Source organism: Oreochromis aureus, linkage group 8 (assembly GCF_013358895.1).
Source record: "Oreochromis aureus strain Israel breed Guangdong linkage group 8, ZZ_aureus, whole genome shotgun sequence".
NCBI classification, from domain to species: Eukaryota; Metazoa; Chordata; class Actinopteri; order Cichliformes; family Cichlidae; genus Oreochromis; species Oreochromis aureus.
Genome location: NC_052949.1, coordinates 4,083,433 through 4,216,160, shown reverse-complemented (window position 1 = coordinate 4,216,160; position 132,728 = coordinate 4,083,433). Strand labels below are relative to the sequence as shown.

The following is a 132,728-nucleotide window of genomic DNA, read 5'->3' as shown; positions in this document are numbered from 1 at the left end:
GGTTCCACAGAAGAGGGGCCTGAAAACTGAAGGCTCTGCCTCCCATTCTACTTTTAAATACTCTAGGAACAAGTGAGCCCACAGTCTGACAGTGAAGGTGTTCAGTGTATGAGGTCTTGAGCCTGATAATTCAAGACCTTGTTTGTGAGGAGCAGGATTTTGAATTTGAGCAAGTATCTGCTTAGATACTAAATTTCTAAGAAATTTAAGGCCAAGTACAATAATAACAGTTTTGCCCTCCTCAACAATTAAACTTGCTTCTGCATTCTTTCATCTTGTCATCCAAATCTGTGTGAAATTTCAGACCTATGCGGCTGTTCTTGCAACAGACTGTGACTTTCCTGTTTGGGATGTTCCTGTTTTTGTTATCACCAGAGCTGAGCAGCTTCACAAGTTGCAGCTTTAAGATGTTTGGGGAGCAGCGAAAACCACCAAACCTCTCTCTGAAAAACATTCAGGTACCGCAGGTTATAAAAGAAAAACGTGTGTTGGCACATATAGATGAGAGGAATGCATGAAAAAGGTAAACCCGTCAGACTGCAGCATGATGTGGAGAGATGAAAATGAGAGACAGTTTAAAATATGCCTGCAGTTTCTGTGACTAAAACAGAGCCTCAGCAGGCTTTGATGATAGCCACCGTAACGTGTGTGTGTGTACTTATATTACTTGTGCTGTGGGTACAGAATCTGGTTTATTCAGATCAACGCTGTCAATTAGTCTCTCTTTTGTAGACAAAAAAAATCCCCATCGAAGGCTGACTTTGAGGTCAACGTTACTCAACCAGTGGCTATGCCTAAGTCTGTGAAGGCCTTGATAGAAATCAAAATGAAGCAGTTTGGAATTACAGAAACTTGACCCTGTGTGTGTGCCTGGTAAGGATCGACTCTTCAGAGTAAACAAAGGTAAAAAACAACAACAACAACCCAACAAAAACACAATGACACGGTGATGTCAGTTACCAGAACAGGATAATTTCAGCATATGAACATTCTTCTGCAGGTGTTAGATGTGAACTTCATAATGTTTTTTTCCTCTTTTGCTCAGTGGAGGTGTTACTTCTTGTTACACTTATAACCCTGTTTTTTACAGTTAGTTACCCTCAAAGTAATGTGTTGGTGACATCAGCCCATTTACTATTTTTCTCATTGTATATTTAGCCATGCTCTCCTTTCTTTTAACTGTGAAATGGTCATGTTTGCATGACTGAAGATCTCTTTTGGTCTAAAACATAATGATGCGAACGTGGTTTAGAATATTTTGCTTTATCTATCACATTAGTCGTCATATCAGTCAGTAGCAGGGGCGTGTCTGAGTGTGCTTGTGATTGACTTCTCATTATCCAGTGAGCTAGCAGAAAACTAAGTGACTACAAAGTCTTGTGTGAAAAATGGTACGACCAAGGTTTGCAAAATAGATTTTTCAATCAGTAGGACTCAGCATGAGTGACAGCAACAATGTGGTTAGAGAAGTCAGAAAAGCCTTTCTTCCCACAGGCTTCGATAAGAAGGGGTTTGAGAGGCGAGGCTGGGATGGTTTGGACATGTGCAGGGAAGAGATAGTGGATATGCTGGGAAATGAATGGAATATGGAGCAGCCAGGCAAGAGGAAAATTGGAAGGAAAAGTGAGCCACTGCCAGATATTGTTCTCCAGTCTAATTACCACTTACAACAGGCATAGATCGCAAATTCAAAACTTTATTTAGTCCAATAGATTGATGACCGTTACCCCCAAACCCCAGAGGCTGTCTGCTCCCAGTCCATCTAAAACAAAGAGAAAATACTAGAAAAAATGCTCAAAGCACAGGTACAAGAGGAGTAATAGCAGCAATTTTACATTCTAGCTTATAAGCAACTAGAAAGAGAGCAGATTTCTCCTGTTTTGGCTTCCCTTCATTGGCTTCCTGTTAAATCCAGAATTGAATTCAAAATCCTGCTCCTCACATACAAGGTCTTAAATAATCAGGCCCCATCTTATCTTAATGACCTTGTAGTACCATATCACCCCATTAGAGCACTTCGCTCTCACACTGCAGGCCTACTTGTTGTTCCTAGAGTATTTAAAAGTAGAATGGGAGGCAGAGCCTTCAGTTTTCAGGCCCCTCTTCTGTTGAACCAGCTTCCAACTTGGACAGACACTATCTCTACTTTTAAGATTAGGCTTCAAACTTTCCTTTTTGCTAAAGCATATAGTTAGGGCTGGACCAGGTGACCCTGAATCCTCCCTTAATTATGCTGCAATAGACGTAGGCTGCTGGGGGATTTCCCATGATGCACGAGATTTTCCTTTCCAGTCACTTTTCTCACTCACTATGTGCTAATAGACCGCTCTGCACTGATTCCTATCTGTTATTAATCTCTGTCTCTCTTCCACAGCATGTCTTTATCCTGTCTTCCTTCTCTCACCCCAACCGGTCGAGCAGAACCCTGAGCCTGGTTCTGCCGGAGGTTTCTTCCTGTTAAAAGGGAGTTTTTCCTTCCCACTGTTGCCAAAGTGCTTGCTCATAGGGGGTCATATGATTGTTGGGTTTTTCTCTGTATGTATTATTGTGGGGTCTACCTTACAATATAAAGCACCTTGAGGCAACTTTTGTTGTGATTTGGCGCTGTGTAAATAAAACTGAATTGAATTAAATTGAATTGAATTAATTCACCGTAGACTCAGACAAAGTTTTGATTTATTTGACTGGCTCTTCGTCTTAAAATGGAAAAAAAAAAAAAAAAAAAAAAAATAAATAAAATGGAAAAATAGGCAAAACGTATAATTGCATTAAACTGCTATTGGTGCTTGGGGGGTGTTCTTATTACTGCGTCATATTACTGTGAAAACAAACCTTTGTATGCTGTTGCAACAGCTATAAAAAATATTGTTTAAAAAAAATGGAAAAATAGAACCCAGTTCTATTTATTGTCGTCTATCGTCACAGCTGGCCCTTACACAGAGTTGCCGGTCTGATTTTTATCTGATCTTTATCTGTGCTCAGTTCAGAGAAAAAAAATGATAGTAGCTGATTTTAACATTCATGTAGAGACTGAAAATAACAAACTCAACACCAGGTTTGACGTATGATTTAGACTCAGCTGGCGTGTAAATGAGCCCACTCGCAGCTTAAGTCACACTCTGGATTTTGTCCTGACATGTGACGTGGAAAATGAACATTGAAAACCATTTCTCAATAACATTTAATTTCAGCACAAAGAATTGTAGCACGCTATATTTATTTCTGATAGTGCTGTAAAAAAAATAATAATAATAAGCTAATAAAAAATAAATAAATAAATCAGAAGTCGTCTTAAAGCTGGAGTAGAAATGATGTTGCACTAATCTAACAGATGTTTTTTTGACCCAGAAAAATAGCTTGTTGCTCTACAAAAAAGCCAACGTAAAGCAACTATTTGTCACTGGTGACAGAAAACAGACCTCAGTCTATTTGAAGAGTTTCAGTCAGGTTTCACAATCCATCATAGCACAGGAACGGCACTACTGAAGTTTACAACTAATCTTATAGCGTCTCATGTCTGATTGTGCTGCTACACCTCGGTGCAGGTTACGACACTGCCGATCACAACACTGTAATACAGAGCCTGACTGTTGCAAACTGCTATTAAAGGAAATGTGCTGCAGTGGTTTGAATCGTCTGTGCTAGCACCAACTCTGTTTACATTATTAGAAAATACTTCATAGATATTCATTGCTTTGCAGATGATGAGTTATTTCTGTCCATGAAGTCACATGACACAGCCATGTCTCAGAGACAAAAACCTGAATGACCTGTAATGTTATCGCCTAAATAATGACAAAACTGAGCATATTATATTTGGTCCTAAAAGTCATAGAAACATTGCGCCTAACCAGATACCAATTCTGATATCTGTGGAGAATCTTGGTGTCGTTTTTGATGAGGACATGTCCTCCAATGCAGATATTAAACAAATATGTAGGAATGCTTTACTTCATCCGTGCATTATCTCTAAAATTGGAAACATTCTGTTGCAGGGTGATATTCAAAAACTAGTTCATGCATTCATTACTTCTAACTTAACTATGGAAATTCATTATTATTATTATTTAGTTATTATTTTCACTCCCCATATGTATATATACCACTTCAGCATATTTGTCTTCTCTGTCTCTTCATGTCGCTGCCTATGCTCTCTTTTTCATGTCTCTTCCCTTCCCCCACCTTCTAACCAGTCATGGCAGACGAGCCTGATTTTGACTCTTCCTGTAAAATGTAAGTTTTTTTTTCTTCCCATTGTTGCACAGTGCCAACTCATAAGGAGTAGTTCCATTGTTGTGTTTTTCTCCAGAATGGTGTAATAGCTTTGGCTGATCATATGAAGTGATATGACTACTGTTGTAATTTAGAGTGATATAAATAAACTTTAACTGATCAGAAGGATCATGGATGCAGTGAAGAAGGTTGGTGTGACAGCAGAGGATGTTTGGGATAGATGGAGGCAGATGGTCCGTTGTAGCAACCCAAGAAGGGAGCAGCTGTAAGAAGAAGGAGTCCAAGTTTTGCCGTACTAATGATCAGTCCGTAGAGCCGGATAATGAGGGGGGGTGTAAGTGTTCATTGTGAATGGTTCAACTGACACTCAACCAACCTCTGAGTAATTTTATGACTGGAAACTTAACACTCCTCTAAGCTCTGAGGATTTATTGTGTCACCAAAGAGTGAAACAAGACTAAAGGTCAGCCAAATCCAGTCAACTCTGAATTCTGCACGAAGACCTAAAGCTGACAGAATCAGTGAGATCTTTTGCATTCCTTCTTACAAATTTGCTTTCTTAAGTTTTTTAAATTTCTCTTTTCTTTGCTCCCTAAAAACATGCATTTCTATATTTCTTATTGGCAAAATGTATTATCTCTTACTGTCCCGATTCTACTGAATGTATTTATATAAAGCACTTTATGTTTTAAGTGCTTTATTAAGTTATAAATATAAATATTCTGGTTTGAAGGCCAAAGTAAAAGGAAGGTCTGTGTAATTAAACCTAAAAGGTAAATATTCTCAGAAAGTTATTTTAAAATAGCTGACTCATAAAACCCATAGAAATTTGTTGTGTCAACCCCTCATATCAAAAGCAACATGGAATTTTAATGGAAGAAAGCATATGGTTAATGCCTAAAATCCAAAATTTTAGACAACAGCTTCATTCATTTTGGGCTATCTTGTGAGAACTCCCAGTGAAACCAGAAGTGTAGAGAACGTGAGTTAAATTAGAAACTCTGTTTATGCTGAGTAATGTAGTTCTGCTAAAACTTAACCAACTTGTCTTCAACTAGTGCCTCTGCCTCAGAGTCTGTTAGTGCAGATGATTTAATCCTGCTAGTTACATGCTGTTGTTGGGTAAATCAAACACACTAAAATAATTCAAGTGACAAAATGTTGTTTCAAGGCTGTTTCAACCCCTTTCTGAAATTAAAGGTTTTGGTTTTTTTATAGATCAGCTATAGCTCTTAAAATATACCGTAAGGCGTTTATTCAAACAAAAAGCAAGTCTTAAGGCAAATATCTAAAAAAATTAGTATGAAACTTTATTGTAATTTATAAAAAAAAATAATGCAAGAATAAGTGGGCTACAGAGTCACAGTAAGAATGAACTAAAAACATCACATGATATGATATTTACATACAAACATTTGATAGTCTTGTCAGTCACCCCGTGGTATACTGCAGTGGATAACAGCATATATAACTAAGGTGTGGTCTATCTTCAAATAAGCTGCATTTTTGTACAGTAACCTTTTTTCAAGTATTGTCTTCATGCTATGAATGCTTTGGCGATGCTGGCCCTCCTAATCCTTACGGCTGGATCCTGATCTTCACATCAGGTCTGTAAGATCGTAGCTTTGAAGTCTCTTCAGGCTTCAGGCTTGCCGCTTTGTGTTGTCAGTTTTGTGTTTATAGATAATGTGTGTCGTCATCAGGATAGGGATTTGGGTTGGTGGGTGGAGCTAATGCTTAAAGTTTACTGGTAATTATGTGACAATGCATTCAGGTCATGTTATGGGGCAACACAAACGTAATGTAGAGTAGTGTAATGAATTAATTAATTAATTTTCCAGTGACTAATGAAAATACCGTTGGGCGTTACTCAACAAAAAGGAAAAAAAAAGTCATGTGTAATATGCTACTTTTTTAAGGAACAGCGCCATTACTGGTCATATGTGGGATAGGTGGTTGGATGAGACAAGGTATTACATGAAAGATCTCCTTTTTACCTATATTTTTGAGCAGGGTTTATCTTCTAGAATTACATGAAGTTTGTTAGGTTTGAAATGACACAGAAAAAGCAAAAAAAAAAGAATATATATATATATATATATATATATATATACAGTGAAATAATAAGCTGAAGGGGTCAGGTAGGACAAACTTATTGATTTTTCATGGGATGACCCATTCAGCTTGACTTACCGACAAGTTTTGAACAGTGAATATAAGATGTTCCATTTCTAATAATAATATAATACAATATATGCAAAGCAGTTCATTGTCCACTCAGAGTTTATTTGGTTCCCGAAAACTTGAAGGCAACTGGAGCATCGGGAGATGTTGGAGAGCACGCCGAAAGCACGGTGAGAGCAGGTGAGGAGGCGGAGATTGATGTCGAGTTCACCGTCTGTGGCACAACCAGATTGCGATATGGGCAGCCTGAATCGTAGATGAGCCTCACCACGTCCTGACGGAAACGCACGCCTACCAGGGCGTAGAGGATAGGGTTGAGGCAACAGCGGGTGTACGCCAGCGTGCAGGTGACGTACTCCAACATCAGACCACAGAACGGGCCGAACATTTTGCGACACAGCACCGCAGTGTACGGCAGCTGGAATACCAGAAAAACCAGCACCAGGGCAACCATCAGCTTCAGGGTACGCTGCCGTTGCCACTGCTTCCCTCGCCGATGTGCGTGCCCTTCCCACAGCACTCGAGCAATCGAAGTGTAGCTTGCCACCATAATGGCAAGGGACAGGCAGAAGACGGTGATGATCACGCCACTGGGGACCAGTCTTATTCGACCACTTACTTGCATGACGCAGTACGCTTCAGTTTCATTGCCTGAATGCCCTGAGAAGCTGACTGAAACCCCTGAGAAGCGGATTTCAGGGATGCTTAGAGCCACTGCAATAAGCCATACCCCCACAGCAGTGAGCTTCCCAGCTGTTAGGATTTGGCTGCGCAGCCTGAGCATTTCCTGCGCTCGTGCTACTACCATGTAGCGGTCGACGCTGATGCACGCAAGCAGCAGCAGCCCGCTGTATGTGTTGATAGCGTAGGTTGCACGCATGATCTTGCAGAGATGATAAGAGAAAATCCAACCCTTGTGAGTGTCAATGGCCTGCAATGGGAGTGTGAGGAGGAGGAGGAGGTCAGCCAGCGCCAGGTGGAACAGGAAGACATCGGTCATGGAACGAAGCCGAAAGCGGCGGTAGAGAGCAAAGGTGGCGATCACCAGGGAGTTTCCTGCAACGCCAAGCAGGAAGATGGCAGTGAAAGCACAAGCTTGGAAGGTTTTGATGACGCGAGCCTGGTGGTCATCAGCTTCACACCAGTCTCCATTGTCAGGATAATCATCGTATGAGCCATTATATGAGCCATTACTTGTATTTAAAAAGTCCAAATAATCTTCTGTATAGTCAGCCATTGCTGTTGGAGAAAATAAGACTTGTAAGTCAAAGAATTATTAAAATAATGAAGAGCAGCAAAAATACATACGTTTGCAATCAGTGTTTGCAGTACTGCTTTTTAAAATGCACTTTAAATACTATTGGTGATCCTCAGCATTTCCCCTACACTGTGGGCAGTTTAACTTTAACACATAATTCGGGGCTAACTGTACCATTTAAACTTAGCAGGAGCAGTTGATAAAGAAACTGAGTTAGGCCTAAAGTATCCCAGTATCACATGCAGTCCCTTGGGAAAAAATAATTGCCTCTGCTCTTGGAGCAACAAGAGGCTGACATTTTTGCCTTTCAGTAAATCAACTTAAAAACTAGCAAACAGATTGGAATAAACTGGGCTCAGACGCACTCTCGAGTGGCCACCACCAGGTCAGGATTATATTTGGTTCATGACTGTAAGACTGACACTTATTATGACAGATTAATAAGGACATGTTTGGGTCATAAATTCAAAGTTGGTACTTGTGATGAATTTATTTATTTCCTGCCTTTTTAGGGGACATGGTCAGCAGACGTATACTTTCCAAAAGGGCCTTCATTGCGTTAGCTTATTTCCTGATATTACAGGAAATTTATGGTCAGATGTTGATTCCTATCGTCGCTGCTGTTCTTAAAGCCTGTATGCATTCAATTTCTAAATGTTTGTTCATCAAGTGAGTTATTCTGCTTATTCTTGTCAGTAATTATGTAAAACAAACTACAACCAGAAAGCTGGTAACTAAACAGCTGCTCTGACTTGTGGTTTTTTGTCTCCTACCTCTATTATTTGTAGCTGCACTACTGCAACATTTATTAACATTTATCTAAGCAGGAAGCGAAACTCATGCAAAGATTAGAAATCTTCTTTGCATGAGTGCGCTGGGCTAAGACAGAGTTTCAGGAGAAAACCTGCCCAAGCATGGCCACTTATGGATCCAGGACCCTCTTGTGAAGCAGCTAACGACAATGTGCAGCTTGAAAAGGGGAGAACTTCCCCTCATTATGAGTTGTGTTTCCTTTCGTATAGTAGAGGGCACATGTCAACCATTCACTGATAACACCCCAACAGCTGCAGGGCCATGTCATTTCAGGGCATGGTATTAGGCTTCAAAAAAGAGGAAGCAAGCATGGAGTTGAGTGCAGCTGAAACATGTAACTAAAGACTGGAACTGAACTTTTCCTGAACAGACTTTGCCTTCTGCACTTTATTTACAACATAAAATTAAAGCAGTCAGTTGTGGGCAAATAGACTGCATATGAAAAACTTCCTGCTGTTTTGACATGTCTATAATGAATGTCTTGAGTCATTCTGTACTTCTCCAAAATGCCACAGAAAGACCAGCTTGCGTGAGTACTTATTATTGTTCAAAAACTGCAGTGCTGCTTTTACATGAAGCCGGGGCTGATTTTGAGCAATGTTTTGCCCTGCACGTCACGATATCAGGAAATACCAACCCCTTTACAATCAGGTTGAAAGTGAGAGATCTGCAGCAAAACTCTTCAGTCTGACTAGGCAGCTGTGATATTTTAGTCATTTTGTAGCATGTTGCGTGACACTGGCATCAGGTCGTTGGCACAGGGGAAATCGTGGGTAGCTTAAAGGTTTACAGATCAGTCAGTGTCGCGTGCTAACAGCCTTTATAGACAGTTTCCACAATCACCTTTTTATCATTTCATCTTCAGCGATGTCCCTGTTTGTACAGGCTGCTCACAATGTTAAGTTTATTACAGCAATCTTTTTTCTTCTCTTAACTTGTTGGTTTGATGGTGGGGACACACATTAAGGTAAGCGGAAAAGGAAAACGTGTAGACGGGCTTGTGTCAGAGGGTTTGGTGCCAGTGTGATTTTCTGCTCTTGAAGTGTGAGTTAGGTGAGGGCTGCAGTTAAATGTGGAATCAGTCAGGATGGAAGTAAAGTTTTCAATACTGGAAATAATGTAAGTCATGTGTAATACTTAACAGAAAATCTCCCTTATTAGAAACGTCCGGGCGAATGGAGATGTCTGACAAACAGGACACTAGAGAATTTGTTAGCAATATTAGCTATGTCTAATTCATACAGGGTGGGGGTTGAAAGAAAAAAACTGCTTTAATAACCTTGTCATGTGCAATTTAATAAAATAAGAAAAACTCGGAGCTCCTTTCTGCACACTAGTTGTTCTAATAGATGCGTTTTTTCCGCAGTTAACAACTTAAAAACATAATCTAGTAATACTCGTAAATTAAGCGTTTAACAGCACTAATAGCTAAAAACAAGGTTTGCAAGCTGCTTACTTTAAATATCGCTCTGTAACGATGGACAAAAGGAGCGCCACTCATATATATTCCTAAGCCATGTTAATTCATATTCTACGTATGTGTTTATAAAAGACAGCATTTTATAAATATTATATTTACAAAGCATTACTGTGCATTTCAATGGTTAATACTCATAACAGCACTTTGCGTGCCACTGATTGTTCGCCTTCTCTGTCTTTGACTCGTCAGCCTTCAATCTGCCTTTGAGCTTATTTTTTCTCAGTAGTGGGCTTACTCTGTAAATGCATAAAAGACAAATTATATATATCACAGCATTTAAGATTGACAACATTTAAGATTTAAAATTAAGATTAAATGTAAAAGACTAAAATCTGAAGAACTTGGACATCCAAAAGACTGATTTGTAAACATTGTGATGTGGTTTCTTGGTACATTAGAGGTGTTAAATTCATCCCTTTACTTTTTGCTGCTTTTTCCATCTGCAACTGATTTTCTTTATGTTGACGAGGGGATGGTTATTTCACGTCTAAATAAAAAGAATTGTGGGCAAAGTTCCTAAACTTCAATGTTAAATTAAAAAGTAAAACAAAAAAATGTGGGGTTTTTTCTTTTTGGTTTTATGGCTTATCAAATACTTGTTTATGCATTTTTAAAAACAATATAATGTTTTACACGGATATACGTTTATCGGCAAAGGATGTGCAGCATTTGTGCCGCTTCAACAGCTATTTGTCTGCAAATGGCTTGTCATGAAATATTTAGAGTAGAATAATTATTTTTTGAGTGGATTTTAAACAAACTGAATCATTTTTCTTGCTGTTGCACTTTGCATTTTAAAAACAAGGCATTTATATTGCGCATGGATTTTTCCCTGATTCAGTTTGAACTCTAAATATGTTTTGCACTGAAATGATTATTTTTAATCTTTATTAACAACAACAGAATACTGTGCCTTACATCACAATATCAGGAAACTTTTACCTCTTACAATCAACCTGAAAGTGAGAACAACCCCACCAAACTCAAAAATGTTTTATTTGAGTAGGCGGGCGTTTTATATTTCACACATTTTCATGTCTGTCTGCAGCTTTCAAGAGCCAGTTTCATATTTTTATCATCAGTGTAGCAAATAAGAAAATTATATTTTTAACTGAAGCATACATCTTTCTCATAGCATTGTGACGGAGTAAATCCCCAGCTTATGCTTTACAATTTACAGTCACTTCTATGGTTACGGAGAAATAATTCTGACAGTTTGGTAGTCATAGCTTTGGCATAGTTGTCAAAAATCAAGTGATTATGAGTCATATGTGACTGCAGATTTGTTATGAACCACAACCACACTCCCAGACATTTCAACTTGGTGGATTTTTCACAGCAAACAGATTAAAATCACTAAATTACCCAATAAAAAATTGATTCTTTGTAAAGTTGCTGTTACATTTATGCATCTGCACATCAAAACATGTGAAAGCGTCGTCCTTCAACTTATATTTTGCATTATCTTATAGTTACATGTGTTAGAGCCCTTACCTGTACTATTAGAGGTGTTGAACATGTCCTTGGTGCTCCTCCTGTGGCTGTTGGAGAGATCAGTGAAACTCTCATGTTTAAAAACACGCCTTTGGGGTGAACCTTAACCAATGAAACACACTCTGTGTTTTGCTGACCTCGCAATACCCCCCATAGAGGATGTGAACTGACTGCGATGATTCACATAGATCTTTATGGTACCTTAGCTTTATTAAAACAATGCAATCAAGATAAATCATTAAAATGGTTTTTGCCAATCAGTGCTTTTGTTCTCTCATACAAAGTCTAGTTGACTCCCTACCATGCTGTGGCTTCTTTTAGTTCACTTTTATTCACTTATATATGCAGCTTATTTCAATAAATGCTCATTCAGCCCTAAATTAAAATAAAATATATAAAAGCTCAATGAAGCTTCTGTTTTGAAAATCTGTGGGTGATCATGTTGAATGTAGAGAAAAAAATAATGCGAATTGGCATTTGTAGATACAGGTTATTTCCCAAGATTTGTCTTTGTACTTGTTATAGTTTGAATAATACAATGCATTTTGCTGTAGGTTCAACTGGCAGGTCAAACGTATCAAACCACATCTTGGGGCGTGACTGCATACTGGTGCCAGGACCAGTTCATAACCTCTGCCTGCTTCGTTTCGAGAGTTTATGATCGTTTGAGGACCCTGGCCACATAAGTCTCTCAACTTGTGAACTCAGTCAAGCATTTTTTCTCAAACCAAACTCAGAGTCATCCCTCGTGAGACCAAAGGTTCTCTGTGTAACCACCACAGAACCGTTATTATTGACACCTTAAGACATGAGATCAACTGTCAGTCAGCTAAAAACGTGATGAGCCACAAGACTCCGTTCATGTTGGATGATGTTATGAACGTTGTACATCGACTGAGAGACCAGCATATATATATATATATATATATATAGGTTATACCAAGAGCATTGGTTGTCGATGAGGTGGTAAAGCAAGATGACCAAAAACAAAACTCAGGGTTTTAGAAATTTCATCAGACATAAATACTGATTACTGTAAAAGTTTTACCTTGTTACCAAAACCAACACATTTACAAAGATATAGAGTTTACTGTGAAAGCAAAAATGTTTTATTTCTGGTTTGCGTCCCACTTTTCACTGCTGCTTGACGAGTAGTTTGCAAGTGTTTATAGACAAGTTAGCATCTTCCATGCAAACTACTGTTGACCCCAGCAATCGTAAGGAGATTCTCAGGACAGCACTGTATGCGTCTTTGTTTGAAACTAGCAACCTCCCGCAACCACTCATTACTATTCTGGGAATACCCTTTCCCCCCTCAGTACTGGTGGTTGCATGAGGGTTTTAGGCCTACGTGACTGAGGCCTAAAAACGTACGTGGCATTGCTGCCTGCTCTGGAAATGCCCCTGCTTTATCCCCGAGTACAAAGTGATTGGACCTGATGAATGCTGCATAGCCAAGTTACAGCTAGCTGATCTAGCATTGTCGTTGCCCACCGAAATAAATAATCAGCAATTATTCCAAGAAAAAGTTATAATCAATATTCACTGGGAACTAGTCTACTTTTCTTCAAAGATCACTGTAATCTCCAAATGACTGTTCATAGTTTCGAAGAAGCTCCTCTGCTTTTCCTAACAGAACTATCTCATTCTCATTGGATAACGACCTGCGATTAACAACCCATTAGCCAAATACGCCACATAAATTTACCTCACTTTAAAGGTTAAATTTTTTGCTTCTTTGTTATATGCCATTTAATATAAATTATCATGGATCACATCAGCTGGTGAAATAATATGAGAAGCTGTCCAATAAGCATTTGCAATTGTTTATAATTTTGCTACTAATAATATTAGCAAACACGAAAGGCATAGTTAGCCAGTTAGCTAGAATTTAGCTTATGCTACATGACTCTTCAGCATGTTCTAGTGTTAGATCTTATGTAGCCCTTTCGATACATGATAGCAGAGTATGTTTAAAGTATGTTGTATGCAAACGACTTTTCAATTCTCTGGCTTTGACTCATCAGTCTTCAGTCTGCCTTTCATGTTTTTCAAAAAGTTGCTTCTCAGTAATGGGCTTACACTTACACTAAAGACAAAATATATTTATCTGCACCTGTTCCTACAACAAAATTAACATTTTACATTTATATTAAATGTAAAGACAATCAACATGCCCAAAATACAAATATACAATTATGTTTTGTTTTTTGAAAGTTGTTACTTCTGGTGGTTTCAGAACCACCAGAAGTTTCATATTCAAACTTTGTGTTGAAGTTTCATGTTCAACCTAATATTTCAGATTTTAGTCATGAAAGCACTAACAACAAATAAAAGTGAGTTTTATTAAGTTGTTTCAGGTCATAGAATTTGCAACTAGATCATATTATTGTGCACAGTAATGGAGTCTTCTCTGGGTTATTTATTGAATAAAATTTTTAAAGACAACCCTTTCAAGCACGTGGAATCTAATTTTCAGCCCTCGTAGTGTCCCTGAGTGAAGGTGTGATAATTAGAAAGTGATAGGCCTTATTGTGGTCCTTGACATAGCTAGCCTGATTCCTAATTCAGAAGCATATTCAGACTCATACTGACACAATGTACTGCATTTTTATTGGCTCTAGTTTGCAAAAGTAAACATGTCTCATGAAAAAAAGACATTTGTGTAGATGCATAGATACGTTGCAACTGCAACCCAACAGTTCAAAGTTAAATAAAGGGGATGCAACAAAGGGACCACAGAATGGCGCAGACTATGAAAGCAAACACTGGCTTCTGTTTGTTTGTTAAACACTGGTGGAAACAGACAAACACGGTATATTGTTCCAGTGAGCTACACGATGCGCAAATTTTTCATCGCTAACCATTGGTCCCACAGAACCACAGTCTTTGACCCACTTTTAATTTGTTGTGATTTGGTCACCCTAGTCATGCCATCTACACAGCTTAACCTCTACCCTTTATTTCAGTATCGATGCATTCGATGCTTTAGGTTAGCAAAACGTTCAGTGGAAATATTGTAGGCCAAATGGAGAAGTTTGCATAGTGCTGCACTGTACCAGTGCAAATGAAGAAATGCCAAAGCTCATGCTGCTGTAACAGCTAAATCTTCTGAATTATGTATAAGTAAAGTAGGATAAATAAATGAAGTCAATATTGACATTGCAAAATAACCCCTAATGTGCACTTGCATCCATTATTCCAAATGACGTCAGGCTGCAACATCATTAACTCCATTCAGGACTCGAGCTGCTCTGGAATCCAATTAAGCAGTATTACCAGTTTAATTACATTTCCTACCATTCGAGAAATGGGTCAGATCAATTGACTGATTTAAATGTCTGCGAACGCATATTTATGACGGGTATGCAAATCGAAAACTAGTTGTCTGATCGCTGTGGAGGCGTTAACAAAGATTAGACCACAGCATTTGCTTTGCAGACCATGAGAAAGTTGTACAATAGGTTTCTCTGCAGTGTTTCTGCTGATGGGAACTTGTTGGCTGAGCTCGCACATTGTCAATCCTTAATCCTCAGTGTGGTTTAGTTAACTTCTGATTGCAAACCTCCATGCTTGTTTGTACGTGTGGTTGGTGCAAAACGATGTGAAAGTGGTGACCTACTACTCAACCTGTGAACAACCTCTCAACAGTCATTGGCTCGTTTTTCTTCACTTCCAACTTTTGATTTTGCATATCTGAAGAACTTTATATCTTTTTCACCAATGATATCCGACCAGTAATTGTAAAAAACATTCTTAATTTAATTTGTCTTTATATGTAGGTCTTTAAAGATAGGTCTAGTCAAGTGCTTGGTGATGTGTCAATAAAGGTCAATAAATGACTACGATCTACCAAAAATCGAAAGGAAAACATTTGCATCAGTCTCACTTTGAAAAAGTGAACATTTAAATGTCTGTTACTGTGTTATATTAAGATATACACCATGTCAGTGTGTAACATATGCATATTTTCATTGGTTTATATTTTTTAAAGACCATTAACCAGTTTGGGATCCCAACAACTGCCTGTAGCTAAGCAGCTAAGTATATCAATTGATGCTCATAATTTACTACGCATTTAAAAAAAAAATGTTAACATCATCATATAACAATAACCTCCCAATAACAAAATAATATTAAATGCAGTGCTGACTTTGGATAATTTTGACATTAATATATTATTAGAATACAATTATGGCAAAATTCAGTGTTTGTGTATATATAAAACAATTTCCTCAAAAAACAGCAGATTTCCCGGTATCACCGTTGGTCTTTTATGTCTAGCTTTTCATAGCCTCAAAAAATAATATTTTCATGTTATTATTACATTATTATTTATTTTAATGAATAACTAATGAATTGTTTCTGACCTCTGACCTCATCAGCAATCAGTAATATTTATTATAAACTTTCTAAATTTTTAAAGGCCAACATCTTCCCTTTTATAAAAGTAACAGTCAAATGACACTGTCATGCTGCTAAACTGCCTCAAAAAATTCTGCAGGTAAATGTGTGTGAGACATATTTGTAGTTTATTAAAATTGTCATGCATAAAAAAAAAAATGTCTAAATGAGTCAATCCTGGTTTTATCATGTATGAAATATTTCAGTGATGCAAACATATTTTACAAGAATAAAACCTCCATAAGCTGACTGACCTCGTGATTCCTCACAGTGGTACAGATAAATCTCTCTGGAGGCTTCAACAAATGTAAAGGTGGAGAAACCGGAACAGAAACCAGGCATCTTCAGAATGGATTCCAAGTTATAAAACGATGTTAAAGTCTCAGCCAGGAGTTTTTAATCACATCTGTTATTTTCAATCAAATCCACAAAAGGCACGCAGTATATGATGTTATCCTTTAACACATAAAAAGACTTTTTTAAACCTTTTTTCTTTCCTTGCATTTTTTCTTTGTATTTTTTAAGGCTGTGATGTTTTATTATAGATCACTCTGTGTTTGTGTTTTTTTACTTCATGCAGGGAAAAAAGCTACAAAAACGTAGAAACACCAGGCAATAATTTTAATTTAAGCACATTCTGATGATGTCACTAAAAACTGAGCACTGTGTAATTTTACCTGTCATGCAGCCATGTTATTAAATAGAATTAGCTTCTACAGGTGCCCCTAATGAAGAACTACACAGTGTTTAAGCACACATACAGCTACATATTCTCTATGACAGCAGTTCAACTGTTTCTTTTTTTAATGTGATAGAAACACTGTGACAAATACTGATAGGGCATCTTTAGCCCTGCATAATTAGCCCATATTATACTACTCTGCAGTTTCATTCCCCAGACTCTTTTAGGTTTGCATGTTTATTATTAAACTTTGATTGTATTTTTAAATACACTCTTGATGAAAAAAAATGTACTCTTGCTGAAACACAGATATCAGTTATTAAAAATTAACATTTTAGTGCTGCAGCTGAAAAACAGCCATGCAGTGAGGCTTCGGTCTGAAGCGTAATTCTGAAACTAAGAAAAGGATCAGTAGGTGAGAAGAGCGATAAAGCGTGGGTCTTAGGTTCTGACTTCGTCCTGCAGGTTCTTCTGGGTGTCATAATTGTTGTTTCGTGTCTAACTTTTTAAAGGTTTTTTTTAATGGTTTTTTTTATATTTTCTTGTTGTCTGTAATTCAGATTACTCTTTGCATTTCTTTTTGTGAGCAGAGATGGGCAGTAACGCGTTACTTGTAACGCGTTACTGTAATCTGATTACTTTTTTCAAGTAACGAGTAATGTAAGGGATTACTATTGCAAAAACGGTAATTAGATTACCGTTACTTTCACGTAGGAACGCTGCGTTACTGCGTTACTAAAACCGTGATTTTTTGCGAGAACGTCTCATGACAGTGACGTAAGCGAGTGCGACGTTCGTGACAACAGCTGTCTGCAGATCATAATATATCGAGTGCGGGACAGAGTGTAGCATGCAGCGTTTAAAGCGTGGAAGTACTGACCTTATTTTGAGTTTGATTCCATAAAAGTGACAAAACATTAGTGTCCGTTGTGCGTGGAAGAAAACTACTTTTACAGCGAAAAACCCCTAAACTTCCAAGCAAGCACCGAGTGTACTACGACGTAATGTGAAATTCACAGAGAAACTCGCGGATTCTTCCACTGACCGCTGCAGCACACCTGCACCAGGGTAAACCTCCTCCGCCTACCCCAGTCCTGCTTTACAGGTGAAAATAGAGCAACAGGACCGCTAGTCTTTGATTTTATTTATTTTCTGCTGTGTTTTACTTGCATCTATTTGAAAGACTGAGTGTAAACACAAAAAAATATTTTATTTTATGTGCTGGAATGTGCAGAAAATAGGTTTAAATGTTAAACAAATTTCTTCCAGTCAGAGAATGTTGCATATAATTTAATTTTTGCTTGATGCATAAAGTTAAAAGATTAAAACTAATAAAACAAGTTTTAAAAAGAGACTTTTCCATTTGATTACATTTTGTATGATGAATTATGCAGAAAAAGTAGAATTGGGCTGAAAGATCTATCGCTTTATCACCTATTCAGGTTGTAAATCGTGTTTTTAAAAAGTAACTAAGTAACTAAGTAACTAAGTAATTGATTACTTTTGAAAATAAGTAATCAGTAAAGTAACGGGATTACTTTTTGGGGGAAGTAATCAGTAATTAGTAACTGATTACTTTTTTCAAGTAACTTGACCAACACTGTTTGTGAGTAATGTTATTTATCATTTAATCTGGAGATTATTTATTTTGATCATCTAATAAAGTCTGATGTTTTATCCTCGGATAGCTTCCTCTGTCCAGCTGAATCATCGTTTCAGTAAATTGTACATAATGAAGTGGCATATAATGCAATGATGCCTTTTAACTTGTACACAGCACAGAAACTACTCTTAATTCTGTTCACACTCTTTAAAGGATTTCATTGTTCAACTCAATAGATCATTTCTCACCTCTGACCTCAAAACATCACATGGTGACTTTATAAAAGTCTGTGCACACATGTTTACAGCAAACCTGAAAAATATTTTCCGTTTATTTCTTGCACTACATCATTTTCTATGCACAGCTGTTTATATGTTCATGTGCACGCTGCTGCAACAGACACACACACACGGGTTATATGTACTGCATTGTGACATTTCCTTTCATGTTGTTCAGGTTTATATAGCACATATAAGGTGTGAATGTGTCAAATGTTCGGCAAGTTGAAACTAGTAAGGCTATTATAGTAAACTAAAACTAAACTAAGGTGTGAAAAGACATTTGTTCCCCAAAATGACAAAACAAAAACAAAAACAAAGCAAACATTTGACATTAAGAAAGAAACTAACTTTACAATAAAATGAAAATGTATAGGAAATTTCTTATTTACTCAAATTTGTTGTCCCAACTGGCCAGATGAAGAATTTGTGAATTTGTTTACTGAAACTGAAGTCTACATGACAAAATCTGCTGTTTGTGTTTCAATATTTATTATAAAATTCCTCAATTTTCCCCACATCGAAGGTCTTGAACAATCAGACCCCATCTTATGTTTATGACCTTATAGTACTGTATCACCCCATTAGAGCACTTCGCTCTCAGATTGTAAGCTTACTTGTTTTTCTTTTTTGATAAAGCATATAGTTAGGGCTGGATCAGGTGACCCTTAGTTACACTGCTGTGGGATTCCCATGATGCATTGTGTTCCTCTTCCTCACTCACCTTTTGTCACTCACTATGTGTTTATACACCTCTCTGCATTTAAATATTGGCTATTATTCATCTCTGCCTCTCTTCCACAGCATGTCTTTGTCCTGTCTTCCCAACCTCGACTCCAACCGGTCGCAGCAGATGCCCGCCCCTCCCTGAGACTGGTTCTGCTGGAGGTTTCTTCCTATTTAAAGGGGGTTTTTCGTTCCCACTGTCACCAAAGCGTTTGCTTAAGGGGGGTCATATGATTGTTTAGATTTCCTTTGTTTTCTTTGTATTATTTTACGGTCTTTACCTTAAGATATAAAGCACCTTTAGGCAACTGTTTGTGATTTGGCGCTATATAAATAAAACTGAAGGTGCCGCTAATGTAGAACTAGGGAGTGTTTCAGCACACATAAAGCCAATTTTACATTTGAACACTACAGTATTCTCTATGATAGCAGTTCTGTTAGGTAAGTAGAACACCAGGACAGCCAGGGCTCCGAATCATGACGATGCTTAGTGCTGCTGCGGACTACTTGGTAGTTCTTGGTGGGACCTACAAAAGAATTAAACTGTGCGCTCATTTTAAAAGAAAGGAGGCTCTTCCGCTGAGGAGAAGGGTGCAAAACCACAAAACATGAGATATGCAAACTGGCAGCTATTGAGCTGCTTCTACCTTTATCTAAATGTAACGAAAAGTATTTGATCTCTAACTAGAAAAACTGCTTCGTTTTTCCACTGCATGTGAATGAATCCAGCATCAAAAGGGCTTTAAAATTCTGCCCAATGAAAAATGTACTGTGGCTTTATTATGGAAATAATAAAACAAAATACAAACACCAGACCCCCTGTGACCCTGATAGGGATAAGAAGAGAATGGGTGGATAGTACAACACACTGATTTTGTGATGTTTTTTGGTAAATGTGTGTTCGGTTTGCACGCTGTTTCCAATGCTCACTATCTATTTGTGTCCTCTGAGTACCTCCTACAGTGTAGTAGTCTGCAGTGGTTTATTTGATGTGTGGGAAGGTTACAGATAGTTTTTTCTAAACCCTCACATGTGTTTTATGAGTCAATCTTTGTCACCTACAGACGTTCTCCATTAGTGTTTTTAAGATGTTCAGTCATCCGTGAAAGACTTTCAGCTGCATGAAACTGCGTGATAGGTGCTGTGCAGATAAAGCTGCCTGTAACACAATAATAAAGAACACTTTCACAGAAAAATTGTGTTTGTGGTGATTTTTTAAATTATGTATGTACGTATTTAAAGGGAAACTTTTGTGCTCAGTTCTAGCTTCATATGTCCTTTATGGACTCTACTATAGCAGCTTTTGCTGGATTCACAATTTAGAAGAGTTCATTCTCTGTCTGAAACAACCTTTTTTTAGCTCCTCCCCCCTTAAGATCATGTTTGATTTCCTGCACCTCACAAGTGGAAGATCTGAACAGCAGATTGATGGGGCGTCTTGGCTCACAGACAGCGTAGTGTGCCTGGGATATCCCTTCTTCATGATGTCATACAGAGCCAAGAATCAAAGTGTAATAAAGTGTTTGGAGCAGTCTGACAGGTTTGTATATTTAATATGAGCATTCACCATCCGCTGGTTTTTTTCATGCATACAGAAATTGTGGCAGCTCTACAAGAGGGTATGACCTTCAACTAAAGGGAAATCATCCAAAAATACGTCACTGTGTATTGAATGCTTAGAAAAAACAGGAAACACACTCTCTGCCTTAACAATGTGTCTTAACTATGGTACTTATGCACAACGTCACGCCTCCGCCCACAAGATCCATTTAAAGCCAGAAAATCCTGCATATTCCCCATTTAATTATTTTAAGCAGATACATTTCTTTGATTAGTGGCTTGCACGCGTAACTCTTCGTGTAGTGTGGAACTACTAATACTAACTTAAATTAAATTAATTAAAACAATAAAATTCAATATGCAATAACAACAGGTCTTAATGAGATGCCCTAATTATTAGTGAGTGATGTACATTAAATATAGATATACATTTATAATGTAGTGTTAGCATTAAAGTGCAGTGGAACTTGAATTACATAAAAACTATGTATTTAAAAAAGCGACCGCTCGTCATATTTCATACTTAGTTCAGTCATTCCCTTAATCAATAAAGCTCAGCATCTACAGAAACGCATAATCGGGTTTTTCATGAGCTGAGATAATCAACATGTTTTGTTAGTTGGTGTTTTGTTTACTCAGACATCCTTTATTTGTGTCAGTTTATCTTTCAGTCAAACAAGGTAAAGCAGAGTCTTTGTTGTTGTTTTAACCAACCACCAAAGATTGACTTTGAAAAATTTCAGGCACGTGAAAAGTGACGTGGGGGAAAAATAGCTTCGAAACACCTGAACGGCTCACTTGTATTTAAGTGGTTTCTTTAAAAAAAGGGGGGAAAACAGCTTCACCACATACAAGATTGTCATCTAGTAGAGGGACAGCCTGTGACGCGGCGTGGTGTCAGTGAAGACAGTACGTATAGATGAACATGATTAACTCTGTTACAAGGTTTAACATGTTAACATGTTAATTCTGCATATCTTTGATCAGAGTTTTTCTTGGCTTATTAGGGGCCTTTAACAGGTTACTAAAGGCACAAATGATCTGCATGATAAACTCACATTAAAAAAATCTTATTTCTGTATTACAGTTCTGGTTATTCCTCTTTGGGAAGGATCAAATGCTCTTTAGAATTATTTTAGTATACATACAAAACCACGTGTAATAAATATTAGCATCCAGTTACTGTGTGGTAATTTAGCAGGCCCCTGTGATGTATAAATTAGATCGACTAATCTGACTTCCCTGTAACTGTTAATCTGAAATCAATCTGACTTTGTTCATTTAACTTGCACTTGTTTGCATTAAGAGCCTGGCTTCCTGTAACCTTTAACCTGCACTCTTGTTCATGCTTCCTCAGTTGTTGTCACCTGGCTGGAACTCTGCCTTTGCAGCACTTATACACCTGAATAGCAACCTCACTTTTCCTCTTGCTGTCATGCTGTGTACCTCAAAACTAGGTTTCTGAAGTACAAAAGCACTGCTTTAGAAACCTGATTGTAACCAGGATGCAGATGTCCATTTAAAACCCTTCGACTGTCCCTTGATGTCTGTCAACAAGCAGCAAACCCCCGAATGCCAGTTTAGTTTCCTGTCTCCGACAAGCCAGCTGAAAAAAAACTGACATCCTGCACATTTAATACCACAAAACACAGGAAGTTGTTGTTTTCATACCTCTGTGTGTATCTGTAGTGGGTAAAAGCTTGTCTGTGTGAAATGTAAACTTACTTTCAGGCCGCCTATTTTTCCCAACATCTGGTTAAGTCATCATGACAATATGAGCAATTCAGGTCAATTCAACTCAGTTTTACTTACATCGCACCAAATCACAACAACAGTTGCCTCAAGACATTTTGTATTGTAAAGTGAAGGTAAACCCTACAACAATACAGAGAAAACAGCAACGTGTCGTGTTAGTAAATAGGACCAGACAGACACACCGTTTATGGGTTTCCTGCCTAACATTCATGCTGCACATACTTCCTGATTCCTGAAGGACGAAATGCCTTAAGAGTGTTTTTTACTAGTTATACATGAAGGATCATGAAGGATCAGGAAATTGGGCATGCTCATTCACTTGCACTGGGAAAGTCCCAGCACAATTAGAAGCTTTGTCACTGCAGCAGGCCTATCATATGTCTATAGGACAGAGTGCATCCAATTACTTAGTGCAAAACCACAATAATATGAATATACAGTCTGCCACCTGACAACAGAAAAAAAACACATAATCATAATATTGTTCATTTTGATTATTTAGCATGACTACTAACTTGGAGTTGTGGGGCGATCGTGGCTCAAGAGTTGGGAGTTCGCCTTGTAATCGGAAGGTTGCCGGTTCGAGCCCCCGGCTTGCATGGTAAATGGTAAATGGCCTGTATTTATATAGCGCCTTAATAGTCCCTAAGGACACCAGTCATCCACACATTCACACACTGGTGATGGCAAGCTACATTGTAGCCACAGCCACCCTGGGGCGCACTGACAGAGGCGAGGCTACCAGACACTGCCGCCACCGGGTGAAGTGTCTTGCCCAAGGACACAACAACCGAGACTGTCCAAGCACAGTCTCGGTCGTTGTGTCCTTGGGCAAGACACTTCACCCGTTGCCTACTGGTGGTGGTCAGAGGGCCCGGTGGCGCCAGTGTCCGGCAGCCTCGCCTCTGTCAGTGCGCCCCAGGGTGGCTGTGGCTACAATGTAGCTTGCCATCACCAGTGTGTGAATGGGTGGATGACTGGTTGTGTAAAGCGCTTTGGGGTCCTTAGGGACTAGAAAAGCGCTATACAAATACAGACCATTTTACCATTTAAAGATGTGCAGGAAGACACACTGACTGTTAATGGCACTCCAGCTCAAACGTCATTACTGAAATGAGTTGTTTATTTCTGGGGTGTTCCCCAGGGCTCCATCCTTGGCTCCTTGTTGTTTTCCTCTCACATGTTCACCCATAAGTAAAGCATTCATTATCATTAAAAACATCAGAAATAAGTCTGTTCTTTTCCAGTCATAACAAATCCAAAAAGACCAAACCACATCGGCACTGTTTCAGACTCCCTGCACTCATTACTGATTTTACTGATTAAAAGGCGGTGAAAAAAGTGACCACACATGGGAGTGAAGGATACTACTGAGTGACATTTGGACTCGTTCATTAGATATCTGGAAGTGAAGCATTTAAAGATCCACTAGAAAAGCAATGCAATGACAAGGGAGTCCCTATGTGTGTGGTCAAGATTAATGGCACTATTGGTCACTTAGTGCATCAGAAGCGATGTCATTTTATTTTTGCCATTACAGAGTTTTTGTCCATTTGCAATCTTCTCCAGCACCTTTGGTGTCACTGCTCACAAAATCCATCTCACACGGACAACTAGTGGTCGCTGATGGATTGCAGGATATCTGCAGTGGCAAGAAGATGTTGTATAAACATTGGTCTCAAGAAAAAAAAAATGCTTAGAGGTTCTCCACACAGAGCGATCGAGAACCATCAGCATCAACCAGCATCTTGGTTGCTGATAACCAAAAGACCAAGTGACCTTCATGGTTTGAAAACTGAAGCCAGTATGGAGGTGCCTTAAATATGAATTCTTTTTAATGACCAGCAGGTGGCAAAATTATGTTATATTATTGTAGGGTCTTTACTTTACAATTAAGAAGTGCCTTGAGCCAACTGTTGTTGTGCTTTGTTGCTATATAATTCAATTGAACTGAAAAAAGTTCAAAGACTTCCAACATTGTAGAAGACTATATGAAAAAGTCAATTTGTTCTGACCTCTGTAATCACTTTTCAAACATGTTTATGGACTCAGTCACTCATCTCAGGTCATACTGAATAAATTATGTTGTACATTTGGACGCTTTCAGAGTCAGAGAGTTGGATTATCTATGATGTGTTTAATCAGTATCAACGAGTGTGAACTAAGGTATTTTAGAAGAAAAGTGACTGAAAATTTTTACGTTTCTTGAAGACGTTTCACCTCTAATCAAGCTTCTTCAGTACTAAGACCAAATGGTATAAAGTCCCAGGTAAATAAAACCTGGTTACTCAATGTGAGTAACATATTCTGAATCCTTTGAATTACTTAATATATTGTCATGATTGTTGCAACTACATGAATGTACTATTGCTGTGTGATTTACTGCTTTCAGTTCTGAAAGACTGCTTTCAGAATTGCACATGATTATTTGCAGCTAGCTGGTGGTTAATGCTATCCATCAAGTCTAACAGTCTGCGGTCTATGAACTAACCTCAGCTAACGCCAGCTAAGCTGTTAGCTTGGGGGCGAGTAGCCTTCAGTAATAGTAATAAATCGCACAGCAGTAGAACATCAAAGATACTGAAGTGGCACATAACCCAGGTAGCTACCACAACTAAAAGAAGGTAGTTGCAGTAGGCTAACATTGTTTTTTAAAAAAGAACTTACTTTCAGATGTTTCTTTAGGTTGGAGGTGGAGTCTTTTGACACTGAGAGCAGTTTGGGTCCTTTGGCTAGTGCCTTCTTTTCAGGTTCAGTGAGATTCCTGTCTGATAAATTGATCACCCACTTTTCCTGACTGTCTTTGGTTGTGGTGTCTTCCTGTTCTTGTCTTTATGGTCTAGGTATCAACTCTGAATTATAAATCATAAATAAATGAAGTTGTCTTTCTTTTCTTCTTTGTCTTGGACGAGCTGAGCCTTGTCCACAAACTCAGAAACTTCTTCAAAAGTAGCAGAGGTTAGAAGTGTTTTGAGTTCCTGCAGAGTCTGATTGATCGTATTCCACAGCGCATTTATATTGAGATGCACGTGTCTTATCCTTTCACTTCAAAGCCGGTTTTGTGCTCTCTGCAGAATCAGCTTCCCTCTATGTCCCCTGACCGTGGATCCATTGCGCAAACTCTTGGAAACAAGTCTGCTTTGTCTGCGTCTTAGGTTAAAGGGAAGGTGGTTTCCATAATCTGCTAGTTTTCTTGATTCCCTTTCATATCACAGCAGTTCAAGAATGTTCCTCCCAAAGTGCAAGGAAATATGTATGTGTAGGTTCTCATTCATCCAGGTCATAGTAATCTAAGGAGCTTGGAAAAGAAAGCAATTGGACTTCTTTAAATTCCTGGGAATCTCTGCCATTTGGTCTTAAAACTAAAGACACTCCTCAAATGAGGGTTGAAACCATTTCAAAAAACTTAAGGAAGTTCAGTCACTTTTCTTCCCCAGCTCCTTAGTTCATGCTCATTGATCTTTACTGAACACATCATAGAAAATCCAACTCTCTGACTCAAAATTATCTATAACAGTTGTGTTGACTGGCTCGAGCAGAATTAGTCCAGAGTTCTTAGCATTTTTTCTGGTGTGCCGTCTTTTAGAAGCTAAACAAAGATTACTTTCCAAACTTTTGACATATTGTTAATACAAAATTATCACCCAAGTTAATATTATTTTAGCAGCAGCCACCACAAGTTTGCCCTGTTCATCACATTGCAGCTGCTGTGGCTTCCACCCACAATTTGAAAACCACTGAACTAAACATGTTGATCAGTGAATTTCGCTTCATAAGCTAATCTGCCCTTCCCTGTCTACTCATTTCTCAACATTCAGTGTCTAAAATTAGCTACTAATATATGCGGGTGTTTTACTCTGACACTCATAAGGCTGAAATGGTTGCAGTTAAAGCTTTTTCTGACTGTAACATTTGGAATAACTTGTGATTTATTTTCTTCGCTAACCTCTTTCTCTAACTTTGGCAGCTTCGTCTTTGATCTGATCATGTTAAGTCATTGTCAGATCAGCATCTTTATCTGCTCGTTTTCCAACACTAGGCATGTTTAACAAGGATCTCTCAGTGACACCATGGCACAAATGCACTCAGACACATCTACAGCAAGCTGAGATAAGGAGGGCTGGGTTTCCTTCTTCCTCTGAGCTCCAGGAGGGAAATTATAGCCTCTAAAGACACGTTGGGTCACAGAACTGCCTCAACTGCTGTCCACAATGATCCTCTACCTGCTCTTCCCTGCTTTTGTCCTCGGTATGCGTTTGCCTTCACTTGAGGGTTTTTCTTTAGATTTTGTGGACATTTCCTGCTTTTTGGATTTGCTTTAATATTTCCATGAATTGTTTTCCCTGTGTGGAAAGGAAAGGAAAGGAAAGGAAAGGAAAGGAAAGGAAAGGAAAGGAAAGGAAAGGAAAGAGCAGAGGCAAATGAAAGTCAGAGTGAGAGCATGCCTTTTAAAATTGGCCCGACTGGCATACCTGATCGTAAGGAACATCTTTGAATTTGTTGTTTGCAGGTACTGTGACATCACAATCAGCCAACAGCACAGCGGGAAAGCTCGATGAAGTTGGGAGGAACCAAACATTCAACAGTAAGTTCATTTCTTACTTTAAATAGTACAAAAGTGTCAAACATGGACCTGGAGCCCAGAAATAATAATAATAATAACAATAAATTTTATTTATGAGCGCCTTTCAAGTCACCCAAGGACACTTTACAATAGGAAGACACATAGTAAAACAATGGCAAAATAAGAACAATAAAACAAAAGCACAAGATAAAATTAACAAACAGTGGATTCACAGTGAATATGCAGATTTGAACAGATGAGTTTTGAGTTGGGATTTAAACTGGGGGAGAGAACCAATGTTTCTTATTTCTGGGGGTAGGCAGTTCCACAGCCTGGGAGCAGAGCAGCTGAAAGCTCTGCTTCCCATGGTGGTGAGGCGGAAGGAAGGTACAGCAAGCTGGATAGAAGAGGAAGATCGAAGTGAACGGGCAGAACAGGTAGTGGTTAACAGGTCAGAAAGGTAAGGAGGAGCGAGCTTATGAAGGGCCTTGAAGGTGAGCAGAAGAAGTCTGAATATTAGGCGAGGGGTGTGTCAGAGATACCGAGAGAGGAAAGTCTGCTTAGAAGTACAGAGTGAGAAATAGTGTCGAAGGCTGAGCTCAGATTTAAAGGGACGAGAATGGTGAGAAGACCAGAGTCAGCTCCGATTAGAAGATCATTAGTGACTTTAAGTAAAGCAGTTTCTGTACTGTGACATGAGCGAAAACCAGATTGAAATCTCTCGTAGATGTTATTATTAACCAGGTGTAAATGAAGTTGAGCTGCAACCACTTTTTCGAGTATTTTAGAAATGAAGGGTAGATTGGAAATCGGACAGAGGTTGTTAAAGTTGTTGGGATCTAAAGAAGGTTTTTTCAGTATAGGAGTGACTAGAGCAGTCTTGAATAAGGAGGGAACGATACCGGTGGTGAGAGAAGAGTGAATGATAGCAGAGATGAGTGGGAGTAAAGAAGAGAGGCAGGATTTTACAAGCCCCGTGGGCATGGGGTCAAGATGACATGTGGCAGGCTTTGATTTACATATGAACTCGGAAATATCAGATAAATCAGGAAGATGAAAAGTGGAAAACGGCTCAAAAAGGAGAAAAGGTTCTGGAGAGACTGTAGACACAACATTTGATCTGAGTTGCTGGTGGATGTTATTGATTTTCATAGTCCAGAACATCATCAAGGAGTTGCAGGTTTCAGAGGAATAGAAGTGTGGTGGTAAAGCGTTGGGGGGTTGAATTAGTTTGTTAAAAACTGAAAACAGAGTCCTTGCATTACCCTCATAAGAGTCGATAATACCAGAGTAGAAGCTTTGTTTGGCCTTGCTGATGGAGTCTTTATACTGAAGTACATGGTATTTATAGATTTCAGAATCAACAGTTAAACCAGATTTCTTATATTTACGCTCTAGCTGCCGAGCTTTGACCTTCAGAGCTCGGAGGTCAGAGGTAAACCAGGGAGCAGAGCGAGCGAAGGAAACAGTGTGGGTTTTTACAGGAGCCAGAGAATCAAGGACGGTGCGTAGACAATTATTATAATATAACAACAAATCATCAGGAGTGGAATAGAAGTCCAGAATCTGAACATTGTCCAAACTGGTAGTGAGAATGTCCATATCAATGTTCTTGATGTTGCGGAACGAGATGAGACGGGTTGGCTTGGTAGAAGAGCAGCAGAGAGTGAGGTTAAATGAAAGGAGGAGGTGGTCAGTTATGGGGATTTCAGTAGCAGAAAGAAAGAAATAGACCATGAAAGGATCCATTTTGTTCCGGTGAATGGCTTACTTTTGTTTTTCCATAAGAAAAATGCAACTGCTGCCTATAAATTGTAACATAAATCTGATGACAGTAAACTGTAAATGCTGAAACCTCTGAGGGGTTTTTGTAAGCGGATTGCTCATAAAATGAAGCAACATAATTAAACAAGTAAGAAAACGTGCTGTCTGGCAAATTCATTACCTTATCAGTATTTTTACAACGTTTTTGGTGTTTGTAAACACTGATGATGTGTTTTGAGGGCAGAGCTCACCTGATTGCAGAAACTGGCTGATCTCCAGTAGTGTATCTGAAAACAGCATCTATACAAACTAAATGCACACAAATGTTTTCATTCATACATTTTTGTATTTTATGCTCATTTCCAAGACGTCACATCTCACATCCAGGATATTTAATACAGATATTTACTGATTTATTTCTGTGTAACAGACCAACATACTGTATAAGACATGGGCTGTGATTAACACGTCTAATTGGAAAACTGCAGAATATATTCATAATTATTTAAATGCCACTAGGATTAAAAAAGCTGTCCAACACAGCAGATGTAATGACTGGATCCTGTGTTGGACAGGTTTGGGTGCTTCAGTGATCACAAAAAGTATGTTGTACTAGCTAGCCTAAGAGCAATTCAAAAAACCCCTATGATGTCTATAAAAATCAAGAGACCAGTTCACCCTGCCCAGAACAGGGTTACAAAGCTCCAGACCTGGGGCCAGACCTCGTGTACGGGCTCAAACCAAACACTTGGTGGCCTTAGACCATTGGACGAAGCCAACCCAGCATAACAGAGAGACATGGGCCCACCATGCAGGAGGGGGTTTGGTGCATGTACCTTGCATTGTCTAAATAATTGCAGAACACTTTGTGTTAATGGACTCACAAAATGGATTATTAAATCTTAGTTATTCTTTAGACCAAAAAGAGTACACTCTGGATTAAGCAGCCATTTGTTGTATTCTGAGACTGACAGCAGCAGTTTTCTTCTTCAGCAGAGGCGTAATTGCATCTGCCAGCCTCTGCTTCCATCCTTTCCAAACTCCATTTTACTTTAGCTTGTTGTTTGTAGAGTTCTGTTCAAATAAACAACTATTAGAGTGTCTTGATGCATGCTCAATCTGTTCATCTGGACGTAGCGTTTTCAGTGGGAGAAACGTTTTGTCACTCAACCAAGTGACTTCTTTAGTTACTGACAGGAGTGCATTGATACACTGAATTTGATACATGACATGCAACTGTCTTCGTAATGGACAGAATAAACAAGTGATTAAGTCAGCTAAGAATAAGAATAAGAATAACTTTATTTATCCCGAGGCAAATTCTTTTGTCATGTATACATGCTCAAAGCAGCAGGAGAGACAGAGGAACAGGTGAATAAGATATACAATATATACAACAAGAATAGTAGTATACAGTAATATACAGTAGGATAGTGCAAGACATAGTATCAAATAACTCTAACGAAGTAATATATATAACTATAGCCTGGAGAATAAACAACTTAACTATCAGTGCAGGCGATTCTAGAAAGTGACATAGTATTGTGCAATAGAATAAAGGGAGTAGCAGCGTATGATGGGGGATGAAACAAATATTCAATAAGGTACAGTTGGGTGATATTGCACGGTCTGAAAGGGAACAGAATAACATTGGTAATAGTCTCAGGAAAATCACCTACAGAGTGAGGAAGAGTTAAACAGTCTTATTGCCACCGGCACAAAGGATTTACTGTGGCGGTCAGTTCTGCATTTCGGGGCAATGAGTCTTTTGCTGCGTTTGCTCCGATGGTCCATCATGGAGGCGTGCATGGGGTCACAGGGGTTGTCCATGATAGAAAGAAGCTTTTTTACCATTCTCCTCTCAGACACCTCCTCCAGGTTCTCAAGTCTGACACCCAGGACAGAACCAGCCTTTTTATTCAGTTTGTTCAGCCTGTTGGCATCAGCTGTCTTCACCCCACTTCCCCAGCACACAGCTGCAAAGAACACGACGCTCTCCACCACCGAGTGATAGAACATGGCCAGCATTTTCCTACCAACATTGAAGGACCTGAGCCGCCTCAATAGGAAAAGCCGACTCTGCCCTTTTTTGAAGATAGCATTGGTGTTCTTGGTCCAGCTAGGAAGCAGGAAATTGTCTGCTTGAGACACAGATCAAGGCAAACATCTAGAAGTTGTTTTGCAACAGAAGGAATCACCCCCTTCTGAACATAAGGAAGAATGCGGATTTAAAGGAATTTTATATTGTCTTCACTTTTCAAATCTAGAAGCAAAGTCCACCAATTATATATCTGCTTCTAAACAGGAATTCAAAGCATAAATCAAATTTAAATGCGAAAAGTTTTCCACTTTGGATAAACAACCATTATGAATTCAAGGTGCAATAATACTTAGAGTAAAAGAAAATGTTTTGTCTGCAGGTACACTGAAACCAAAGAACGTGACATCCACATTTTATGAAGAGAACAAGGAGGTCGAGGATAAACTGCAAAGTAACCAAGTGTCTGTTATCACAGAAGATAAAGGTAAGTTCATGATTATCAGTGCCTCTTATTTACATGCTGTGCATATAGTGCAGATGAAACATGAAAAAATTGTCCGAGCGTCAGCTTCTGTTTTATACACGCGTGTCCCTTTTAGTTCATATGTGTCAGAAAAATCTTTGATTACTTTGCAGAGAGTTTCCAGGATGAGGAAAATAAAATTACTGGGAAAAACTGTGATCGGGAGTCACTACAATACTACAGTTCCAACTACTGTGGTCAAATTTTTCACCAGGAAATGTTGACTATCGGCAGAGATAACTGGTGTGTCCAGGAACATTTCATCAGGTAACTGAATAAATATATCCACAAACCTCCATGTTTAACACGCTGAATTATCCTTGTTATGCTTTTAAAAACACAATATTCTGAAAGACAAAACAGCATGATTAGAATTCTTGCTGAGAAATGTGTAATCATCTTTCCTGTACTTATTTGCATCAATTTTCAGTATTAAAGAAACATGACGTGACCTTTTAAACTTTATTCTTCAGAAAATTATCAGAAAGTACAAAGATTTAGGGTAATAGTGCTGTTTTACTAAAGTCTATGTCATAGACATGAAACTGGTGAAGTTTTGCTCCTGAAACTGTAAAATATTCCATAATACTGGTTTATAGAGTGTTGAGTAACAGGCTAATAAAATACTAGAATTTCTCTCACAAAAGTTATAAATGTTTTGGACAGCCTGCCCCACGTGTCCAAATATTCAATTTAAAAAAGTCAATTCAATTAAAAAAATCTTCAAAAGGCGCCAACAGCACAAACTTGGGGATCGACTCACTTTTGGTGCCAGCCCCATGTGGCCACTCGAGGAACTGCAGTGGGATGCCGCCACAGATGGGCTCTACAGGGCCCCATTTATTATTTATGGAATGTAATTATGGGAATAAGAAAAGACATCAATACCCAGTAAATTTAATTTTAAAAAAAAATGTCCATACTTACATACAGAGCTTTAAATGGACAAGTAAATTGTAATGGACTGGTTGTTTTATAGTGCTTTGCTACTCTGAGCACACAACTTGCCTCTTTTACCCAAGCACCTTTCTCTATGCTCTCTCTATCTAAGGCCATGTCCACACTAATACGATTTCGTTTGAAAATGCATCTTTTTTTCGCCGTTTTGGCCTTCTGTCCACACTCAACGGCGTTTTTGGTCAAGGAAAACAGAGATTTTTTAAAACGCTCTCCAAAGTGGGTAAATTTAAAAACGCAGTTTTCGAGTCGCAGTGTGGACCACAAAAACGGAGCCTTTCGAAAACGATGAAGCTTTTTAGTTTTATGATGCAGTGATGTGACCAATTCAACTAAGATGGTGAACAGCATTGTACAGCAGTTGTTTTGTTTGCTTTCAATTATGACAGCCCTATTAAAGATTAATATCGGTTTTTACATGCTCCAGATAGCTTTTCTTCAAATTCTTCAATTCTCGCTTTTGCAACTCTGTACTCTTGTGTTACTCGCAGGAACAACTTCACCTCATTGTCAGTCCATTTAAAAAACTCGGTGCTTTTCCTCGACATTTTGCCGCAATGTTTCAAAGAGCAGCTCTTTTGCCGCTCTTTGAAATGAGAGCCGGAAAGTAAATATATATATATATACATATGTATACATATTTTTGAGCTCATATATATATATTTAAAAAAAAAAAACACCCAGCACGCCCCTGCGGGCGGTTTATCCTTCAAGCTCGGGTCCTCTACCAGAGGCCTGGGAGCTTGAGGGTCCTGCGCAGTACCTTAGCTGTTCCCAGGACTGCGCTCTTCTGGACAGAGATCTCCGATGTTGTTCCCGGGATCTGCTGGAGCCACTCGCCTAGCTTGGGAGTCACCGCACCTAGTGCTCCGATTACCACGGGGACCACCGTCACCTTCACCCTCCACATCCTCTCGAGCTCTTCTCTGAGCCCTTGGTATTTCTCCAGCTTCTCGTGTTCCTTCTTCCTGATATTGCTGTCATTGAACCGCTACATCGATCACTACAGCCGTCTTCTTCTGTTTGTCTACCACCACTATGTCCGGTTGGTTAGCCACCACCATTTTGTCCGTCTGCATCTGGAAGTCCCACAGGATCTTAGCTCGGTCATTCTCCATCACCCTTGGGGGCATCTCCCATTTTGACCTCGGGACTTCCAGGCCATATTCGGCACAGATGTTTCTGTACACTATGCCGGCCACTTGGTTATGGCGCTCCATGTATGCCTTGCCTGCTAGCATCTTGCACCCTGCTGTTATGTGCTGGATTGTCTCTGGGGCATCTTTACACAGCCTGCACCTGGGGTCTTGCCTGGTGTGATAGACCCCAGCCTCTATGGATCTTGTTCTTGTGCTGCCATGATTAGTGCCTCTGTGCTGTCTTTCAGTCCAGCTTTGTCCAGCCACTGGTAGGATTTCTGGATATCAGCCACCTCCTCTATCTGCCGGTGGTACATACCGTGCAGGGGCCTGTCCTTCCATGATGGTTCCTCGTCTCCCTCCTCTTTCTTGGTTTCTGCTGCCTGAGGTATTCACTGAGCACGCTGTCAGTTGGGGCCATCTTCCCAATGTATTCTTGGATGTTCGTTGTCTCATCCTGGACTGTGGTGCTGACACTCACCAGTCCCCGGCCCCCTTCCTTCCGCTTAGCATACAGCCTCAGGGTGCTGGACTTGGGGTGAAACCCTCCATGCATGGTAAGGAGCTTCCTTGTCTTTATGTCAGTGGCTTCTATCTCCTCCTTTGGCCAGCCTATTACCCCAGCAGGGTACCTGATCACGGGCAGGGCGTAGGTGTTGATGGCCCGGATCTTGTTCTTACCGTTCAGCTGACTCCTCAGGACTTGCCTGACCCTCTGCAGGTACTTGGTGGTTGCAGCTTTCCAAGCTGCCTCTTCATGGTTCCCATTCGCCTGCAGGATCCCCAGGTACTTGTAACTGTCCTGTATGTCTGCAATGTTGCCTTCTGGTAGCTCGATCCCCTCAGCCTGGTGCTGTCCAATTCTTCATACTAGAGATGTCTGCCACTGGACCCTGTTCAGGGAGGTCGCTATGGTCTGCCCTCAGATCCACTAGCCACTGAGCATTGCCGTTATGGGTTGCGTCCTTCTCCCATATGCTCTTCCAGTATTGCTCCGTCTCCAGCCTTGGTGGTGCTGTTCTCTTATCGTTCCCTTGCCACTGAGAGTACACCTTTGCTGGTTCTGTGGAGAACAGCTGTTTATTCTCCTGCCTTCTATCTCTGCCACCTCTATATATATATGTGTATGTATATATATACATATATATATATATATATATATATATACACACACACACACACACACACACACACACACACATATATACATACATACATACATACATACATAAGCTTTTTTAAAAAGCAAAAGCAAAGGTTCAACATGTGTAACATTACATATATTTGATGTACTTATTTATTTGATGAAGCGGAGGCTGTGCTTTATAATGATTCTGCTTTTTTTTTAAAGTACACATTTACTGTATATTACTCAAGTAAAAGTAGTTTTTGGTAGCAAATACTAAAGCAGCATTTTTAATGGGTTAATTCTAGCAGACTGACACATGATATATATGATACTTTATGACTATAAATACTGTTAATATTGTAGCTTCTTGAAGTGAATTTATTTATTTACGGCACAGGTTAAATCTTAGAGGTTGTCTGATTGTTATGGAAAAGGTTTTTTGGCTTTTTATATCCAATCTTGGAATTTTCAGATCATCTGAAGGTTTACTAAAATGAAAGCGTGTGTTTTAGAGAATGACTGAAATGTGACTTTTGTCACCGTCATCTGGGTGCAAATTTTGATCTTAAAAGTCGCTGGCTACTACAGTTTTTAAATATATGTACTGGACTGGATGTAGGATATGGAAATACTTAAGTATGGTGTAACATTTGAGTACATGTACAAATGACTTAGACTGTGCGTGTTTGCTTTGGTTCTTTACTGTAAAACAGTGATCTTATCATCTAAATTACAAAGTAAATAGGAAAGAAGTCAAAAAGCCCATTAAGTCGATAACAAGTCACAAAGGGAAATATCCATCATCCAAACAGGCTTAAGGAGAACGAGTGCCTCTCCTGCTGAAGGGTTAATATGAGCAGTGGTCTCTTCCTTCAGCCCACTCTGTCCTCTGCTTAATTTCAAACAGGAAGCAGTTTAACCACAACAGTTTTTCTCACAGGTTTATGTGCTGCTCAGTGTCAGTGCCTGGGACTCTAAACAGTTTAATCTTATAATCTTAAAATGAATGTTTTTATAATTTCTAATGAAATATGCCGCCACCACACGCAAAAGCGTATCAAATTAAAACTTATCGGTGTATATTTGTGATAAAAACTAAGAGATTAAATGTTTTGGGAGGTTTTTGGATGATGAAAGAAAATCATCAGCTTTAAAGGAACTAAACTAAAAGAAAAATTTAACTTTAGGGAACCACCAGAACTAGACAAACACACAGCATAGAGGGAGATCGCAACAAGGGACAGAAGGAAACTAAGGACGTATGAAATCAAGGAGATGGAACAAACCAGGGAACACAGATGAACTAAATCGACCCACACCCAGACTGAGGCTGCCAAAGTAAACCAGGAAATAACAGAACAAAGATAAAAAACCCAAATGCTGAAACAGAGATTAGACACAAACGAACAGAAAGAGAAACAAGCACAGAGATTAAACTGGCTGCATACAGGGAACCCTAAGGAGAACACTGGGAGATGAGACCAGGACAAACTGGGCACGAAAGCGGACTGACTAAATAAAACAGGAAACCAAGAACTAGAAATATATATATAAAACTCAGGTAGTAGGAAAACTAAACTCTAGACTAACTAATACAGAGCTTGAAGAGAAATTGTTTCATAACTTCAAGAGAATGAATCATGAGCCCATAACACAAATCCAAACACTGGGCTCAAACCCCGGGATCCTGAAAAGCTAAGTAATAAATCCTGAAGTTAAGGAAAACGTGAAAACACAGGAAACTTCAGAACCGACTGAGGGTGTCACGTCATTAGTGATGAAAAATTAGAAAAGTACTATTCAATATACTATGTGTACACCATATGTTAGTACTAAGCAGAAATCTCACACCCTTTGAGGTCTGCTATGGTGTATGGTTATAAATCTGGGGAGGTGCACTTCAGGTTAAAGCATGGATTGAACCCAGCACCATTAATTAAGGATTGCCATTAATAAGTGGAGGATAAGGCAGGATATGCTTTACCTGGTGACCTTTGCCCTTGAGGTAAACACTTAGCTCAAGGCTTGACAAGACGTTACTAACTAATCAGTGTAAGGGTGGCTACACCCATATTTTATGTGCCTTATGGCTGTTTTGTTTTTGTTTTTATGTCTGATTCTTTCGAGGTTTCTACTTTTTTACCTACTTTTGCTGCATTCAAGTCAAATTGTGGCTGCAGGATCAATAAGACACTTTCAAACATTGCAAGTTTCATACTGTACCTGATGAAAAAAAAAGAAAAAAAAACAAGAAAAAAAAGTACATCAACACATTTGAGCAAATTTTCTTCATTATCAGAGAAGTTGTTTCACCCCCATCATTAACTTTTCTCCATCTGTTGCAGAGCTTACAATGATCTAACGATATGCGTGGAATCTGTGGCTAAACTGACCAGCTGTTTCTTCCCAAACCCTAATATTCAAGACTTCTTTATCGACATCCATTTGAAATACTTCCAGAACTGCACCAATGAGAATGATCCGATGACTGAAGATGCCCCTCAGGAGGTGGTGATTGGCCTCACTCTCCTTTCTGTGAGCTTCATCCCCATCATGGTTTATCTGGTCGCTCGGAGTTAGATGCGCACTTGTTGTTACTCCAGAGGCTGATGTGTTTATTTTTTTTAACAAGATATAAGTCATACATTCAGTAATGTATATACCTTTATATATGGTACATATATTTATTACTTTTTAGATTAACCATTTTTATATTTTGCTTGTTGCACGTTATTGTATTTTGCACAACTCTGTTGCTTGTGAAGCTTGCACACAAGAATTTCACTCGCATGTACTGTACCAGTGTACCTGCACATGTGATGTGACAATAAAGGTGATTTGATTTGATTTGATTTGACATTCAAATGTGGTTAAAAATGTGCTTTGTTAAATCATCATGCGTTTTTACAACTATTGTAACACTTTCACTTTTGCGTGGTAGACATCAGCCGCCATGCATAAGCGCTTGAAAGAGGGTTTGGCTTAGATGCTATAAAAATGATGTTGAATAAAAACTCCGGCACTGACTTTGCTATTTTGTTTCATTTTTGTCTAACTGACAAATATGCATCATATTTAATTGCATAGTTTGACTGTGTAATCTATATAGAGGGAAAATATATATGCAATTAGAATTTATTGTAGAATTTATTATCTTAAATAACAGCTTTTTGAGTCTATATATTATATATGAGTCTGTGTTTTTTTCTTACTGTGTAACTGGAAGAATGCCAGATTTTTTTTCCCCCCAAAAAATGTCACCCTATGAATGCCCTTCAATAATAAACAAAAAAACGTATTTATTTGATACTCGTGTAGTTCTGCAAGAGCTTCTATAACTATAATCCGCAAAGAGTTATGTCATTTATCACAGACCAAAGGTTTATTTATGGACACTTTTTAAAAGGCCTCCATGTCCGCCACTAACCACTCCACAAGGCACCTGACCGTATCGTTCCACCAAATTGTGCTGGTCAACATATGTCACCCACTGCACCATCACAAGGTGGTGATTCATTGAGGCCTCCTCAGGAACTGGCAGGACCCACAAACCACACTCAACGTGTTTTAAGTTGAACTTTATTGTGGCAAAGTGTTTTTTAAGAAACTGGGAGCAGGCAGGCTGTGTGGATTACAGATGTTTAGGAAGTTCAGGTGGTGATGTGGAGTGGAGTCGTTCCTGTTACGTTCCCCTGAGGGGTCTAGGCGGTGAGGGGGAAGTAACAAAAAGTGTCCGGGTCAGAAAAAGGAGTCAAGGAGGCAAAAGGGTTAAATTAAATAGTTTTATTAAAGTAGCTCAACTAAAAGAGACAGACAAGCCGCTATCACCATTTAAGGAAACGAACAAAACTCAAGCTTTGGTCAATAAAGTAAAAATGTAAGTCAAAAAGAGAGAGCAGCTCACTAGCAGCAAAAACACAGCTCACTAGCTGTAACCATTCACATGGCACTCTGGCCCAGAGCTCACCTGTCCCTGGGCTTAAATCCCTTTAATTACTGATGTGAGTCAGCTGTGTAAAAGAGAAAAGGTGGCACCTCAGGCAGAAGAGATTGAAGGACACGCCCACACAGGCACCTTCAGGAGGAGGCCCTGCTAGGGCCGTAACAGTTCCCAAACTGCAGGTAAGTCTATGTTTGATCTTTGATTGTGAAGTCTTCAGACAGGTTGCTAACTGGGGCGGCCTAAAGCCTCTTTTTCCATTTGAACCTACTTGGATCGACTTGACGCAGATCGGCACGACTCAACTCGGATCGACTGGTTTTCCATTACAACCCAGTGTGCGTGTTTGTCATCATAGCAACGGGTCTAGGCGTGCCGTGCCGTAATTAATATGCTACATGAGTGCTACAACAAAGGTGGACATCGAGGCAAGAATATACCTGCTGCTCGGCCTGTGGCTTTTCGTCGGTCTCGGGGACCACAGTGGGGGGGGGGTTGTAACCATTTCTCCAATTGCTGGGTTTCAAAAATGGTGGTTTTAATTTTTGTGAATGAGACACTCTCATGACTCATCAACTGACGCAACCAGCAAATCGGTGGCATGCCGTGCGACAACTTGACATTTTACTACCTGCTTGGATCGCTTGGCACCCGGGCCGAGCAGGTACTAAAAAAGTACCTGGTACCAGGTACTTTGACCTAATGGAAAACCCTGAAAACCATGGCCAACCATGCTGAGTCCAAGTAGCTACTAATGGAAAAGAGGATTAAGAGACTTGTAGCCTGATGATTCAATATATCAATGGGTGAGAAAAGGCTGACCCACATCAAGACCAGGCAAAGACCACGGACAAATCCAATTCCAACTGAGAATATCGGAGAGGGAGAGACAGAGAAGAAGAGAGTGAGAAGAGAAAAGGGAAGAAGAAAAACAAAAACCCGCTCGGTTCATAACACCTAGGATGAGTTGCTGCGGCATTTAGTATTTCCTGTTTATAGAACCCTATAAAAGATTAAAGATGTGATTTAGGTGCCCTAGGACTCATAAAGATACAAGAACGACCTCTCTTTAACACATTTTTTTTATTTAATTCAGGTCATCTCAAAGGAAAACCACAGTTTCTTTCTGCACACCTACACCACCCAAAACCACACCAAGTCAACCCTCCCTTTTCTGTTCACCCAAGAAAATCCTAACGAAAGTTTATGGTGAGTTCAGTGATACCCTTGTGCCCAACAAAAGAAAATTCAGCGGCCGAAAATTAACCAGTGGTCTGCCAGGGAACCGTTGCACCACCTGTCCTTACATTTGTAGCCTGATGATTTTGTATTTACTGTTTCTAGAACCTTATAAAAAGTTAAAGCAGCTGTTTAGATGCCCTTCTTAATGAGTGGACACTTTGTACATTCAATTACATTCTTCTGCTACTGTGAAATACTGATCTCTTTGTCTTGCAGCAACTTCTGTGGGGGGGGGGGCTATGCACCAAGTCAATATGGCACTGCTAAAACTGCTGACTTTGAAGAGCATAATGCTGGGCTTATGCCGGGCTTACACTGTGCGATTTTTGGCCCATTTTGAGCCAATTTTTGAGTCGTGCGACCGTTTTGGTGATCGGCCCGAGTTTGGCCTTCATCGTGCGTCGTGCATCGTGTAGTATACATGGGATTAACGAGAAGCGATTAACACCTCACGACCAGCTCCCGATCATCAATCGCTTGGTCGGGAGGGTGTCACCGCAGCCGCTCACACTGCGCACGCGCAAACACATAAACGTCGGTGAAAAAGACGGAGTAGCACAGCAGTGCAGCGTGTGATCTGGACACAAGCGATGGAGGCACTTGTAGAACTTTGGAAAGCTCATCCGAGCCTTTTCGATGTGGCCTCACAAAATTATCACGACCACAACAACCGTGAATATAGTTGGATTTACACCACTGCTCATTCACAGCTGCCTGATCAATGTTTTTCATTAGCAATTTAGCAAAGTTGATGGTGTGTGTGTCTGTGTGAGTGAAAGACAGAGAGGGAGAGCGAGCGACAGATTTTCCGTTATAACCTTCATTTTATGGACGCACAGTGTGAGCAGTCAGGTCGCATCAGAGCATCGGGCCGTATAGTGTGAGAACCTGCATCGTGACCTGCGAACTTATAACCCCTGTGAGTCAACAGTTTGAGCAGAAGCTGAATAACGCGACTGAAAAAATCGCACAGTGTCTGCCCAGCATAAAGCATATGCCCATCTCAAACAGGAATATTAGCTCAATCCAGAAACACTGAGAGCCGGAGAAAACCTATAACACGATCTACTTTATAAAACATGAGGGACCAGACACAAACTTAACATATATAAAAAGGAATAGATGAACACAGACACTATGAATAGCAGGTAAATAACAGAAGAGGGAAGTGAACACACCGAAAACCACACCAGGATCTGACTTCCAAAATAAAAGAGGAAGTAAAAGTCAGCTTCAGAGTTTAAACAAAGAGATCTGAAGCGGAGATAAAATTCAAGAACCAGATTGTGACATTTATTGACTTCAAAATCAGACCAATTTCTCTGACAGCAACTGGCTTCCTTTTATAGTCCACCTCCCTCCGGTTATATCTGGAATATTCTATTTTAGGGGGCGGCAAGACAAAAATTTTTTTTACATAAATCAACATCAAAGAAAATATGGAACAAAAAATTACATATTTACAAATTCCTTTAACTGTAAGTATCTCTTCCAGATTAGTTAATAGAAAAAATAAGGTTACCTAGAATTAACCCATTAAAAATACAGATATATACATAGAAGCAGGAGCTGTTTGTTGAAGCCGCCATCTTGACCCACCATCTTCAACACAACGAGAGATACTGATGTCCCCGGTCCACCTAACCACATTTTATGTTTGTATTGGCACACTTGATAAGTTACTTTTAATTGAAACATCCTAAATAACTTTTTACAACTGTATATTAGCATTTAATATTTCTACATGTTTTCATAATGTCTTTTCTACTAGATCTTTCTCCTCCTCACTCCTTTGTACATTATTATCATCTCCTGAACTGATTTCAGGGCTCTAACACATGAAACATGTTTATTGTCATGCTTACTTATAGCAGATGAAACATATCACCCCCATGTCTCTGGAGAGCTGACAATGAGCTATCTGAATGAAGATAACAGCTCGCTATAAGCTGCCATTGTACCAGCTAATATTGGGCTCGACTGTTCTAAAAAACACTTTTTCCTACTGAAAACACTTTGATTATATTCTCACATCATATGAGAGTTTATTTGAAAAGTGTCCAAGTTCAACAATGTTAGATGTGCTTACACTAGCTAACAGCAGCTAATACAGGCTAACAGAAGCTAATAGAGGCTAACAGAAGCTAATAGCTACAGTGTGGAGGTAAACACAGACGACACGAGAGCTCTCGATTAACACTCCTTGTTTATTCCTCATCACAACACAACTGAACACTTTTCCCTCCAAAACACAGCAACAACACTTCCTGAGAACTGGGTGTGAGTGGAGCCCTCCAGTGGTCCACCACAACAGATGTTTTTAATCACTTCACTTTATTATGATCTACGATAAAAGAGGCCATGCTTTGCAAGTCCCTAACCTATGAGCACACAGTAGTGTGAACAACCGTAAATCATGACTAAAATGTTTATTCATTTAAATACTGAAAACGAAACCGTTTACTGCACCACCCAAAACCGCATAGTAAAATCAGGAGTTGTCCGCATACTTCTGACCACAAAGTTCACATAGTTATCTGAGACCTGCAAGCATGAAGAAAGCAAATACTGAAACTTTTTGTTTGTTTTAGTCCTGAAAAAAATAAAGCAATAGATTGTTAAAATCTGAAGATTATTTATAGTCATGTGACCTTATGGCAACTTAATCTGACTGAGAAATCAACAGTGAGGCGCAAACTTCACTGACTTGAAAAGGTCTAAAGAGATGAGCTCCATCAACCACTCAAAATCATTAACCTCATACTCAAAAGCTATGATCTGTTGGCTCCCGCAGATGATGATAGGAATCGTAAACTCACAGGAACAACCTCTCTTTAACAGCTTTTATTGAATTTCCAGGTCATCTCAGAGGAAAACCACGATTTCCTTCTGCACACCTACAGCACCCAAAACCACACACCAAGTCAGCCCTCCCTTTTCTGTTCACCCCAAAAAATCCTAATGAAAGTTTCTGGTGAGTTCAGTGATACCCTTCTGCCCCACAAAAGAAAGTTCAGCTTAGTGTCAGGGGTGTCAAACATAAGGCCCCGGGGCCATTATCGGCCTTCCCGTGGTCCAATATATATATGGGTTTGCAATGCACTAAATGAGGTTTCCTTACTGTCTGGCTGTTTTTGAACTTTTTTTGAGCTTCAGTTTGTATTTTGAATTTCTTATTATACTTCTTGTGTTTTAGGTTCCTCTCTTTGTTCCACACTGTGTTTCTTCTGTATTCTACCACTTGTTCTTCTGGCCTCTGTTTTTTGTTTTTGTTTGTAATTTCCTGTTTTGCTTTGAGGTTTAATTTTCATTTGAGTGTCACTTTCTGTTGTTGCCTCCTCGTTTTCACTTGCTCTCCAGCTACTTTCTTAGGTTCCAGCTATGTGTCAACACAAGTATCTAATTAGTCAATCACATGGCAGCAACTCAATGCTTTTAGGCATGTAGTCATGCTCAAAGCAACCTGCTGATGTTCAAACCGATCATCGGGATGGTGAAGGGAGATGATTTGAGTGACTTCAAAAACTGCTGACCTACCAATCGGAGTTTACGGGGACTAGTCTGAAAAAGAGAAAATATCCAATGAGCAGCAATTCTCTGGGGGAAGTGTCTTGTGATCTCAGAGGTCAGAGGAGAATGGCCAGACTGCTTGGAACCTATAGTAAGGTTTAAAGTAAACTTCAATAACCACTCAAGGTAAGGTATCTCAAAGTATCTCCAGAACCAGTTCAGTTTTATTTATATAGTACCAAACTACAACAACAAATGTCTCAAGGGGGTTTATATTGTTGAGGTAAAGACCCTAAAATAATGCAAAGAAAACAGAGAATACCCCAACAATGATATGACCCCTTATGAGCACTTGCTTTGGCAACAGTGCCCTATTTGCCCTATATTGCACGTTAATTTGTTTTATATGAGTTTTTATATGAGTCTTGAGTTGAATGTTTTTTAATGGGCAAAAAATACGTAAATAAATAAATTTCATGTCTTTTTTCTTTTTTTGCTGATCCCAAAATTGATCCGATCTGAACCATGAGTTTTTTGATCCGTTGCACCACTAATAATAATAACGGATAATAGAACACTGAATAATTGTTGCTTGCTCTGGTGACTCTTGAATTGTGCTCCAACATTTGGATGATAGGTCAGAATTTGGCATAAACAACATAACTGCCTGGATGAAAAGCTGCTGTTTAATGGTGTGGGGGATATCTTCTTGGCGCACATCTGAGCATTATTTAACACTTAAGTATTGTAGCTGATGATGTCCATCCCTTTATGGCCAGAGTGTACCATCCTCTGATGGTGGAATCCATCACGGTGATGTTCAAATGATCTTAATTTTGGCCTCCACATTGACCAAATACCAATCCAACAGAGCACATTTTGGATGTGAAACCAACAACAGCAGCTGTGTGCTGCTATCATGAAAATATGGTCCAAAATCTTTGAGGGATGTTTCGAACATGTTGTTGAATCAATGCTACAAAGATTGAAAGGCAAAACGGGGTTCAGTCCTCGCAAGGTGTACCTAATTAAGTAGCAAATGAGTGTATAGTCGTGACTTCAGTTTATCTTGGCTGAACTGGCTGTTTATATCGTTTATATCTTCAATCTCCTGTTTCTCTTGCTGTGATCTAGATTGATCTATGAGTCTTTGACTTTCTGTAGCTACTGAAGTTCATCTTTTGTCAAATTATTCTGACACTGCATCCTGCATGTGGGACTTCTAATCCACAGCATAACTGTGAGGTCCTGACCCTTAGCTTTGAAACACTTGGTTTAGATAATAGCACTCTGCAGTTCAATTTATGTGAACTAAGAGGCACCAGGCCTTGGTCAGTTCATTGCTTCTCGAAGTTCTGGCGAGCCTCACTGATTGGGAGGAGAGCCAAACGTAAAAGAGCACTGGAAAATTGGCAAATTGGTGTGATAGGGTTATGAAAAGTTGTTTGTCACAGTTTTTTTGTTCTTTTTAAAAACATTTAAAGGTTTGTTTTGTTAACACTTTCCATTTTCCTGAGCCACTACACCGTGTTGTTTTGGCTAACAGACATTTAAAGCTTCTGCAGAAGCCTTAAGAGAGAGATTTGGTGCCCAATCTGATCGGGTTGGGTTAAAAATTATTGAGAAACATAATTAATGAAATGAGAAGATTTTAAATACCTACCTTATCAAAAGGAAACAATAAAGGTATCATAAATCTAAACACCGTCAGGAATAAGAAATTATTCCTGTAGCTTCCATCTGTGTGTGCGTGTGTGTGTGTGTCAGTTAAATTGCTATACAGAAGGGTGCACTGCCACCTTCTGGTTGAAATTCGGTAAAAGTTTTGATTTTTTATACCCAGAAAATGAATTTGAGTATCTGTTCTGTTTCTTTTATCTACTCCAGTGTAACATATTTTAAAATGTACTAATGTTGTTTTGGTTTGTTATTTTTATGCATTAAGAAAAAATATTATTTAGCCATTTCTCGTTGGCTACTTCTTACAAAAAAAATGTAAGTTAGTTTCATTCACATTAGGAAAAAAAATTGCATTTAAAACTTAAAGTATGTTTGAGTGAACGATACATTGCCGTATGTTAATATCTCCCTAATAGGTGAAGTTATAACTCCGTAATGCTTTCATCAATAACAAATGATAACGAACGCCATCATAGTCGGGCTTTTTTATCTTTTGTTTCTAATTAATTCTAAATAAACATCTAATAATTAAAATATTTATTTTATTATATCAGAGACAGATAAATTAGGTGAAGGTAAAGGGCAGTATTCCCTCTAACGCTGCATTAAGGAACCCCAAAGTCACATCATATACATGCTTTTACCAGTGTCCAAATGTACCTGTTTTACCCTGAAACTGCTTGTGCGTGTATACCGCGTAAAGTCATGCTAAAGAAACTGTTTTATGATACATAACAGGAAAACCACACTGACTGTCTCTGTGGGTTAGGAAGTCTTTAAATTATTTTTCTTCTCTTGGGTTCTGCCTTTATTTGAAGTCTAGACACGCAAAACGTGTGTCTGAGCGAGAGTGTGTGGGCTGATGACGAAAAACAAGTAGTGCATTTTTCTTTCTAATGAACCCTCTGCTCAGGAAAACAAAGCCCCCCACTGCGGTCCACATGACTCAAACTGAGCTTATCGCACTTTTCTGTTTGTGTATGGCTGCTGCGGCTCGTCTCTGATATTAGGACGTCTGTCTGCAGGTTAAGCCTCCTGCAGACTCTGCGAGTTCAGCAAAGCAGATCATAACTAACTTTTACATTGATAAGTAGTACAGAAACACATTTCCAGCTCTGTTTTTTTATTCTTAGATTCTGCTAGAGTGGCTTTTCATGATTATCAGTTTAAAAGAATCCTTATTTATCTCATGCTGGACTTTCCAGAACAAATAAAGCTTCTGACAAAAAGCTTCATTTTTTAAATTTTAATCAAGTATTTTGTCTTCAGGTGATATTACACAACATACATTTGCATCACATAAATACTGAAAGAACATTAAAAATAAAGTAAATTATTCAGTTTTTCTATAGCTTGTTAAACATAAGAACTACATATTAGTTCACAGTAACCATGCTAAAAACACACTCATGGCTTACAAATTACACACTCACTGTTGCTATGTCAAAATTCCACATTAACAGTAACAGAGCATTCAGCTTTCCAGCGTTTATTAAATGTAAATGTAGTTACTGAATGTAAATGTAAATATGATAATCAAATGTACATATTTGTCTCCTTTTATCCATCTACCTTCAGTCTGAGGCTAACATGGCTGAAAATACATTTGAAAAACAGCAGTAAATTATAACCAATTCACTAAAAATAATCCAAAAACCTTGTGTTTATTCAAGAACAAAGGATAGTTATGTTTAGATAAGCTTGTACTTCCTCTGTAATGTTTGCTGGCTCTACACTTCTATTGGTTAGTGGATGTAAACAGAAGAAAGAATATAGTTCCTTTATGCAACTGCTCGCAGCAAGGCTTGTGTTTTGTTTCAGATAGTTATTTTAGACAAGACCCAGTGACTTACTAAAACAGCTTGACACTACTGTATTGTGAAATTACTGAAACATGAGCATGAGGTGCATTTGCTGCTTGTGCGGATATAAACACAGGCTGAACACAGATGTCTGACCACTCAGAACTGCCTTAAATGTGAGTTCTGTGGGGAAAGAGAGATTGGCTACTATAAAACCTTTAATGATGAGCTTAGCTGGTCGTTTTGACTCTTATTGAACAGAACATTGAAAGTCAGTCCGATCCATAAAAGTCAAAGTTTCACATTTAACAGACTATTTTCTCTCATGTTTGGTTGCCACAGTACTGTCCAAAACGCTTGAGCCACCCTTCATCTCTTTGTATTTTGATTCCAAGCAGCAAGGCTTTGTTGTAATTTGAAGTTGACCAATAGTTCTCCAGGCTTTTGTGTTTTTCTTCAGCTGCTTTTTCACTCATTTTCAGTCCAGTTTAGTGTTTTCACACAGACAAAGGGATACCCAAAGAGTTATTAGCTGAAAACCTGGCATATCTTGTCATGTTGTGGAGTGCGTTCATAAAAAATTTAAAGAAACTGGACAAGCGAAAACAAACAATGAAGTATCAGACCTAAAAATCTATCATCAGAAATGGTCCCAAGTTGAAGGGTGGCTGTCAAGAAGCCATTTACAAGGATGGGAGAGAAAGCTGAGGTGTCTGAAATTACACAAAAATTAGACTGAAAATCAGTGGCAACTTTTGGTTCTGCAGTATATAAAGAAGGGGATCTGGAACGAGGTAGAACAGTGTCTACAGCCATCTGTAAAACATTGTGGAGGTACAGTCATGGGCCTGGTTTGGGGCTGCTATAAGGCAGGCTGTACATATTCTGTATTTTGATTATTGTTTGCACATTTCGCTAAGCTTTTGATATGTCCCTAGCAAAATATGAAGAAAATCTGACTATGAAATATTTCTTTTCATGGTCATATATTGCTCACCATTGGAAGTTTAATATTGCATCACTTATTTTATATTAGCATTAAGTGACAGTGACAGCACCAGAGTGATTTGAATCAAATAGACAGTCCTAAAACCTTTGTATTTTATGGAACAGGCCAAAAAGCCAAATGCTCTGTCCCTATATTACGATGCAGGATCTTTGGAGGATAAGTTAGTGTAAAGTTGTTGGGTTTTTTTATTGTGTTCCATATTTACTTTTTACTTTCCATCCATCCATTTTTCTAACAGCTGGGGCCAGGTCGCGGGGGACAGAAGCCTAAGCAGAGAAGCCCAGACCTCCCTCTTCCTAGCTACCTCCTTCAGCTTGTCCAGGAGAACATCAAGGCGTTCCCAGGAAATCCAAGAGATATAATTGCAACAGATTGTCCTGGCTGGCTTTGTTCATTATTTGTTCCTTTCAGGCAGCAGTAAAGAACGACTAACCCAAGAGAAATCTCAAGTAAGTTTTGGTCTTTTCATGTGATTGGGTAAAGAAAAATCTAGAATATCAATATAAAATTTTAATTGGATCCATCTTCATTCAAGGAGTCACTCTTGCTTTGGTTTCCTCCTCCTGCACATTCGAAGGCACGTGAATCGTATGACTGCGACTACAAAGGCTGTCAGCATAAACAAGATGGCCAACAAAAAGCTTATAACATCCACAGAATGATACACATACCAGGGCATCTTATAAGACTCGGTGCGTAAATGTGCAGCTCCTTTGTGCCTCATAACAAACTCAATCCAGTAAACTGCAGCATCCAGAGGATGCATTGGTCTGTCTCGATGGAGAGCAGACAGACGCTTCATGTTGTTTCTGTAGGAGGGATTGATGAGAACTTCTTGTAGGACTTTGAGGAAATTCTGCTGGGTGATTTTTGTTACATCCACCATTTTAGCAGCTCCTCGAACTTCCATTCGCAAAATGTTTTCAAACTGGTCAAACAGCAGGGGAATGCCAATAATTGGCACACCATGGTACATGGACTCATAGATCCCATTGGTGCCACCATGAGCCACAAAGGCTTTTATCTTTGGGTGACCCAGCAGGTCATTTTGGGGCATCCATTTCACCAGAAGGGTATTGTTCCCCACATTGTTGGGGCGTTCACCAGCATGCCTCCATACGACCTTTTGAGGAAGCTGAGCAAAGGCAGCTGCGATTTCTGAAGTTATTTCTATTGGCAGACCATTCACCAACGTCCCCAGAGACATCAGGATGAAGCCGTGTTCTCCTGAACTTTCAACAAACTCCTCCAACTCTGAAGGTAAGGCCTCAGCAGGCTTACACTGAAATCCTCCAATGTAGACAATGTTCGGCATGGTAGGCCTGGGGAATTCGAAGACAAAGTCCACTCTCATGAGCCACAGGTCTACTCCTTGAAGAAGATGATAGAAGTTCACATCTGGGCCTAAGTACTTTTCTACTATTTTATCATAGGGAGGACACACTATAAACTTGTCAATGCAGGTGTTGAGGAAGTAGTGGAATGTGTTTTTGACTCTTTCAGAAAAGGTCATCTTATTAGAAACGGCATTTCCAGAAGTTGGGACATATGACGTTGGAGATGGAGCAACCACAAAATGACCTTCCCCACTGGTGATCCATCTGACGTTAAAAACAACTGGAAGCTTTAGTTTGTGGGCCACTATAACTCCAACAGGAAGTCCAGGGTCCACAAGAACCAGGTCAAACTTAGAGTCACGTATCTTCGACATTAGAGTCTTGTTCTCAAATATTTCTACACCTAACAGACTAGCTTGTTGGTGGATTTTTGATAATGAATCTGTCATTTCCCAGTAAAACGTCATGAAGGCCATCAAAGATGCCCCCTGTTTTTGGATCTCCAGCATCTTGACCAGGAAAGTTACATAGAAGTCCTGCTCCTCTATGCAGACAGCCTCTGGTAAGGTGACAGTGATGGAGCTGTAATGTGGTGCCTCTTCTTTGACATACCAGCTAGTGGCTGTGCGGACTACAGTGACTTCATGGCCTTTGGCGTGGAGGCTCTGAATCAGCAGGTTCATGTTCACCCAATGGCTGCCATCAACGGGGAACACCAGAATCTTTCCACCCTGGACAGGACTTGGAAGTAGTGACAAAGTCACCCCCAGAAGAAACAGAGAAACTCCTTGAATGCTCCCCATGGATCAAGTCTGAGGAAAACAATAGAACAATTATAATTTAACTGTTAAGTTTGCAGTCAATGTTGCAAGTATGATTTTACAAGTGATGCATAAATTACATCTTGAATTTCTTCCAACCTACTTAAGTTGCAGGACCCACCAGATTACAGAATTATTGAGAGAGTTGAAAGGGTTGTCTTTTTGAATGGTGCTACTTAGATAGCATTCTTATTTCTAAGCACGTACTTATCCTAAACCTGACAGGTGTGCAAAAATAAAGGTAAAAAGTAAAAAGGGAGTAAAAACAAATACTAGTTCAAAACAAAACAGATCCCAACAGGACTCTAATCACAGCGTCCTGGCAGACAATACCATGTCTTTACATGGATTTTGTAGGTGTTGGGAGAACAATTATCTCTCAGCATCTAATACTGTTGCAAAAGTTTTGAATATAATGGTAAGACATAGGCATGCATTGTGTCATGACCTGATATGAATGAATGCATCCATGTATGAAGGTTAAATACTCGGGATTGACAATCGGTTAAGTCAAAGTCAACTTAATTGTGAGTTCTGCTCTATGTACAGGACATACACAGAAATGAAATGTCATATCTTCCTGATCCACAGTGTGCATACAGATACAGATATGAAATTACCTATGAGGTCTCAGCATATTAAAATGAATTACACAAGACACATTAAAGCCTAGATTCTATTATTGCTTTCTATGCACAAATACATTTGAGGCTTACAAGAAAAGTGAGGAAACATCAGAATGAAAGTCCTTCATGTAAAGTAAAGGCTAAGACATGGAGCATCTTTTTGAGAGCAGATAATTCTGAGTAGGTAAAGAGGTGAGGGAGGAAGTTCAATATCATGACAGCCTGGCTGATGAAACCTGGTGGAACCTCCCATACGTTTTCTCTGGGGTCATGAGACTAAAAAAGCTGTGTGAGGGGTTTGTGGGATCACCCACAATACTAACAGTGTTGTAGAGGGAGGGAGAAGATTGAGGCCCCAGTTAGCTTTCCTGCTCCATTTACTATATTCTGTGGTTCAAGGTGGTTGAGTCTTCAAACCACACAGAAATGCAGCTGGTGAAGATGCTCTCAATCATGCCTCAGTAGAAGGTGCACATGATGGGTACTAGGGCTGTCACTTGTCTAGATTGTTTTCACTGCACCACATACTAATTGAGATACCTCACTTCTATAGTATGTCTCATCATTTTTCCTGCTGAAACCCACCATAGTTGTATCATCAAATCAAATCACTTTTATTGTCACGTCACATTACTGGTACACCGGTACAGCACATGTGAGTGAGATTCTTTTGTGCAAGCTTCACAAGCCAAGGTAGTGTGCAAGACAAAGAAATGTAAGAAACAAGCCAATTATAAGAGCAGGAATGTGAGAATTATGAGAATAAATATATGTACAATTTAAGGATGTGCACAAAAAATGTAGGTATGTATGCCAAACTCTGACTGGATTAGATCGTGACAATATCCCTATAGTTAAGTTGCATCACTGCATATTGTTTAGTTTGGACTTTGTTACTTTGACTGAATGCCAAAATTAAATATAAATATAAATAAACCATAAATAAACCTGCAAATCTAATAAAGAGGTTATTGCTGTAGTGTGGGGTGTGGTTGTGGGTCAGCAGAGTGAAACGAAGAGGACTGAGCACACATCCTTGGGAAGCTCTGATGCTGAGCGTGATGGTGCTTGATGTGCTGTTGTTGACCTGAACTGCTGGTGGCCTCTCATTGAGGAAATCCAGCAGTTAAATACATGGAGAAGTGTTTCCAAGTGTCTATTAGAGCCCCAGTACTGTACTTGTGTCTTGGCAAAGACAAACACAATAAACTATTACACAAGAAACACAAAAAAGGACCGAAGGCTCTGTATAAGCAGGACAGAGAAGAGCCACAGTGTCTATGTGCCACTTTCTTGGTGTGTGTCAATCAGTCCATGGTTGTTTTTGCCCTAGGCCAAAGTAAAATGTTGGCAAAGCTATAAGAGTAATGCATCTAACTAGTGCACTCAGTGACTTTCCACTACAGTTGGTGTTTTATGCACATTTTGAGTCAACTGGGAGATCTGCATAGCATCAGTGGAAAATCATCCAGAACACTTAATGTAGGATATTAAGTGTGTGTGTCGCCTTACACAACATTGATAGCGTAATAATGCAATGATACAGTCACATCCAGCAACAACTCATTATGGAAACGATATTTGTAAAGTGAAATATGTCTCTTCAGAGATAACCCAATCAATAATCAATTGGTTTCGATGTAGACGTGTCTTCTATTCTAAATGTCTTTTCCACAACTTGAAAAGATCTCATATCACCTTGAACATTTCAACCAACTTTCTGAGGTTGTGAGCTGTCTGCCAAAGCTGTCTAAAGTTTTATTTGTTTTGTTTTTGTGTTTTTTTCAGGTAGCATGTACTTCAGATACTTCAAATAGGGCTAAATCATAACATTATTTAGTCCAGAAAACAACATCCATGGACAATTGATGATTGCTGGTTTAGGGCCTGGAGGTCCCTGTCATCATAATGGTGGTGTATTTGTTATTAAGTGGCCATACTATACTTCAGAGGTTGTATTCAATGTACAAAGCACCTATAGTGTGCCACTGGCGAGCTCACACTGCATGTAATTAAAAAAAACATTGCATTTAAAATGACTTGGAACAGTTTAATAACATCACTTTCTGAGCAACCAACAACAACAAGAGAAGAATTTTTGCCAGATGTGAGAGATCAGTGGAGCTTTTTACTCTATGTATGTGTTGGATCACTTTAAAACTCGAGCAGTTGATTAATATATGTCTGTCTGTTTCTCTTACTTTGCAACAATTGTGTGACATAAAGTTGCAGAATCTTAGAGGTATGTAGCTGAGATCATAGTGGAGGCAGATGCCCTCACAAGATCTTCTCTGGTTATTAAAATAATGGTTTGTCTCATTCTGCTCCTTAATGCACACTGTGTGCATTAACTCTAAATATACAGTTCTATATAATATAGCATTTTAATTCTTCTTTAAGCCACATTTCCTGTTGTTTTCTGAGGCTAACATTTGTAAATTAAACCACACTAAAAACCACTAAATGCCCAACCTGTGATCTATTTATTGCTACATTTAACAGAGGTTAAGTAACGCCCACACCTCTTTGAACTCTGACTGGATTGGACCATGACATTATCCCCATAAAGTTGCATCACTGCATATTGTTTAGTTTGGACTTTGTTACTTTGACTGAATCTGTCCAGGCACACATAATACTTGCAAAGAACTCAGAGATTTTTGGAGTAGTTTGTGTTGTAGGAGCTCCCTTAAGGATCACTTTGCCATAATGAGATCACACACAGGCTGACCTCGCTGTGTAACATGAAATGTTACAACAAATCAAAGTTCAGGGGGTTTATGTATGTCCTGAGAAATGCCTGCAGTCACTAATCTCGTCATCTACATTTAGCAGGGATTTTCTGAAAAGCTAAAAACACCAAAGAAGAAGAAACATGCCCTTGTATTCAGTTTCTTTTCTGAATGCCAGTTGCTGAAGAAAACGCAACTAAGTCTTCTGAGTTTATTTCAGAAGTGCTGAGTAAGCATTTGTAATCGTTTAACTGTTACTGTGAAGGATAGAAAGTGTTGTAACCTACCTTAAATCCCTGAGAGTGTGGACAAAAGTACTTTGGATCCTCTCTGAGAGAAGGGAGCTCAGCTTCAGAGAGCAGAAGAAAAGAACCCAAATCCTAATTACTGTGTTGCATAAGGTGGGAGGAGTGTGTAACCAATGGGCTTCATATGCATGTGTGCAGTTTAGAGTTGGGGGAGGAAAGGGAAGCAGTCTTCCTACAGAGCACGTACTCTGTGGCACACACACACAAACTGTGGAGTAACACAATATCTTCTTAAACAGAAAAATAAAGCCAGTGTGGTCTTGACCTGTATGAGCTCAACCAGTCAGATATCCCTGTTCCTAGAAAGTAAGAACATTCCAGTGACAAAAGAAAAAACCTGGAATTGCAGATTCTGGGAGTTTGCAAAAGCTCCCTGCATTCTCAGGAAATAACCTTGAGAGAACCAATGGGTTGTCACTGGAGCAATGCACACAGCAGCCCTCACAACATCCTGTGACCTTATTGAAACAATACAAAAAATAATATTTTAAAGAGTGGCAACATTGGCTAGCCATCAATTTATTTAATCTTCATTTATACAGTTTTTAATATGATTGCATTTGTATAGTAATCAGTGTCAATCTCAACACCACCGTGGTGCTGACATACAAGGTAAAGACCGAATCAGACTCATCAGAATGAATGCCTGTTTAATCTAGAAGAAGTAGTATAAATATATATCCTTTAATATCTGGGAACATGTGAAGCTTTTTAGCTCTCGAAAAAAATGTAGAAAATTACTGGAGGTCAAATAATTACCCCTCGACTGGAAATTCATAGTAATTAGACTGCACCTGCAGGGTGCGCAGCAGCTACTGATTTTACAAACCTACTTAATTCTCATAATTACTTACACACAGCCATGGCTAATGGATCAAACCCAAGACGGTACCTATGCCATAAAATATGAGCATAAATGTGATTTATTTGCGTGCATGATATGGGAAACATGATCTTTCTTGATACTAGCAGCAGGGGCTGAAAGATTCACGTTGAAATTTGACTGCTATTACGTGTTGCTTTTGCCATTTTAGTTTCTTGGAGTCAGAAATAATCATGTAGTGGACACATGTGTTGGTACACGTGTCAAAAGCCAGCCACTCTCCAAACTTTGGGTCTTAAAAAAATGTAAAAATACAAGTTATAGAAAACGTCTCCCATGATGCAGTTGTTATAAAGGTAGACCTTACCCCCAGAAAACAAAAAAAGGTTTCATGTATCAAGCTGTAAACATCTTTATTTCTGCTGTAAAGTCTGTGAGGACTGGCTCGCTTTTGGAGACAGAAGAGGAACTGCAGAAGTTGCACATGTAAACATGTAAACACTTTCTTATTCATTTTTGAACCTTATAATCCTCCCAGTCACCCACTCCTGTAAACCACTATTTCCCATTGATTAAAATATATCTAACACATATATTTAGTTTTCATTTTAATTTCAAATCAAAACCCACAAATGAGCAGTCAACACCACCGTTTAGGGTTTTTCCCTCGTAACTGCAAGATACCAACTTCAGTATTCGAAGCACAGATTCAGACCAACAGAGTTTCATATGAAACAAATGAAATAAAACAGCAAAATAATTTAAAGTTTGGTTTCTTTTTCTCTAACAAGGTACCAGGTTCTTTAGGGGCTAAATGTTGATCTTGTTTGTAAAATGACGTTGATAGCAGCGGAACAATCAGCTGAAAAACTCTGTAGATTTGAGGGAACTGTGGTATAAGGTTGAAATGAATTAAGGAAGTAAATATACATTCAAACAAAACAATGAAAGCGTTTCCTCTTATGAGCTGTGACCATGTAGCTGGTAACATTCATGCTTTCAGAGTCTGTGTGTGAAAAACAGTAGAACGTGGTCTTAGAAACCGAGGACGTTTCCAGGATATTTCAAATGGGAGCCATGAGCACAATGCTCAGTCTCAATGCAGAAATTATGACACAAAATTTAGCTTTAGCTTAGCAAAATGTTTTTTACATATCCACAGTAAATGTTCTTTAAGTAAAAGTACTCCTTGTGCTGATGATCATTACTGATTAATTGATGTGTATATCATGTCAGTGTTGCAGCTGGAGATGATTACAATTACTTATATACTGCTGTTTAGCTTTGTCTACAGTGTTACAGGATCATATATTAGTGGCTTTATGTTTCAAAATCTGCTAAATAAAGTGTAACTGATGCTTTGAAATAAGTTTAGATTAGATGTTTTTTATGCAATTATTTAAAAAATGAATTACTGTTTTGGTAAAACACCAATAAAAAATACTCCATGTAAAACAGTAGGTTATAAAGTCAGTAATAAACCTAAATCATATTTAGGAGAAATGTAATAGTGCTGAATTGATAACGTAATAATAGAGCGGTAATTGCTGATGAAAAGCTTCTTATGATGTTTTTGTTCAGCAGCCTGATTGATGTGAGAAGCATGTGGTTGTTCCATGAACGCTCCTGTACGTGTTCCCTGAAAATAGGCTGCGAGAAGGAGAGTGGGCTCGTTTGGAGGTGCTTTTACATCCTTCAGTTTGTCTGTACAGTCCTTCAGAGCAAGACCTGCCATTCATCTGAGGGTTGGTGTCAAGAGAGAATCGATCCTTTAAAACCACCAACTAGTTCCATAATTTAAGGTAGGAAATAAAATCCACACATCACCTCCTAATGCATTACCTGTCCAAGCCTGCAGACATGTGTCTAACATTTTCTGCCTTGATCGCTGTCCTAACCAATGACTGTAGTCCTAACTGTCTTTCAGAACAGGAACCACGGGATGATTCAGCCTGAAGACTCACTCTTTGTTTAATTATAAGCATTAGGCTTCCTGATGGTTTGTTCCTTTATTTATAAGGTTCAAATGTTGTGCTTTAAGCTTTGTCAGCCAAATTAAGCCAACCTTTATCTCCTCTCGCTATCAAATGGATAATTGTACATGAACATGTCTGTGAAGATTCTCAGTCATCCAGGTCATCGTAGTCAAAGGAGTTTGCAAAGAAAAGCGTCTGGACTTCTTTAAGTTGCTTGAAGACCTTTCACCTCTCATCCGAGAAGCTTCTTCAGTTCTAAGGTCAAATGGCCGAGAGTCCCAGATTTAAACCCAGTGGGAGTATCCCCCCCAAGGATTGACAAAGGACCCCCTGGTGATCCTCTAATCACATGCGCCAAGGTGTGAAAGCGGGTGTGGGACCTAATCAGCCAGGGTTTCGGGTGAGCCCATTGTGAAACCTGGCCCCACCTTGTCATGTGAATTCCTGAGGTCAGATGGCCCAGGATGTGAGTGGGCGTTAAGGCGTCTGGGGAGGGAACTCAAAACTGGATTATAGATGGCAGACAGTTGGTGTCGTAAACCACCGCCTCTGTTCAAAGATGGTCGCTCACAGTGGACATATGGCCTCTTTCACTCCTCTTTCAAACCATCTGTCCTCTCTGTCCAATATGTGAACATTGGCATCCTCGAAAGAGTGACCTTTATCCTTAAGATGCAGATGGACTGCTGAGTCTTGTCCTGTGGAGGTGGCTCTTCTATGTTGTGCCATGCGCTTGTGAAGTGGCTGTTTGGTCTCTCCAATGTAGAGGTCCGGGCATTCCTCGCTGCACTGTACAGCATACACCACGTTGTTCAGTCTGTGTTTAGGAGTTTTGTCTTTTGGGTGAACCAGTTTGTGTCTGAGTGTGTTGCTGGGTCTGAAGTACACTGGGATGTCGTGCTTGGTGGGTATGCAACTTACCCTGGATCCAGATGAAACCATGGTGTCCTTTGACATAGTCTCTCTCTTCACTTGCATACCCACCACGGAAGCAGTGGAGACTGTCAGAAAACGACTACAAGAAGACAGCTCCTTGGAAGACAGGACCAACTTCACACCCGATCAGATCTGCACACTGTTAGACCTCTGCCTTACCACAACATACTTCAAATACAACGAAGGCTTCTACAGACAAAAACATGGCTGTGCCATGGGCTCCCCCGTGTCACCTATTGTAGCCAACCTTTACATGGAGGAAGTGGAAAGAAAGGCTCTTGGCTCTTTTAAAGGGAGAGTACCCAGCCACTGGTACAGATATGTAGATGACACCTGGGTCAAAATCAAGACACAAGAAGTGGAATCCTTCACTGCGCACATTAATGCTGTGGATAAAACATCAAGTTCACCAGGGAAGACACAAAGGATAACTGTTTGCCTTTCCTGGACTGCGCTGTGCACATTGAAGAGAATGGCAACCTCAACATTGAAGTTTACCGGAAGCCCACACACACGGACCAGTATCTCCTCTTTGACTCCCATCACCCTCTGGAACACAAACTTGGAGTAATTAGGACCCTACACCACCGGGCAGAACATGTTCCTCTAAGCCTGAGGGAAAAAGAAGGAAACACACATGTAAAGGAAGCACTGAAAACATGTGGTTATCCTAACTGGGCGTTCATAAAGTCAGCAAAGATGCACAGAAAAGAAGATCAGACACCAGCGAGGGAGGATAAGAAAGACAGACGCAACAACGTTGTCATCCCCTATGTAGCCGGTGTATCAGAGAAACTCAGGAGAGTTTTCTCCAAGCACGACATCCCAGTGTACTTCAGACCCAGCAACACACTCAGACACAAACTGGTTCACCCGAAAGACAAAACTCCTAAACACAGACTGAACAACGTGGTGTATGCTGTACAGTGCAGCGAGGAATGCCCAGACCTCTACATTGGAGAGACCAAACAGCCACTTCACAAGCGCATGGCACAACATAGAAGAGCCACCTCCACAGGACAAGACTCAGCAGTCCATCTGCATCTTAAGGATAAAGGTCACTCTTTCGAGGATGCCAATGTTCACATATTGGACAGAGAGGACAGATGGTTTGAAAGAGGAGTGAAAGAGGCCATCTATGTCCACTGTGAGCGACCATCTTTGAACAGAGGCGGTGGTTTACGACACCAACTGTCTGCCATCTATAATCCAGTTTTGAGTTCCCTCCCCAGACGCCTTAACGCCCACTCACATCCTGGGCCATCTGACCTCAGGAATTCACATGACAAGGTGGGGCCAGGTTTCACAATGGGCTCACCCGAAACCCTGGCTGATTAGGTCCCACACCCGCTTTCACACCTTGGCGCATGTGATTAGAGGATCACCAGGGGGTCCTTTGTCCCTCCTTGGGGGGGATACTCCCACTGGGTTTAAATCTGGGACTCTCGGCCATTTGACCTTAGAACTGAAGAAGCTTCTCGGATGAGAGGTGAAACGTCTTCAAGCAATTTAAAGAAGTCCAGACGCTTTTCTTTGCAAACTCCTTTGACTGTACATGTACATGTATACTCCTGCATCACCGTGCAGCAAAGCACATAACAACAAAGAATCAAAAATCATCAAAAACTGTATGACATGCTATTCATTTATCTTAGGTTTATTGGAGAATTACTTATTGAATTCATTTTGATAGCTAACTGCAAGGTGAGAGACAAAACATACAAACCACGTGTGTTTATATATGGAAAACATAAATGTGTTCAACATCTAAATAAAGAGTTTTATAACAAGAAATGTCTTATAATGCTGGTTAAAAACATGCCTGGTGACACATGATTCACAGTATTATGTGTTTTAATGCAACTTCAAACTTCTTAATGTGTTATAATTTCATAGACTTCTAGACATCCATAAATTCCTGCCTCTTTCACACAAAATGTGAAAAATATATTTGTTTTGAATTAAAATGTTTCATGTTTAAATGAATTAATCTTCTGGGAATGTCTTCCTGAACTTATTTCCATGTTAATGCACCTGTCAGTCACCTTCTGTCCTATCTCAAAGTCTTAAAAGTAATTTGTTATTTAGAAATTACTGAAATACAATGAAGAAAAACTGGTACATATGAAATAATTCATTTTGAAATATTACATTTGTCACTCTTGCTTTGGTTTCCTCCTCCTGCACATTCGAAGGCACGTGAATCGTATGACTGCGACTACAAAGGCTGTCAGCATAAACAAGATGGCCAACAAAAAGCTTATAACATCCACAGAATGATACACATACCAAGGCATCTTATAAGACTCGGTGCGTAAATGTGCAGCTCCTTTGTGCCTCATAACAAACTCAATCCAGTAAACTGCAGCATCCAGAGGATGCATTGGTCTGTCTCGATGGAGAGCAGACAGACGCTTCATGTTGTTTCTGTAGGAGGGATTGATGAGAACTTCTTGTAGGACTTTGAGGAAATTCTGCTGGGTGATTTTTGTTACATCCACCATTTTAGCAGCTCCTCGAACTTCCATTCGCAAAATGTTTTCAAACTGGTCAAACAGCAGGGGAATGCCAATAATTGGCACACCATGGTACATGGACTCATAGATCCCATTGGTGCCACCATGAGCCACAAAGGCTTTTATCTTTGGGTGACCCAGCAGGTCATTTTGGGGCATCCATTTCACCAGAAGGGTATTGTTCCCCACATTGTTGGGGCGTTCACCAGCATGCCTCCATACGACCTTTTGAGGAAGCTGAGCAAAGGCAGCTGCGATTTCTGAAGTTATTTCTATTGGCAGACCATTCACCAACGTCCCCAGAGACATCAGGATGAAGCCGTGTTCTCCTGAACTTTCAACAAACTCCTCCAACTCTGAAGGTAAGGCCTCAGCAGGCTTACACTGAAATCCTCCAATGTAGACAATGTTCGGCATGGTAGGCCTGGGGAATTCGAAGACAAAGTCCACTCTCATGAGCCACAGGTCTGCACCTTGAAGAAGCTGATAGAAGTTCACATCTGGGCCTAAGTACTTTTCTACTAGTTTATCATAGGGAGGGCACGCTATGAACTTGTCAATGCAGGTGTTGACAAAATAGTGGAATGTGTTTTTGACTCTTTCAGAAAAGGTCATCTTGTCAGATACAGCATTTCCAGAAGTTGGGACATATGACGTTGGAGATGGAGCTATAACAAAATGGCCATCCCCACTGGTCATCCATTTTACATTAAAGACAACTGGAAGCTTTAGTTTGTGGGCCACTATAACTCCAACAGGAAGTCCAGGGTCCAAAAGAACCAGGTCAAATTTAGAGTCACGTATCTTCGACATTAGAGTCTTGTTCTCAAATATTTCTACACCTAACAGACTAGCTTGTTGGTAGATTTTTGATAATGAACCTAGCACTTCCCAGTAGAACTTCAAGACAGCCATGAAAGACGTCCCCTGTTTTTGGATCTCCAGTATCTTGGCCAGGAAAGTTACAAAGAAGTCCTGCTCCTCTATGCAGACAGCCTCTGGTAAGGTGACAGTGATGGAGCTGTAATGTGGTGCCTCTTCTTTGACATACCAGCTAGTGGCTGTGCGGACCACAGTGACTTCATGGCCTTTGGCGTGGAGGCTCTGAATCAGCAGGTTCATGTTCACCCAATGGCTGCCATCAACGGGGAACACCAGAATCTTTCCACCCTGGACAGGACTTACAGTTAAGGACAATGTCACGCCCAGAAGAAACAGAGAAACTCCTGGAAAGCTCCCCATGGATCAAGTCTGAGGAAAACAATAAAAAAATAATAATGATTATTTGAATGATGCCTAAATTACAACTTGAATTCCTTCTAACTTATTTTATGAGCTTGTCTTCACTCCTGGCTATGCTACAGGACCCACCAGATTACACCATTATCAAAAGGGGGCTGTCACGCCCAGCTTTTCTGTACAAAAAGAAAGAAAACAAAACAAGCTCAACACAGGACTCTAATCACAGCTCCGAGGCATATAAACCCTCATCTTTACATGAACTTTCAAGGCACTGTGGGGAGAAATTATTCCTCAGCAGCCAAACTGTTCTTCAATAGACAAAGGTACATTATGATGACCTAATTTGAATTCAGGTATGAATATATTAATTAACTACTGGGCAATCATTAGGTGTGTCTCCACCCATCCATTTTCTTCCACATATCCGGGGCCGGGTCGCGGGGGCAGCAGCCCAAGCAGAGAAGCCCAGACCTCCCTCTACACGGCCACCTCCTCCAGCTTGTCCGGTTGAACACCAAGGCGTTCCCAGGCCAGCTGACAGATATAATCTCTCCAGGATGTCCTGGGTCTGCTCCGGGGCCTCCTCCCATTGCAGAACACCTCACCCAGGAGGCGGCCAGGAGGCATCCTTGTCAGATGCCCGAACCACCTCAACTGGCTCCTTTCGATGTGGAGGAGCAGCAGCTCCACTCTGAGCTCCTCCCAGATGGCCGAACTGAAGGGAGAGGCCAGCCACCCTTCAGATGAAGCCCATTTCTGCCGCTTGCATCCCCAATCTCGTTCCTTCGGTTACTACCCACACTTCGTATCAATAGGTGACAGGATGTCCTTCCCTTTCATTTCTGTTGATCACAGTTAGGGTCAAGTTGGGTCATCGCTTACTCAGATAATAAAACCAAGAATCAGTGGGTTTCTATGTAAAGGGATGTCTTTTAACATTAGAGGTTCAATCACACCTCTTTGAACTCATTGGTTGATTGGATCTCGACAAACCTTGTAAAGTTGCATCATTGCATATTGTGTAGCTTGGACTCTGTTTCTTTGACAAAATCTATTCATAGACACACAAAATACTTGCAAAGCCCTCAAAACCTTTTGCTGTGGTTCCCGCTGCAGGAGCTCTGTTAAGGATGACATTTTGCCATAATAAGACACATACACACACAGTTACACTGTCCAAACCGGTTAACATGAAATGTTGCAACAAATCAAAGTCCAGTGGGGTGTATGTCCTGCCTGCAGTCTCTGATCTCATCATTTGCGTTTAGCAGGGACTTTCTAATAAGCTAAAAGAACACCAAAGAAGAAACACACACATTCTGTTTCCTATCTGCATGACAGTTGCTAAGTAAGCATTTGGACTCAATTAACTGTTAATGTGGAGCATAGTGAGTATGAACCTACCTTCAGTCCTCGAGCGTGTGGAGAAAAGTACTTTCAGACTGGAAGAGGTGAGCTCAGCTTCAGATTGCATAAGAACAGAACCCAAATCCTGATTATTGTGTTGCATAAGGTGGGAGGCATGTGGTAAGATCTTAAATATATCCTTAATTTTAGTTTGGACTCACAGTCACAACTCACAAATGAGCAGCAAACAGCCACAGCTCTTCCAAACATCCTAGTTTTATTTTGGATGCTTATATTATTTAACTTTGCAGACAGAAGCTAAATTATTTCACAAAAACTACCAGGGTCCCAATTCTTAGCCTCCCTGATGCTAATAGGGAGTTGTGTAACCTTTTTACTGGATAACAGCCCACAATCGTTTGTTGTCATTTTCAGCAAGTCTTACATATGTCTCCTGAGCAATCCTAGCCTATTCTTCTTTATTCAACCTCTCAAGCTCCTCCATATTTGAAGTTCTTATGGCATGGACTTTAGTCACCCCACAGTTTTTCAATAGGAGTCAGGTCAGGGCTTTGAGTAGGCCAGTCAAGAAAGTTCAACTTTCATATCCTTCCTTTTCATGATTCCTGCCACCTTTGCAAGATTCCCAGTTCCTGTTACTGAAGCATCGCCACAACATAATATTTCCACAACCGTGCTTCAGTGTGTTTTTTGGCTTGTACGCCTCTGCCTTCTTTCTCCAAGCATAAGCAGCAAAGGTCTCCAGTTTCACCTCTCTTCTCCAGGTTGTCCTTAGCATACTTCAGTCTGGCTTGAAGGTGTCTCTTCTACAGAAGCTGAGTTTTTCTTGGTCTGCAACCTGACAGTCTATTCTTGTTCATGGTTCTAGTCATTGTCATCTTTGAGGCTACAGTGGGCTAAGTCATGCACCAGTGTCTCTGGAGTTGTTCTGGGGTCTTTAGACACATTTCTCACTAATTTTCTTTCCAGAGTCTTTGAAGTCTTGTACTTCCTCCCTCTGCCAGGCGTGTTCTCTACTATGTGGCTCTTGATTTTGATACATCTTATTTCAGTTCTTGACACTTGGAAACACTAAGATAATTTTATATATCCATTTTCTGCTTTGTGAGTATCAACGATTCTTTTTCTTGAGTCTAAACTGATATCTTTTGTTTTTGGCATAAAGCTCTTTCATGTTATAGCTCAAACCCTTGGTGGGTTTTTTATTCTGTGAGAACATTTTTAGGTAACGCTCAGACTGACTGATTTTACAAGCTTTCAACATTACCAAGTCAAAGCGCATCATTGAACAGCAGTGGTTTTTGCCATGATTCAGTTAAAAGCTTGTTTTTTCAGGAGGCTGATAATATTGATCATGGTAGTCTTTGTTTTTCTGAAATAATTCTGTTATTATGTATAAACAAATACAAATTATTGAAGTTTTCTAAAGAAAACTAGTATTTTTAGAAGTGCTGTGTTGAAAATATTTTACTCAGTTAACGAAGCACTTCATTGGGAGGGTTGATAATTTAGTCCTCATCTGTACTTTATATATGACAGTGAATGCTGAAGTTCTTATTAATAGCCTGTTCTTGATTATTAACAGTCTAATGGAGAGAAAGCACATTTTATTGTAAGTGGCTGCAGTCAGAAAAGTTAGCAACACACAGCAGATTTGGTTGGATGACCTTATAACTGAGCAGCTCACAGCAATAATAAGGTCAAGGTAGTCTGTGTCCATTCACACTTGTCTGTTGCTGAAAGTGAAATGTAAATGAGACCTGGCCCGACTTTTTAAGGTTTCTTTTAAGACTTTTACAGAATAGTGCCCAAGGTGCTCAGTCAGCCATGACATCAGCCATTTTGATTCCCACGGGGTCAAATACAGCTGCTCTTTAACACTTGCAGTCCCTGCCATAGCTGGACTGGCCATCGGGCATACCGGGCATTTGCCCGGTGGGCCGCTCGTGATTTTTCGTTTTTATGGGCCGATGGGGTTTTATTTCTTTTATTTTTTTCAACGGTATAAATGAATAGTGGTGTATTGGCCAGTTGGTCATGATCGACTCTGGGCTGGACCGACTACAGCCGAGGAGGTCGAACTTTAAAGTTGAGGTGAAAAGCAACGCGATTTGTCCCGATCAGCTGATCGGCTTTTCTCTCTGCGTCAGAAAGAGCAAACCTGCGGAGGTCGCGTTAAACAACAGAAGCACCTTCAAACTTGATGAGCTGTTGTTAGAATTTATTTAATATTAATTTCTAGTATCAGCTGATGTTTGCTGGAAGGATGAAGGGTTGAAGGAAGTTATGAACTGTTTCTGAGAGACAAATAACACCAGGATCCTTCTTGAATGTAGCTGACAGCTGGTAACTGTGCAGGGGCGGGTCTAGCAGTGCCAGGGGCCAGGTAGGGCATTAACAGGAAAGGGGCACAAAAATATGTTTCTTTCTTATTCTCATTTAAAATTTCTAGCTTTTAACAAATAATTATCTGAATCATACAACCAAAGTTTTCATCTGCTGTCAAATGTATAGAAATCCATTATTGTACATATTGTAATTTTTTTCAGGGTCCCAATATAATTTCTTCAGAAGTAAGTACTGTATATGATACCAGTATTTTCCCACATTTTCTAGATTCTGTACCAGTACTGTGTGTAAAATACCATCAAAATTAAGTTTTGATGGTAAGTTTTGAGTGAGGAAGTTTTATTCTTTCTCACCTTTCTTTCTGTCTCCTTTCACTTTTTAAAGGTTGCCATGTTAGAAAAAATATTTTGCCCTGCCATGCTGTTTATTGATGTGGTAGATAAATAGTTTATGAAAATATCACTAAATCTGTCATTTATTATTTTAATATTCAATAATGGTCACGTCTCACCTCTAGTCTTCTCTGTCTTAATTTCAGGTTTCCTCCATGTGTTGTAGATAGTTCAGGAGGTTAACTCGACCAAGCAGTCTTTGGGTTTGGCTAAGTACTGTTTAGAATACCAGAATAGGGAGGATGGTGTAGGTTTAAATTAAGTTCTAGATTGATACATATATACCAACAAGACAGTGTACATCACTGTCACAACGACGTTTGTTTTCATTTAAAGGCTTTATGGTTTTTCCCATAATACCTGGTGGGCCGGTCTCTAGTCAAAATGCCCGGGCCAATTTTTTGTCCCAGTCCAGCCCTGGTCCCTGCTGAAGACTGGCCTCACTCCATAAAATATTTACGTTTATCTTTTTATGAACAAATCAGAAATCACCATGAAGAGCTGATCATTACACATCAGTCACTTGCTGTCTTGAGGAGTTCTTGACTTCTTTCGCCGGTTTCACTGTTGTTTCTACTGTGCGATGGTGGCTCTAATGAGACTTTAGAATTTGTCCTAATTTTTTTATTTTTTTTATGTGCCAATCCAACATCCCATACCTCCAACCCAGACACATTAAAACTATTTTCCACCTGTGTCCAGCAATGACGTGTTTCGTGTTCTTACTTTAATTTACGCTTTTATGAATGTTTTTTTTTTTTTTGTACTTCTGGTTAAATACAACGTCACAAATAAACGCTGACATGGTTGAACAGATGTTCTACATTAGCTGGAATTTACTGAGATGGTGACACGGTGGACAGACTCAGTAATCCTATTTCCTTCTTTTTTCTCACTGAAACTGTTTCTCTTTTAAAGAGGTCACGTGTTGATCTAAAGGGAAAAACCATGAGTGGATTCAGGGCATCGCGTCTTTGTGTGAACGTATGAAAAGGCTCTGGGAGTTTAAAGAGACGCGCTTCGCCACCGGTAAAATGCCTCGTTTGTGTGCTGTGCTCGCCCTGCTCCTCGCTGCAGGCTGCTCGCTGTGCACGGCGGATGTCGGGACCTTCACTCCGTGCCTGCAGTTCTTTTACAGGTCTTGGCCCCCTAAGGGTCTGACAGGGACGCCGATCTGCCAGCGTTTTATCAACAAGTATCGGTTCGCCACCCTGTACAGCCGACCTCGCCGTTCGCCCTGGTTTTCCGCCTATTTGTACACAGTACCAGCCGGAAAGCGACCCTCATCATCCTGGAAGTTTGAGCCACAGGTGAGAGTTTGAATAATCCCTGTGTATATATATTCAAAAGAGCATCAAAAGTAATAGATAGCATGCACTATGGTGATTACTGAAGCTGGAAGGAAAACGGGCCAAAGTACAAAAAGAAAGAAAAAGAAAAAAGCCCGAGTTTAAGCAGAAACTCGAGTTTAGACGACTTTGTGCTGTGTCAGCTCTGCGTGCAAAGACGCCGCACAGTTCACGTCTCAGCACTGTTAACCGCTCCAAATGTGTTGACATGCCAGCGAAAATCATGTGATTGTCGAGCATGTGCGGCAAGAGGAATCTGGTTTATGGGAGGAAGTTGACTCTTGACACAATTACTGTAGCGCAGCCTGGCTGGTACACAAGATTTTTTTGACACTGCATGTTTGATCGAGCAAATTTACTGAAATACAAATGTGTTTTCCACTGTAATACCCCAAAATATAAGAGTCACACACGAGTTAAATGGGGAAGGCAAAATAAAATGACTGTGATGGTTTGGTAGAGTTGGAGTGAGCGGAAGCAGAAGGACAAATATTTCATTTGAATGCTACTTTTCCCAACTTCCTCTTGTAAAGTCTGTTTTTGTCCTGTTACCTGATGATCTTTGTATGCTTATCTAATCCTATTTTCAAGTCAAGGCAAAAAGTTAAACTTTTACTGACAAATAAATCAAATGAATGCAAACAGTCAGCATTTGCAGTATTGACCTTTCTCCTGCATCGCGTCCACACTTTTTTGTGCCATGGCTGAGATCAGCGTCAAGGGTAAATCCTGATTGATCCTGCCTTTATCAGTGCTGCAAACTGAGAACTGAACATACTAAAAACGTGAATAAAGAGAAATAAATGAATAAAAACTGAAGCGTGAAAGTGTTTGAAGCTCAAATTCTGTGCCACTTCCAAACGTTTGGGCCATAACTGTTTAACGGTCAAGTTAACAGGTTGAAAAGGGGATATAACACTTCGGGTTTTTTTCTTTTTTTTTGTGCCACATATTTCTTGCTTGACACTTTCTCGCTTTTATAAAGCAGACTATGTCAAAAATGCAACATTGGCTCTATGCGTGAGACTGTAAGAGAGTGGGGGTGGTGGGGGTTGTAACCCTTTGACTGTTTATATCAAGAAATCTTTCCACGACATCCTGTTAAAGGCCGTGTGATATAAATAAATAAAAGTTCTAAGATTTCTCACCCCAACAAATAAAATGACTAAAAGCTTGAAAGTTCTTTGGACTATAAACATAGTAAGCACCACATGTGCGGCAGGAGATTCCCCACTCCCCCACCCTAAACGGAAACCCCCTGCTCCGCTGATTAGTCAAAGGCGGAAATGAAATTGTGACCCTATTTGCCTAATTTATGTCGCCACTTTTAATTTCACTGTGCTGACCCGTTTTGCATTTCGCACTTCTGACTGTACAGAAATCGGCTGCAGTTCATTAGGACACACACCAGGGGGCACTAGCAACAGTACTTCTCAATGACAAGGAGCTAAATATGTAAAATAAGTTTTTACACCTGCTTCTAGAAAAATTAAAAAAGCTATTTTACTTTAGTTAATAAGCAATGATAATGTGTCTGAAGGGAAATAAAGCAATGCTTCTGTAGTTTCTCTAATTAGGAAGTTGACTGTGCACATAAAACCTTAGCATTCTGCTCATTTCTGCTGATTGGTCTGTTAAGGATTTTTAACAGGACATTTGCTTGATGTCTGTTTAGCCCCAGAGTAAAAGAAGTGACATATAAGTTAAGGACCACATTGAAAACATGCTTATAGTCTTGGACTAAAGGCAGTATCGAGTGGCAGTGCCAAAATAAACTTCATAACTTACAGTTACAGTTAAAGTTACAAGTACAAATGCAGCTTTAACGTTTTAGCTGAACAGCTTAAAGTCATTTGTGAAATCAGTGAAGTGTAAAGTCTGTAATAAACCCCCGTTTCTTCCTTTGCTGATCAACAGTTAGCCTACCCAGGGGAAGATGGCAACATGGAACAGTTCCCCCCAGGCCCTCTGGATCAGAACATTGTGGAGAGCCAGGCAGTGCAGCCGGACTACATCAACTCCACCTACTCCCGCGGCCACTTGAACCCCAGCCTCCACCACATGAGCCACGACACCCGCTCTTCCACCTTCACCCTCACTAACGTGGTTCCCCAAAAGGAGGGCTCTAACGACGGGCCTTGGCAACTTCTGGAGCAGAGTGTGAATCACACCTTAGCAACCTACTGTCTCGGAGACGCCTACGTCGTGACGGGCATCATCCCCTACCGCAATGACGAGCACTGGCTCAAGAATCACCGCGTGGCGGTGCCTGAGTATATGTGGTCTGCCTACTGCTGTCCAAAGTACAACCAAACTCTTCCAAAAGAGGTGACCAACACCTTTCCCACGTATGCCGCCATTGGACGCAATGACCCCAACAGCAGCGAGGAGATTGTGCCTGTCGATAAGACGGCTAAGAAACAATTCAGGGGATACGATGTGAGAAAAATGTCCCTGGCAACACTTGAGATGTACTTGAAGGACAGGTTCAATACTGTTGTTAGTGTGTTTTATGAGCAGTGCACCGGATCAGACCTCACAGAAAATACATAAATGATACATAAATGTTGTGTATATACACATTTCTGTGAGGAGAATGACACAATGTGCAAATTTTAATGACCACTACTGAAATGATTAATACACGATGCGCTGCCACAGAGCTCAAGTACGCGCAAAACACTTTAAGCCACTAGGTGGTGTCCTTGTGCAATACATGTAGCTGCACATTTCGGCTGAAGTTGTATGTATGTATCAAACTAATTCATTTTCTGATTCTGATTCACTAAATAACTAATAATGATCAGCGGTGTAAGAACTACTCGTGTACTGTACAACAATGCACATTCTTACCAAAGTAAGAGCACAGATGTTTTTTTAGCCAAATATACTTGAAGTATCAAAGAAAACTTTTCATAACCTGATCTATAACTTCTATATCTTTGCCCCAAAGGGCAAAAATGACAATGACTCCAACTCTTATATGCAACATCGATATTACTACATATCCTTCTTTTATTTTTTACTATTGAGAAATTGGAATGTCCCAATTTTCCTTTTGGATGCATAAAGTGTATCTGATTTATCTAACAGCACATAGTGTATGTTAATATGTGCACCTGCAAATGACAGAAACTATAATAAATCGATATAGAAAAGATTTTCATTGCTGCAGTGTTTGTGTCCTAAAGCAGCTTCTGCTGTTTGAATCAAAATGTTGTAGAATTCCACAGACGATTAAAACTGTGAAGCTTGACTCTTAAAATTATATTCTAACACAGTACTTGAGTAACTGTACTGAATTACTTCCCAAACCTGCTTGTTTTGTTTGTACTTCATGCCTCAATCAAAGTAATGAGTAACAGACTCAGTCACCTGCTCCACAAGTTAAACCCAACTGGTTTGTCGTTGTGTGAATTTCATGTCAAATGATCACTGACACTTGTGTTTTATCACATCAGACTAGTAAGAATTTATTGCATTTACAGGTAATACAGTAGCACAGGTGTACAATTGGCTACACGGTGGTGTTTCAAGCAGGTTTACTTTGACAAACATGAATCGACAACTCAGTAAGATTGCTGCATCTGGGGAGTGAAGAGCTTGTCCCAGATCTCCACCTTCATGATGGCCCTGCCCAGGGGGGACATGGTACCCTTGATGTCCAGGCTCCCACCCTCAAAGGTGAGGTCGGAGCCTTTGGCCTCCACCCGAATGAATCCCACCTGCTCTTTGTTGTAATACATTTCTTTGAACAGGCTCTCATTGCACTCTTTGCCCTTCTTGTAGATTCCCAAGGCAAACCAGTTCTTGTACATGTTATAGTCATATGGCACAGAGAACATTATAGCGAGTGTCTCATCGGCTCTGTTGAGTTCCTTCTTGAACAGGTCGTAAGTCAGCACGCCCACCGCCCCAGTGGCTTTGGCTTTGCCCTTGCCGAAGTTGCACACTTCAGTCTTTTGTGGACGTACAGTCGGTTGGGGGGGGCTGCGGCAGTTGCCACTTTCCAGGAAAACCCTTTAATTTTTAACAGCAGCAAAAGTGAGAAAAAAATGAAAGCAGGAGGCAAAATTTGTAAAAGAATTTTCCTAACTGGATATTTGTCAAGCTGCACCTAAAGCATATTCTAACTTTAATCTGCACAAACAAAGTGAGCAAAAGTGCATTTATTTTGGACTTACTTAGGGTCAGTCAGGCAATAGTTGTTGGTGAGGTTAGTTATCTCAATGGAGACGTTCCTTCGGCTTTCGACAGCGACAGCCAAAGCTTCTGCAGATTCACTCATGATGTTGCTTGTAAAGGCTGTGACAGACAGAACACAAGTGTAAACTGCAGATCTGTGAATGAGTTTAACCAACAATAATAAAAATGCACAGAGTTAAATCCATCTGCAAACCCTCAAATAACTGAGCAGGAATGAAGCATCTTACCTGTCGGGATCACTGGTACGTAGCTGACTCGTGCTTGGACAGATTTGAGACACTGAGTTCAGCTCTTACATGAGTCTCATTGGGGAATGCGTGGCACCCAAAGGTGTCTCCACCCATTAGCATGTATCCAGTTCCCATGTCACTTCCCATCGCATGTCTTCAGAGGTGTAAAGCAAAGGGTGTAGCTAACAACAACAGCACAGGATAACTGTAGTCTTTTTGTTCTCATACTGGTGTCAATTTGTGAAGCTATGAACTGGTTTGTTGAGGTTTGTGGGATTTTTCTGCACCACACCTTTTCTTTATGAGTCTGTGATTTTGTTTTTCCATTGTCTGCACGAGGAAACGAGCACGCTGTGTCTCTGCAGAGGGCTTAGACAGTTTTAGGATTGAGACATGTCTGTTGAGAGGTTGATGAATAACCTATTCCCCAAACCAAACCAACAAGAAAATTAACTTTAAACTTAAAAAATTCCAATAAGGAGAGGTTATAATAATTTATAATAGACTCTGCACTCCTAATAGTACTGTGTAATCGCATTGGAAGAACAGGAAGAGTTATTCATCCTTTTCAAGATAAGAAAAGATGTGATACACTGTGGCAATAGGCACTAAACATTAAACATAACTTATTAAAAAGATATATTAAATAACTCAATAAAAGTACATGCAATGAAAAGACAAAATACCACAGCAGGGTAATGTTATTGGTCTGTATTTGTGTGACTGTGCAGAGCAGATTACAGGAGCAGCATGTCAGAGATGCACACCTGATGATTTTACAGGGAAATAGCGTTTAGATTATAGATTAGGATGCTCTAGAATAAAGCATGCACCCCAAATACGTTTGGGGAGTTTACGACACTTATTCAATACCATATCATTTAAAAAACTTTTATATTAGCTTCATAACGATGGCCCACAACAGTGAAAACAACGTCTTAAGGATGAGATAATAAGTTAGATCGTAAGATAAAAGTAAAGACTGCAATATGAGAAAGAACTAATGATGACCAGAACTCCCTTCTCCTCTCTTTTAAAACGCTCATTATTTTAAAATATTTAGAGTATTTTTTGCCGTTTTATACTCTTTTGTTCCATCGTACCATTAGTAAGCAGGAAGTGTTTTTGGCAGTGAACTTAAACCCTAAATTTAGAAGAAAATCCAAAGTAAATAACTGGAAAATAGTGGGATAAGTCACAGGCTGTGTTAAGGGTTTAGAATGATTAGCTACATTTTTATTCACTTTTGAATGCAAACATTTGAAGTCATGTCCAACAGTTTATTTTGGATTAAACAAAGAAACACAGAGGACGACGATTCAGTTGAATTGTTTTTTATTTGTTTAAAGCATCTCTAAATCATAACGATGACAACTTGCACTTTGGTTTTCATCAATATCAGCAAATACACTCGACACATTTGTTTGTGAACATTTTATTCTCACACCTAATACAACCAGACTCTTTAGCCCATCCTGTCATAAAGCTCCAGTTTAACAATAGCTTTGCCCTCATCGGACATGCACGCCCTCACATCCACCGTCTTGCCTCTGTACACCAGCCCGGAGCCTTTGGCCTCGTAGCGGACAAAGTCGCTGCAGTTCTTGTCGTTGTACATGTAGTCGAACAACTTACTGTCGACAGCTCTCGATTTATCGAGGACGCCCACGCCGAGCCAGTTCTTGTAGAAGTTGTAGTCGAACGGCACAGAGAACATGATGGCCACAATGCCATCGCAGCGGCGATTGCGCATGTCAAACAGCTCGTAGGTCAGCACACCCACAGCGCCTGATGCTGTGTTGTCATCTTTGGTGAAAGAGCACACCTCTGTCTTAGTGGTGCGCACGGTGGGCTGCGGGGGGCTGTGGGCGAAGCCACTTTCCATGTGAACCCTGAAAGGAAGGAGGGCAGAGGAAATGATGAGAGGCTTATTAATGCACTCGATGGAAAAACAGTCAACTGTGCATTATCCTCCTGACTGATGATGCCATCAGACATTTAACACTTGCGCTGCTGGAGGTGGTGCAAGCTCCTCAACTACAGACTCAACAGGACTAATGTTTAAATATCAAAGGACATGGAAATATTATTTTTGGCCTGTGACTAAAAAGAAGCAAAATACATCAGTAAAAAATATTGGATGCAATTAAAACGCAGACACAAGAAACCACAAGGATACAAAGTAACAAATGATGCGTGGCATAAATAACTTGTGTGTTAAAAAGTGATAGACGGGTCTTTTTGTCTGATGTTTGATAATTTTGCATCACACAGGCATTGAAATGGAGGTTTTAAAAGACAAATGTCTTTTTTTTGTTTAACTGCAAACAATAAATCCTTTTCTGCATAAGCAAAGAAATCAAATACTTTCTGCTGGACTAAAAGAGAAATAGTTTGGGCTCTGTTACTTTGGGTTGACGAGGCAGTAGGTGGCGCTGATGTTGGTGATTTCCATGGTGCAGTTGCGATTGGTGGTAAGAGTGGCGGAGTGGGCCTCTGCGTTCTCGGGCATGGTGGCGGCTGCTGGTAACGTCTACAAGAAAAACAGGTGTGAGCCGTGCAAAGTGCAGCAAAGCTCTGTCATGAAATGCTTTAGCTGTCCTGCTGAAATGGAATATGATCTGAAGATGAAAGTAAACACTAAACATTATATATAGCCAAACAAGTCATTATTAAATATCTGTATTCACTAGTTTCACAAATTGACAAAAACACCTGCAGGAATATCTGAAAATAAGAGCACTTACTTGGCGTTAGGTGACACACACAGGATGGCAGAGAGTCCTCTGAAAACAGGTTGGACTTCGATTTGGAGACAAGTTTAAAGTCACGCCCTCTCTGTCACACCTCACACATGAGCTTCAGGTAAGTGGGCGTGCCTTTACTCTGCTTTCATATGTGTGCACCAATGCATGGGTACATGCACACTCAAACCGTATGTGATCACTTCACACATACCTGAGAGTTTGGTAACGAGTGAAGAGCTGCACCCAAAACCTCACAATCCCACCCAAACCGGTCCATCTCTGCAGCTGATGTGAAATTCTGCTTTTCATTGTTTTTTCCACAGTCTGTCTTTTCACAGGAGACTTAACAGTCTTGCAACAGTTTCATGATTCATGGACACAAATGAATTCAACACACCCTTTTTTAAAGGTCTGGATTTTTAAATATTTGTGTTTCTGTGCTGTTTGGATCTGTAGCCTGTCCCATCATGCACAAAGTGGAAGCAAGAAGGCAGAAAAGTTACCAGTCCATCAGCCCAGCAGTGCACATTCAGACGCATACTATGACTAAAAACACAAAGACAGATTACAGATGGCTGTGACCCCTGCATAAAAGAGGTGCAAAACTACAACAAAGCGATGTAAATACAAACAAATTGCACTCAAAATGACAATAAAAAGTACTACATAAAGATGCAAAAGTACAAATAAGAGGTGCAAAACAATGAGAACCAAATAAAAATGAGCACAAAGCAACCGAAAAGAAATGTTAAATGACAAAAAAGAGCAGCAGGACTATAAATACATGCAGCTTTATTGTACTTGTACTGAAAGTGCAAGCAAAAGCTTCATGACATAATTAGTATTTTACTTTAGGACTTTCATTACTTGAAAGTATTCATAGCAGCATCTTTCATCAGGACTGAGTGAATGACTAAATTTGGCCAGTTTACTAATTGTATGCGCGGCCAGAGAGGTGCAAAATGATGAAAATGTCAATGTCATTAATGTCTCAAGCTACAGTACATGTTTGCATGTAGTTTGGATCAATGGCTTTTGTTTTCCTGCATTTTTCTTTTCAGTTATGTTGCATTTTGGGCTTTTTTATGAATTTGTCATGTAGTTTCAAGTTTTTGTGCGACTGAGAATTTGTGTTAAGATGATGCACACAAAGGGCCTCGGTGACTGAGACTCGTGAGTTGATTGATCCTGTTTGGTCAGTTTTCACATGCAGGGTGGTACCTTGACTACCGTAAAGAATTTGAGCGCTTCCTGCAGACACATTTGTGTGACTAATTTAATTTATTGAGTCAGTCGGGGTTATCCTATGGTTTGCTTTTAAAATCAATGATTGGTAACCAAGAGAATGAATATTAAATCCTTTATTACTGTATACTTTACCCTGACAGTGGTTGTAAAATGCAGGAAATTTTGTACAGTAATTCACTATTATTTGTTATGACAGTTGTTTCACAGCAAATACAAGTTACCAGTGTTACATGTAAAGTGTTCCAAAGTAAAGCAATACTGAAATCACCTTCTCTATAATGTGGTAATGTAACGCATTGTTACTAAATTCTTTAATAAAATAAAATTTTTAATAAGTGTTGTTAACACGTTTTAAATTGTCATGTCTTTTCTTACGTTTTCTGCCACAGACTGTGGGGTGATCACAAGTGGTGGGAACAGATTAAGATATTTGGAGAACCTATAAACAAACTATTTTAAACTAACACTGCAGTGCACAGAGACAAGTGTGTGCTAATTAAAGGGCAAACTAATAAAAACATCAGAACTAGAACTAAAATATCTGAAAGAAGCACAGATCTGTTGAGCTGTCAGTAAAGCATAGCACAAGCAGATCTGTGAGTGACTTCAAATAGCGAAGGTGAGGCCTAGCAGGTCTGCTTTAGGTGGAAGCGAAAACTAAGCTCAACTAAAAAATGAGCCTGTTAGAGGTGTGAGGGGACACTTTGAGCCCCAGATGTTGTGTTCTTTGACTACTTTCACCAGAAAAAAGTTTAATAGATGATTCAATGATTATTGTTCTATAATAGGAAAACTGTGTTAATAGTCTTTTTTTAACATTCCTATAATCAATATCTATTAGAAGAGTTGTTTTAATGCTGGCTTGAGTTTCTCTGTATGCAGTTGGAGGTTACATAGCTATGTATTTGATTATAACACACAGGAAGGCAGGTGGGACTGATAAATGTTAATTGCGTTGCCGTCAGTCTTATTTGTGTGTGTGTAGCACCATCCTGTGGTCACTGTGTGTATAAACTTTAAAAGTCCTGAAGTAAGAAGTTTTTTAAAAATGATATTTGATCATGTTTGCAGTCTCTTTCTGACAGTTTCACTTCTGTTCCTGACGACTCATTTTATAAACTTTAAACACTTTATACTTCTATCCATTAATTCATCCACAGTGGGGGACACACCAGTGTACTCTCATTCCAGTTCAAAGCTAGATCATATGGTGATCAATCGTTGCCACTGCCCCACGATGCCAACCACTGGAGCTCTGATTCAAACCAGCGTTTCAATTTAAATTCGAATCGGTTACGTTCACTGACGTTTTGGCCTCTTTTTGAAAGAGAGCAGCTGTCCCAGGTTTCCCACACCTGATTGCCACAGCTGAACAGTATTCACATCTTTGTGTAACTTCATGCTGGTAAAGTCTTTTATTTGTTAGTGGCAGCTAGATGAGGAGCTCCCTAACATTTTTGTTTATGCACGTTTTTCTCCTGTTTTGTGGCCAGCCGGGAAGTTTATCTGTATTTAGTATTTTTTGGTTTTAACCTAGAAATATGTGTTTCTGGGCTTATTTGTTGCTTATTTTGATCTTGGAGACCCTGGCCTTAATTTCTTTCCTTTTCCCTTGCTTATTTATGTTAAATGATGTAGTATAATTATAAATACTCCACTATAAATTTGTAAAATAATTTCATTTGATACACAGTTAGGTTTGTGCGGAGGCTCACTTTATAGTTTGTACTGCCTATACTTCATGTTACATTCACTGTGTCCCCCAGGCTTTTTACATGCAAGGGGCTTGTAAGATAAGTGGGGGCTCGTCCAGGATATTCCCTGAATCATAGCTCTGTGCACCCTGTTGGTGCCAGAGGTTATTGTTGCTAACTTGGGCCCGACCTGTCATGTATGGAAACCCCATTCTTGATAATCCAGATGTTTAATTTGGTAAAGATTTTATGCCGATGCTCTTCTTGGTTCAGCGCTCCCCATTTATCAGACTTCAGACCAGCACTAGGAGTACGCTGGCTTATACCCCTTCAACATCTGCAAAGAACCAGTTTTAAATTGCATCTTTAGGCACTTTGTTACTAGCTGTCTGTTGGAAAAACACATCATTCCTTCCAATTTCTTTGATCGCATCTATGAAAATGTCAAAGATAACAAAGTTTGGCAGACAGAAAGTTATGTTTTTGCACATACAAGGAATTTCCCAAAGTTCTATAATATCCAGTGAATAATGTTAGAAAAACAGTAAAATAAAGTTTATTTCATTTAAAGAAGAAAATGTCTGAAGAAAATCTGCAGACTAATGCATGAAAATACAAAAATATGTCTCAAGATGATACAGTACCAGTCACAGGTTTGGACACACCTGCTTATTTCAGACTCATGTACAACAAAGCTGAAGACTTTTGACTTACAAAATATATAAAGTATAACACATGGATGTAGCCTGCAGGAAGAGTAAACAAAGCATTTTAGATTCCTTAGTTAGAGTTTTTCCACCTGATGAATTCTAACAGGTTTCAGCTGCTGGAAGAGTTTTGTTCAAATTATTCAAGGTATGATCTCATGAACCTGAGCAGCACACCAATAATGGTGTCCCGGTCTGTCATCGGTATCTGTGTGACTACATAGTTTTGATTTCTTAACTTCTACAATGAAACCAGTGAATAAGTAGGTGTGGACCTGACTAGATACAGACACAGTAACCGTCACACAGCATTACACATTACCCTGTTTGTAAGAACATCAGCATTTCATTTAAACACAGTAGATTTAAAGTTTCCACACAAAACAAAAGTCCTGCAAAAGTGGTTTCTAAGGTGTTTAACTTTGAGCTAAAGTAAACCTGACTGGAAGATGATGAAACCAGCAAAAACACTGGAAACACTGGTTCTTAAGATAAGAATGAACTTGTTGAATTCTCTTTTATTCCTAACATCAGCTCAGTCTGAAGCCCATTGCTTACTCGTGTGTTTGTGAAACAGTAACATGTTTTCATATTTGGAGACTCAGAGTGTGTATTCACTCTATTGCATGAGACACATCAGTCAGCCACAACATTTAAGCCACTGACAAGTGAAGCAAGTAACACTGCTTACTGGTGTTAGCATAACAAAACCACACAAGTACACAAGCTAACTTAGCCGCTTAATGTTTAATTTGTCTTTTAACCCTTTCATGCATGAATTATGACGACCTCAATCAGGATTTCTATTCATCTTTTCATGCCTAAAGATGAATAGAAACACTTAAGACAAATCCTGATTGAGGTCGTCATAATTCATGCATGACAGGGTTAAATAACAACAATTACAATGAAACACGTCACACATCTATAGTAATATTAAACGACCAGTGGGTGGTTGGTATGGACACATCAGTGTCCAGTTTAGTGGTTTATGTGCAAGATTACCATCAACACTGACACAAATACAAGAAAACAGCCTATGAACAGCTGTAACTGTAGTGACCACTATACGTGAAAGGGTTCATTCTTATATTTGTTTGTTTGTTTCTGTTGTATGGCTTAAATTATGTTTTTCATGATGTGTTTTTAGTGTCTCTTGTGTTTAATGCGAACATCAGGTCACAGGTGTATGGAAGCCTGTTTCCGCCAGCAAAAAAAAAAAAGCATCCATAACTCAAAATTTTGAGTTATTTTCTCGAAATTTCAACTTATTAACTCGAAATTTTGACTTAACTTGAAATTTCAAGAAAAGTAGCTTGAAAGTTTGACTTACTTTTCTCAAAATTTTGAGTTAACAACTCGAAATTTCGAGTTAGCGTTTCCAATCAGTAATCTACATGAATGACGCCATATCCTTGTTACCCGGAGGCTGAAGCCCTCAGCTACAAATGCTACAGCTAAGCTACCAGTATTACAGCCAGCCATGAATGCACTAATTGCTGATTATTTTCAGCGTGGCTTCACAAATGATAAGATCCTTGTGTTATTTATTGAATGGCGTAACTATCAGCAAACGTACTCTCGAAAGCGCCAATTTGTTGCGATCCGGTTTGGAGTGCGCGTTCCACGTAGATTACTGATTGGCAGAGCTAACTTGAAATTTCGAGTTAATAAGTCGAAATTTCAAGTTATGGATACTTTTTTTTTTTTAGTGGCGGAAACGGGCTTCCACACTGCAAAAACTCAAAATCTTACCAAGTATATTTGTCTTATTTCTTGTCAAAATTATCTCATTACACTTAAAATAAGACAATCAGCTACAGAGCAACATTTCAGTAAGATATAGGAACTTGTTTGAAACTAGAGAAAAACTAGAGAATTTTTACTTGTTTTATTGGCAAATTTTTTTTCACTTAATACAAGATATTTTAGCTTGAAATAAGTGAAATAAATCTGCCAATAAAACATCATAACGGTCTTATTTTAAGTGTAATGAGATAATTTTGACAAGAAATAAGACAAATATACTTGGTAAGATTTTGAGTTTTTGCAGTGTATACAGGTGACCTTTCCAAGGTTAGCACTAGATTATGTTTAAGCCATGTGGTAAATGGACAAATTTTCAGAAAGATGTTACTATTCAAATTACGTCTCATAAAGTCTGGCCAGCGTGCTGGTCAGCACCATCGCCTCGCTGACTCCAAGTCCTAGAATTAAACTCTCTTTACCCTGGCTTCCTCCCACAGGTTTCTGAGTGTGAATGGTTGTCTCTCTGTGTCAGTACTGCCTGGAGTGCTACATATTTAAAGCTACACCACAGCTACAGCACTTAACAAATGTGTTTGATGTCTTTCTGACTGAACATCTCTTGGTCGGAAAACCACATTCAGTCCAAGGCGTCACAGGTCTTCTGACTCCATGTTTTGATGTTGTCCTAATACTGTGACTTACTCCCACATCTCAGACTGAAATACAGGGCCGTAGGCTACAATTACCGCCGGTTTTTGTTCTGTCTTGGGATTTGTTCATACGAATAATAAACATATTATTGCTATACAACTACTCGAACAATAAAACAGCACCACCAACAAAAATTTGTACCGCAACCAGTGGAAACAAAACATGAGGTTTACAAGCACAACCACAACCTGAAATATTCACCAGCAAATGGCTCTACATGTGGGCGGGGCTTAAAGGTCATTTCTGAGGAAACATGGCTCCAGCGGTGATGGACCCCAGGTGAGTCTTCTCTTCTATCCATTTGTTGTAGTTGGTCACTCTGGTGTAAACACCGGGACGCAACTCTTTGGCGCAGCCGTCGCCCCAGCTGATTACTCCAAACAGGAACAGCCTGCCTCCGACTTCGCACACCAGAGGGCCTCCTGAGTCTCCCTGCAGGGGAAGAAAAGAAACTGACAAACCGACCTCTGGAAACAAAGTCGAGACCAGACATGTCCAAATACCTCACAGGCATCCTGACTCCAGTCGGGACGAGCGGCACAAAACATGTTGTCAGTAATCATGTTATCGTAATAATTCTTCTGTCGGCACACGTTGTCTGCGAGGAGGTTGACCTGAGCCTCTTTGAGGTACTGAGACCTGTACCACAGAGCTGGAGAGAAGAGGAGTGTTAAAGCCCTGAAGGGTGAACAATTATGTGCTGCGGTCGCAAAAATTTAAGATGTAGGCGTTTTAAATGAGTCTGTTTCCTTCACTTGTTCTGCTGCACTGATATCTGGTGACTTGTCTTTGTAGGGTTTCCAATAGTATTCCCATAACAAAAGGAAAATGAGCACAAAGTTCAGAGTGTGTCAGTGATTCCCGACTTTGTAGCCGGTGTGCAAACATTCAGTGGACAGATCAGATCAACTTGAAACAGCACAAAAGTTATTATTGGATCAAACACATAAGTCTGTAAGTAGTTAATGTTCGATTTGCTTCAGGCTTCACTTACAGGTGTAATATTTTAGTGTAGACATACTTCATATATGTCTGTTTCAGTCAGATGTAAGAACAATGCTCAGAGGACTCTCCTCACCGTGACTTTCTTTCCCGTATCCGGCGATGTCACAGGTGAACCCTGGCTGGAGCCTCTGCTGAGGTGGCGGCAGGCAGACCGTCCTCACCTTGTCGCTCTCTTTAGCACATTTACCAAGTTTGGTCTTCAGCTTCACCAGGGCTGCAAGACAATTACCGACAATCACAGCTTTGATTGAATTACAGCTTTACGAACAAGGCCTCTGAAATTCAAGAGAGTTCTTAAATCTGATGGCAGGATGACTAAATTTGTCAGTTAACTTAATCCTAAAATCCATCTAATGTCGGATGTTGGTTTAAAATTCTTCTTAGGGTCCGAGTGTTTCCATAGTTAAGTAAATAAAGCCACAAGGGGTCACCAAAGTGCTCCACGTTTGATTTGGCAGAGTTTTTACACCAGATGCTCTTCCTAACACAACCCCTAAGGGTATTTATGTCTCAGGTAGGAATCAAACTGTTAACCACAACACCATTTGAGACACTTGACCACATGATTCCCTTTGAGCAGCACTTGCTGAGAGTAGCATTTTAATGGGAAATGACCTGAAGCAGTATCAGCCTCGGGGTTAAGCAGCCAAATATTATTTTAAAAAGACATTAACCCCTAAACCAAGTTTTTAAAAGAGGACGAGTCCTTTTGTTTAGTTTGTTTGTAGAGGCAAACAAACTAAAATCTGAACCTGAGAAAAAAAAACATCACGTATTGCTATAAATATATATTTTTTTTCCATATTTTTAAACTATAGTCAAAGACAAGTGTTATCTCTAACTGTCCTAACTTCTATTTGGTGGATTGACTGTTTTGGCACCTGACAGTAAAACCCAGCACAGAACAACAGCTGGGGTGGAAGTGGGTTGCAAAGCAGCTTGCAGATGCATTGCAACTGTGGGCAGGTTTAAACAGTGAGGCTGGAGTAACGCTCTGCTCGATTAAAAACTTAGTTTCAAAAGATTTTTTAATTTGTGTGTTCGCACCAATATCATTGTTGAAGTTCCCGTCGTTGTTATCGAACCCTTCGTGGATGAAGATTTTTTCCACCCTGAATTTTTGCTCCACAGTCGGGTTGCTCTCATTCAGGGCGTTTTTCCCCAGGATGACGGTGAAGCGCTCTGCTTTGGTGTTATTTCTGAAACACAAATTAACAAAACAAGTCCAGTCGCAGCTATTTCTCAGCACCTGCTGCGTTTCCAGTAAGCGGTCTCACTTCCTACCCGTCGGGAAAGCAGTGGGCAGCTGTGAGGACCCAGCAGGCGGAGATCAGACTGCCCCCACAGCGGAAAACTTTCTCTCTGGATTTAGTGCGCCAAAATATGGCAGCGATCCACGGGTGGGATTCCACAGTGGCAACTGTTCCGCCAACGATCTTCAGCTGCTTTCTTCTGGTGCGCTGGCCACATGTCGTCATCTCTGCAACTGGAAAATGAAAACAAGTTGAAAAGTGTGGCTGAAAGAAGCAAGGAATGGGATTCACAGGCGTTAGTGAGGACTCACCTGGCTCTGGCTGGATGGGGACAGGTGAAGCCACAGGTGGAACTATAAGATAGAAATGGGTTTTTTAATACTAAAGATTTGAGTTTCCCAGAACATTTAACCCTTTAAACTCTGGGTTATTTTTTAAATTGTTATAGGAGGTTTTTTATATACTCTAAGTGTCAAAGTCTCCAGCACCAGAGCAGAGTGAGACTTAAAGAACTGCTGAGAAAAAATATTTACACCCTTCTAAACAAAATAAGAGATTATTTAGCATTTCTTTTTGCCAATTTCCCAAAATTCAGTTACATTTTCATCTGCATTTGGAAAGACCCCTATACTTTGAATCCACTGTGGATTTTGGATTTTGTTCTCCCTCCTGTTCCCCATAAATTTGGCTCCTTTTGCTCTAGTGAGTGATGCACCGTCAATGAAAAATGCTTCACTGACTTTAATAACAGTCCCATCAGAGAACACACTTACGTGGCTTGAAATTGCAAAGCGGCATATCACAGTACTCCCACACCAGCTGCAGGTTTTTCCAAACATAACACCACGGACGGCGTCTGTATTGAAGATTTCTGAATAAAAAAATTAAAAAACATCCCATCCATCCAAGTAAACAAACAGTCCAGCTCACAGGATTTCAAATGAAGAACATGTGCAAATGGTTGGAGTATAAATGATGGAATCTGGCCATGAAAGACCTGAAAACATTTTCTAACCGTCTCTGCTAACACTGACAGGTTTGATATGAGCACTGTCTCTGATTGCTGACACTAGTTGGTCACAAAATTAAAAGAGCCGGACTGCTAGACCAGCTGTGGTTTTTACACTCGCTTAAAAATGTGAAGGAGCCCAGCTGATTAGTGGGAGACACTGATTTTTTTTTCTTCCAACTATCCAACATGTTGCAAAAGGAATGGGAAACTTCAACGATCCAAACTCAGACCTGCAGTAGTTGTGCTTCCCTGCGTTGATGTCCAAATGCAGGTACTGCCTCCTGGTCTCCTCGTCCCACTGCGAACATGTTTGTCCGCTGACTGTTTTAGATGCCGTGCCTTTGTAGTACAGCCCCACGCCCTCATAGCAGTGACTCGCTTTTACTGAAGTAACAGTACGATATGTGAGGGTGATTAGAAAATCTGAGAACTATCAGTGACGTTTGGTTTGCTGTTGAGCTGCTCACCTGTTTCACAATGTGTGCCTTCAAAGCCATCAGCGCAGAGACAGAACAGGTGTGCACCAGAAATCAGCGCTGGGACCGAGGTGCCGCCGTTTAGACAAATCTCACCTACAAAATAAGACAAAAGCTGACGACACTTTCGAGACCTGAACTGTGGCTGGAAAATAAGAGGTCGTATAATACAAGGTATAGCAGAAATATCTAATCAGCCAAGCAGTTTCACAGCCTAGCTGACCGTGTCCATCCCTTTGTAACCACAGTGTTTCCATCTTATAACGACTGCTTCCAGGGGGATAAGTTGCCACATCATAATCCTCAGATCATCTCAAACCCAGTTCCCTGTACTCAAACATCCTCCTCATTCACCTGATCTCAATCCAGCAGATAAAGTTTGGGATGTGGTGGAACGGGAAATTTGCACCATGATGCTATCATGTCAACACGGACTAAATCTCTGAGGAATGTTTTTAGCGCTTTGTTGAACCTTTGTCAGCGACAATGAAGGAAGTTCTGAAGACAAACGGAAGTCCAGCCCAGCATTAGTAACCCTGGGCTGGACCCTAACCCTAACCTGACTCAGTGCGTGACCTGGATGTTACTATCTCTCTCGGACAAGTGAGTAAGTGGTGAACCAGTCACAAGTAATCTGGAACAGGCTGTCTGGTTATTCCCAGGTGAGTACAGGTGAAGCTGCTGTATGCTCCAAACCGCAGGAACGACCTGATGACTCACATTAGGTGACTCACCTTTCAGGACTCTATTTATGGGTCAAATGATCCTTTTATTTCTGCTGCTGCGTGCTTTTATTTATTTTAGTTTGTTTGTTTTTTTGATGGGAGGGGGGCTCAATGATTGCTTTTCTTAATTATTTTATGAATTCATCTGTTTACATACAATACTGTGTAAAAGTCAAAGGTCACTTATCATTTCTTTATATTTTGCTTCCAAGGAGCCCGACTTTATTCTAATTATTTTAAAGCTACTGTTTCATTTGTTTTCAGTCCAGTCTTTGTAGCTGACAATGTTCAAATGAATGCTGTTGTTCGTTAAGCCACTCAAGCCGCTGACCTACATTCACATTCTTTGTGTCATACAGTCATGGATTGGCCTCCCACAGAGACCAGACTGCAAAATTATTGAAGCAGTGTGGGATCATTTTGACAGAGAATGAAACAGACGGCAGCCAACATCCACACGAGAGCGTTGAATCTCCTACATTAAGCTCGGAGAGCTAATTCAGTTCAGGCTGTGCCGAGGAAAACAAAAAGTCACATCAAATATTGACTTTCAAGCTAGTAAAATATAAATAAATACAGGTGCCTCAAGACTTTTGCACAGTATTGTAGGTAATCATACGAGCAGCACTTTGTGCTTACACCTGGAATGAAGTGTGCTGCATAAATACAGCTTTGCTTATTTGCTGCCAAAGTAAATTACACATTTCGTGCTCAGGAGATGAATAAAAGCGTCTCACCTGAACGCTGAGAGGACGAGGAGAACGAAGACGAGGAAGAGGAGGAGTGGGGGGAAAAAGCTAACTCACGCCTTCTTCTTTCATCCAGCAGCCCCTGAAAACATTTTAAAAAGTTAAATAAAGCCTTGTAAAAGAAGACTAATATAAAATTGGAGTTGATAAAAAATAAAAACCGATAAAAATAATTGTCCTCACAGCCTGAGCTGCTGACAGGAAGGCCAGCGCACAGAGGAAAAAGCTTCTCATTGTTTTCATGCTGCTTCTCGGCTCGGTTTGAAGGCTTTGCATGAGCGTGCTTGCAGAGTGGAAGCCTCCTCGGGGTTTATTCTGTTCTGTGGAGGGAGGAGTCCTGATTGGCTGACAGCTGGCTGGCTGACCCACTAGATGTAGAGTGAAGAAATGGCTGTTTACAGTACATGTGAATGAGTCATCACTGGTAATCCACACCATCAGTTTTCAGGGAGCATATCAGTATCTCTGGTATGTCAGCCACTCTGTAACTGCAGGTGTTTACATGCTGAATGTAACTATAATTGGATTTAAATGAATCAGGATGAGTGATTACATAAAACATGTTCATATTTGTATGAATATCACATTTCTGCCGCGTGTTTTATTCCACACAGCATAATCTGTTGGGAAACTCACACTACTGATGTACCAAGAAATGGTTTGGGGGATTTTAGTGGGTGTGGTCTGACACAAATATGTATATATGTGTATACAGTGCTGTGCTAAAGTCTTGAGTCAACACTCATTTCTTTACATTTTGCTTCCAAGGAACGAAAACAGGGAGAAAAAGGCTGACGTATGCCAAACTACACAAGAACTGGACTGAAACCCGTAGCAGCAGGTTTTATGGAGTTATGAATCCAAATTTGACATTTTTTGGTTCATAAAAAAATGTAAAATTTGTAAGGACGAGGTCAGGAGAGAGGTACAACAGTGTGAAATCTGTACAACACGGTGCAGACTCTGTCATGGTTTGAGTCTGCATTTCAGCCAGTGGTGTTTTAGAGCTTGATGGGATAATTAATAAAAACCACCAACGTCCCAAGAAGAGCTTTGAATGTCCTTCAAGAAGCCTGCCGAACTGTTCCTGAAGACTACGAATTTGTGGGGTCATGTTTTATAGTTTTTATGTTGTTGTCTCTTTTCAATCTGCTTGCAGACAACAGACCTGCTGTTTTTAGCAAGACCTGAAACTAGAAAATGTCCAAATTCGCCCCATGTTACAAAGTCAAATACTTAAACCTGCATTACTTCTCAGGCCCAGCAGGGGGCGACACCTGTTATTGCAAAGTCAGATTGCACAGTGCTGTATCTCAATTTAAAATAAGGTGATAGCACCAGATTTTGCTTGAGTACCAGCATTGCAAAGTGATTTACATATGTTTCACTGTAGCTACGAGGCACTCATCAGTTTAGAGTAAGTGCTTGAGAGAATCGTGTGATTGGGTGAATGTGGCATGTTGTATAGAGCGCTTTGAGAACTCCGGGAGAGTAGAAAAGCGCTATATAAGAACCAGTCCATTTACCATTTACCAAAAACAGTGGCGGGCTCTGTACCGAGCTGTAAAACTGGATCATACACAACTAAAGTGGCCTTGAGCTAGTTTGTGACTGAGTCATTTACAGCATTGACTTCATGTGTGAAATGTCACAGCTTCCTTAAAGTATATAAGTTAAAATAACATATGTATTTGCGCAGAAGCAATTTTTTTTTTACAAATAAATATGTACGCATTTTTGCTATGAAATGTAATCATATGTTTTTAAACTTTAGGTAAACATAACTCGATAAATATAAACAGTACTGGCATTAATTGTAAGTATGTAATTGGCCTGTCTTTGCATTGAAGTCACTGGATGTCGCTGTTGCTCCATAAACGCCAGAGCTCATTTATTCTGATTGGTCCTGAAGGGGCTCTGTGTGCGCTAACGGTGCACGTTAAGAGCATCACTTTCCTGCCTTCAGGTGACATGAACAGGCAGGTGACTGTGGTGTCACGATGACGTATTTTCAGTGATCTCTTGAATGCTCCTCGTATGTAAACGAAAGCAAACTGAAGAAGAATGAGAAAAGCACGAAAGCAAATATGTGCATTAGGATCCCGGAAGTCGCCTCGTTTGGATCCTGTTGGGCTGATGTTGCCTTCACGGACTCGAGGTAATCGCTACAACTCTTATTGAGACAGAGGAGCTAATTAACGATTCTGTTAATTTAAGAAAATCTGATTTTTATTAAATATCGCAATAATAAACAATAATTGGACTGATAAAATTTTAAATATGGATTTTTTTTCCAGGATGGTTTTACATGTTTTATCTGTTAAATGTTGTTGAATAGCTTTTATTTTATTTTGTGATATTCCGTTGGTTTTCTCTTATTTTATCTGCATATATCTCTATTTATATTTGTTAGCATATAAAACCCTTATTGTTTATTTGGTATTATTAATGTGCCTTCAATTCGTTTACAATGAATTTATTTATTTGTTTGTTTACTTGTTTGGTGGCATTTTATTTTTTAGCTAACGTGCTTGTAATGCATTCGTAGATACTTGGATAATTTCCATATTTCACATTTCCAATTCTCTTAGTGTTTAACCACAAAACCTTTCATTATTATTTTATTTATTTTATAAAATAATTTATAAAGTAAATTATTTTATTCATTTTTTATTTTTGAAAGGGCTTTTAAAAGAGTTCGTATTCTCGTGTCTGTCCTACAAAAAGTTTTCTTTTTGGGAGGTTTACTAAATATTTGGACATTTTCCATGAAATTGTAGAACAAAAATAAAATCCATATTGCACTATTCCGCTTTATCATCCGTGGGTTTCTTTGAGGGGGCTTTATACGTGGCTTTAGCTTCCTCCCAGTTTTGCACAGCCTCATCTTTACTTTGGATTTACGTATCATTTATTTTCACAAATATTCATACTTGTTTTTAGTACAAACAAATAATGAAACGTGTGTTTGAATTAAACACAATCACAACGTAAGAACTGTTACGCTGGAAGCAGCATGAGCCTGAGTTTTCCGAGCAGCACCTGAACGCAGCGGCCGCACAGCGCTGTGGATGAGGCAGATTGTCCTCCCTGTGGATCCAGGCAGGCAGCAGGTGGCTGGAGACAGAAAAATGGGAAACGCAGACAGCAAACTTAACTTCAGGAAAGCGGTGGTCCAGCTGACAACCAAAACTCAGGTCGGGGTTTGTTTTCTTTTAAAGGTGACATGAGGAAATTTCCGCTGAGCGTTTGACTTTTAGCGTTAGTGGAGATGTGGAGATAAAGTTGGAGTGCCAGATGGCAGCGTACGTCACACAAAGTGGAGAGAAAACCTGAAAAAATCATTGGAGTTATTTCATAAACGAGGATTTTTAAACAGAAAGCAAGCTTCCCTCTCAGAATACGGATTTTTTTCTTTTTCTTATGCAGTTTGAGGGACTCCAAACAGTCATTTTTGACTTTGTCTGTGACGTGATCCTTAAACGGCTTTAATGTGCAGATGGAAATATTAAAGATTGCGTCAGTTTTTGGCCAGCAGTTGTTTCTCTGGCTGACAGGTGTGTTTAAAGGTAACAGGGCTGGACGGGACAGCTGCAACGTTAATCGATTGGTCGAGTGATCGAAACTGCTCCAGGTGGTGTGTGGGTAGTGGTTTGTTGTAGCGTGAAACAGATGTTAGGTCAGCTGCTGGTAAAGCTGGAATCTGTGTGTTTATGGGCTCATATGGATTCTTGTGTTCGAAGCAGAAGTGATTGGTTGATTAGCTGAACTTGACAAATCAGAATCAATTTTCAAGTATATTTATCCTGGGTTAAACCTGCATTGTCTTTATTTTTCAGTGTTGGTCAGACCGAAAGAGATCTTTAAAGAACTTACTTTGTCTGATTAATCGATTGTTTGCTTAGACATCAGAGTCCACAGACACTCCTGCCTGACCTGTCTGTCAGCCTGGGGCTCAGAGCACATCCATGATGTCATCCCACCTCGATCCCACCTCTCGCTCCTCCAGCACACCTCACCGCTGTCTCACATGACTTCCTCATTCAGCACCACAGTTCCTCACTTATTCTTATTCTTTCTCTGATCGACAAAGACACAGTCTAGCTCCTTGTGACCTTCTGTTTACTTCTCCATCAATACTCTCGAAGCGCACTCTGCAGCGCTCTTTCTCGGCATTACTGCTGCTCACTGATCGTCACCTCTCTTCTTAACCTAGCTTCAACAACTCTGTCCCATATCTTCATGCTACAGCTCATCAGCTACATCCCTCTGTGGTGTTGTACACTGACAACTGAGAATTAATGAGATTATGAACACAGAAAAGTACATTCTGATTGGCTAGACTATCAGTGATGGAGTAGCCTCCCCAGAGCTTGGAAAACTTGACAGAGGATGGAACAAAAGGCAGACAACATCCACAGAAGAGCTTTTGGGATGCAAGAGGATTAGAGAGCTGTTCCTGAAATAAATTACGGAAATCTGCCTCAGAGAGTTCAGGCTGTGCTGAAGAATAAAGGCAGTAACACCAAATATTTACTTTCAAGCTCAGAATTGTACAAACTCTGTTTTTGCCTCTTATACCGATGTTTCCATAGGTCACTGCTCCTATTTCCTGTGGAAAACATGAAGAAATGAAGGGTGACTCAAAGCGTTTCAGATCCTTTTATGTGCAGCTCTTTATATTTAACTCTGGAATGATTAATTAGTTATTGGAAAAGAAAAAAAAAACACAAATCAGCAAAGTTATCAATAATGGAAATGATGTTAATTCATTCAGTTGCTTGACAGAGAATTAAATGTGCTGCTGTATGTGAATAATTTGGATAAGCTTGTTGATCTTTGGTTATGTTTTCTGTGGGCCATGAAACAAAAAGGAAAGATCGTACCTTCTCATCAACACAGTCATAATGAAATGAATGTTGCATACTGTTTTCATTTGATGTGTTTAGCAGCAGATAAGTCACAGAGTCATAGCTGCAGTGGTGGTTTTCTCATCACGTCGAACACACACACACACACACACACACACACTGATGTTTGTGTGCGTTTCCTCTCCTGCAGCCCGTCGAAGCCTCAGACGACGTGTTCTGGGATCAGTTCTGGGTCGACTCCTTCACCACGGTTCAGGATGTTTTCGCTCTGGTTCCGGCGGCAGAGATCAGAGCCGTCAGAGAGGAGTCTCCGTCAAACCTGGCAACCCTCTGCTACAAGGTAACCTGACGTCCTCAGGACTGAGCATTTGAAAAAGTCAAGCATGACTCAGTATCAGGACTAAGGGTGTAATCTTCTTGTTTCTGAGTCAGTTTAGAGTTTTGCTCAGACTTACTGCCCTGTGTCGGCCCTCTCTCACATGTTTAAGGCTTTATAGGACGTCTTCTGTCTGATATTATTGCCACCACCTCCGAGGACTTCTGTACGTTGCTTTAGAGCAGCTTTTGTCCATCCTGGATACAGTCGGAACACAAAGGAATGCAGCTGTTTGTTGTTCCCACAGTTTGATGGAAAAGGTCAAACACCATTTATATAAACGCAGAAAAACAGAGAAACTAAGTCTGAAGATTATTTGGTAGTTTAAGGTTTTAAAGGGCAGAGAGCTGCTAAGGTGACTGGGTGAAGGTCCTGTGACAAAAAGATGTGCTTGTAAAAACTCCTGAGGTTTTATTTGGTTCATGTGGAACAGCCCATGCTTTTCACTATGAGCTGAAAGAAGTAGCTGCTGGACAGAAACAGCTGTGAATATTAATGTATTTTAGTGCAGCTACAAAGACTAGCTGGTCACATCTTGCTATTGAAGATTTTATGCATTTATTTGTCATGCATGATGGTCACACTGATTGGGGTTGGGGTCCAAACCCAATTTGCTGACATAGTTTTACACCTACAAGTACGATGAAGTCACGTAGAGTTTAGAAGAATGAGTCGCTGTAATAACAACAACGCTCAAGCTAATGAGTCCACTCACTCATCAGAAGCTTGATGGTTCAGTCCCCTGGTGAAAATAGAATTTTCCAACACTTTTTGTGGCCTTTAAATAAAATCCTGATTGACAGGTAAAACAGGCACCTCGGGTGAATAAATAAGAGCATACTTTTTTCTGTCTTGGTTATTTCATCTCATATTTGCACGATACTTGTGTTGGTTTTTTCCCAGGCGGTGGAGAGGCTGGTCCGGGGAGCAGACTCCGGCTGCCCCTCGGAGAAGGAGCGCCAGACTGTGTTGAACTGCACCCGCCTGCTCACCCGCATCCTGCCCTACATCTTCGAGGACGCAGACTGGAGGGGCTTCTTCTGGTCCACCATCCCCGGCAGAGCGGGGGTACGGCGCTGACGTCTTTTAATGTATTCATCTACGTGGCTGTTTTAGTCTTACCTATACTGGCCATTTGATTTCATTTATTCCAAGTAAAAAGACCAAATATTTGCAGCTTTATTGTCACATATCATTGAAATATGATATTTATATGTTTTACAGGTATTAGTTGTTTCCATTGGTAGCTGATTAAATACTTTTAGTAACTTTTCAATCAAAAGTAGAGACAGAAAAGTCAGAATCTATAGTTCATAAAACTGATCTTTGCAAATGAGGAAGAGGAAGAGGAGGGGAAAGGAAGAAACTTATTTAACACTAGAATTACTGAGCCTTTTTTCCCTGGTGCAAGTCCCTACTACTAGATTTACTGGCCTGTGCAAATTTGCGTAAATTCCCCTGACCTAACACCTCTTGGTACCCCGCTGAGATTTTCACAGGTCGTCAGCTCCATTGTTCTCCTGCTTTTGTTGTGCAAACACACCCTCCCCAACCCCTAACCATGAGAGATTCAAGTTTTTCCTTCCTGCAAGGCTACTTTCCTTCCTTACCTGCCTGCATGCCTGTCCATAAACATATATACACAGAGTTGTACACATATATTTATATATTTATATAGCCACACCTTATATAATATGCATAAAGTCTAGTTATACACACAGACACATCTATATTTATATATACACACACACACATATATATATATATATATATATATATGTGTGTGTGTGTGTGTGTGTGTGTGTGTGTGTATATATACACACACACATATATATATATATATATATATATATATATATATATATATATATATATATACTTTTTGCAATGACAATGCAGATTTTCCACTTGTGGGACAAATAAGTGCAGATTTGCTGTGTGTGTGTGTGTGTGTGTGTGTGTGTGTGTGTGTGTGTGCGCAACATTGGCATTTGTTTACTCAGATCCAAGGCAGGCCAAACTTCTGTGTTACAACCTACATACAAAAGACAGACATTCACAATATATGGGTACACAAGTCTGTTTTATTTCAAAGTGTTTCAAACTTTACATCGCTTGCAGACCCAGTGTCCATCATCCTGCATTTGGCACAGGTGAATTTCTTACATGTTGCACAGGTAAATCTGCTGCGATTCCTGTTGCAGCTCTCTTGCACCTGGCACTGCGTTGTCTTTACAGTCCCTGGCACAGCAGCTGCAGCAGCCTGTCGTGCAAATTTCCTTGTGCTGCATGAATCGGCCATGGTTGCTGAGCTAGAAGACGAGAAACAATCTTCTTTTGCCTGTCCACCCTGTACATGCCTTGTACAAAATGTAGGCATTCACTGCCGCCAGGTCCAGCATATTGTAGAAAACTTTACTGGCCACCTGCGTGTTGCTGATCTTACAGAATACATCCATGTCATTTGGTCCAACACGTCTACACCACACTGTAAAAGCAGAGCGAGAGAGTCATGAGTATATGTTTTTTCTATAGGCCTGTATAGCACACATCAGAAAACATTGTAGCACTGGTGTAAAATTGTACACACATTCACATACCTTCATGTGGTTGTAGTCTGTGATCGTGTTGGGTTTCCTCTTTCTGCCGTCACCGATCGTCACGTCTTGGTGCATGGAACTTAGAACACACACAGTCTTGGTTTTTTTAGGTGCATAAATTGTCAAGGAGACACTGCCACTTCTAAGCACTGAAGTGGAGAATACCTCTCGCTTTGCAGTATCTTTTTTGAGGAAGTTCACGCCGGACTTTATTCACCGTGCCCAGTAATGTTGTTTTGCGCTGCAGCAGTCTATGCTGGCGACAGTGACAGTGAAGTAAAGAAATTGTCCGTTGTGACATTTCTTCCATCATCCAAAAACGGCTCCATCAGTTTCATGACCACGTTCTCTGCCAGCCTCTCTCCTTCTGACGACTGGGGTCCTTTCCCAAGTAAGGAGATGCACTGCAGACATATTTGGTGTCCAAATCCGTGGCCATCCAGAACTTGATCCCAAATTTGTCTGGCTTTGGTTGCAATATACTGGGTGAATGGACAACAAACTTGGTAGGGAACAGCTGTTCATCTATGGTCATGTGTTCCCCTGGTGAAACTCTTAGCACAGTTCTCGTTGAGCGTGTCCAGATGTCGGAGATCGCTGCAAATTTGTCACCCGTTCTGCCCGCGTGTCCCTGTCATCAAATCGAAGGTGTTGCATAATTGAAATGAATCTATCTCGGGCATTGTCTCTTTGATTAGTGGCACCAGAAAACTTTCTGACCAGCAATCCACAATGGCACCAACAGGACACGATTGCTCTTACAAACAGGATTGTCTCTGCCAAATCTCCAGTCGGCTCTCAGGCTTGCTGGGCTCTTACAAACAGGATTGAAATGGGTGCCATAAGTTCATGAACTGCCAAATTCCAGTCCGGCTCTGTTCTGCGGGCTTGATGTACCGTGCACTCTCTGATGGTCTGCAGCATTCCCACGTCTAACAGGCAAAGGAAGCTGGAGCACACTTGTAACTTTACGCTGTCGGAAGATAAACAAATAGAAAATGGTAAATTTACATGAACCTCACTCTAAATGGGTTTATATAAATATCATATCTAATATGGCAGTGACAAACCTTAGCAGACTGCAGTGAAGCACCTGCACTGGGCATTCCAATGTCCTCCTCAACCCACACAGTGCCGTCTTTTGCCGTGGTGGTTCTGGCTGGGCTTCCCAGTACCACGGGCCTCTTCCGTGAGGCATGTTGGGTTCTTGTTCCGCCTCATTTTCAGATTCTTCTGAGGAGGTATCAGTGGCCTGTTGGACAAATGAAACCTCTCCTCCATCAGAATCTGCTTCGTCCATTTCCGGTAAGGCCAAAGCCTGTTGCGTGGAGAGGTTCTTCCTGCGTGGCAGTGATACGGAGGCCATCCTGATGTGTTCTCAGAAATGCGAACAAGAAATGATTCTCCGGCCTGGGTCGGTCTGCTTTTATGCACAGCACAGTGCTGTAGGCAAGCAATGCCACTCCCTCACATACACAGTGACGATGGAACAATGGAAGATCTGTGCTGAGAGTCAAGGAAGGTGTGAATGTGTGTCTTTTATATTTGCAGGTCAGTCAATGTGTGGGATATTTTGTATAGATACGGCAGGCATTTCTGAAAGTTGTAACACAGAGGTTTGGCCTGACTTGGACCATTCTTTCCTTCCCTGCAAGGCTACTTTCCTTCCTTACCTGCAGCGTACTATACCCCATGGTAGTTTCTATGTGCAATATTTCTCATATGCAATATTAGATCTTGTCAATCCTTGTCACTACATTGGATGCCTGGCCATAAACATATATACATAGAGTTGTACATATATTTATATAGCCACACGTTATATAATATGCATAAAGTCTAGTTATACACACAGACACATCTATATATATATATATATATATATATATATATATATATATATATATATATATATATATATATATATATATATATATATATATATATATATATATATATATATATATATATATATGTGTGTGTATATATACACACACACACACACACACACACACACACACACACACACACACACACACACACACACACACACACACACACACACACATAGATAGATAGATATGTGTGTGTGTGTGTATACATACACCAATATTTTTTAATACACGTGTCCATATTTATGTTTCCAGATTGTTTGTATAGTGCACTTTCTATACCTTGCTCTGTCCACTTTTTTGCAATGACAATGCAGATTTTCCACTTGTGGGACAAATAAATGCAGATTTGCTGTGTGTGTGTGTGTGTGTGTGTGTGTGTGTGTTTGTGTTTGTGCAACATTGGCATTTGCTTACTTAGATCCAAGGCAGGCCAAACCTCTGTCTTACAACCTACATACAAAAGACAGACATTCACAATATATGGTACACAAGTCTGTTTTATTTCAAAGTGTTTCAAACTTTTGGTAGGGAACAGCTCTTCCCTACCAAGCATTTTTGCAGCTGGCAACAACGGTCGTGCATTCAATAAAAAATGTGGTCAAAATCTCATGAGTAAGTTGAAGCATTTCTACCAGGCATTCCTGAAAGTTGTAACACAGAGGTTTGGCCTGCCTTGGATCTGAGCAACTCTGAGTGAGCAAATGCAAATGTGCCAGGCCTCAAGGACAATGGGTGGTTTGCACAACAAAAGCTGTAGGAGAAACAAGCTGACGACCTGTGAAAATCTCAGCAGGGTGCTTAACACCTCGGGACTTGCACCAGAAAATAAAAAAAGCCAGTAATTCTAGGGGTGTTGGGTTTAGGGAAGTTACGCAAATTTGCGCAGGATAGTAAATCTAGTGTTAAGAACTCCTGCCACGTCTCAGAAAAAGCAGTTGGAGGAAATCTGTTAGCTTGCAGACAGTTTGTTAGGTTTAATCTGTCGGCTCTGCGGATATCTGAGGACTTGAGCCTCTCTGATACCTCCACCCTTAATAATCTGCGCCGGTTCAAAGCGATGCTTCCATCTGATTTTCAGAACAGACTCTGCAGTGTGAGATGAGATTGCTGATGCTTTGACGTGTCTGTCCAAATCCCTCCTCTCCCTGCTCTCCCCCTGTTTCCCCACCTAGGGCTGCTGGGTCTCTGGTTACCCGGTCGGCAGGGGACCGAAGTCCAAACACTGCCCATATTGTGTCTCCTGCTCTTTCTGGCCAGCGGTTGAATTTAGAAGGGATTGAATGTCTCTTAATGAAAGTGGGGGACTGAAATAAAGTGCAGAGCAGCTGCAGGTTAGAGCAGGGTGATTACTTTGTATTGTATGAATGAAACAACTCTGTGTGGCTAATGGATGGTTGAGCTCTTATATTTGATTATAGATTTATGCTGTTGAAAGATACAAGTGGACAGTGTTTGGAAAAATTTGTGTATGTGGTTTAGAGTTAAATGTGATGACCCATCCATCATTTTCTTGGCTGTTTGCTCAACATGAAGCTTAAACCAGCAGCTAGGTAGCTTAGCCTTGAATAAAGTATAAATAGAAGGGGAAAAATAATTCATCTTTGCAGGACACAAAATGAGACGTAATAAGAATGACTTTTGGTTTATTTGGGTTATGTCCATTATGCATGCTTTTTAAAGTGACAGCAGGTACACTACAGGTGTTCCCTCCATTTTCAGGGATCCTGCTGAGCCAGCCAGTGACTTGAGTCAGTGAATAGCAGTACTCATCTTTTAACCCAAGAAATGACAGAAAAAAGCACATTTTTAGAAGCTGTTTTGTCCACCAAATAAACAAAAAAATCTGACCTTTTTTGACACACTAGACTCACGGGCTACTGAGCTGTCAGTCACACAGAAAAGCTTTACTGTCCTGTGCTTATGGGGACCATAATTTCAAAGATAATCATTGTGCTGTAGTTAATAAAATGTAAAGCTAGCAACTAACCCTGTAAAGTCATCAGGAAATGAATCGCTAAGTTGAAAAAGCAAAGGAATCGAGGGCAATTTTCCCAAAGAAAGATTTCTATAGAACTGGACTTGACCGGAGGAGTCGCCCCCTGCTGGCCATAATTAGGAATCAAGTTAAAGATGATGGGTCATTGGCTTTACACTACAAGCAACTTTGTATATACAGTCTGTCATTTAAAGCAACAAATTGGGACTCAAATTACACACAAACCAACTCTGAAATGGATCCAGAGCAGCACAAAGACAACAAATCAACTTACCAGCAACGACACAATAAAAATGCCATAAAAGTCACAGCCTCAGCTCTTCTCATTCCAGCACTTGGACCACGATGCTGATGATGAAGGTCGGCCTCTGGCTGAATCCCTGCTGCTGGCCATCGCTGACCTGCTCTTCTGTCCCGATTTCACCATCCAGAGCCACAAGAAGAACAGCCCGGTGAGTCTGCAAAGCCCCAGCAGCACTAACCAAGCAAATCATTGAAGTAGCTTCACTCATTATGTAACTGGTCACAGCTGCCTCTCCGTAAGCCTGGTTCTGCCCTATGTTTTTTCCTGTTGAAAAGGCGTTTTTCCTTCTCACTGTCACCAAGTGCTTGCTCATAGAGGGTTGTTTGATTGCTGGGTTTTTGTCTCTTGTCTATTTAATTTCTGAGCTTAGGGTCTTAGCATGGTATTGGCTAATTAGCACTGAAAACACAAAGTTCAGGTAGATAAAGATTAGACATGTAAAAATATTGACTTGAAGGTGGTTTGGAGTTATGCCTTCCAGAGCCGTGGTTTGAAGGAAAACACAGAGCGGTGTTTGCTTTGTTTTAGCTCTGAATCTACAGCCGTGTCAGCACTTTACAGCTCATATAAAAGAAGTAAGCCTGTTATTTGCTCCTGTGGCAGCACCTCTCAGCGCCGTTATCTCTTTACACAACCTTCTCGGGCGGTAGCTCAAGTTAATGAGTGACTCTGTGCGACGCGAGGAGAGGGGCCATGTTTGGAAAGGGTGGAAACGTCTTTATTGTGCTCAGCAAACACTCAGACGTTTGAGAGACTGGGAGGCGATCTCATCAGATGACTCCTTACTCCTCGCTACCTCACAACGAAATGTTAAAATCAGGAAAATTGTGCAGGAGAAGGTGGAAAATAGCCAGCAGCTGCTGTTTGTTTCCACCTGCCCCAGTGACCTCTGAGGCATGAAGCAGGCGTGTGCACAAAGAAACACATGGCTGGAGGGAAACCTCATTTGGGCCTTGAATTTCAGCTTTCACTTCCTGGTACAGATTTAGTGATGCAGAGGTCAAAAGTTGTCTTTGTTGACCTAAGAAAATATGTATTAACTTCCCCCTGCTGGCATCTACAGACCCTCCTGTGTGACAAACATAAAATCTCAACACGGGGAACACTGCGCAGCTCGTAAATGTACTCATGCAGAAAGCTCGCTTGTCTTGTGACCTAAGTAAACACTTTCCTAATGAGTTGATGGTTTCCATTATGGGTTTTAAGCTTTATTTATTAAAACTTCATGTTTTGTTTTTTGTTTTTTATTGGGTTTCCATTTAGAATAAATGAAGACGATAAAGGAAGGTATGCATTACAGCAGCAGTCCCCAAACTTTTTTGCGCCACTGACCGGCCTTTAAGGTGTCGCGGATAAATACAACAAAATAAAATCATACGACCGAGACAGAAACGGTGGTATTCTGTAAATATAATAATAAACCCAAATTCACTGTGTAATTGTGTAACTTTATTAGCAGCGTGCTCCTGAAATGCGCCAACAACATTGAGAGTAACATCCTCCTCTCTGCCCCTTAATGCTCTCTGGTCGCTATGGTAACATGTAAATATTTATTTCAAAATAAGACACACAACTACAACACGGGAAAAGACCCAGGGAAACCGAGTTAACGATAAAAACCCTGAAAAACATAAATTTCACACCCGAGCCTCAACTCTCGCTGCCCAGTACCAAACGACTCCGGCCCCGGGATACGGGGATAATGAGCGTCCCTCGGTCACACTGTCTGATTTCAAGAAGAATGAGATGACAAAATTGCTCAGCTCGAGGCCTCTCCGTGCATACACTAAACAATGGGTGACGTAAGGCCTGCTATGTCCATCTTTCACATACAGTCTGTGTCTATCCTATGCTCATCTGAATAAAAGGCTTCAGTGACCTGCTTCCTTTTTGTTACACTTTCAGATGTCTGGGGTAGGTCCCGTCCCATACTTGGTTAAAAGGTCTAAAATAACTTCCTTTCGTAAAGTGACTTGTGCTGAGCGGCTATGCGGTTGGCGTTTGACACCAGTGAATTTCGCTGTGTGGCGTACGTGGCACTGTCAGTTCACTTACAGCGGTAGCACCTTGTCACATCTATTCATAAAGCTGTAGTTATCTCTGGGGAGGTGTTACATGCAGATATTGTCAGCGGAGGGCTTAGCTTGGTCCATTTGTTGACTTGCATGGTAGAAGTAGGTGTGAACACAGTCCCGGAGCTCTGTTTAGACCTCCAGCTACAGCTGTGGACAAGAATCCACATCTGTGAGTAAATGAGGCCAACACTCCACACACCGCCTCTCCCTCCACGTGTGAGGAGGGGGGAGGAATGCTGAGTGTGTGAGAGAAGCTCTTGGCGTCACAAACACACACCGAGACAGTACATTCCCATAAGTCAAGCTCCACTTTTCAGTGACCTCTGTGGCCCCGCCTCGAGAACGACCGTTCCTGCAGAGCTCACGTTTGCAAAGCTGATATCAGAGAACTTTCAGCTTCAAGTCAATTCATAATCAGTTATCAAACCTGTCGTCAGTTCAGCTCTGGGGGCCTTCGGGAGGTGAATCAGGCCCTGATCACTGAATTTTTTACCTGTTGTCTCTGCTGCAGGATACAGCTGATGATATACGAGCCATAGACAGCTGTGAGTACATCTGGGAGGCGGGTGTGGGCTTTGCTCAGGCACCTCCTCTCAACTACCTCCACGACCTGAACAGGTGAGACTGCAGCATCCTTTCAGTGCTGGTTATCGCAGTGTTGGCTGAGGTTACATGTATGTAATCAGTACTGATTTGGGCCCCTGCACATGTGGAACTAATGCAAAAAGAAATGTAATCAGAATTAATGTGCCTGGGCTGAGCATCTCTGTGCGAAATTTTGGGTAAATCAGTTTGAGTGAATTCAGTCACATCCATATCCAACCAGTCTTAGCTCCACCTCTGCATCCACACTCACCCCAAAGAGGCCGTTGCTTTGGGAAAATCCACAAGAGACTAATAGACGAAACAATGTTTGTTTCCTGTATGCAGTGACAATTACAGCTGTGCTGCTGAATTTAATCTTCCAAAATGATTGACCCCAGATTAGACATCAGTACAGATTCCTGATTATAATCATTCATCTGCTGTCTCGCAAATTCAGTTTGTATCAGGCTGAATTCACCTACTAACATCCCTCCATCCTGTGCTAACGCCCTCTCCAGGACAGAGCTGCTGAAGTTACTCCTCACCTGCTTCTCAGAAGCCATGTACCTTCCTCCTTCCCCTGAAAACAAAGTCCTCAACCCCTGGATCTCCTTCTTCTGCTCCACAGAGAACAGGTGACTTTATATCTGGCAACAGCTCACCAGACAGAGTGAGAGAACTTCTCTCCTGTTGAATTTCACTCTCTGCTTCTCTGTTTTGACGTTTCATTTATTTGAAAACCCCAAAATTTTGTAGCTGTGAATTCAGCCTAGTAGTCTTAAAAACTAAAGTCAGTGAGTAGATTTAAGGAGTGTTTGTAGGTCTGTGTACACTGATATTTGCCATACAGAGCGGGGGTATACACCACCGCAGCCTTTCATTCATCCTCGCTGAGCTTGTGCAGACTCACCTCCACCTGTTTTTCACAGACACGCCCTGCCTCTGTTCACCTCCCTGCTCAATGTGGTGTGTGCCTACGACCCCGTGGGCTATGGCATCCCGTACAACCACCTGCTGTTCTCAGACTACCGGGAGCAGCTGGTGGAGCAGGCAGTCCAGATCCTTATCGTCACCCTGGAGCACGAGGCTGGCTCGGCCGCCAGCGCCGCCCTCCAGGCCCTGGACCCCTCAACATCCCCCTCAGCTGAGGAGGAGCAAGAGGTACATACAGTGAGTAATTAATACATGTATATACAAGTATATTTTTTAGTTTATGATTTAAAAAATAAACACTGATGTTGATTTATTTTTCAGCCTGGTGGACCTGACAACCTGTTTGTGAATTATCTCTCCAGGATACACAGAGAGGAGGTACTCTGAAACAGCCAGCCGTTCAGCAGCTAACAGCATGATCCTGTGGGATGTTTATGAGTGTGTGTTCTCTTTGTTTGTTCATCAGGACTTGAGCTTTGTCCTTAAAGGTCTGGCTCGGCTGCTTAACAACCCCCTGATTCAGACTTATCTGCCCCGATCCACCAAGAAGATCCAGTTCCACCAGGAGCTGCTGATCCTCTTCTGGAAATTCTGCGACTTCAACAAGGTGCGAGCACGAAATGCAACAGGAAGCCAGGGGATTCACAGGAAATGAGAATATTTCATCAATAAAAAAAGCTGCCTATGTGCAACCACGGTGGCCAGGTCCTAGTGACTAAATGTGGAGAGGACGGTGTGTTTGTATGGGACATTACTGATGCTGACTGAAGTTCTTACTGCTAAACAGATAAACGAGCGTAGGCGTGTCCCTCACGTGTACCCCCCTCATTCAAAACATAGTATTTAAATGGCAGAATGGGGAAAAGGAAACAATCAGGAGAAATGAGAACATTTCAACACAGTCTGTGGTAAAATGCTGCCCCCTGCTGGTGAAGGCTTTGATTACATAAACACCATCATGGTTGTGTGTTTTCTTTTTTATGATTAGTGTTTATTTTGAGAGTAAAGTGGAAATTTTGAGATAAATTTTGAAGTAGTCGTAGTTCGAGAATTAACTCAAAATATTTTTTTGATTTTATTTTCTAAAATACTGTTTCAACTTTAATCTTGAAGTAGTAATTTCACTTTTTTGTAAAAAAAAACAAAACAAACTTTATTCTCAAAATAAACAAGAATAATTGAAAAATTTGAATCATTCTCAGTTATTTCTTAATATGGCCTTAGTTAAGGGTTTTGCATAAAGTGAATCATCTATAACTTAATCTTACATTAAATGATGTGATAAAAAGACAAACAGTGACCGTAGTAAATCATGTACGAATTACATGTTTTGTAGGTTTAGAAGTCGAGCTAATACTGATGCAGTTGTATGTGTGATGGAGTGAAGTGGAGCAAACAAGTCAAACCTGATTTTGTTGTTTTTGTGTTTTAGAAATTCCTCTTCTTTGTCCTTAAGAGCAGCGACGTGCTGGACATGTTGGTTCCCATCCTCTTCTACCTGAACGATGCCCGAGCGGATCAGTGTGAGTCACGTCTCCGTGCGTGCGCGCGTGTGTGAAACATTAAATATAATTCTGTGTAAACTGTCATTGCTCACTGTATTTAAAAACAAAATAAAACCTTTCCGCCTGTGTGTGTCTGCAGCTCGGCTCGGCCTCATGCACATCGGTGTCTTCATCCTGCTGCTGCTGAGCGGAGAAAGAAACTTTGGCGTCCGTCTGAACAAGCCGTACGCTCTCCGTGTGCCCATGGACATTCCTGTGTTCACAGGAACCCACGCCGACCTGCTCATAGTGGTGAGAACTTATAGCGTGAAATAAATGAGAGAATCTGTTTCTTTCATTTATCCACGAATGAGGACAGAAAATTCTGTGTTTGGTAGAAAGAAACCGAGGGATGGAACGCAATCTTGGGTCACCTGATAAAACATGCCCGGCTTTATTGGCTTTCTGGGTAATACTGAAAACTACTAACTGGACATTTCAGTCAGGAAAGTTTTAACCTCTGTAACAGATCAAGAAAGACGCGGTCCGTTTTGTGTCTAGACCAGGGGTGCAAACTCCAGTGCTCGGGGACCGGTGTCCTGAAACTCTTCCATGTGTCCCCGCTGCAGCACTGCTGCAGCACAGTACATTTTTCCAAGTGTTTGGAAAAATGTACTTCTAAAAGTACTTTTATTGCACCATGTTCATTCACTCCTGAGCGTCTGTAACATGAATCAAGTGGCTGAACTGCCTCCTCAGCATGCAGTCAGGTTCGTTAGAGTCTTGCTAATGACCTACTAATTTTATTCAGGTGTGTTGCAGCAGGGACGCATGGAAAAGTTTCAGGACAGCAGCCTTCAGGAACTGGAGTTTGACATCCGTGGTCTAGACTCGATATAAAAGATGGATGTGTGCAGGATTCTTATACAGTTATCAGCTAATAATAGCAAACTTGGTTGATGATGTATATGCACAATTACATTATATTTAATTGGTGATAAGTGAATAATAAGATTCACTCACACTTGTTTTTATTTGTGAGATAGATTTTTCTCTACAAGGGCCTGATATCCACTTACGAGGACATTTTACTGCCCCTGTTCTATCAAAATTTGAAAACGAATGTCCTCATATGTGGATCTCATTTTTCTCAGAAACAAAAATTAGGTAAAAAAAAAATCTGGTAATTCTTTGTTTTTGTATTATCAGGTCCCAATCAACCCAAATAGCAAAAAATAAAATCAAAATATGCATGCCATGAAAGAGTTCGGGTCTTAGGAGGTTAAGCTTTGCCAGTATCCGTGGATGGTTCCTGTTACTGCAGCAGGTATTAAATTATTGCAGAAAGAAAGACTTCTGCAAAAACGAGAAAATCAACAACCACAAAAAACAAAACAAAAACTTGGATTGATCTGATTTTGTGACTTTATATTATAAATACACTTTAATTTGACCCGGAATAAAACATTTTTCCCTCTTTTTAATTGTAACTAAATGTCATGTACATTCTGGTCTTGCATTTTCAATTAAATGTTCTCCTAAAGATCTCAGAACATCATAGTTTTTTGCATTTTTATAAGGCAGGCATGATATTTTTTGTGGTTTGATCTTTTAATGAAAACTAGTTTTTTGAAGCTTGAGCATTTTTAGTTTTGTTTTCAGTCTCCACTGAGTTTGTTCCTTGTACTTTGTCATGTTTAGATCTTCCACAAAATCATCTCCAGCGGACACCAGCGTCTCCAGCCTCTGTTCGACTGCTTGCTCACCATCATAGTGAACAGTGAGTATTACAGTGCAAATGCTGCCCTCTGGTGGAGGAGCAAACCAGCTGTTTGAGCCTTGGGCTGACCTTTTGTGATTCCACAGTTTCACCTTACCTGAAGAGCCTGTCCATGGTGGCAGCCAACAAACTGCTCCACCTCCTGGAGGCCTTCTCCACGCCCTGGTTCCTCTTCTCCTCGCCCCAGAACCACCACCTGGTCTTCTTCCTGCTGGAGGTCTGCAACAACATCATCCAGTATCAGTTTGATGGTGAGAACGCAGACACGGGCTCATCAGTTTGCAGGTCATTACTTTTGCCCACATGAAAATCTGAACCCTCCTTTCACAGGTAACTTCAACCTGGTGTACGCCATCATCCGTAAGCGAAGCGTCTTCCACCAGCTGGCCAACCTGCCGTCCGACACGGCGTCTATTCAGAGGGCCCTGCAAAAGAAGAAGAGGACGGGAATCTCTAGAACGAACTCTGTAGAGAATGAGTCCATGGAGGGCTCCAGACCTGCTGTACCTGCCGAGCCAGGCACACTCAAAGCCAGCTTGGAGGCCACTCCAGGTAGGAAGTAAGATTACTGCAAACCAGTAAAGGTGCATGCGGTGGACATTCAAATAACAAGGAATTTTACCATTGTTAAGGTTTATTTTGATATTTCACTGAATCTTTTGCTTGTTTTCTGTCTTCTTTCACTGAGAAAAAAACACTTCAACAGAAAAATAAAATGACTACAAAGAGACAAAAGATGACCATAAAAAGATGCAAAACAACCACAAAGAAATGAAAATGTCACAAAACCCCAGTGTAGATAAAATCAACACTTTCCATCTGGGTGTTTTGCCCTTCTACATGTTGATGTCCAGGGCTCAATTTTATAACCTGAAACTGTAGTTTCGGTATTAATGGTTGGAAAAAAGGCCAATGTTTTGCCCCCTAGCACGGCACAGTCAGTCAGGCACGACTACCAGCACACTGCCTGTTTGCACTTAAAACATGCAGCACAGCAGAGCAATGGTGACCCTACGCCTCAGCATTGTGTATCTTCATGTGGTCTGATACTCGCGAGGAGGCTGGAGCCTATCCCAGCTATCATAGGACGAGAGGCGGTGTACACCCTGGACAGACCGCCAGTCTGTCGGAAGGCTAAAGCAGAGAGTCGGACAACCGTTCACACTTGCATTCACACCTATACATCATTCCAAATCACTAGTAACTGCATGTTTTTGGGAGGAAGCCAGAGTACCCGGGGAGAACATGCAAACTTTACCTTCGGAGCTATTACCAGTCTATCTCTATGGTTGACGTCAGACATGAAAATATTGTCAGCATCTTCACTTAATTCTAGCAGAAAAGTGAATATAGGCATTTTCCAAAACGTCAAACTGTTCCTTTAAAGGCCTTCGGCATGTCATTAGGTGCTGCGCTGTGAAATTAGTCCTTGCAAAGTGTTGATTGTGTTGTGTGTTGTAGGAATCGATAAGATAACAGAGAAGTCTCAGGTGAGTCAGGATGGAACGATGGTCACTCTGCCACATTCGGACTCGCCGCACACGTCGACTAAAAGCGGCATCGCAGCCGGAGCCAGCGACAGCGAGTCCAACTCTGAGAGAGATCACGAGGTGAGCAGATGGCTCGTCTCTCTCACACACACACACAGAAGTTTAGTTGCTTCTTTCTGCAGTTAAAGTGTTTTTTTTTTTTGGTGTAAGGTTAACCGCACGCAGTCGGAGTCAGCGAGGAGTCGACTGTCGAGCGTCTCATCGACGGCCGCGTGGAGCGCTAACTCAGACTGGGTCAGAACAAATCCTTCATCTGCTCACATTTACCTTCTACCTTCTGTTCCGTGGGTGTATTTTCTGTCATGTGACGTCCTCCATCATTTACCTGGCGTCAGGTCTCCTCATGGAAGGCCAAACTTCCCCTACAGACGATTATGAGGTTGCTCCAAGTCCTGGTTCCTCAGGTGGAGAAGATTTGCATCGACAAGTAGGAAATCCCTCAGATTTTAAACTGAAAGATGCATTATGTGATAACTAATGTCTGTATTAGTTAACGAGCAGCACCAGGCAGGGTTGGAAGAAATGAACTAAACTGCCTTAATGCAAAGTTTTCATCTGTGACCTGGAATTTTTTGTGAATCATACACTGCAGCTCCAGAGTTTCCAAAAAAGCTGAAAAATTTTTTTTTGCTCTACAGTTTTTATCAGAATTCCACATTTTTGAAGCAATCGTGTTTAGAGACAGAATGACACGCACACATGCAAACACTACCAAAAACATGCAAGCTCCTTGGTGGGGGGTAAATGTTGAATTGTGAAGCTTTACTTTCTGCCTGCAGTTGTTTTGTTTGACCTGTAAGCTTCACTTTTACATCTAATCTTTAAAAACATCAATTAAATGTAAATGACCTAAACTTAGTGTCTGTATGACATTTAATACAACGAACATACATGTAAGTTACACTCCAGATTTGAAACCGACTCGTGCAGGAGTGTAGCAGGTTCACTTTGATGCGCCATATAAATAAGAGTTTATTAAACATATTGATAAATAAAACAGCATTTTTCACATACAAGTTACTTTTGATGCTTAGACGTTAGACTTATTTGCAGTGTCATGCAGTTTATTGTTGTGCTCAGGGGTCTGACTGACGAGTCCGAAATCCTCAAGTTCCTGCAGCACGGCACACTCGTGGGCCTCCTGCCCGTCCCCCATCCCATCCTCATCAGGAAGTACCAAGCCAACGCCGGCACAGCCATGTGGTTCCGCACATACATTTGGGGAGTCATCTACTTACGGTAAATAAACCTGCCTGTGTTCTTCGGGACGTGTTCATCTATTAGCTTTTTGTTTATTTTTTCTTCTTCCTGCAGTAATGTTGACCCTCCGATCTGGTACGACACCGACATCAGACTGTTTGAGATCCAGAGGATTTAGAGGAGCTGCCGGTTTATCTTCCTCACACCTGAACTGTTATTAAAAATTCTTAATGCCAAGTTATGTAAAGATGAAGAATGTGTAAATGTTGGAAAACCTCAAAATAAAAGGAAAAATGACAGTATCTGGCAAACTTGTGAGTTTTATAGGACATTTATTTATTTTACCAAAAATGTGAGTGCTTGCTGCTCCAATGTCTGATGACAGGAAGGTAAAAATCTTAAGAATCTCGTCAAAGATCCCGTGGACCTGAATCTGCTGCTCTATAAATAAATCTGCCTAAAACTTGAAAAAAGAAGATCTTTAAAACCTTAAATATATATGAGGACGCACAGGCCAGAAGACTCAGAGGTGCTGTCATCTCCATATTTTAAACAATATGAAGTTTGATGATGGGGGGGGGTGAGCTTGTTCTTGAGTTAGATTATGTGTTCAGTAATCAGTTTTTGGTTTTGTGCAGTCTAACAGGGATGGAGTCTGTGCGTGTCATGCAGAGATGAGCAGCTCCATTAAAGCTGCCACGGAGTGCATCCTGTAGAAGACGCTGAGCGGTTGACCCAAATTCATCATAATAAACCAAGTGGTGAAGCCGAAGAACTCTTTTCCTAGGCCGTTCTCGAACTGCGGGTGGACTCCAAATGCAGGAATCAGCCACAGCTAAAGAAGAGGGAACATCGTGTTATATAAATACTGAACATTTTTAAAATATTCTTTCAAAACAGGTTCATAAAACACAGGAGTACCATGATATTTGAGAGAATGAGGAAAGCGCAGATCTCTTGTCTCACTCTTTTGGCCCAGGGCTTTGTCGCCTCCTGCTCCTGGACAGTAGGGGGCGCTGATATTTTGGCCTCCAGTAGAGAAATATCTGTCTTTTTGTTCTCTTGTGCTTTTTTCTTCAGCTGTAAAAGAGTTTTTATATATGAAACATTTTAATGACTCAACACATCAGTAAAATGTACAGGAGCTCTGAGGTGCACAAAAAGAACCATTTCAGAACATATTAATAAGCAAAATACAGAAAACAATAAAAATTAGAAAATACAAAAGAAAGCAGCAAAAGTAATCCCAAAACATGACAGAAAACCAATAAAACTGCAATATTTCAGAAACTAAGATGACATTTCAGAAAAGGTTATTTAGGACAAGATAACAATATTAAAAATGTTACCATACAAAGAAAAAAAAAAAGAATACCTTGAAAATACTGCTCATCTGCTTCTTCTTCTTCTTCTTCTTGATGCTGAGGTGTGGGTGCCTGTGGAGGCCTTCGATGATGAAGATGTTCTGGAGGATGAGCTCCAGCAGACTCAAGAGGGAGTAGGACAGATCCAGGTCCCCCAGAGGGCCATCGGTGCCTATGCCCAAAGCTGCCACCACGGAGAAGTAGGACAGAGCGAGCTGGCCCAGGGCCGCCGCCATCAGGAGGACCACATCCAGCCTACGAGAGGGATTGGGCCCAACTTCACGTGCCCTCCTCTCTAACCTTTGGACTACTAGCCCGACCAGTGAGCACAGAGACATGATGGGCATGACGACTAGATGATAGCCATAAAATATGAAGAAGGCGGTGAGGCGAAACTCCGGCTGGCTCACATAGACCTGATAGAGAACGAAGGCAGTCACTCCTGCAGCAAGAACCAGGCCCCCAAACACGAGGCCCAGTGTGATCCCACCTGTGCACACAATATATAGGGTCTTCTTCTCAGTGACATGGTGATCTGGACCCGTTATGCGGCCCACGTTCTTCCACATCACGTAGATCAAGCAGCCTGCCATGAGGTAGTATTCTATGTTGAAGGGAAAAAGGATTTCGAAGCCCTTCCTGAAGCCGAGGCAGGCTGCGCTCGCATTGCACTGACAGGTTGAATTCCCTGCAGGAAGGAAGAGAACTTTAAATACATTCCTTTTAGCTTTGCATACATCTTGCAGCTACATTAGCAAGTCGTGTGTCATAAATGAATAAAACGAGCTCAACCATACAAACTTAGGATCCTGAGTGAATGTGGCCTTTCTTGCAGTATCTACCTGCTAACTCCAAGCTGTCCCCACCAGGTGGGATTGTGTCGTCATCAGCGAGGCCGTTTCGTTTTCCCAGCTCGATCTCCTCGTGGATGTTGTCCTCTGTCACGGCGTTCAGCCACAGCAGTAGATCAGTGGAGAGGATCATCATAAGTCCAGACCTGCAAACCTGAAGTTAGAAATCTCTTTCTCAAAGTAACACGTGTATGAAAAAAAAGATGCATGATTGCATGATACATTAAATTTAGTAATGTGCACCTTGTGATCATCTTGTGTTTGTGAATGCAGTCTTTGGAGTGAGCCCACAGTAAATATGTCTACAAAAGGAACAAAAGTGCAGTTATTCAAAAAGGACACACCCGAAATGACAACAAGTCTGTTTTCAAGTCAGGGAGGGTGGAGAGGAAAGGTGGAGTTATGTAACAGAAAACATCCGACATATGACCTGAAATCTTAACGTGAAAGGGACAAAGATGAGCCCGAGGAAGAGCGCCTGACTTAAAGTGAACAGCAAAAAAAATGGGAAAAGTTTAGTTTGGCTCCCTTAAAGGTTTGAGTTGAGAGTTAATCAGTTACTGTTTTTTCCATGAATAAAGTTATGGAAAAAAAGTCAAAATTATGAAAGAAAAAATTTTAATTTCATAAAAATTACCAGGACAATTACTGGTTTCTGCTGTTTCACAACATTAATGTGTACCTAACTGCCAGTGTGTCAGCCTCTCTATCACACTTGATTTAGTCACTAAACATGATGACATTAATGAAATAAGTAATAAGCGATATCTGAGACACCGTTTTTATAACTAGCATTATTAAAAAATGGTTTTTGGTTCAAATGCCTGCTGTCAAAGCTGCATCCTTCTACTAGAATCCTCAGTGGACCCAAAAGCCTTTCCTTATAATAAGGATTATTTTGAACTCAAAATCATGCAAAGCTACTCTAGTAGAGCTCAAGAGTGAAAATATGGAGCTAGAAATTAGCAGAATAGATCTGGTCACAGAAATAATTAGATGATGGTTATTAGCAATATCTGCTCACTCACTGGAACAGCTGCAGTCTCCTACAGTCTGTGACTGCACAGTAAATTACACATAAAGTACATAGATTTAACTTAAGTTAAATCTAAGGCAGAAGTGCCTTAAACCCACTTCTCTTTTTTTTTCCTGATAGAAAAGGAAGTCCACCTGCATGTAAGAGAAAATTAGCATAATGTTCACCTGAAGTTGGACCTGAGATCAAGTTTTAATCATTCATTTCATCAGTTTCAGGTCTTAATATCTAATTGAGAAGTTCCTAATCTCTGCGTTTGCTGCATATTTGTCACACTTAAACCTTTCAGATCAAACTCATTTTAATATCAGACAAAAATAGCACGAATAAATACAAAGTATTTAGGCAGCTGTGCCCAAAAGTCATTTTGGATGTTTCTGTGGTTGCTTTGTGTTCTAATATCTAAGGACAATTTAGTCATCCAGGTTTATAAAGAAAATAAATAAGTGATCGGTTTTTGCGATTGTAATTCTACTGTTGAACCTACATAAACTCAATCCAGTCCTTTTTAGCAAATATAAAAAAAAAAAAAATCTTTAAAGAACTGTGATTTGATACGTCTCAGTTTCTGCTGTCCCTCTTGACCGGACTTAACAAAAAATAAATCTGAATAAATAATCTTGAGAACGCTATTAATGTGAAACAATTTGGCAAGAAGAAAAAGCTCTGCGCGATTCTAAACAGAACTGCATTTTATACCACACCACCAATAACTATAATGTATTATTTGTGTAAGAAATCTGCCTAGAAACAAACAAGGAAAGAACACCGTTGAGATTGTTAAAGAAAGCAAGTTGCAACTGTCAGTAAATACTATTTTCTCCCTCTGTTAACATACGCGAGGCTCTTTCGGGCTCTTTCAGGTGCTTAGCAACTCAGTGTAACTCACAACGAACCAATTTATACCTCATAAATATCCTCATCACTTTTTCCCCCTTAAAATCCAGACTTGTACTTCATTTATGTATTTCCATGCACTTTTTATTCTGAGTGCAATTATTACAGTATTAAAGTAATAAAAAAATCAGCAGCTGCAACATGAAAGATATACGCACATCAATAAATTCATACATTCAGCCCAATAATTGCCTATCGTGTACATGAAGTGTCATTTCACGAGTACAGTCACTTTAAATGCGTTTCGATATACAACCTGTGATCTGCTACGCTGCTTAAAGGGATTTTAATGTTTACTTAAGTAAAAAGTCCAGGTACTTTTTTCACTTTGCAAAAGAACTGTGCATCACAAGGTTATGTTTCACTTTTTATGAGCTCCACTTTTCACCGCCTATCGTGAGCTTGAAAACTGTGGTTTGTGCACCGTTTTTACACACTTCTTTATAATCTGACTAAATATTCAGACTTCCTGTGCCCCCTGGATGCGCTGGGCACCTCCCCGGCATTGATCCACCTGTCGAAACGCCGAGGTCACGTGACGTTGTCGTTTTGACCCACGTGTCGGAGCAGTTTACCACTGCGCTTCTAAACTCGACCCGGTGTCGAAATGTGAATATCCCGAGCGACCCATCCCTGCTCATCGCACGGATTTAAGCACCAACACAAACGCCTTCCTTTATTTTGGCTTCACTTTTTCTGGAGAAAACTTGCTTTTTAAATGCTGTCCAGTCGTCCAGTATTTGGAATGTCATGACTAATCTCATCATTTTCTTGATTTGGAGTCAACAGGTAAAACTGGCTGAAGTGCAGGTGATATAATCCCTGCAGCAGGATGCCTGCTGACCGGTGTTGCCTATTGGCCACAGAAATGAGAAAGTCTTCGGTTTTCATGTTAGAAATTTGATCCTTTTACTGAGTTTCTCTTCATCAAATGACTTGAACATCTTTGAATCAGATAGTGAAATAAAATATTTAATTTCATGAGATGACTGATTGGTCTAAGTGCAGAAAAGAAAAGCACTTTTTTTCTGTTTAGCTGCAGCATTTTCCTGCACTCTCAGTAACAACTTGCACCAGTTCTCCAGCCTGCCTTCGGATTTTACCTGCAGAGTGAGAAAAGGAGCCTCCATGAACGGTGAAATCAGCGTTGCAGCAGGCTTACACTCCCTCGTACTCATCAAATAACCGACCCTGAAGACGAACAGCAGCAGGCTGACGGCAGCAAAGAGCAGGAGGGCCACTGCGACATGAAAGCGCTGTTAGAAAGTCCAAACGCACCGTGTGAGCAGTCTGCTTTGAAGATCGAACACGGGAACTTACCGATGACAGGGACCCCCCCGGCGTGGTGGTCTCTGTGCGGGCTTATATCCGGATGTCTTCTGGCCCACAGCAGGTACCAGAACATCCAGATCAGGCTGATCCCCATGAGCACCAGCAGGAACACCTCAGGCTCCTGGTGGCTCAGACCCTCGGGGTTGAAGTTTTCGCCGACCACCAGAGCGGTTCCCAGCAGCACCACATTGAGACCCACCAAACCAGAGATTAGACGTCTCCCACTGGGAACCCACAGCAGCACCGGGTCCAGCTCCTGTTCATGAGTCTGATGATGGTCTAAACTCTGGAGCGGTTCATCACTAGTGGGATTTTCAGGTGTCCCACAGACGGTATCCAGCTCTAAGTCTCCAGCATCACGATCCGTGCTCATGCTTTTTCCTCTTGTCTTCAAAAGACACTTGTTTCCTTTCCTTTCAGCTGAACTTCAGCGTGGAGACATGCGTCCGACAGGGCGCGACAGTCCTCTAATGCGCCTTCCCACGGCTCCCAGACGGCCGTAGGTGTGGTCATGATTATAACACACCTACACAGGAAATGCATCATATTTACTTTGCAAACTGGTCCTTTATTCACCTGCTGAGCAATTCGGACAAAGTTTACTTAACAGAAAAATTAATGAACTATTAATTTAAAAAACTAACAATCTAATCTAAAGGCCTGTAAGTGGTGTTTGTCAGTCCGCAGCATTACAGAACTGAAATGTATGAACCTGCCTTCAGCCAACAAGTATCAGAGTTTACAAACAAGCCGCAACAGGACCTGACTTACGTGTGTGACGTCATTCTTATCGCTTCGTTGCTTCAAGCAGCAGTAATGTTGGTTGAGTGGGAACGATAACTTGATCAGCTGATTATGTTTAGTTTCACTTTTTAATGACACAAAGCTGTCTGCTTGCTGTGTATGGAGGACCAGAGGAGACATGCGCATCAAAATACAGCAAAGCATATGCATTAGTCAGTTCAACAAAAAAAACTAATTTCATAAACCACTTTAACCTTAAAGATCTTTAAAAAATACAATTTAAAAAGAGAAATAAGTAAATGGATTTAAAAATCAAAGGTTTATGTGTGACATAAAATATGGTGAGTCCACTCCTCATTTTCAAATCCATTTCCTCAGTGTTTCCCTTTCCTGTTAGCTCATGCATTAGCTTTCATATTAGCCCTCTGCCAAAGCAAAGAGCAGAGATGACATAGGAGGGCTCACATTTCCGGTCTCTTCAAAATCAGATATCTTAGAGTGATGAATATAAACAATGAATGCTTTCGAAGCAGGAAGTGCACACAAGTAATCAAAAGTTTAAAAGTAACACGAGCGCTGTAAAGGTTTGCAGGGTCAACCAGCTCACAGGAAGAAAGTTGGCATCCTTTGTAAAACGCTGGATCATGTATGATTTGTCTGAGACCATGTGTCATTATATGGGGATATTATATGGCAGCTTTGTGCTATGCTGTAAAATAAAACCATTGTCCTCATATGAGACCACGTCTTTGTGTTCAAAGATGATTCTGAGTTCTTATACTTACAAGGTCCAACTAATCTCAAATAGCAGAAAATAAAAACACAAACAGCAAACAGGGTTTAGCTGTTAGGGGGATGTGTGGGGTAAAAGCAGTGATTGGAACTTTCCCTCAGCTTTAGTCAGCATTTCAGCATCTAACAACTCTTTCTTTGCTCTCAAATAGCTGATTTAATTTTACTGGAGACAATGGTTATCATTGGGAGAAACATTTAATCACTCATCTTTGATGAGTAGTAAAAATCTCTCCAATGGAAAAATGTCCAGAGGAACTGATATTTCCAGGTAATATCATTACCTGGAAATTAAATAATGCAATAAGACATTCGAGTTTTTCGAGTCAGCATTTCTGAGGTTTTATTTTCAGCCTTAGCAAGCAGAAGAAAAACAAACACTGTAAACGATCAACCAATCCTCACACAGAACGGATTATTCAGCCAGGTGTTATTCTTGGGAATTTGAGAACTAACTTTAGATTGGCATTCATAAGCTGAACAGAAATGCCAGTTAAGCTTGACAGCTGTGAACTTTGATATCTGCTGAATATATAACTAAAGTTTAGTATTCATATTCACCTGCTCTATATGGACTAGTGATCCGTCGATCTGCACATGTACGATGTATGCAAATTTTTTTTTTTTTAAATCATTCATTTATATTAAAAAAAAAAACTTTACTCCTCTGAAATATAACTCATGAAACAAGTTAAAAATTTTGCATAAATTTTTTCAAATTATTTTTAATGGTGCATCAAAGGAGAAAGACATTAGGAGGTAAAGTAGAGGACGTAGAATCAAACATGCAGTTTTTCCTGCATGAAGTCCAAGTTGCAGGTTTTCCTGTGTGGGTGCCTGATGCCAAAAAGCTAACACCAAGTGCTGTCAAAGCCATAACATCCTCCATGAACATGATATGGAACAGATGCAGGTGTGTCCTTATCACCCAGAGGAGTCCAAGTTGTCAAGAACAAACAAACCTACACACACAAATCAATTGAAAATGTAAACATCCGCCAAAATATCACAAGGGATTTAAAAACTTTATGACCTCTGTGAAAATTATTTCCACATCATTTATTGTATTGATCTCAACATTTATTGGGACAGTCCCTGCAAAGCATACAGGGGAAATTAATAAACTGAATCAATTTCAGCCTTGGTTTTCAATATAAATATATTTTATTAATAACTACGTTTCCCCATGTGTATTTTTGACAACATATAGGCGCTGTAGGTGCAGTGAATGGTTAGTCATTGCAATGTACTGAATATTCAATGCGAAGATTTAACATACTGTGTCAGAGAAGCTGGGGTTAGGTCAGAGGTTCCCAAAGTGTGGGGCCCGCCCCCTGGGGGGGGGCGCAGAGCCATTGCAGGGGGGGCGCGGTATGAAAAGAAAAGAAAAAAAAAAAAAGAGCGCTTGGACACTGGACAGGTTTTTGACCGGGCTCCCACACAAACGAATGCAGGAGATGAAGCAAAGCCAAATATGTTTCCAAACCAACTTCCTTCCAAGCCAAAGACAGGAAAATATGGTGAAGCATATCTTCCCTTTGGCTTCACCTGCACAAGTGCCAAGGTAGGTCTCCCCTGCAGAATTAGTTTTCCCTGCGTCGGGAGCAGCGCTGTGCTCTCCAAATCACGGACAAACAGGATCCCACATTCTTGATTTTTAGTTCACAAACACTTCTTGTAATAACTAACTACTCCTGACATTTTGGACATGTTAGCTCTTTATGCAGTAAAGTTACAGCGGGATACAAATAATATCAGGCTGATCCTGCCGTAATTTGTTCCCCCGGTTCAAATCACGGACAAACAGGATCCCACAGCTGTTTATGTGTTTAAACCCATTTTGCACAGAGAGGCATTTTTTGAAAAATGTATTGATAGCAATGTTGAATATTATTACACAGGAAAAAAACGACTACACGTAAAATAATTACACCGTGACGCCTCTGCCTTTCTAAATGGAGGGACAGTAACTGCGTGTGTATATGTAAGCGTGTAAAACCTGCAGATAGTCAGATTAACAGTATTTTGTCTCTATCTGCTATTCTGCAATTCATCTCATGTAAACAATAACGTGGCGCACAGCGTGACGTGAAAAGAGGCACATACCTTTGTTGTTGCGTGACGAACTCTGTAATCCTCGTCCACACATAAACGCAAAAAAGGAGTTTTAAATAATCTCCGTTTTCGGTGAATGCAATGCCGTTTACGTGTGGACGAAAAGCCCAAACGCATAGAAACAGCTGAGCTTTCAAAAATACCCGTGTAGGTGTGGACGTAGCGTAAAAGAGTTAGTAGTATATTTTATTACTACCTGTAATTTATTGCCGTTTACTTGTATTTGCTTAATTGTTTACTAAATGTTTGAGGTGTGAAATAAACCGCAATGGAGTTTGTTGTAAAGGCTCACCTTTCAGCACATTCACTTCACCAGATGCACCTTGTTTCTTTTCCTCACCTTTGATTGGGGGTGGTGCTTGGCCTTAATTGCGCTCACCTGTCACTCGTTATATAAGGACTGCACTCACCTACCCCTCACTCTTTCTTCACTCTCACATGGGGCGGCAGCTGAGAGATAGCAGTCCATGTGTGCCTTTCCTTTCTTTACCCATTATCCAATGAAAGGACAAAACCTGTAAATGATTGACTGCTTATTCTCATTCTAATCGGATGAGCCCATGATGATGACTACTTAAACCCTGAACCTTCCTTCCTCCAAAACATGGTCCTCCGAGCCGGAGTAGTGTTATCATCATGGATTCACAGCAGCCATTGACTGAAGGTTTGAGACGTTCCAGTCGTGATAGTCGACCTCCTACCCACCTGCAGTATGACGTTCAGTACCCTGGGAGTAGAAGTGCTAGATGTGATACAGAGAGTCAAACAGAATGCCAGCATAGTGACACAGACACACATGGGCTGCAGGATCCTGACGGAGAGTCAGAAAGCCAACCAGAGACAGCCCCTGCTCCTTTACCCACCAATCAAGATGAGGTGATGAGGGAACTCCTGATGACGATGAGGGAGATTAGGCAATTTATGATTCAATTATCTCCTCCCCATTCTCGCAGTTCCTCCAGATCTTCAATTCACACTGTCTCATCTGATGAAAGCAAATCATCTGTATGCGGTTTACAAGCCATTCCCCAAACGCATCAGCAACATGAGCAGTTCCCAGTGATTGATCCAGCAACATGTCAATCACCCTCTCAGCCCCCACAGGTTAGCCGTCACTCTGGTGCAGTTCCGGCTGCTAGCCCTCCTTTCCCTAATTCAACAATATTAGATGCTGCAGTTCCTTCAAGTGGTTTGCCTAGACCAGTTTTTCCTACACCAGATGAGACTCCTTTTAATTTCCTGGCCACACCACTGCAAGGTCCGCACCAGATTTCATGTGTTCAACCTGCTGTTCCTCTAGATGAAGACCCCACTCAACCTCTCATTTGCATTCCAGAACCAAGGCAGCACCCTCCTGTAAAGCAGCAACCAGCTACATCCAATGGCTTACATGAACAGAAACCTTTGGTACCTGTTACTGCTAACTCGGGTCACTCCTCTAGCATTAGAACACATGTATATAAGCTTGAGGGTCCTTCTTTCCCAGACCTTACCAGTGAAGATGAAATCCAGTATAGGCTGTTACGAATGGCCCTTACTAACCTGCTTGACCCTCATGAGACAGAGCATTTCAAGTATCATGTCCTTCTCGATCATCTGAAAGTAGACCAAGCTAAACGGTTAGCTATTTCCTTTTCCTATGCTCCTGACCCATACACTCAAGCCATCAACGCCCTTGATGAGCGGTATGGGCAACCAAGACAGCTAGCATTGAAAGAGCTACGGAATATACTGGAGCTTCCTCCTATCAGAGCAGTAAGTGTAAAGTAAAGTGTGTTGTGTTAGTCCCCGAAGGGAAATTACTCCTCTGCATTTAACCCATTCACCCAGTGAAGCAGTGGGCAGCCACCAAGCATAGCGCCCGGGAGCAGTGTGTAGGGACGGTACCTTGCTCAGGGGTACCTCAGGGTAGCCGCTCAGTGAGTCGAACCCCGACCTTCCGATCATGGGGCAGACTGAGCTACTGCGATGGTCGGACTCTGGATAACTTTGCTCTTCGTGTGCAAGCTTTAGTTGGTTTGCTTAGCACTATGGGTGATCAAGGATGGACAGAACTAAATTGTGGCTCCCATGTCGATCGCCTACTTGAAAAGTTGCCTGCAGAGCATTCTAGTCGCTTCAAACGGCACATTTACAGGGAACAAGGAGATATGATGTATGACTTACCTTTGTTCTCGTCCTGGTTGCAAATGGAGTGCAAGTGTCAACCAAGAAAGGACAGTCCTGTCTCATCCTTTAACCAGCCACGACCTGCCCGTAAGTACACCTCTCCACTCAAAACAATATTACATGGGACAAATCCATCCGATCCTGTACAGGCAGCACAACCCATCATAATGACTAAGGCAAGATGTGCATATTGCTGCTCACCTGAACACCACATTAGCAAGTGCCCTGAGTTCATTAACAAGACAAAGGATGAGAAAATAAACTGGATAAAGAGAAACAAACGGTGTTGGCGTTGTGCTAGAACTCATCAGGCTGCAAAGTGTGATCTGAGGAAAGCATGTGCCACCTGCATGGGACGACATCTACAGATCCTGTGTGAGGTGAATCAGAGACCTAGAACTGAAGTTAATCCTGTAGTGAGGACACTGTACTTTGATAAACCTAGTGACTGTCCCAGTGTACTATTAAAAGTTGTGAAAGTGCTCCTGTGAAATGGCAAAAGAACTCTTGAAACATATGCCGTACTTGACGATGGCTCCCAACGTACCATGCTTCTGACATCAGCAGCTCAGCATCTCCACCTAACTGGGAAAGCTGAAAAATTATCACTCAGAACTGTCCCTCAAGAAGTTGAAAGGTTCTTCTGTAAGTTTCCAGATTTCTCCCATCGCACATCCAGAGAAAACTTACACAATTAATAATGCCTTCGCTACAAGTCACTTAGCACTTTCAGACCACACCTACCCCGTATCATCTCTCCAACGGAGATACAAGCATCTTCAAGGTATCCCATTAACCTTTATTAACAAAGCAGCTCCACTACTGCTCATAGGCTCTGATCATACCCACCTTATCACGCCTATTGCACCAGTTAGACATGGACCATTTGGATGTCCTGCAGCAGTCAAAACCCGCTTAGGATGGACACTCCAAGGTCCAATCACAGACTTCCAACCCCAGAGCAGTTCCACGCATGCCCAATGTTTGTTCACATCTTCCAGTTCAGGTTCAGGTGAACCGCTCCAGCACATCCTCGTGTCCACTGATGGCTCTAAATTCATTCAGCCACCTCGTACTTTACCATCAGCAGTACCTACGTCGTCACCGGCAGTGCCGCTATCACCAGTTCCACCGCCTGTGGCTGCCATTCCACCAGTGGTCAGGGCACCGCCTGCTCCTGCATCACCTGGTCCTGCCCCTGCCAAGTCCAGTAAATTGCCCCCAGCACCTGCAAAACTGCCCGACGGTCTGCAGGTCTGGGCCTGCAGCTGCATCCCACGCGGTTGGCATTTGGACCTGCTTTGCCGCCACTGCTGGCTACATGGTCGGCCCCCTGAACTGTCTGGCCTGCATTGTCGACCTCCAGGTCGACCCCCGAACCTATATCAGACATGCTACAGGTCTGATGGACAGTTCTGAGTGATAATTTTTCAGCTTTCCCAGTTAGGTGGAGATGCTGAGCTGCTGATGTCAGAAGCATGGTACGTTGGGAGCCATCGTCAAGTACGGCATATGTTTCAAGAGTTCTTTTGCCATTTCACAGGAGCACTTTCACAACTTTTAATAGTACACTGTCTCTGCCCCCGCTTTGTGAAAAAGAACAACTCTAATCCTTTGAACATATTTCTCACTAGAAATACGGGGGCGGCTGTTGTAAAGGCTCACCTTTCAGCACATTCACTTCACCAGATGCACCTTGTTTCTTTTCCTCACCTTTGATTGGGGGTGGTGCTTGGCCTTAATTGCGCTCACCTGTCACTCGTTATATAAGGACTGCACTCACCTACCCCTCACTCTTTCTTCACTCCCACATGGGGCAGCAGCTGAGAGATAGCAGTCCATGTGTGCCTTACCTTTCTTTACCCATTATCCAATAAAAGGACAAAACCTGTAAATGATTGACTGCTTATTCTCATTCTAATCGGATGAGCCCATGATGATGACTACTTAAACCCTGAACCTTCCTTCCTCCAAAACAGAGTTTGTAAACAAAATATGGGTGTGTGTGTTTGGAGGATGTGTTTGTGCGGGGGGGTTAGGTGGTGGACCAGAACAGTCACCTAAGTGCTAAATGGAGAAGCTAATCCCAAAACTGAAAATGAGGGGAGAGATGGACGTTTTGAGTTTGAAAATCTTTTTTTTTTTTTCATTTAAATTGTAAATTGGTTTTTGAAATGGGCTTTCATTGAGAGCTTACATTTTTTTGTAAAAATCCATGTATTAATCATTCATTTTGAAATACTGATTTATAATTATTGTTGTTATTTCACATTAAATAAATAATACATTACTTTTGTGATATCTAAATAAATAAAAGAATAAAAAAAACTTATTTTGATGCACATGTGGAGAAATATTTTAAGAATGGAGGATGATGAATGAGCTGAAAAGGCAAAAAAGAGAAAGAAAAAATGCATTCAAAATTCGACCAAAAAATTTGCTGATAATTGCCCCAAAGCCACGTCTCTGGGGCAATTATTTTCTCGCAGATTTTAGTTTTAAGTATATGCTCCTAATGAGCAATAAGGAAAGGCGGTGTGTAGGATCGTCTGGGCCACGCCCCCTGCTTGACAACCAGCACGCCTGGCGTTCGTCTCCCAGCAACCAGTCGGTCCGCCGCTCCGTCCTGCTACAGGCGGTCCGGACTTACAGCGTCCCGGAGTGACAGTTACCTCTACACCCAGGCTTCCATGGAACCGGACTGGGACTGAGCCGAGGTGTCGCCATGAACGACCGGTATCACCGGGCGGCCCGGGACGGCTTCCTGGACGTGCTGAAGGAGGCCACACGGAAGGATCTAAACGCCCCGGATGAGGATGGGATGACACCGACCTTATGGGCCGCTTACCACGGCAACCTGGAGGCGCTCCGGCTCATCGTGAGCAGAGGGTGAGTTCAGAACCACAATCACCAACACAGAGAAAAGTACTCTAAAAGTTGTATAAAAAGTATATATATGTGAAAGATAGATAGATAGATTAGTTAATGTATTTTGGAAATATGGCAGTCACACATTTAAGATTTTTAATTGCGATTTACAGTATTAAAAAATAATTAAATAATTAAAAAAAAGACAATTAAAATATTAAAAACCATTTAAAATAATGGATGGGTGGGTGGATATATGTACTTCATATGATTTTTATACTTTAATAAAATTCAAAATATTATAGGATAGTGTATGTTTTTCTTGTGTTTTACCTACCTCATGGCAATGAGTTGATGCTGAAGCACATCGGCTAATCATCCATCTGTCTTATCTTCATCTTAAATGAACTATTTTTCCATCCTCATTCTGGTCATTATGCAACTTACTCATGGGCTTCAATTTGAATTAACTTTTTTATTTCTTTAGCTCCAAATCACAGCAAGGTGAAAACTATAGAATCATTTGACCCCCTACAAGCAAGCTCTTTGGCGACAGTGGGAAGGAAAAACTCCCTTTTAACAGGAAGAAACCGGCAGAAGCAGGCGCAGGGAAGGGCGGCTGTTTGAGGGAGTGAGGGTAGGAAAACAGGACAAAAAACACACAGCAGAACAGAGGTAGATACTAATAATAACTAATGATTAACTAATGGCTTCAGCAGTAAATCTTACTGCTTCAAGTCTGTTAGCCAAGGTTCACTGTAAAACACCACAGTTTAGTGGCTGAAAGTAAAAATTACTATAAATTACTGTAAGAAAAATATGAAAAGTTGAAGGAGACATAGTCCCAAATCTGAGGTAGTAAATATTTGAAAATGGGTTGCTCATTTGACAAGATAACAAACCTTACCTGATCACTTCTGTCTCCAGGTGTTCATTCCAGCCAGATTTCTACCTTTATTAAAGACAGTGACTGTAGATTCAATATATACATAAGAGTGCTGCGACGTTCTGCAAAACCCCAGTGTAATCTAAAGTTATTTCTATATTATAGTGGACAAAATGGAGTTCGTTTCTGTACAGTTTACAGAAATATCTAACCGCGTAGAACGTTCTTTAGTTTGTGTTTAACTGAGAAAATAAAACTGCTCCAACTCCCATCACTAATCTAATCAGCACTTCAAGAGATGGAGGCTGTACATTTAAACAGCCTAATTGCAGACAAAGGTCACTTGTGTGTGCTGGCTGTATATTAAATCTGACAGATGAAGGTTGGGCTGATCCATTACACAGCAGAGCCTTAAATCTGATTGAGCCATTATACACAAGCCATTTTTACACAGTTCAGTTACCTAAACTGACCGGAAGCTTGGAGAAAACAGAGACAATCACAAACAGGTTTTAGGAGTAAGGCTATATTCAGGGCAGATAAGTTACAGGTAGAGTATCCGAGAGCACCGTGTGGAGGCTTTAGAGCCCAAACAAAGCAGCGTGTTTGCTTCCTGCTCTCTAAGAAGGAGCACATTAACAGCAGGGCGAGGTGCAGTGTGTCATGCAGCTGGCGGCAGCTTTATAAAGCGTGCAGTGAAGTGCAGGGTACTGCAAAGGTCAGAGTGATGGATCGAGTGCATGCGAAGCAGAGAAAAGAAAGCTGAGCAGCAGAGCAAGCATTACAACAAGAGCTACACTGAACACAACAAGAGAGCAGTTTAAGAAGCAGGAACAGGAAAGATCATACATCTACAATCATCAACCCCACTGACACTGAACTTACAAAAGAACTGCACCTAAAAATGGGCAAAATCATTATTTAAAGAACAAATATGGCTACGATTACAGACACAGACCTGACTGTACTGCACTGACTGGCCCAGGTTGTGCTATTCAAGCTAAAACAGCATTTAGATGTGATGTTTTTGCATCATTTTTTGGATTTAAATGTTCCAAACAAAGACATTTTAATAACATGAGTAAACACAACACATAGTTTTTAAATAATGATTTCATTTATTAAGGGGAAAAAAAAGTTATCCAAACCTATGTGGGGCTGTGTGAAAAAGTAAGGCTACGTTCACACTGCAGGCGAAAGCGCATCAAATCCGATTTTTTTTTACCCTATGCGACCCATATCCGATCATGGTATGACAGTGTGAACGGCACAAATCCGATATTTTCAAATCCGATCTGGGTCACTTTCGTATGTGGTACTGAATCCGATACATATCTGATGTTTTAGAAAGCGACTGCTGTTTGAACGGTCATGTCGCATTAAATCCGTCTTTTACGTCACTGACACAAGACAGACGCCAATTATCAGCGCCTGAGAAGACATCGCGAACGCTTCCTGTGGTGAACCTTCCCAGGAGTAGTTGTTCTACCACAATTACTCCAAGAGCACGACTCATCCAGGAGGTCAAAAAAGAAGCCAGAACAACATCTGAACAACTGCCTCACTCACCTCAGCTAAGGTCAGACTTCATGATTCAATAATAAGAAAGAGCATGGGCACAAATGGCCTCCATGGGAGAGTTCCCAGGAGAAACCCACTGCTGACAAGAAAGAACACAAAAGCTTGGCATTTGCCAATTAAAAAAAAATATTAAAAAAAATATACCCTCAAGACTTTTGGGGGAATGAGGGTTTCGGAGCGGCCTGGTCAAAGTCCGGACTTAAATCTGATTGTGAGGCTTTGGTATAACCTTAAACAGACCGTTCATGCTGGAAAGCCATCAATCCTGAAAAGAAGAGTGGGCCAAGAAAGACAATGAGAAAGACTCATTATCAGTTAACACCAGTTGCACTACTTGCCGTCAAGGGTGGAACAGCAGTTATTAGAACTGGGGAGCAATTACTTTTTCACATTGGGCCAGGTAGGTTTAAATAGCTTTTCAGGAATGCAAAAAACTAAAAAAATCAGGGAGGGAACAAGGACTCCCTTCCTGATTGCAAAATGCAACACATTTCTATAAAGAACCAAAACACATGTAGATGGTTATAACATAAATCACATACAGGAGTTTCACTCAGGAAGCCTGGGCTCAGGTGCCTTCAGGGAGTTATAGGTTCAGTTATGTTTATTGGTCAGGAAAACCTGAGATAGGAACATTTTTAATTGCATGTATTTCTTTATATATTAAGGACTGAGACTAGTCTTTATAGACCAAGAGACGCTTCACTAAATCAGACGCTAGAATCAAAGAACTGAAAAGAACGTCTTCTATAGAAAGTCCAGATTTTTGTTTGGTTATATTGCCTTTTTTCTTTTTTTTTCTTTTTTTTTACTTTATTTTGTTGCCATTTTACACAAGTAAAGAGTAATTTGTTCACTTTTTATCTACACTTGATAAATGATAATGATAGTGAAAATATCATATTTTTTAACTTGGATCTCTCTCTGCTGACGCTTTTAGCACTACGTATTCAGTACTTTGTCAAAGCCCCTTTGGAATGAGCTTCTGTTTCTTGGGACGCTGCAGATTTGCACACGGATTTGGTTGCTTTATTCTTTTATTCCTCACCGATCCGTTAAAGCTCAGAATGGATGAGAAGCATCTGTGAAGTGCCATGTTCAGGTCTCTCCACAGAGGTATGTGGGATTATAGTGTGGACTTGAATCACTCGAGGATATTTAGAGACTTGTCCTGGAACTGCTCCAGTGTTGTCTCATCTGTTTGCGTTGGGCTGTTGTGCAGCTGTAAGGTGAACCATCCTCTCAGTCTCAGGTCTCTGCACCCTGACATAGAGCTTTCTTCCAAGGACCGTCACTTCACCGGCCTTCTCTCAGTTCTGACCAGTTTCCTGTCTCTGTTGTTGCGGATGCTGCCACTGGCTTACCTTACTGTCAGGATGGTGTTAGCAGATGATATGTAGAGCCTGATGTTCAACAGACACAGACGCTGAATAGTTCAGCACAAAATCCTTTTCCTCATCCTCTCAGAGTCCTTTAAATCCTGTAAGACAAACTCCAAGAAGGTTGTGATGATTTTCAGAAATTGCATATGAAGAATTTAAATCAATTATTTAAGTAATGGTGGAAGTCAACTGTCCATTTTTGAAAGGGGCTTTTTAAAGCCCTTTTTTGGGGGGGCAAATGTAAATATTGTTTTATGTTCTGGTGACCTGTGAAATGAAAATACATTTATTGACAATAACTGCCCAAATAAGTGCCTAGGGGTGTTTCATGTTGCAAGATTTGTTTATAGAATTACTTTGGATCTTTCAACACTGGTTTCTGACTAACTGCTTTAAATGAGTGCACAAGAAGGACCTTCAGAGGGGCAACTGTGCCACCCTCCTGGGAAGAGCTGAGGAGAGCCCCAGACGTGGGGTCACCCAGCAGCCACGGTGCAGAAGCCGGCAGCCAGCCACGCCAGAGAGGACTGAGCCCCGCGCCCACAGGGCCAAGGTCCAAGGCCCCCCACCCCCTTAAGGGGTCCGACCAAGGCACGAGCGCGAGGCCCTGCCAAGAAGCCACCAGGAATGAGATGGTACATATCTGAGCGCCCAGCCCTGGACACCGAGAACCACCAACGCACCGCCAGATGAGGGCCACAGCCACCGGTAGTGAGTGTGGTGGGGGGAGAGATGTTCCCAGAGAGGTGGAGTCTAAGACCCGACCTGAAAAATAGACACAGACAAACAGGCACACACAGACACAAACATGCATTCTCACCCTCATGCACACATATACAAATACACGGCACTCGCCCAACGTGGAGACAAACACAGATGGACACCGTACTCACACTCCTCAAACATACCTATGCCCCAGGTCCAGGTACCCTCGCCCCCAGAGGGGTAATCCGCCCCTAGACCCAGGAGATGTTACCCTTTTCCCTGGGGTGGAGACAAGCAGACTGCCCCCGGTCCTGCAGCAGCAGGGAGGCCCAGCATCCCAGACTCTGACCAGACAGCCAACTTCTCCTCCCAGCTCCCCGCCCCGATGGCGCACAGAGGAGGGGTGTGAAGACCCCTTACCTCTCTCTGCCCGCTCATATATGGAGTTGCTGCATGCTGTGCTCAAGTGCATTTAAAACATGGGAGGGGCATGATGCTTTCTGCCAGAGAGCAGCAGGTGTCATAACGGCCCCTCGCGAGAACCCTCAATGTCTACATGCATTTCAAATTGAGAGTTTGACACCGGAACCAGAGGTGAGGTTAAATATATAGACCATCTTCTTGACGCCGTATAGCGTGCCCACCCCCAAGGCCCTATATGTATGTGTTGTGAGAGTGCGAGTGCTCAGATTTTAAATAATAGCTATATAGCTTTGTCTAGACCTCAGTTTATCTCTGTGGTCTGATGACAGGTATTTGGGTGACATGATTTTATTTTTGTCCTGAAATACAGTTTGAAAGGTGGGATCAGCTCTGTGTCTGCCTGAACTCTGACCAGTTTAGTTTGCTGCTGGTGTCACAGTCTGGATACTTCCTCACATTCACATTCATCAGCTAGATGTGGTGGAGTGACTCGTTGACACACAAGATTTTTAGTGCCCAAACGTTATCAGTGAGTGAAAGTGACAGTAAAAAGAAAAGCAAACCCTGAACAAAGAGTCTTCTGAATGTACATAATGATTGTCATGAGTTGTCATTGTCTGTAAAATGGGACAGTTATTGTTCAGTTCCAAGTATTACTGCTGCTGTGTGAGAGCACCAATGACAAATGACACCAAGAAGACAAAACGTGTTATATTATCTGCCAAGATGTGAATGGGTTCTGCTTTCTGAACTAGTGATACCTGTTTGGAGATGAAACCTGACTCTTCTTTGAGGGATTTTCCCATTTGGGTTGTTTTTCTATTATACTTTTCTGATATTTGTGACGGCTTGCTTCAAAAGACAAGCCAAGGGATATAGTCTCTCCAGCATTTGCAGGGTAAACCCCTGTCCCAGTAGGACATACCCAGAACTCCTCACCCAGGAAGTATCCCTGTCAGATGCCTCATGTGGCTCATTTCAATGCAGAGAGTAGCAGCTGTACTCTGAGATTCTCTGAACTCGTCACCCTTTATCAGTCTCTGATATGGTTGTGGAGGAATTCTGGCCCACACTTCTTTTTTTTATTACTTTTTGAGCTTTTCACCTGTGATAGATAATTATTAAGTGAAGATGGAGACAAAAGCCAGGAGAAGGAGAAGAGACAGAGCAGCGTTAGTCAACCTCAACTATAAGCTAAACCGGCACCCTTGTTTGTTTTCAATGTTGCTTCAGTACATTGATGTATGCAGACACTCATTTATTCACAGCTCTTTTAAGGTCCTGCCACAGCATTCAGTGGGGTTGAGGTTTGGACTTTGCAACATCTTGATTCGTTTCTTTTTTTAGCAATTCTGCTGTAATTTGCTGCTGTGCTTGTGTTGGTCTTGTTGCATGACCCAGTGGGGGTCAAGATTTAGCTGTTGGATAGATGGACTCACATGTGACTCTACAATACTTTGGTATAGAGAGGAGCTAATGGCTGACTCAGGCACTGCGAGGTGGCCAGGTACAAACAAGCTCAAATCATCACCCCTCCACCATCGTGCTGACACTTGCTGTGAAACACTTGCTCATATGATGTGATTGACTGGAGTCCACATGACTCTGCTTTAGTATAGTTGTCTTTTCTGTCTGAAGTTGATTAAAAAAATAGTTTTAAAATGAAACTGTGCTGGTGTCACTTCAGAATTTGCTGGACTTCCTTAGACTTTGTAGTAAGGGAAAGTTTGTGTAGCACAATTGTTTTATCCTGTTCTTTCAGAGGAAGTTAAAACATTCTGAGATGTTAGAAAAGTAAGAAACTTTCTTTCTTTCTAGACACTGATAAAGTAGCAATGTGTGTTTTAAATGCTGACTTCAGGATGTGGAAACCAGTGAGGCAATAGCTGTGATGGTCCAGACAAGAAAGTTAACAAAGCAAACAATCTACATATATATGCAAAGAAACAAGAAGTGGATGGTGTGTCAGCTGTGTACGCAGTCATTTAGTTACCAAATTAGATGACAAGAAATGTATTTTTTATTAACAGTACAAAGACACATGCATAATATGAACAGTCTTTTTTCCTTTGTAAGAGACCAGGAGAGGTCTGACTGGTCCACTACTGAACATGGAAACATCAACATCTGTCCATCAGTTGTGTAGTTTTTGCCATCATGTACAATCCAGTTGTGATAAAAACATGTTTCAGCCAAGTTTGCTGGGCTGTTTCTAGGAAACATTGTTGTCATCTCTGACTTACTGCTTCAGACAGTCCAGTTGCTATTTTGAGTTACTTAAGTGGGATTCTTCCTTTGCATTGAGTGATATAGATTTCTCAACCTCTTATGTAATTGGTCTTTCTGGCGGGTAAATAAACACCCACATGGTTCGTCTCAGATATACGTAATATCAAGTCCACACTTGTTCTCGCAGGGTGCAGCACCGCAGACGTGAACTGAAATCAGGGTCGGTGCCAGTAAAGGTGGTGACCCTGCTGCGGTGTGTGGTAACACTGTTGCTGGGTGTCTGTGAAAAAAAGAGTCTGGGTGTGGGAGATAAATAATGCAGAGTCACCTCTGTCATGTTTAACCTGCTGCGCTTCAATTATTGATCAGGACCCGGCCGTGTGGGAGGAGGGAAAACAGGAAGAGGAGGAGAGTTTACAGCAGATTAACACGGGTCACCGCAGCAGCTGCAGGAGGTGGAGTTGCTGTTGTTGTTGCTCTACATTAGAGTTGTGCTTTTCAGACGCTTCACTAATATCTATACGACAGCTGTTTTCCAGTGAAATACTGGTACAGACTTAAACATGTGTCTTCCATATGCAAAGTTACACTGGTTGATACTCATAAAAATCATCAGTGTGTATGCGAGTAGTCACACTCCTCTAAACACTTGGTTTCAGCCTGTATTTTTTACTCATGGCTCTTTATGATGTCATAGAGAGGTGATATCCGTAATATGGTCATCTTTGTTGGAAATGGATGGAACCTGTTCTAGAGTTGGCACCAACACAAAGCTAGAAGCTGTCTAAGTGTGTAAACTTTGTGTATAAATTCAACATGGCATCTCCTCCGTTTACTTCCAGAGGTGACCCGGACAAATGCGACATTTGGGGGAACACGCCGCTCCACCTGGCAGCTGCCAACGGCCACCACAACTGCCTGTCCTTCCTGGTGGCTTTCGGTGCCAACGTCTGGTGTCTCGACAATGACTACCACACACCGCTGGACATGGCTGCCACCAAGGGCCACATGGACTGCGTTCGCTACCTGGACTCCATCGCCACCAAGCAGATTACCATCAATCCAAAACTGGTCAGCAAGCTCAAGGATCGGGCATTTCGTGCCGCGGAGCGCCGGATCAAAGAGTGCGCAAAGCTGCAGAAGAAACACCATGAACGCATGTCAAGGAAGTTCATGAAGGAGTCTGCCGCCTTAGACAACTTGGACGCTATTAGCTTTTCTAGCTACACCAGCAGCAGCACTCTGAGCCGCAAGTTCAACACTGTCACCTCCAACATGCCATACTCACAGGTGGTTGTTTTTGTGTTCAAAAGCCCTGACTTAGCCTTAACTTCTGCTTTACTGAGCGGGGAACATTTTAACTAGCATTTAAAGCATTTAAAGCTCTATTTTAGATAAACAACTGTCCCTGGACTCAGTTGCAGTTGATAGTCGGCCTTTTAACTCCCAAAACCTTTGAGTCTTAGTCATTTGAAAACAATGTACATCATTCAGTTACAAGAATAGTAAAAAACTCTGCCTCTGTTTGAGTTTGACATTTACAGTAATTATTTACATCATCTAAAAGACCCCTGGGTGATCCACAGTGTCTGATTTGTCACTTTCAGGCCACCCTGCATTCGACAGCCAAGGGCAAGGCCAAGATACAGAAGAAGCTCGAGAAAAAGAAGCAGGTTGACGGTACGTTCAAGATCTACGAGGATGGGAGGAAAAGCGTGCGCTCGCTGTCTGGCCTGCAGCTCGGCAATGATGTGATGTTCCTCAAACAAGGCACCTACACCAACCCCAGAGAGCGGTCGCGGCTCAACATCCGTGATATGTTTCCCCGTGACATTGATGACGATGCTGACACCATCTCCCGTGCCATGAGTGACCCGGGCCTCCACGAGGCGGCTTATTCCGAGATCAGCGCAGACTCCGGGCGTGATTCGCTGTTCACTCGGCCCGGGCTCGGGACCATGGTTTTCAGGAGGAACTATATGAGCGGAGGCATGTTTGGAATTGGGGTAGAGGAGAGCGTTGCAGGGAGTGAACCTGTGGGGAGAGCGCCTAACGTCCGACTGCGAGGAAAACTGCCTCGACGCTCGCCCAGCTTCGATGAGGATAGTATTGGCAGCGCTTTGAGCCTGCAAGAAAGAAACCTGCAGGAGCTGCCCTGGGAGGAGACTGAGCTCGGGCTGGATGAGGACATGGAGCCAGAGAACAATCCTCTGGAGACTTTCCTGGCCTCTCAGAGTCTCACTGAGTTCATGCCCATATTCAGGAGGGAGAAGATCGACCTGGAGGCTCTGCTGCTATGCTCTGATACAGACCTCACCAGTATCCACATCCCTCTAGGGCCCAGGAAAAAACTGCTGGATGCCTGTAAGAGACGTTTGGATACTCTGGATGAACCAGAGGCCATTGAAGACACTGAGCTGTGAAGCTCAGTATCGCCCATGTGTCTGAAATCAGGACCACAGCTCTGTGAATTGAATGCAATTTGCCGCTCGAAATACAAAATAGCAAAAAGAAAATATTTTGTGCAGTATTAATGAAATGTTCGAGCTTTTAATGAGAGCAGTTCTCTAAGTTGTGCAATTTTTCTTCAGATTTTCACCTCAGATCAACCTGAGCAGAAAACAGCATTTTTATGACTGAACAGCACCATCTAGTGGTGACTTATCATATAAACTTAAAATTTCAATCTAGGGGCCTGTAAGAAATGTTAGTTAGTGGCATTACACGTTACAGTTATACATAATTTTATTTCACCTAATTATTCATGTAATTAAACTTGTAATAAGATGTATATGGCAGTGATGCTGTACAGTCGGTGGAGTAGTGACAATTTCACGGGAAAGCTGCGACACTTGTATGTACCTAAACCTCAACCCTAATATGTGTTTTTTTTTTTGTTGTTGTACACTTTTCTTACGTTTAAATATTATTATACCTCGTGGCACATATGCAGTGGTGACTGAACGGTATGTTTGTGATGTATGAGTGTAGCCGCAGACGGAGTGACAAACAGTGTCGCAACAGTAAAACAATGAGGTGTCAGAGCGAGGTTATGCGAGTGCTAGATAACGCCGCTATCTCAGGTTACTGCAGGAGCTATTTGGTTACGCTGAAGGTCTGCTGCCGGCTGCGCTCCACAGTACGACTGTGCATGAATGTACCTTTTTATGTTGGCAAAGAACTTTTTGTAATGATGCACTCACAAACGTTATTATCTTTTCTTAAAATAAAGGGGAAATTCTTATTGACTTGTGCTTGAATTTATTCAGCGTTAATGAGTTTATTATCTCAGGAACTCTGTCAGGTTGATTATTACGCAGCACATATAAAACTTCTGTTAAAACAGCAGATAGGAAATCTATCATCTGGTGTCGAACCATTTCATTTCTGGTCCTCCATCTCTGCTGAAGTTTGGCCATTGTGTTTCTTTATGTTGTAGCCTCGTGTCTCTTTGCAACACTAACATTTTTAACTAATATTACTTATCATTGTGGATGCATTGAGCCACTTTCTTGCTGTTTTTCATGCATTTTTGGTTGCTTTCTATCTTTGTGTAGCCACTTTGCCTGCGCTGTATCTTCATGATATCTCTTTGCAGTTCCTCTCTTTCTTCATTGTAAATTTGTGTCTTTGGTAGCTGTCCAGCACCTCTTTTTAGTCACTTTCTGTCTGTAACTTTAACCGTCTGTGATGCTTTATAGTCTTTGTGTCATTTCTTGTGGTCCTTTTATCAATTTCTGGTTGTTCACAGCTGCTTTTCATCTCTTTTGTCTATCGTGTCTTTTATGTCTGGTTGACATCTCGTCATAGTTTTTTCTTCTGTCTCACCGTAGCTGATTACAGCCTGTTTGTTGCTGGTTTTGCCACTTTATGATTGTTTTTTTGTCTCTTTGTGGTCACCTATGTTACAGGTTATTACATGAATCCTCCTCTTTGTAGCTACTCTGTCTGTCTGCAGCTTTTGTCGCTGTTAACGGTCCCTTGTAGTCATTTTTCTGCCTTTTCTTGCACTCTGTGGTCATTCTGTCTCGATGTGGTGATTGTGTTGCTTTTTAGATATTTTTTATTTGCTTATGATTTTCTGTTTGGATGGGTGGTTTAGTCCATATAAAAAAGACGCATCAATTTGTATCTGAATTATCTCGTTGTGATTGTTTTGTATCCCATTCGTGCCATTTTGGTCTCATTGGGATTGTTTTGCGGTACTTTCTTATTGTTTTCTACCAATTCATAGTTGTTTTCTGTCTCTACAAAGACAGTTTGACTGTTGTTTAACCTCTATAGCATCTGTTTGTTGTTGTTTTGAGTCTTTTTATAGATATTTTATCTCTTTGTTGTAGTCTCTCATAGGATCTTGGCATCTCAATGTAGTTTTATTCTGGGTTTGTGTAGCTGTTTTTTAAACATATCTATGGTTGTTTTATTTCCCTGTTTATCTGCCTGTCTTTTGTACCTACATAATGTCTAGTTGTAGCAATTGTTAAAACTGCAGAGACTACCTTACTGTCTCTGCAGTTTTATTTCTTTCCTCTATGTTCATTTTCTCACTTTCTAGATTTCTTAGTTTGTTTTATTATCTCTTGGTGTGTGTTTGTATTTTTTGCAGCTTTGTATTTGTAGTTGTTTTTTGCTGCTTGGTTGCTGTTTT

At 40.8% G+C, this 132,728-nt stretch overlaps 11 protein-coding genes across 14 annotated transcripts; 4 read left to right on the top strand and 7 right to left on the bottom strand.

The window, feature by feature from the left end:
- Window positions 1-5,520: 5,520 nt before the first annotated feature.
- On the bottom strand, window positions 5,521-11,502 carry ccr10 (chemokine (C-C motif) receptor 10). Its single transcript, XM_031750419.2, has 2 exons — window positions 11,463-11,502; window positions 5,521-7,656 (listed from the first exon to the last, which is right to left on the bottom strand). Exons 1-2 carry the CDS (start codon window positions 11,485-11,487, stop codon window positions 6,518-6,520), a joined length of 1,164 nt encoding a protein of 387 aa, XP_031606279.2. The 5' UTR covers window positions 11,488-11,502; the 3' UTR covers window positions 5,521-6,517.
- Window positions 11,503-26,566: 15,064 nt separating this feature from the next.
- On the top strand, window positions 26,567-37,294 carry LOC116328610. Its single transcript, XM_031750434.2, has 5 exons — window positions 26,567-26,718; window positions 26,981-27,055; window positions 31,219-31,323; window positions 31,476-31,629; window positions 36,933-37,294. The coding sequence occupies exons 1-5, from the start codon at window positions 26,682-26,684 to the stop codon at window positions 37,165-37,167; spliced, it is 606 nt and encodes a 201-aa protein (XP_031606294.1). The 5' UTR covers window positions 26,567-26,681; the 3' UTR covers window positions 37,168-37,294.
- Window positions 37,295-46,190: 8,896 nt separating this feature from the next.
- On the bottom strand, window positions 46,191-53,676 carry LOC116328608 (UDP-glucuronosyltransferase 2B31-like). The gene is made up of 2 exons (XM_039616543.1): window positions 53,574-53,676; window positions 46,191-49,919 (listed from the first exon to the last, which is right to left on the bottom strand). Exon 2 carries the CDS (start codon window positions 49,908-49,910, stop codon window positions 48,309-48,311), a length of 1,602 nt encoding a protein of 533 aa, XP_039472477.1. The 5' UTR covers window positions 49,911-49,919; window positions 53,574-53,676; the 3' UTR covers window positions 46,191-48,308.
- A 5,284-nt stretch (window positions 53,677-58,960) lies between these two features.
- Window positions 58,961-62,543, bottom strand: LOC116328605 (UDP-glucuronosyltransferase 2B31-like). Its single transcript, XM_039616544.1, has 2 exons — window positions 62,492-62,543; window positions 58,961-61,096 (listed from the first exon to the last, which is right to left on the bottom strand). Exon 2 carries the CDS (start codon window positions 61,085-61,087, stop codon window positions 59,486-59,488), a length of 1,602 nt encoding a protein of 533 aa, XP_039472478.1. The 5' UTR covers window positions 61,088-61,096; window positions 62,492-62,543; the 3' UTR covers window positions 58,961-59,485.
- A 3,498-nt stretch (window positions 62,544-66,041) lies between these two features.
- On the top strand, window positions 66,042-69,706 carry LOC116328607 (endonuclease domain-containing 1 protein-like). The gene is made up of 2 exons (XM_031750431.2): window positions 66,042-66,506; window positions 68,463-69,706. The coding sequence occupies exons 1-2, from the start codon at window positions 66,183-66,185 to the stop codon at window positions 69,096-69,098; spliced, it is 960 nt and encodes a 319-aa protein (XP_031606291.1). The 5' UTR covers window positions 66,042-66,182; the 3' UTR covers window positions 69,099-69,706.
- Window positions 69,707-69,987: 281 nt separating this feature from the next.
- Window positions 69,988-71,130, bottom strand: LOC116328622 (DELTA-stichotoxin-Hcr4a-like). The gene is made up of 3 exons (XM_031750448.2): window positions 70,979-71,130; window positions 70,730-70,850; window positions 69,988-70,565 (listed from the first exon to the last, which is right to left on the bottom strand). Exons 2-3 carry the CDS (start codon window positions 70,831-70,833, stop codon window positions 70,115-70,117), a joined length of 555 nt encoding a protein of 184 aa, XP_031606308.1. The 5' UTR covers window positions 70,834-70,850; window positions 70,979-71,130; the 3' UTR covers window positions 69,988-70,114.
- Window positions 71,131-72,299: 1,169 nt separating this feature from the next.
- Window positions 72,300-73,841, bottom strand: LOC116328618 (bryoporin-like). Its single transcript, XM_031750443.2, has 3 exons — window positions 73,729-73,841; window positions 73,390-73,514; window positions 72,300-72,873 (listed from the first exon to the last, which is right to left on the bottom strand). The coding sequence occupies exons 2-3, from the start codon at window positions 73,491-73,493 to the stop codon at window positions 72,447-72,449; spliced, it is 531 nt and encodes a 176-aa protein (XP_031606303.1). The 5' UTR covers window positions 73,494-73,514; window positions 73,729-73,841; the 3' UTR covers window positions 72,300-72,446.
- A 5,447-nt stretch (window positions 73,842-79,288) lies between these two features.
- plaub (plasminogen activator, urokinase b) lies at window positions 79,289-85,379 on the bottom strand. Its single transcript, XM_031750433.2, has 11 exons — window positions 85,241-85,379; window positions 85,046-85,139; window positions 83,575-83,679; window positions 83,338-83,491; window positions 82,869-82,966; window positions 82,407-82,448; window positions 82,127-82,328; window positions 81,890-82,041; window positions 80,916-81,056; window positions 80,341-80,489; window positions 79,289-80,269 (listed from the first exon to the last, which is right to left on the bottom strand). Exons 1-11 carry the CDS (start codon window positions 85,331-85,333, stop codon window positions 80,075-80,077), a joined length of 1,425 nt encoding a protein of 474 aa, XP_031606293.2. The 5' UTR covers window positions 85,334-85,379; the 3' UTR covers window positions 79,289-80,074.
- A 2,710-nt stretch (window positions 85,380-88,089) lies between these two features.
- On the top strand, window positions 88,090-107,005 carry hid1b (HID1 domain containing b). 2 transcript variants are annotated; one of them, XM_031750415.2, is made up of 19 exons: window positions 88,090-88,254; window positions 90,119-90,268; window positions 91,208-91,372; window positions 97,128-97,247; window positions 99,686-99,792; window positions 100,278-100,394; window positions 100,689-100,920; window positions 101,014-101,070; window positions 101,159-101,299; window positions 102,125-102,215; window positions 102,337-102,488; window positions 103,878-103,956; window positions 104,043-104,207; window positions 104,287-104,508; window positions 105,418-105,566; window positions 105,657-105,740; window positions 105,842-105,933; window positions 106,587-106,745; window positions 106,821-107,005. In XM_031750415.2, the coding sequence occupies exons 1-19, from the start codon at window positions 88,129-88,131 to the stop codon at window positions 106,882-106,884; spliced, it is 2,472 nt and encodes an 823-aa protein (XP_031606275.2). In that variant the 5' UTR covers window positions 88,090-88,128; the 3' UTR covers window positions 106,885-107,005. The 2 variants fall into 2 exon arrangements, with proteins under 2 accessions (XP_031606275.2, XP_031606274.2); XM_031750414.2 differs by having other exon boundaries at window positions 100,689-100,929.
- Window positions 107,006-107,043: 38 nt separating this feature from the next.
- Window positions 107,044-112,673, bottom strand: LOC116328611 (proton channel OTOP3-like). Its single transcript, XM_031750435.2, has 7 exons — window positions 112,175-112,673; window positions 111,958-112,094; window positions 109,165-109,223; window positions 108,913-109,067; window positions 108,082-108,758; window positions 107,628-107,786; window positions 107,044-107,541 (listed from the first exon to the last, which is right to left on the bottom strand). Exons 1-7 carry the CDS (start codon window positions 112,557-112,559, stop codon window positions 107,371-107,373), a joined length of 1,743 nt encoding a protein of 580 aa, XP_031606295.1. The 5' UTR covers window positions 112,560-112,673; the 3' UTR covers window positions 107,044-107,370.
- Window positions 112,674-120,589: 7,916 nt separating this feature from the next.
- Window positions 120,590-131,311, top strand: LOC116328612 (Usher syndrome type-1G protein homolog). Of its 3 annotated transcripts, none has more exons than XM_031750436.2 (3): window positions 120,590-120,895; window positions 128,923-129,370; window positions 129,688-131,311. In XM_031750436.2, exons 1-3 carry the CDS (start codon window positions 120,732-120,734, stop codon window positions 130,501-130,503), a joined length of 1,428 nt encoding a protein of 475 aa, XP_031606296.1. In that variant the 5' UTR covers window positions 120,590-120,731; the 3' UTR covers window positions 130,504-131,311. The 3 variants fall into 3 exon arrangements, with proteins under 3 accessions (XP_031606296.1, XP_039471997.1, XP_039471996.1); XM_039616063.1 differs by lacking the exon at window positions 120,590-120,895 and adding an exon at window positions 125,953-126,022; XM_039616062.1 differs by lacking the exon at window positions 120,590-120,895 and adding an exon at window positions 128,402-128,535.
- Window positions 131,312-132,728: the final 1,417 nt, after the last annotated feature.

Coding starts and splice junctions, on each gene's coding strand:
- plaub (XM_031750433.2), bottom strand. CDS start 85,333: ATGCAAAGCCTTCAAACCGAGCCGAGAAGCAGCATGAAAACAATGAGA. Junction 82,329..82,406: donor CCCCATCCAGCCAGAGCCAG/GTGAGTCCTCAC, acceptor TTCATTTTCCAG/TTGCAGAGATGACGACATGT. Junction 81,057..81,889: donor GAACTTCAACAATGATATTG/GTGCGAACACAC, acceptor ATTGTCTTGCAG/CCCTGGTGAAGCTGAAGACC.
- LOC116328611 (XM_031750435.2), bottom strand. CDS start 112,559: ATGAGCACGGATCGTGATGCTGGAGACTTAGAGCTGGATACCGTCTGT. Junction 109,068..109,164: donor AAACACAAGATGATCACAAG/GTGCACATTACT, acceptor TCAGGTTTGCAG/GTCTGGACTTATGATGATCC. Junction 107,542..107,627: donor TCATTCTCTCAAATATCATG/GTACTCCTGTGT, acceptor CCTCTTCTTTAG/CTGTGGCTGATTCCTGCATT.
- LOC116328607 (XM_031750431.2), top strand. CDS start 66,183: ATGAAAAGGCTCTGGGAGTTTAAAGAGACGCGCTTCGCCACCGGTAAA. Junction 66,507..68,462: donor CCTGGAAGTTTGAGCCACAG/GTGAGAGTTTGA, acceptor GCTGATCAACAG/TTAGCCTACCCAGGGGAAGA.
- LOC116328608 (XM_039616543.1), bottom strand. CDS start 49,910: ATGGGGAGCATTCAAGGAGTTTCTCTGTTTCTTCTGGGGGTGACTTTG.
- LOC116328622 (XM_031750448.2), bottom strand. CDS start 70,833: ATGAGTGAATCTGCAGAAGCTTTGGCTGTCGCTGTCGAAAGCCGAAGG. Junction 70,566..70,729: donor TATTGCCTGACTGACCCTAA/GTAAGTCCAAAA, acceptor TAAAAATTAAAG/GGTTTTCCTGGAAAGTGGCA.
- LOC116328618 (XM_031750443.2), bottom strand. CDS start 73,493: ATGCCCGAGAACGCAGAGGCCCACTCCGCCACTCTTACCACCAATCGC. Junction 72,874..73,389: donor TACTGCCTCGTCAACCCAAA/GTAACAGAGCCC, acceptor CCTTCCTTTCAG/GGTTCACATGGAAAGTGGCT.
- LOC116328605 (XM_039616544.1), bottom strand. CDS start 61,087: ATGGGGAGCTTTCCAGGAGTTTCTCTGTTTCTTCTGGGCGTGACATTG.
- hid1b (XM_031750414.2), top strand. CDS start 88,129: ATGAGGCAGATTGTCCTCCCTGTGGATCCAGGCAGGCAGCAGGTGGCT. Junction 97,248..99,685: donor GCCACAAGAAGAACAGCCCG/GTGAGTCTGCAA, acceptor TCTCTGCTGCAG/GATACAGCTGATGATATACG. Junction 99,793..100,277: donor TACCTCCACGACCTGAACAG/GTGAGACTGCAG, acceptor CGCCCTCTCCAG/GACAGAGCTGCTGAAGTTAC.
- ccr10 (XM_031750419.2), bottom strand. CDS start 11,487: ATGTTCAACACCTCTAATAGTACAG. Junction 7,657..11,462: donor CAACACCTCTAATAGTACAG/GTAAGGGCTCTA, acceptor TTTCTCCAACAG/CAATGGCTGACTATACAGAA.
- LOC116328612 (XM_031750436.2), top strand. CDS start 120,732: ATGAACGACCGGTATCACCGGGCGGCCCGGGACGGCTTCCTGGACGTG. Junction 120,896..128,922: donor CGGCTCATCGTGAGCAGAGG/GTGAGTTCAGAA, acceptor GTTTACTTCCAG/AGGTGACCCGGACAAATGCG. Junction 129,371..129,687: donor CCAACATGCCATACTCACAG/GTGGTTGTTTTT, acceptor TGTCACTTTCAG/GCCACCCTGCATTCGACAGC.
- LOC116328610 (XM_031750434.2), top strand. CDS start 26,682: ATGATCCTCTACCTGCTCTTCCCTGCTTTTGTCCTCG. Junction 26,719..26,980: donor CTTCCCTGCTTTTGTCCTCG/GTATGCGTTTGC, acceptor TGTTGTTTGCAG/GTACTGTGACATCACAATCA. Junction 31,324..31,475: donor TGTTATCACAGAAGATAAAG/GTAAGTTCATGA, acceptor ATTACTTTGCAG/AGAGTTTCCAGGATGAGGAA.